This window comes from Muscardinus avellanarius (assembly GCF_963383645.1).
Source record: "Muscardinus avellanarius genome assembly, chromosome: 10".
Taxonomy (NCBI): Eukaryota; Metazoa; Chordata; class Mammalia; order Rodentia; family Gliridae; genus Muscardinus; species Muscardinus avellanarius.
This window is the reverse complement of record NC_137796.1, coordinates 21,149,086-21,293,264: the sequence shown is the minus strand read 5'-3', so window position 1 is coordinate 21,293,264 and position 144,179 is coordinate 21,149,086. Positions and strand designations below refer to the sequence as shown.

Sequence of the window (144,179 nt, the reverse complement as noted above, 5' to 3'; positions counted from 1 at the left end):
AGTTGATCTCAAGTTGATGCAGAGTTATGGTTATCAGGTGAAAGGAAGACTAAGAGGTAGGGAGAGATGGGGAAAGGCTGGTCAATGTATTGAGTTATAGTCAGATATGAGTAAGGAGTCCTGGTATGCTGTACACAACAGGATAACCCCAGAAGCAATAATATATTGTATATTTCAAAAGGCTGGAAGAATGGATCTTGAATGTTTCACCATCAAGGAACATACATTTTTGAGAAGAGAAATATGTTTAACTTGATTTAAACATAAAATAATATATACATGTATTGATGTAGTTCCCATTAGTATGTGTAATTTTTAAGTTCTTATGTACTCTTAAATTTTCAATTTAAAATAAAAAATATTCAGAAAAGATGTAAATGAAAAATAACCACTTACTTTCTACAAAATGCCAGAGATTATGCAGAGAAATTTAGATGCATAATCTCAGTTGAAGCTTACAGTCTCTATGATGAGGGCAGGGGTGATTGAATTTTATTATTCTCATTTATATGTAACCACATATATAGCCAAGGCAATTTCATTGATCCTCTTCACACAGTTAAAATTCTCTTTAAAAATCCAGCAACCAGTAAAAACAAATCAAATGATTTATTGGGATTTCTTACAAATATGGAGAAATAAAAATATAGACTCTGTTGAAGAAAGCATATTCTTTTTTTTTTTTTTTGGTGGTACTGGGGTTCCTGGAAGCCCTTCTACCTCTGGGCTACACTCCCAGACCTATTTTTTACATTTTCATTTTGGAAACAGGGTCTCCTAAGCCAGCACGTGCGGCTGGCTTCGAACCTGCGCGATCCTCCTGTCTCTGCCTCCCAAGCGCGGGGATTACAAGCGTGCGCCACCACGCCCGGCATAGAAAGCATATTCTTATAATTTTAAATATAATATAATCTTAATCATTTAAAAATTTATATAAATTTGCACATATAAAGAAATTAGAGAAGAAAATATCTACCAAAAAAATTATAGTCATCTCTTCCAGATGTGAAATCCCAAGTGATTTTGAATTTCCTATTCCTATTCTTTAAAATACCAACATAAGATCTAATGTGTCTTTTAAGTAATATTTATAATCATAAAATCTGATACTAAGATATAGTATTAATTTTAAGACTATAAATAAATCAGTTTGTAAATACATAAATACAAAAGAAAATATTTCATTCAAAAGTTTGAGGCTTAAGCTAGTGTACTTTGGTGTCTATTTTTTATTCAGTACAGGGAGGGCAGAGAACGGAAGGAAATCCAGTATTCCCCAAAATTTATGAAGAAACCCAGTGATACTTAAATGCCTTTTTTTTTCTTTTCTTTCTTTCTTTCTTTCTTTCTTTCTTTCTTTCTTTCTTTCTTTCTTTCTTTCTTTTTGGCTGGACATTAGAATCACTTGGGGCACTTTTTCTTCTGGTACTGAGGATTGAACCTAGAGGCATTTTACCTCTGAGCTACACATCTAGCGCTTTTTACTTTTTTATTTTAAAATAGAACCTTGCTAACTTGCTAAGAGTCTCTGTAAATTGCCGAGGCTGGCCTTGAACATACACTCCTGCTTTCTCAGCCTCCCAAGTACTATACCCACTATACCCACTGCTTGGGGACTTGTAAAATTCACAGAAGCTTTTGACTTTTGTACCCAAGGCTTTATTCACAGAAGCCTGTGACTTCACCGCCAAGAAATTCTGACTTAACCAGTTAAGGTGTACATCAACAAAGATAATAGAATTTTATTTTTTCAAACTTCCTAGTTGGTATTGCTATGTAGACAGGACAGAATACCCCATCATATCATTTAAATTCCAAAGGCTTTAACTAATTGCTTCCCCTAAATATCTGTCCTTCACCCATATGTTCAAGGACTTGAGATAAACCCGTTTCTAAACTAAGCGGTAGTGTACGTTTTCCACTAAAACCCCTATTTTCCTTTTCAAGTTTCAAACTATGCTTCAAATTACATTGCAGTTTTTCCATTTTTAATCCATCGAATATTTTCCTTAATATTAATTTTTGATTAATGCTGAAAAGGACCTGAATACTTTTATGTCTCACTGATTCTCATATTCCTTTCTAAACAGCTCCAACTCTTTTTGTTTCCCAGTACATAACAGTTTACCAGCTCATAAAAAATTAAATTTATCAAATTATTCCATTTTCCTTCTTTGATGACTATAGAAGATAAAAATCTAGCTCCTCATTTTCGATTCATATATATTCCTGCTTGAAAGTGTTTCTTTAAGAATGTATCTACTATAATTGGGGATCATTTTATTATAAATAAGTATAAATTCTGTACGCATTTTAGACATGATCACCTTCAGGAGGCATCCGAACCTTTTTTTCTATTTTCCTACTCTTTGTTTTATTTTACTGTAGAGAAATACTTCATATTATGAGAGATAAAACTGTTGTATTCAGAAATTATCACTTTAGAACTTGTATTTTCTCCTCCAAAGTCTCATAAAATATTAATTCTATTTTAATTTTCTGTGTTTATGTATACTCATGTATTATATATGTATACTCTTTATCCATTAGGGATTTACCTTAGTATATAGATATTACAAAGTTACTGAAATTTTTTATTCTCTTAAAGATTAGTTAATTTTACAAACACTGCTTATACAATAGTCCCTTTACTCTAATTATAAAATGATATTTTGAAGTCAAACAAGTAAGTGTACCTATAGGTTTTCCCTTATGTTTCATTGATCCACCTGTCTAGTTTTGTTCAAGTACAATGCTGCCTTAATTTCTGCTACAAAATAATGCCTTTTTATATTCAAACCAGCTGGCACCCCCTAATTCTTTAAGATATTACTTGACATCTCATGTCCAAATGTATCTTATGGAAATTTTAATTTTCTCAGGATATTTCCTTTTGCCATTTTATTTAAGATTATATAAAATATATAAATTAATTGGTATGCAAGAGAAAGATTAAGTACAATTTTTATGTGTTGAGATTTTTATAACGTTCATAACCACACCAGGCAGATCAAAACATAGGGCGATGACCTTGTTTCTCTCTGCTCAAGGCTTAATTTTTATAACGTCTCTGTAGGACCAAGTTCCTTATCAATCAGATGTTTAGTTTTGAGAAAATCCCATTTTTTTATTTCTACTGCCTGACAATGATATGAAGCAACCCGAGTAATGGCAAATACCCAGCATTGGATTTCGACTTCACCTCTAAACAAAGCAAGCAGTGCCAAACTGAGCTTGGATGCATAATCCGCAATTGTGAAGGAGAAAAAGGCTGAGGTGATTATGCAGGGTGGTCACGTTGGGGTGCTAGCCTTTCTTCTTGCTCAGTTCAAATATTATTGCTTCTAAATGTCAGCATGTCGCCAATGTAAGCATGCATACTTATTAAAACTCTTTCCTGAGACATTTCAAGTGGGCACCTTGAAGCATGATATATATTTAAATTTTAATCAGAACTCCAAGCACAGATATGCTTCTGTGATAGCTGTTGTTTGTAAGAGGAAAACTAACTTTAACTGAGCTGCTATAACACAAGCGGTCCTGTGCTGGACACTATGGCACCACATTTCATCACTACACACACTTGGAGGGAAGGATGTTTCTAATTCCCCATTTTATAGGTGATCAAATAAGTTTTATATTATGGAGATTGAAGTGGGCTTTACAAGACACTCAAGTCACTTTGACTACTGGCATCTTTAATATCTTGAAAATGTTCCGAGATATCTTTCTGAACACACATGTCTAGACCCCTATGAGGATAAGAAACTCAGGCCTGTTCCTACAGTGATGACTCTGTTCATCTTTAGGGTCTCTGGTCTGATCAATAGAAAATAGACAAAGAAAACATCTCTTTTTATATCAAGCTAAATCTCATTTCTTTACAATTTATGACCCCAGAATTCCTACTATAGTCCTCTGAAGTCAAGGAGGAAAGGTCTTATCTCTTTGCTTAGACATAGCGCTGCCTGAAGAAATAGAGGGGCTATTTTTCCCATGGTGATAAGAGGAGCTGACATTTTTACGGTTTGGAACCCAAAGTAAGGTGTCTCTTTTTCAAGAAAACACATCCTTCATGACCAGAAATATCAAGGAAACCTATTTTTCTCCCAACTCTTAAGGCTTTCATTGAAAAATTCCAAGACCCTCAGCCCAGTGGAAACTCAACCCATAAACACCAACTTTTAACATCAGTAAATTTTTAAGACCAACCCCTGTTTCTATTTTCTGAAAAGTGGAGGGAAGCCAGAATTAAAAAAAAAAAAATCATTATTCTCTTATCTCCTCTGCAACTTCTCAGCTGATAGCTTTTCAACATCTTGTTTGATCCACCTTTGATTTCCTGAGTAAATGGAAGGGTGACTTGTCCCTTAGCAGGTCTTCCCCCCAAATCTCATCTCTTGGCTCTGCTTGAGAGAGACCAGGCCATTCAAGGTTATGCCCTTTAATAAGGACCTCAGATAACAGGACAGGGAAGGGGATTTGATGTCAGGAACTATCAAACACCCAATCAGTGCAAAATTATTTTCTGACTCCAGCTGACCATGCACTTTTATTTGCAGCTGCAACTTCATTAAATGGAGGACTGAGTTTCCAACAAGAAAAGGTCAACATTTCCATTTGGGCATTCAAACATCTCAAGACGGGTTTGAGGCTTTAGTGTGCTATTGATTCAGCCATCCCCATGCTGAGCACAGAACTTTGCCCAGAATAGATGGACGATGTCAATCAAAGCTCACCAGTGGGGCTATTTATTTCCTGTTTGATTCACGGGGCTATCAAGTATTGAAGTTGAAGGGGACCAAGGTAATTCTACTTTAGAATAAATTTGAAAATGAAGCTTTCCTAACTGATGTGTGACTGGAAATGAAATTCACGAGGAATGCTTTGAAATGACAAAATAGCTTTCTGCCTTCATCTGGCCTGTGTTTATTACACACTCACTGACCATATAGAAACCTTAAAGGAGGAGTGTCTCCTCTTGAGACACAGACTCTGGCTAAAGAAAACTGTTGTGATTAAGTGACATAGAAATAGAAAACATTGTTAATCAGAAAAAGGGGGTCTTCAATTTGAAACGTAACAAATTAGTGGTGGCTTTTATATATGGAAGAGATGGAGATTTTCTTCTTAATAGAACAACCCACCTGGGTCATAAATGTCACTAAATTATATTAATAATGGTAGCAACTTCTCAGATAATTTTATACATTTGAAGATTTTATGTCATTTAATTATATCCTGATACTGTTTTTAGTCTTTTTATATTACACATTTAAGATTCTTCTCTCAATAACATAAACTATAGTAGAGATGAGTTTATTAATGTTTTATGAACCCTGTATTATTGTAGTTTTGTTCTCCCTTCAATTTTTCTCTTTCTCATCTCTACAAGGTGCACTTTGACCCCTGCACAAATCCCACCCTCCCCCTACACACTCACTTAAAAGATGTTATTCTTTCTGATGTTTCAAAAAGCCTTTGTTCTCCTCCAAGTTTTCCTTTGTGTTTCTTTTCCAAGATTAACTTGCATTAATTTTAAACATTTAATTAGCAGTGAATATACCGGATGAACACTCAATAAAATTACACAATCACCCATAAGCATATCATCTACAACCAAAGATAATTTAAAAGGTTTATACATTTTTTAAAGATTTAATAAAATGCATTCACATCACTCTGAAAAATGCGTTCAGATCTCTCATCTTCATTCATTGAATTCCTAGGTTTTATATTTAATATTTTTACATTGGATAAGTGATCAATCTCTCTCTCCTTAAGCTTAATTTAATTTTATTTTGAACTTTTCTTTATAGATGTCTGGGTTATACCCTTCTTGATCCAGGATTTAATACCTGTGTTTAATAGAAGCTATATATAACTCCCCTCTTTACATTAAAAAAAAATCATGAATAGGTAGCAAATCTGTAAGGTAACTAAGAAAACACTAGGTCTACATATGTGAAGGTTCTGTAGAAGGAGAAGGAAATCCTGAAGAGAGTGACTTGTTTAATCCCAAGTCCCTGGCTGTGTAGCATGACGAACAGTGGTAGCAGCTCTTCCCATTCTTGTAGTTTGAAGTTGACTATGCCTACTGTCACCAGAAACTAATCCTGAGGGGCCCCCAAGGTGGTGTTTCAGAACTAAATATGTAACATTTTCTGCATCTCCTCATTTAATGACTTTTGTTCACTCTGTGGCAGTGAGTGAGTGTTAAGAAAATGGCCCGAGAAAGCCATGTCTAAATAAAAACCCTCTGCACATCATCCCTTTCTTCTACTCAATCTTCTAGTGGTCCAGTTCTAGGATAGATTTTTTCCCTGAGATTTGCAGGGGCCACAGAAACATAGACCTTTGCTATGTCTATGTGATGATCCTACTGACAATTCTATTGTAGCAGAAGCAAATATAGCCTCCTTGGAATATAGGCCACAGTAACTTGGCTTTACAGAATGAGCCAGGGTCCTTATCCTGGTTCTTTTCTACCAAAGAAGACATCTGCCTAGGATGATTAACAACTAGAGTACCTATTAAATTTAAGAAATACTTTCCCTTAGTTCCAGCACTATCTCCAGAGTGTGATCTGCTATGCCATCTCTGCCCCCACAAAACCCTATCACAGTAAACAAACAGCATATTTCTCAAGATATGAGTTACTCAGTCTTATAGTCTTGCAAGCTAGATGGATTGTCTCAGCTTCATTTAGGTGTGCCAGCACGCAACAGTCTTCTTTAGAACCTCCTTGTTAATGGCTTCAGAAAATCTGGCAGCCAAGACATCACTACCAAATCAAAGCAAAGTTCGTGTGGTAGACTTAGTTCCTAACTTCATTTGCTCCTGGTCCCCAGCATGATCCCAACTCACCTTTTCTTTGGTTCTCTTTGTATTCATATCCCCATGGAATTTGTACATGTTCATCAAACTCAGCAAACATGGTCTACATACTTGTGATGAACTGAGGAATGTGAAACTTCTATGGGCAGAATCAAATTTAACAAGAGGACTCAGAAGGCTAGTTCTAAAGGAATACCTGTGAGGAATTCCTTCCAGCTTTCCATTTCAACTTGAAATATGTGGGAAGGTATTGGGGACGTGGTGCCATGGAAGTTGGGTTTTGAATAAAATTGATAACCTGAGAATGATTACCCACTAATTATTCACATATATACCAGACAATTTGAAAATCTCAAATTGTCCGTCATTGATAAGATTTGTTTTCCTTTCATTGCTTGGGTGACAACTTGCAGCTCATATTATTAATGCTTTCTAGAGATGCTGGCATCCTCCCTTTATCTGTATCTTAGTATTTCTCTTCCTAAGAACTCTTGCATGCTACATGCGGATGTAAATTGATGGAAAATCTTGCAAAAGCAATTTAGCATTAATGGATCAAGAGTCTAAAAAATGTTCAATCAGGGTTATTTTCATCCAGCAATTCTACTCTCAGATATTTATCCAAAATAAATAATCTAAGATGTAAAAGAAAATAAATATGCATAAATATATTTGCAGAAATTTGTTTATCCAAACAAAGTTTTCTGTTTTCTTGATATCATACAAATAAACAGATAATAAAAGAAATTATTAAATAATAACACATCCATATGATGAACTGTTATGCAGCCATTAAAATGGTGCTTATGAAAAATTGGTAGCATAAAATGTTATATATTATTAGAAGGAAAATGTAAGGTACAGAATTGTGCATAGAACATGAGCCTGGTTTTGTAGAACTTATATATAAAGTAGCTACAAGGAAAACTGAGTAGACTGGGAAAAAAGAGGAGGAAATGGCGATGTAATGATTGTGTGGGCCATTCACACCTTATGTTTCTACTTTACTGAATATTCTAGGTAGCCTTACTTTTTCCTTTTTAATGCATACTGGTTGCAACATTAATTTCAAAGTACTAACTGTGTGTGTGTGTGTGTGTGTGTGTGTGTGTGTGTGTGTGTGTGTGTTGCTGAGGATTGAACTCAGGGGTATTCTACCTCAAAAGTATACTCCCAGTCCTATTTTTTATTTCAAAGTATCTTTAAATCAACAAGTTTCTCTTCCTTCATGCCAAGCGATGTCTTACATAGAAGCACATTATTTGAATGTCTCCTTTTGCTTGACTTCACCATCAGACTTGAGTCTTCATAAATTTCTTATGTTTGAAGCATCTAAGCCCCCCCCCACACACACACATCAAACACAAGCTGACTCCCTCTTCAAGGTCATTTCTACCCAGCCCACCCACAGAGCACAGAGTCTAGCTATTTTAAGATGTAATAAACATATTTCTATAACTTGTCTGGTGCTCTTAACCTGCATTGGACTAAAAAGGAAACTTACTTTGTTCAATTCAAACTCTTCTCTTAATCTTTCTATCACTTCTGTCCATTCTGCCTCGCTCTTTTGACATATCTGTTGATTTTCGAGTCCCAAGATTGCCAAGATCAGCTCGTGATCTTGCATTATAAGTATTCTGCCTTCTCAGAAACGTTTGCCAAAGATTTTCATAGACCCATTAAGCCCATATTGAGCAAGGCCAGTACATTATTTCCATCTCTGCTTGCCTCTTTCTCACATTATAAGATGATTGATAATCCACTAGCTTCATGTCTCACACACCTTTGACCACCCAGGACAGGAATTAATAAAGCTAATTCGATGAGATTGCTCATATACCTTCTCAAAATTTTTGGTGGTGCTAAGACACACAAAAGGAGATGTCATTCTCCCAAGGGAAGAACCCAGAGGAGGCACAAACTTCCGAAATCATGGGAAAGAGGAATAATACTGGAGCAATGAATGCCCACAACCCCACAACATCAGAACCCGATAAAACAGAAAATCAGAGATTTCTAGAAGATCAAATCAGGAAAATAACTGTAGAAATAATAGAGGTGCTTCGAAAAGAACTCAGAGAGAGCCAAAAAGAGATAAAGGATGCAATTAATGAAGTAAAGGCCTCAATTCAAAGCACAAACAACCGATTAGACCACATGGAGAACAGAATCTCGCTCTTAGAAGATGATCATTCCAAAAATGAACGCATAGTTTCTAATCTAGGAAAAAATATCCGACAGCAGGAATCTGATATTGAAGAAATATGGGCCCATTTTAAGAGAGCTAAACTAAGAACAATTGGAATAGAGGAGGGAAAAGAAAGTGAAACCAAAGGGATCAACAATCTCTTCAAGGAAGTAATAGCAGAAAATTTTCCAGACATAGAGCAAGAGGTTGATACACAGGTCCAGGAAACTTATAGAACTCTCTTTAGACAGGATCGGAGAAGAGGATCCCCACACCACATAATTGTCAAAATGACCAATGTGGAAGCCAAGCAGAGAATCTTAAAGGCAACAAAAACAAACGGCCAAGTAACATTCAGAGGCAAACCAATTAGAATCACTCCAGACTTCCCAAACCAAGTCATGAGAGCCAGAAGGGCTTGGAGTAACATATTCCAAACTCTGAAAGAAAACAACTTCCAGCCAAAAATTTCCTACCCAGCAAAACTTTCTATCAAATTAGATGGAGAAATAAGAAGCTTCCATGACAAACAGAAACTGAAGGAATTTATGTCTTCAAAACCAGCACTAGAGAAAATACTCAAAGAGATTAACTACAAAGAAGAAATAGGTAACACACACCAGAACCAGAGAAACAATATTTTCCATCCAACAGACAACTAAGATTGGTTATCTGTGGAGATTCATTATTTATGTTAGTGTTTTACCTATCTCTAAATGGTATTGTTTGCCTTTATTGTTGTTAATTTTTAGGATTTCTAGTTGGAATATTAATATACCTTCAGATATAACATTTGGAAATATTTTATCCCATTCTATTAGTAACTTTTAACTCTTTTTACATTGTCTTTGGATATACAATATATTTTTTATTTTTTAGGGAGTTTGTATACTCTTTTGTTGCCTGTGCCATTGAAATAATATCCAAGAAATCACTGCCAACTTCAATGTTGTGAGGTTTTATGACCCAGATTTTCTTCTAAAAGTTTATAGTCTTAAGATTTATATTTAGCTCTTTTATCTATTTTGAGTTAATATTTGTATATGGGATTAGGTAAGGGTCCAATTTTATTCTTTTCCATGTAATTATATGTTTCAACAATATTTAGTTAAAAGATTATTATTTCCACCACCAAATGTTCGTGGAAACCTTGTCAAAAACAACTTGACAATATAGGGAAGAATTTAGCTCTAGGCTTTTATTTAACTCCAATGGTTTATATATCTGCCTTTAGAATAGTACTACACTGTTTCAATTATTGTAGTTTTATATGGTTTGAAATCAGAAAATATATATCTTCTAGCTTTGTTCTTTTTCAAGATCGTTTTGGGTATCTAGAGTCCATATTCCATATTAGGATAGATTTTTTTTCTGAAAAATAAATATATAAATATATGATAGTTTCACCTAAAAAAAATTAGAAAAAAAATATTCTCTGGTAAGAAAGAAAGTAAAAAGAAATATTGAAATGTTATCTTTAAGTCATCAAAAGCTTGGTATCAGACAAATGAAACTTTTATGTGAGATTATCATTTTTAATTATTGATAAATTGCTATAATACTAGATGTCAACCACTAAGCCAAGCATGGGAGGGATGAATGGGGAGAGAATGGGGTTGGGATCGGGTGGGGGCTGACTGGGCGATGTATGCATGTATGTCTACAAAAGTTTGTATCCCACTATGATGTATGAATACAGTGCACCAATAAAAAAAAAAAAAAAGAAAGCTTCATGCCTATTGGTGTTGTGGGTAACAATGAACTTGAGTTATTGCAGGTAACTCTATGCTAAAAGCAAAACAGAAGTTCAGTAGAGAAAAGGAAGGTAAGGAAGGGGTAAAAAGAGGTCTCCTAGCCGTGCATGGTGGTGTATGCTTATAAAACCAGCATTTGGGAGGCTGTAAAAGGAGGATAATGGTTTGCGGTCAGCCTCAGCTACTTAGTGAGGTGCCGGCAAAAGTATGGGTTCTGCAGAGAGGCATGAGGATGAAGAATTCAACTCTTAGAATTTGATTCAAAGAATATTTAATTCTAAAGTGGGGGTGGCAGCCTACCATCTCTACTGGCCAACCCCTGCTCCTGGGTCAATATTTTCTTTTTTTTTCTTTTTCTTTTCCTTTCTTTTCTTTTCTCTTCTTTTCTTTTCTCTTCTCCTTCTTCTTCTTCTTCTTCTTCTTCTTCTTCTTCTTCTTCTTCTTCTTTTTTTTTTTTTGGGTGGTACTGGGGTTTCTGGAAGCCCTTCTATCTCTGGGCTACATTCCCAGACCTATTTTACATTTTTTTATTTGGAAACAGGGTCTCTTAAGCCAGCGAGGCTGGCTCCGAACCAGCGCGATCCTCCTTTCTCCACCTCCCAAGCATGGGGATTACAAGCATGCGCCACCACGCCCGGCTGGGTCAATATTTTCTACTTGTCGATAACTATTCTTGGGTCAGTGTTCTCTATTGGGCCAACAATGGGTTTATTTTTTTAGAGGTATTTATACAGTTACAGGTCAATCAATATCCTCGTGCTATCACCACCAGAATACAATAAAGACCAATCCAAAGCACATACATTACAGCTAGGTTAATCAGTACCCTCATGCCACTACCATCTGATCTTTTCTCAGGCCTTTTACTTTGAACATCACCACCTGATCTTCTCTCAGACCTTTTACTTTGAACTTTCCATAACCCCAAACCTTGTTGACTCTAGGCGAAAGACAGTCAGCTGAGTCAGAAACATTCTTTTAGGGGAAAAACTTAATGGCTTCCCACAGTGAGGCCCTTTGCACCTCAGACCCTGTTTCAAAATAATGGAAAAAAAATAAAAGAAGGCTGTGGGTGTAGCTCAGAGGTAAAATGCCCCTGGGTTCCATTTTCAGTACCACAAAAAAAGACGTAGCCTGAGGTCACAGTCAATTCTGGGGTCAGGAAGGTCCTTAATGCATGATGGTCTAAATATACTCAGGAAGAAGCAGAGAAGGATATGGGGCCAAACACAGGCTGACCCATCAGCACAGACCAGAAGCCTCAGTGACACATGGGTCTTACCCATATTCTTTGACCAAGAATGGAATATTGTAAGGTAAAGACAATTCTGATGAAAACAAGCTTCTGAATAAAATAATACATGTCCAGATCAGTCTGAAAACCTATGCCTTAAAAGGGAGGCAAAATCATGTTCTCCATTTCTGTCCATTTTCCCACAAATGATGTAATTTTTTTTCTTCTTTGTGGCTGAGTAAAATTATCTTGTGTACATATCCCATAATTTTGTAATCCATTCATCTATTGATGGACATCTTGTCTGTTTCCATAGCTTGGCAATTGTGAATTGTGCATCTATGAACAGAGATACCCATGCAGTAGTTTGGTAGGTTGGTTTCTATTCTTTTGGATCGATACCCAGAAGACGTATTGCTGGATGATATGGTAGGTTCATTTCCATTCTTCTGAAGATCCTTCATACTGTTTTACAAAGTGGTTGCGGTAATTTGCATCTCACCAACAATGTATTAGAGTTCCCACTTCTCCACATTTTCACCAGCATTAAAATTGGATGCTCTTCCTAATATGCAGAAGCTAGGGAGAAAAAGAGTCATAATAGGAATTCTAGATGAAGAAGAAAAAAACATAGATGAGTATAGTAAGACAACCTAATTGAGGAGGATGTGAAGGGGGGAAAGAGGGACATTTCCTAATGTAGATGGTATACATTCACAAACATAGCAATCAGTAAGCCAAACATAAGAAAGAGGAAGGGGGAAGGAAATGGGTCATCCCATTAAGAGGTATGACTACAATGCACCAATAAAAATGTAAAAAAATAAATAAAATAAAAAAGGAAGGTGAAATCAGAGGGGACCACTCACCTAGTAGTCCCTGGCTGAACATAGGACATGGTGCCATCAACTCTTCAACCTAGAATATTGGCCTCCAAACTATGTATACATCCAGTGGTAAAGGGCAAGCCTCAGCAGCCAGTCTAAGGGTAAATAAGAGAAAAAAATCTAAGCACATTATCAGAAGCTGCACATTACCAGGAAAAGAGACTTCTCAGAATTAGTCCAGCCAAAGCACAGAAGAAATAGATGATGAAGTAAATGCCCAGTAACAGTAATCTGCTTGTAGGTGTGTGTGTGTGTGGGGGTCAGTCAGTATACAGTTATACTATCTAGTGAAGTCCAATTTTCAACTAAACATTATAAGAGATGTAAGAAACAATATATTAGTATAATGTTATATGAAACTTATTTTTAATTTAAAAACTATGAAATTTAATGGATAGTAATATGAGTACATTTTGAATGAGTGCAGTTATATTAAAGGATCAGATTGGGAAAACCCAGAGACGGAAAGTGGATTAGTGCTTGCCAGAGCTGAATTGGAGTGACTCCAATGCATGGTGCAATGCATGGTCACTGCTAGCAGCCACAATACTTCTTTCCAGGGGGACAAAAATATTCAAAACTTTTATGGGGCTGATGGTCATATGAACCTGTTATACTTAAAGATATAAAGAATGATACACATTAAATGAGTAAGTTATATGACACTATGAATTATGTGTCAATAAAGTTTATTTTTAAAAGCTGGTTGCAACTCTCACTGGTTGTATTTTAAGGTAGCTCCATAATTCACTCTTCTAAGTGATGAATATTGATTGCTTTTGGGAGACATAAGTAAAAATAAAATTAGGCACACTGTTGAGTGAACTATTGTTAGGACCAAAATCTTGTTCTGAAATCAAAGGGTTGAGACAAAAAAATTTAACTCATTCAATACAATCTATAGTCTTCCTCTTATGATAAATATTTTCCTAATATTAAATTGCCTCAAGGTTCTCTCATATATATGTAGGGGCAGAGTGAGCAGAACTATTGAATGTTGAGAAATTATAGAGGAGAAAATTTAAAATTTTTAAAAATATAAATTGAAAAAATTTAAATATAAATATAATTTTAAAACTATACTTCTATAAGTTTAAAAACTAAAACTATTAATATATAACTAATATAAATAACAGTTTCCTTCTCTGTGTGATGTATATGTAATTATATATAATATATGTGATATATGTATGATACATTGAGGTGACACCAAAAAGAAGAGTAAAATTTGAGGACAAGATAGACATTTAGAAAAACATTCAAAGCAAAGAAATATACACATTAAAGGATGTTGAAACAATAGATGGGACCTGGCCTCTCATATATATGTAGGGGCAGAGTGAGCAGAACTATTGAATGTTGAGAAATTATAGAGGAGAAAATTTAAAATTTTTAAAAATATAAATTGAAAAAATTTAAATATAAATATAATTTTAAAACTATACTTCTATAAGTTTAAAAACTAAAACTATTAATATATAACTAATATAAATAACAGTTTCCTTCTCTGTGTGATGTATATGTAATTATATATAATATATGTGATATATGTATGATACATTGAGGTGACACCAAAAAGAAGAGTAAAATTTGAGGACAAGATAGACATTTAGAAAAACATTCAAAGCAAAGAAATATACACATTAAAGGATGTTGAAACAATAGATGGGACCTGGCCTCATCTAAGAACTTCTAAAAGACAAGTTTTTTCCTCATGCTTGGTTGTATATGATGTTGGACCCAGTGGGATAAAAATCATGGGAAGTCTAGACTATCTTTCTAAAGTTTTGTGTATCTCATTTCATAAGCAGTGGAGAGTTATTGAGAATCTTAAGAAAAAGACACCCGGGATATATAATCTATAAAAGTTTTTCTTGCAGTATTGTGAAAAAAGGATTAATGAGGGTAGACTAGAAATAGAGAGAGAATTGAGGAGGCTGTTCTAAAAGTCTCCTTAAACAAATAATTATCAGTTGCCATGGAAAAGAATCAAGAGATATCACAAAGGTAGAAATGAGTATTTTGGTGGCACCTGTATGAAACAGTAAAAAATAGAAGAAAGGCAAGACAACGATAAAGTTTAAGACAATATTTCTACTGCTTGTGTCTCAGATTCAAACTGCTGGTAAAATTTAGAGCAGATTAAGAAAAATACTTAAAATGTTAACAAATTGAGAAGCCCAAATTAATTGCAAACTGAGTTAGGTTCCTTCTGATATATCTTGAATGCAGATAACAGCAACAGAGCTTTAAATATTAGGTGCACAGCATAACTACTCCACCAACTCATTCTTCAACACCCCCTAAAATAGTCTCCCTGTGTCCCATCCCAAGAGCCTCTTTGGACCCTTCCAACATCCTCTATATATTGGACCCCAAATGCTCAAAGGACCAGGTGGACCATGCAAGCTGTTGGGAGCACAATGGAGGTAAAGACAGTGAACAAACACCGTGTATGCAGTCAAAGGGTTTCTTTCCTTTTGCCATCAGCTGAATGTACTCCCCTGGAACAATTCAGTACTGATAAGTCTCAAAAAACTCCTCCTGCTCAGACCACAAAGCAGATTCACCAGCCCCAAAGGAATGACAAGAATGACGCAGCTGCTTAAATGTAGAAAAAGTAGCAACTAAGATAGGCAAGCACCCAGATTTGATATTGGAAAACACATTTTTTCCGCCCACAGCAGAAACTTTCTTTGAGCCAGGACTCCTTGGGGAAAGTCTTCCAGCCTGGAGTGGAACTGTCCAAAAAGATGTGGAAAATCCACTTCATCAATATTAGTGCCCTTTTCTGTACTCCCCACCCCCATAAATACCACATGGATCTAGAAGCGAAAGGGTACATCAAATTAAAAAAAAAAAAAAGTTCCCTTTCACTCTCACTGAAGGTGACCTCCCTTAAAGATCAGAGCTTTGGCATCAAAATCTTCAGGTGCCCATTTCCTCATTTTGCACATTTAAGCAAATTCCTCTCCAGGAAGCGTTGGCCTATCTGTGGCTTAGACTGGAAAGCAGATGGAGTGCAGTTTATAGTTCAATCAGGAATCCAAATTAAAGTCATTGGCTTGTTCTTAATGGGATTAATGGGAATTGAGAAATACATCCTGGCAGCTTGAGAAGCTGCCTGGCCTTGGCAGGAGGCCCACCAATGGTAAGCACACATGGGCTTGCCAAGTGACTGTGTCCACACCTTCTGCGACTTCAAAGCTACACCTGGAAGACCCCTGAGAAGATGGCACAGGATGGTGACGCTCTTGTTTACTAACCCAGAAAGCTCTTGTGACTTGATACTTTTTTTTCCACTTATTTTATGGAGGTGTAAGCTTCATACAGTAATTTCCTATTTTTAGTGCAGTTTTGCTAAGCTTAACAAATACCACCATCACCTGATAATCATCATACTCTCCATAGAAAAGAACATTTCCCTATAATTCTCTATAGTCATCTCACCCCTTACATTGTCCCACGGACAATCACTGGTCTGTTTACTGTCCCCGTAGTTTTGTCTTTGCAGGAATATTATATAAATGAAAGCTTGCTGATATAGTTTGAATCTGGAATAATCTCCAAGGCCAACTTGGTCACCAACTTGGCACTCTTGAGAGGCGATGGAAACTTTATTAGGTAGGGAATAGTGGGCGGTGTTTGGGTTACCTGAGATTTTATGCCCTTGCATGGAATAGAAAAACTTATTTCTCTCTCTCTTTTTTTTACATTTCCCTCTGATGAGGTGAGCAATTTCCTGTGCTTCTTATATGGTGTGTGCATTACCCAACCCTGAAGCAACAATGAAATGCAGCATGGACAGAAGCCTCCCAAACTGAATCAAAATGAAGCTTGCTCTTTATAAATTGATTTATCTCAAGTATTTGAAACAGTGATGGGACGCTGACTAGCACACGTACAATCAACAGCCTGTTGAAATGGGCTTCTTTCTCTGTGCATAAACACATTTGGAATTCATCTATTTAGACAAGTATACCAATAGCTCATTCTCCGTACAGATTGTATAATGATTTGTGTATCCATTCCCTAGTTGACGAACATTTTAAGTTGGTTCTATTTTTTAGTAATTATGAATCAATCATTTAAAACCATTTGCATACACAGTTTTGTATAAATGCAGAATTTTACTTCACTTGGTTAAGAGTGGATATATCTAACTTGGTTAAAAAAATCTTTTTAAAGCTCTTACAAATTGGTTGTAATATTTTGCATGCAATCAGAAATGTATAAAAACACTAGTTGTTCCAGGTTCTTACCAGCCCTTAATAGTTTTGTTTATTTTTATGTTATTTATTTTAATAGGGAAGTGGTAGTTTTTTGTGGCTTTAATTAGTGTATCCCTAATGATTAACAGTGCTAAAGATCTTTTCATCTATTTATTTGTACCTATAAGTTTTCTTTAGCGATGTAGCTGTACAAATAGTTTGTTCAAGTTATTTTTCTTCTTTGGTGCACTGTAGTCATACATCTTAATGGAGTACAAGATGGTAGAGGCTATAGGTGCCCACATGACTCATTTAGCTCTTCCCAACTTCCCACCCCATTCCCTCCCCCTCCCTCCTCAGGTTTTGCTTACTGATGGACTTAGATATGTTTGTGAATGTACATCATGTACATTAAGGAGTTTTCTTCTTCCCCCTCCCATCCCCCTCAGTTAGGTCTCCTTATTTGCTCACCTATGGTTTCTCCTTCATCATCTAGACTTTCTCCCTTGATCCCCTTTCTCTGTAGCTACCACATATTATGGAGAACATCAGATTTTTTACTTGTTATGAATGACTAATCTCACTTAGCATAATGTTTTCCAGTTTCATCCATTTCTCCACAAATGACATAATTTGTCTTTCTTTATGGCTGAGTAAAATTTGATTGTGCACATGTTCCATAGTTTTGATAGATATTTTGGCTGTTTTCATAGTTTGCCATTTGTGAATTGTGGCTGGTAGTTTGGTTTCCATTCTTTTGGATAAATGCTCAGAAGTGGTTCATTCCCATTCTTCAGACGATCCTCCATACTGTTTTCCAAAGTGGTTGTATGAATTTGCAATCCCACCACCAATGTATTAGAGTTACCACTTCTCTACATCTTCACCAACATTTATTGTTTGTGTTTTTAATAATTGCCATTCTAATTGGAGTTAGGTATATATCAGGGTACTTTTGATTTGTACCTCTGATTGCTAATGATGTTGGACACATTTTTATACATTTATTGGCCATTTGGATTTCTTTTTTTGTGTGTGAAGTGTCTATTTAGTTCACTTGCCCATTTTTTGATTGAGTTATTTGTTTTCTTATAGGTGAACTTCTTGAGATTTCTGAATATTCTAGATATTGGTCTTCTATTGAAGGAGTAGTTATCAAAAATTTTCTCCCATTCTGTCGGCTCTTTTGAGGTTCTTGATAGTATCCTTTGCTGCACAAAAGCTCTTCAGTTTAATGCAAACCCATGCATTCATCCTCCTTTTAATTTCTTGTGCCTTTGGGGTCATGTTGAGAAAGCTTTTTACCTTTGCCACTGTGTTGAAGTGTTGGACTTATGCCCTCTTCAAGAAACTGCAAATCTGGTCTGATTTCCAAGTCTTTGAATCCATTTTGATTGACTCTTATTTAGGGTGAGAAAGAGGAGTTTATTATCATTTTTCTGCATATGCTTAGCCAGCTTTGCCAACGACATTTGTTGAAGAGGCTATCTTTTAAACAGTGCATGATTTTTGCACCTTTGTTAAAAATCACTGGCTGTGTGAGGATTTGTTTCTGAATTTTATATTCTACTCCACTGGTTTATGTGTTTGTTTTTGTGACAGTACGATGCTGTTTTTATTAAAATGGCTTTGCAGTATAGTTTGAAGTCAGGTATTGTGATGCTTCATTTTGACTTCTTTTGTTCTGTTTTATTTTTCTTTGGGGTTCTGGGGACCAAATCTAGGGATTGATGTCTACTAGGCAAGCATTCCACTACTATCCTACATCCTCAGTCTCTCAGTTTTTTTTTTTTAAGATATTGAATTTTTAAGAGTCTTTTAGGTTTTCTAAAAGACTTTTATCAAATATGTGACTGAAAATATTTTCTTCCACCAGTTTGTGTCCTATCCTTTTAATCTCCTAGCCATTTGTTTTAAGATCAGTTTTTAATTTTTTTAAATGGTACTAGGGATTGAACCTAGGAGCATTCTACTTCTGATCTACACCTTCAAACCAATTTCTTATTCTCTATTTTGAAACAGGGTCTCACTAAGTTGGCAAGGGCCTTGCTAAGTAGTAGAGACTAGCTGCAAAACTACAGTCCTCCTGTCTCAGCCTCCCAAGTACTGGAATTTCAAACATGTACCATCACACCTGGCCTAAGAGCAGTTCTTATTTTTTTTAAGAACTAGGTTTATTTATTTATTTAGTTAGTTATTTGTGGTACTGAGGGTAGAACCCAGGGATATATTCCCAGACCTAGTTTATACTTTATTTGGAAACAGGGTCTCACTAAGTTGCTGAGAGCCTCACTAAGTAGCTGAGACTGGCTCGAACCTGTGTGATTCTCCTGTTTCAGCCTCCCAAGTGCTGGGATTATAAGCATAAGCCACCACACCCGGCTCAGTTCTTAATTTTTGATGGAATACGTTTGATCAAGTTTTCCCCCTTTATTATGGATCTGGCTAAAAAACTTTTGCTTGACTCAAGGTGAAAAGTTTGTATTTTTCTTCATATTTTCTACATGTGTGTTTGTATGCATGTGTGTGTGTACTTTTAAATCTTACTTTTAGATTTATTATCCATTTTGAGTTAATTTTGTATAAGGCATAATGTATGGATTATTTCACATATAGCTATTCTTATTACAATTAATGTTTTTATCTTCTTTTGAGTCACTTGCTCATAATTTTTTTTACTCATTTGAAAATAGGTATCATTTAACTGCTAACTTTTATTTTGTTATATTTCTTCTCATTTACCTCTTCTACCCTATCTCTTCCTCTCCATCACCATCATAACCCACATCAGCACCATCTCCATCATCATTAACATCATCATTATTATTTTACTGGAATTGCCAGTACTTGGCCAACAGAATCTGCAAAACCAAAAATTTCAAGCTGACAAGTCCCTTATTATCAAAGCAATGTTTAAAATTTCTTATATGTTATAAATTAATTTTCATTTTCTTTCCCCTTCAGTTACTTGTTTTGCCTCAGAGTTCCCATTCTAAAACACAAATATGATTTTAACACTTAAATCAATGTTCGGACTTGAAGGCATAAACTTTGAAAGAACATATGAGAATTAAATTCATGAGAAACTAATCATTTAGGTTAATAACATAACTGTGTCACTTCTGCCCCCGAATCATTAGATGATTAGGTCATTAAGCACCTATAGCCTTACCTTATGGACAAAAAATAATTTGGAATTAGCTTTCCAAATTTCCTGTTTTGAAAAATTTGTAAAAATGAGCAATATGCCCTGAAAATGTAAGGTGAGTAAACAAATAAGTTTTACAAGAGGCAAAATGTCAAAGTATTAAGTATTCTAACATTATAAACCCATATAGTTGTTTTTAGCAAAAAAAAAAAAAAGCTAGATTTTCCTAAAACAGGTCTGCATTGATGTATTTATTTTTACATTGGGAAAAATAGGAACTTAGGCTTTTAATATTCCACCCAACTCTAACATTCCTGGGTTTGGGATGAACATTTAGACAATGAAAGAAAAAAATACTGACAGGTTCTTATAACCTAGTCTAAGTCCCAATGATATGTTTAAATGATACCTTTAGTGATTCTATAACATCAGCTTAAACGCCACGAGTTATGGGAAGTTTATTATCCAAAATTAAATTCTATAGCTTTTCTTTATAATAACATTATTTTTCTTACTATCACAACCAGCCACCCGCCCTGAGACTGCTTGGAGGCAGTCTGACTATACCCCACATGATAGTCATTGGGGGTTATTGCTACTGCTATAGCCAATGCATTCTGCCAACTGTATTTTCTAGATTAACAAAAACTTGCCTTTTTGCTCTTACCCTTGTAAAATGGTTTTAAAACCCTTTACCATTTAGATAGGTGACAACTTCTCAGTCCCTTTTAATAAATGGGTTAATCATATATAGAAACAATTTTATGGCTGTAGTGTGACCAGGTAAGACAGGAATCTATTTTCTTTCCCTTCATACTCTTTGGTAAATAAAGAATTGATTGAACTTAGAAAATAGATGATAAATAGAAGACATTAGCGCTCTGCTGAAAGCTGTGCCGGCTGGCTAGGATAATGACTGCTGTAAAATGTAGTTAGGCAGGGCATGGTGGTGCACCCTTGTAATCCCCTCGCTTGGGAGGCAGAGACAGGAGGATCAGGCTGGTTCGAAGCCAGCTGCACTGGCTTAAGAGACCCTGTTTCCAAATAAAAATATAAAATAGGTCTGGGAGTGTAGCCTGGAGGTAGAAGGACTTCCCAGAACCCCAGTACCACCCCCCCCAAAAAAAATGTAGTCAGAATTCCTCCCTACTCAACATGAATACTTCATCCTCCTTCTACTTATATCCGTTTTTCTCTAAGATGCGTATTCTATTTGGTGCAACTGTGACTACCCCAATGCCTACCCCTAGTGCTCTTTGGGCCTGCTCCAACCACTGTTCCCTGGGATTGATTAGAGGTCCCCATAAAGGCCACAGAAGACCAAACTTCTACTGGGTCTTGCTGCTCTCATCAAGAAAAAGATGCTCTTGCTGTGGTCCTCTGGCATAAGAGATTTGGAGGATGTCAAAACCTAGAGCTGTTAGTGCCTCTCATAGTTTTATATGTCCACTTGGTTAGGCCAAGGGATACAGGTATTTGACCAAAAACTATTCTCAATGTTTTTGTGGAAGGATTTATTTAGATTGGATTCATATTTTTTGATTCATAAAAGTCTATCTGAAAAAATAAATCAAGAGAATAATTCTACTTGGAATAACTTCAAAAATAAAAAAATAAATACTTAGAAATAAATTGAAACAGCTGGGCATGGTGGCGCACGCTTATAATCCCCACACTTGGGAGGCTGAGACATGAGGATCGCACGGGTTCAAAGCCAGCCTCAGCTACTTAGTGAGGCTTTCAGCAACTTAGTGAGACCCTGTTTCCAAATAAAATATTTTAAAAAAAAAAGGTCTGGGAGTATAGCCCGGAGGTAGAAAGCCTCTGGGTTCCACCCCCATTACCACCAAAAAAAAAAAAAAAAAAAAAAAAGAAATTGAAAGAGAGAAGTAAATATTTGTATACTGAAAACTGTCAAATATCAATGAAAGAAATTAAAAAAGACATAAATGGGAGCTATTTTGTGCTCGTGGATAGGATGAATTACTATTGCATATGTTTTCATACTATCCAAATGTATATACAAATTCAATTGTGATTCCTTCCAAAACTCCAAAGACACTATTCTTCCAAAATAAACAAAACAAAAACAAAATTTCTAAAATATATATGTAGGTAAAAAAGACCATAAAAGTCAAAACAATCTTGAGAAAAATAAAGCTCAGAGACACAACTCTGCCCTATTTCAAAATATATTGCAAAGATATAATTATTTTTTGGTGGTACTGGGGTTCCTAGAAAACCTTCTACCTCCGGGCTACACTTCCAGACCTATTTTTTAAAATTTGGAAACAGGGTCTCTTAAGCCAGTGCGACTGGCTTCGGACCTGCACAATCCCCCTGTCTAAGCCTCCCAAGCATGGGGATTACAAGCTGTGCCAACACGCCCAGCTAGATATAAAATATTTTAATATTGAACATATAACCTATTAGGTATATGTACATATATGCTATACACATACACATATGCAAACACATACACACAATGCAAACACATACACACACACGCATGCACACACACAGAAAGAGAAGAGGTAATCCAACATTATGGTACTGGTATAAAAATAGGCATAATGACCAATGGAACAAAATAAAGACCTGAGAAATCAGTCCAAGAATTTATAGTCAACTAATATTCAAGAAACAACCAAAATCACACAAGTGCAAAGGGATAATCTCTTTAATAAATGCCACTGGAAAAATTGGATGTCCTCATTCAATAGAATAAAACTGAGTCTTTATCTTACATCACACTTTAAAAAACACCTCAAAATGAATTAAAGAGCTAAGAATTATACTTGAGACTGTAAAACTCCTCAAAGAAAACATAGATGAGTTCTTTGACATTGACCAGAACAATGATTTATTTTACATTATACTAACAATACAAACAAACATCTGGGTTGAAATCAAACTAAAAAATAATAAAATTCCACAACAAAAGAACCATTTAACAATGAAACAAATTTGCAGATTGAAATAAAATATTTGCAAACCTGCTATGTTTGCAAATCTGATAAGAGGTTAATATTCAAAATCTGTTAAATACTCACAGAACTTATTTTCAAGCAAACAATCTGATTTTTAAAATGGGCAGAGGTACAATGTAATAGACATTTTCAAAACAATGCACTGAGTCAACAGCCATATGAAAAAAATCCTCCAACAGTATTAATCATCAGGAAAATGCAAATTATAATCACAATGAGATATCATTTCATAGCCCTTAGAAAGGCCATTATCACAAAAAAGATGAAAGATATGTGTTGGCTCATATGTGGAGGAAAGGAAATCCTTATATACTGTTGGTGAGGCTATAAATTGGTAGAGCCATTATGAAAAAGTTTTATGAAAGAGGCTCAAAGACTTAAAAAAAACTACATGACCTTGCAATATCTCTACTGAGTACAAAAAGGATGTTAAGCCAGCACCTCATAAAGATATGTACACCTTGTACAACCCCATGTTCACTGCAATTATTCAACAATAGCGAAGACATTGAAACAACCCAAGAGTCCATAGACAAATGAATGGATAAAGAAACTGGGGCATATACCATTCTGGAATATCATTCAGACTTTACAAAGGAGACATTGTCATTTTGCAACAATATAAATGAACCTGGATGAACAGGACACTAAGTGAAATTACTCAGATACGAAAAGAAAAATATAGCATGACTTTATCAGTTGTACGCAAAATATAAAAAGTAAGCAAAATAAACAGAAACACAGAGTAGAATGGTGGCTTTCAGATGTGGGAATTAGAAGGAATGGGAAAATGTAGGTCAAATGGTTAATATTTTCAGTTAAGTAGGATGAATGAGTAAGTCTAGTGATACAATGTACATTTTGAAGATTATAGCCAATAATAGTGTATCCTATCCCAAAATGTTGGCAGGAGAATAGGTTTATTTATTACTATTTGGTGATTACATATACATGGTTATGGGTTCTTGCTAGCTAATTGCAAATGCACACACACACACACACACGCATGCGTGTACACGCAAGCACACACACAAAGATAACTATGGAAGTTAATATATATATATATATATATATATATATATATATATATATATATTTGACATAATAATCATTTAACTATGGATAGTGTACCCCTTAGTTATATACAATAAAAATAAAATTAGCAAAAAGAAAACATTTAAATCTTCAGACTTTTAGTAAAGCAGATTACATTCTACAATGTGGGTAGGCTTCAACCAATCAATTGGTGGCCTTGACAAAAAAAGACTAACCTCCCCGGAAGAATCCCAGCAGTGTCTCTGCCTTTGGACTTGAACTGCAGTTCTTCCCAGGTCTGCCGCCTACAAACTTCTGCAAAAGCACTCGCCAACCTGCCACAATATAATGAGTTAAAAAAACACTTTTTTTCTCTCTCTCTATATATAGAGAGATTAGATACATAACTGATACAAATACATATGTAGGTATATATTAGGTATATATTAGATATAATTCAGAGAGGATATCATTCCCTCCTTGCGGAGGAGGAACACACACACACACACACACACACACACACACACACACACGAATATGCATATGTACTTATAAAAGCAGTTTATGGGTTTAAAACATAATCCAGGTACTTGGGCATACTCTGATGCTCTGACTTCACCTATTCCCACTTGACCACAGCCATAAGCATCTCCTATGCCACCATGTCACTCCATCAGTTTTGAATCATTGCTTCTAATAGCTACACGTTAATCCTTGGTGAGAATGTATCACAGTTCCTTAAATGGTGTCATTTCATTAAGGATTTAATTTGCTTCTTGTGAATAGACACGTACAGGTATTTGTCCATACTTGAATACATCTTGGGTCAATGGATTCTCAGAGGTAGAATGACTGCTCTTGTGCTAGCTTGGCCCTTGATACCCATTACCAAGTTGATTTTTGAAACAAACATACCAATTTACATTTCTACCATCAAAACAGTAATGTGCTTGCTTCTCTGAATTATTGCCACCCAAGTACTGGGATTAAGGGAGTGTGCCACCATGCCTGGGCTAATATACATTATTAAAAGCGCAACAACTCAATGTCAAATATCAGTTCAGGAAAATATTTTCAACAAATGCTGTACAACATGGTCATAACAAAGAAGGAACTCTCATAAAATTTAGAATAAAATGAAAGCCTTAACAAGGGGTCAGAGGACATTATAAGATAATATTTCACAAAAGGTAACTGAAGGACATTAATAAACATGAGAAATATTGAAATTTACCATAAATCCAATAAATAAAGACTCTTAAAATTTGGAGTACTAGATTGGTGTGGTAGCCCACACCTATCATCCCGGTACTTGGAGGACTGAGACAGGAAAACTGCAGATTCAAGGACAACTTCAGCAAGTAGTGAGACTCCCATCCACCTAGCAAGACTCCGCTTCAAAATAAAAATAGAATATGACTGGGGGTGTAGCTTGGAGATAGAATTCCCCTGGGCTCACTCCCCAGTACAAAAAAATTTTTGAGGACCAAAATTATCATAATGCTTTCACATATACAGTTATGTGCATTGCTGGCAAAAGTGTAAATGAGAACGAGAAATTGAAAATTTGGGTCAGATTCAGATAATGATGCTCATATGCTCTGATTTCCAATTCTGCTTCTCAGAATCTCACTTCTTGGAACTCATCCAAAAGAAATAATCAGAGCTGTACACATTGCTTTATGTACAGATATATTAATTTAAACATTATGTCTAACACTATGAGGAAGCAGTCTATTTTCTATTATAATTATAACTTCTTTCTCCCATGTCTTTGTAATTATATGTTGTAGTTATGTACCCTATGTTACTCCTTAATTTTCTGTCTGGACATCTCCACTAGAACTTAATTCATAAGAAGGCAGAGACTTGATCCACTTGTTATAGTTTATTATTTTAAAACCTGGGCTCCCATGAGTATGCAGCTTATAAGCCAAATGTTTATTTCCCAAATTCAGTAACTCAGTGATCAAATAAGTAGCCAGTATTGGGCAGCAATTCAAGGAAGCATTAACATTTTTTGTTGTTTCATACTGAATATGCTCCTAGGTTAACTGCAATATAAGAGACATAAAAGTCTAAAAACAATATGAACCCAGCATCCATGTTTAAAAATTTTTAATGTCTTGGGGAAAAAGTTATTTGTGTGTGTGTGTGTGTGTGTGTGTGTGTGTGTGTGTGTTTGTAGTGGGGGGAGGCTCTGGAGGTTGAACCCAGAGTATTCTACCTTTACACTCCACCCCCAGAACTGTTTTGTTTTTTTATAGTAAAACAACATCTCACTAAGTTCCTGAGGGCTTCACTAAGGTGCAGAGGTTAGCCTGAAACCTGTGATTCTTCTATTTCAGCCTCCCAAGTACTGGAATTACATGCATACACCAAGACATCAGGCTGAAGTTTATTTAAAGGTTTGAAGGTTATTAAAAAAAAAAAAACATGCTAAACTTTAAGGCTTCAAAGGAGGCCTTAGTTAGGAGACTTTTTTAAGATTAATGAGATTAAGGTTTCTATCCCTTTTCTTTTCTTCCAAGAAAAAGCAAATCACAATTCTGGGGTTGTGGGAAAAATCTCCGTAGGCCATTGAAAACCTATTGCCCCATCAACACTGTGGGGTAAAATTATTGGAAAGATGACTATATAAATTCTTGTTTATAATGGGTCACTTTGGAGAGTGAACACAGCACTATTAGAATTCCTCTAAAACCACATATAAAAAGCAGGAGAGAGAACAAACAAGACACACAATATCAATGGATGTTGACAGTACCCATAAGAAGTGCCCTGCTCCTACTTGTTTCTAGTAAACACACACACACACACACACACACACACACACACACACACACACATTGTTGTGCAGTATTTGGATCCTTAGGATTTTTAATCACCTTTCCAGAAAATCACAAAAGAAATAATTTCCACATAGCCAAAGGTATCACGAGTGATAACCGCAATACTGAACAATGAAAAGGGGACTCACTGTGAATATTGAATGGCTCCAGCTTCTACAACAGAGTAGGTGACAATAGATTGTCTACTTGATGGACCAAGGTGGAAATCACGTGCCTGCTGCTCAGCAGCACAGGGTAAGGGCTTAACGTCCCTTGCCAGGACGAGCACTCTTTTAGTTCGTTTTCTGCCAACTTGTCTGACTTTAATAATCCATCCAAGCTAAAACAAAAGTCTGTCACATTATCTGTAGAGTCACCTCATGGCAGAGCTCTCTGTATCCTTGTGGGTCATTAGAAAGAAAATTTGAAAGTTTCTTTCATTTAAACACCGGGGCCCTGAGCAAAGCTGTCTGGAAGAACTCTTTGTGCAAATCACGTCCATCTCTTCTTTTCATGGAGAGCCTCTTCCTTGGCACAGAGGATGCCTTGGTTTTTGGTACTCTAGCTTTTTGGATAATGGAAAAGCTAGAGGGGAAAATGTTCATGTGGGACTAGTAGTAATTGCTGATCAATCATTTCTTTCCAGTACCTGGACTGCCTGGAAAGTATCCTGGAAAAGAGTGTAGTTTTAAGTATCTTGCTTTCTCTAATTTGGCTGGCAAATTAATCTCTCTCTCTCTCTCTCTCTCTCTCTCTCTCTCTCTCTCTCTCTCTCTCTGTGTGTGTGTGTGTGTGTGTGTGTCTGTCTCTCTCTCTGTCTTTCTCTGTCTCTCTCTTTGTCTTTCTCTTTCTCTCTCTCTATCCTTCCAAGCATACATATATAAACATTCATAGCAGGAGTTGAACCCAGAGACATTCTATTGCTGAACTACATAGCAGTTCATATTTGTTTTTTATAGACATGATGCCCTGTTCACTGCTATTAATAAATGGGACCAAAAAGAAGTTCATTTAAAAGTCTCACTGAGTGGAAACCCCAATTAAAAGCCTAGTTTTAATAGTAGCATGTGGTGGTCCACACCTGTAATCTCAATATGGGAGGCTAAGACAGGAGTATCACAGGTTAGAGGCTAGTCTCAGCAATTTAGTAAGACTCTCTGCAGTTTAGCAAGATGTTGTTGAGAGAGAGAGAGAGAAAGAGAGAGAGAGTTGGAGGTGTGGCATGGAGGTAGCTAGATGCCCCTGAGTTCAGTTCCTAGTACCAAAAAAATAAAAAGCCTACCTTTGATAATGCTGATTGTTTTAACTCATATATTTAACAATTATTTATTGAGCCTTCAATATATCCCAGACACTGTTCCAAGTTTTGTGGGTACACAAGAGAACACAAACCTCTGTTCTTAAGGGATTTTCATTATAGAGTGATATGTGTGTGTAGTTCTGAGTATGTGCAAACAAATATATAAATATTAATTATAATATCAGGTATTAGTGGATGCAATTCAAGAAAAGCAAAAAGATAAGAGATGCAGAGAGAAAGGGTGACATTTTGTGGTGAAACAGGCCCTTTTGAAGAGTTGGTCTTTAAGGAGAGAAATAGTGGATGGAAGGAAAAAGAAACACTTGTCTCTGGACAGGAAAAATACACAGATTCAAAATAACTGACTCAGTGGTGCAGGCCTGTGATCCCTGAAACTTTTTGGTTCCTGGGGAATTAAATAGTCCTTTGTTACTCTGTCACATTGAGAAACTGATAGTTATTGGTAATGGTGGCACAGACTCAAAATCCCAGTAGGACTGAGACAGGAGGATCCTGGGTTTGAGACCAGCCTCAAAAACTTATCAAGAATACTTTTAGTTCTTTTTATTTTTTAAACATCTTTTCATGCTACCAAATTTCCTAGAATCATAATTTTTAACAACTGTACAAAAAAGGGTAGAGTGAAGGGAGATACCCAAATTCTCATGTACACATTTCTAACAGTGTAAGATGCTATGAAACATAACATGTGAATAAATAATTTATTCTCTTTTTCCTTGAATCCTTGTACTATAGTGTACTCTTCTATGTTGGGAATCACTATGTTAAAAAAGAAAGAAAGAAAAGAAAGCCGGGCATCGTGGTGCAAGCTTGTAATCCCAGGAGGATTCAGGTTTGTGGCCAGCCTCAGCTACTTAGACCCTTCAACTCAGTGAGATCCTGTTTCAAAATAAATAATAAAAAATAGTGCCAGGGGTGTACCACATAGGTAGAATGCCCCTGGGTTCCATCCTCAGTACAAAAAAAAAAAAAAAAAAACCACAATGATGGGTGTTTCATAGAATCTATTTCTTTTCTTTTCTCTTCTTTTTTTTTTATCTTTCTTTCTTTTTCGTGCTGAGGATGGAATCCAGGGCCTTTTCTACCTCCACGCTATATTTCCAGACTTATTTTGTACTTTATTTGGAAACAGGGTCTCACTAAGTTGCTGAGAGCCTCACTAGGTACCTGAGGCTGGCTTTGAACCTGTGAGATCCTCCTGTCTCAGTCTCCCAAGAGTTGGGATTACAAGCATGTGTCACCACACCCAGCTCACAGAATCTATTTGTAACTCCAAATATAGTGAACTAGTTTGACAGGTCACCCTTCTCAAACTGAACACCTTTTTACTAATTTATAGGAGAAAGTAATTTGAAAATTACATCCCCATGAACTGTTGTTCCCTTTTTATCTCAGTCACTGTTTGGAAGCCAGAGGAAAAAAGACAGAACCCTGCGCATAAAGTAATTTCTGATTTCTTGGGAGGAAAATAATGGAAAATTACAGTTAAATTAAACTCATTAGAGTTGTTATAAAAATAGTATTCTAATTGTATGCCATCACATCTAAATATTTTCAGAAAAGAGCTATTTTTCTAAAAGACAAAGAAGCACCATTGTTTGAACCAGTGAGTAAAAATATATCCAATATAAAATTAATCGTGGAGATATCAAAGATTTTTCAGTTCTTGACAAGTTCGTCCATATTCCAAGTATCATTTGACACGGTGGCTTTTGTCCAATAATATACAACTGATAACCATGTGAATTTGTCTTCTAAAAATTATATTTGTTCTACTTTTTGATTTGTCAATATGATGCTACATACATTGGTCAAACTTAGGTAAATACATTACCTGTTAATTAGTCACTTTCCTCTTAAACTTTTTGAATGTAGGAAAACTGTCAATCAGTACTCTACCTAACCAAACTATGGTGTATTAATACATCTGCCTTTATTTTGGCTCAGGAGAGAGGGAAAGAAATGAGTGAATCATTTTCTGAAGAAAATAGTAAGAAAATACAAGAGCACGAATGATAAATTATGTCCTTGCATTATTCAGGAGGCTGGGATTAGGAAAATGACAGAGACACTGAGAATATAATTGCTGCCTTTGAGTAAGCCCTAGAAACACACAGCGGCTGGAGGATTATGAACTCATTTATTCTTCACCACTGCTACCTATCTGTGGAAAATGAAGTTCACACAGGTCAAGATGCCTAACTGAAATCACAATTCTGGTAAATGTTGGAGCCTGGCTTACATATTTAACCAGAGAGATATTGTTCTAACTTTGGGCTGAAGTTTTGAGCTCTGTGCAAGCTGAGCCTTAGACAATGATGTCTGTGAACCTTCAAGAAATTACCAAATGCTGGCTCGGCTTGCTCCTTCCTTCCTTCCATCCTTCCATCTTTCCTTCCATCTTTCCTTCCTTCTTTCTTTCCTTCTTCTGTCTTCTTCCTCTTTTTTTTTTCTCCTCCTTCTCCCCTTCTTCTTCTGATTAAACTCAGAGAAGCTCTACCACTGAACAGCACCCTTTTATTTATTTTTATTTTGGAACACAGTCTCATTAAGTGATTTTAATGTTTTATTCTGAAATAGGGTCTTGCTAATTTACCTAGGCTGTCCTTGAACCTCTGATTCTCTTCTCTCAGCCTTACAAGTACCGGAGTTTTGGGTCTGTAGCACCATGCCTAGCAGCTGTCAGTTTCTTAAAGTGATAGAAACAACACCCTATTTAAGCCCAGGAACCAAGAATTTTTATTTAGGAAGATGGTGGCCTGAAAATTTTGTTTGTGTACTAGGGATAAAATCCAGAGGCATTCTACTTTTGAGCTAATCTTCCAACATTTTTAAAAATATTTTGTTGCTGGGCATAGTGACACATACCCAGCGAATTATCCTTTTTATTAATCAAACTAAAATCAACATTTCTCTTCAATACCAGGGGGCTTCACCATTAAAATGCTCTTTGGGAGTTTGGAAAGAACAGTAAAAACCCCAGTAAAAGAAACTCAGTGACTCTGGGGCCTGAGCTCCATTTGATGACTCCTACTCTCAGACTAAGCCCGATTTCTCCAGTGAGCTGGATGCAAATGTATACTTATGGTTGTCTTTCTGAAAGTTTCTCTAGCTCTCACACCAACATTTTCACACCTATTTTAATTGAGCTCCTTACCTCTAGAAACAGTTCTTCTTTTCATATCACAATCTGAGATACCAAGTTCTCCATGGAGTCAGTTTCTCAGATCAGGGGGCTTAAAGTCCCAATGGCTTTCTCCAATCAGCCATGATATCCTGAGAAACTTGCCTCATCAGTATTCTTTCATTCATTTGATAAATATTCCCTGTGCACCTGCTGTGTTTCAGGATCAATATAAAGAAGGGGACCTAGGATAGTGAACAAGGAGACAAGGCACCTGCCCTCTCGAAGCTTCCATTCTAGTGAGGGAGTCAGACACACACACACACACACACACACACACACACACACACACACGTATTAGTAAGCAAAATAAATATATGGAAGAGTGATCATTGATATGAAAGAAACCAAAAAAGAGTGACCTAGAGACAGAGAAGAGACATATTTTGTTTGTTGGAGGAACTAAAAGATGGCCAGTAGAGCTGGAAAAGCATAGTTAGAGCTGGGGGAAGCAAATTGGGGATATTTGTGGTGTCCAGGTCATGTAATTAAGAAAAGGAGTTAAAATTTATTTTGGGAGTATGGAAAGCCAGAGAAGAGGATACATTATGAAAGCATGTGACTGGGAGAAGAGATTAGGAGGCAGACAACAGCCAGGACACCTTGTTAGTCTTGTAGGACAGGCTGGTGGCAGGTCAGAGGTAGAGAAGCCTTTCTTTCCCAAGTCACTGAATTGTTTCAGGCCCTCATTCTATCTCATTTTGACCTTCAAAAGCCCTCCTGGCATGTGCTGAGGCATGTGTGCTATGAGCCTGCCCTCCACACTGTCTGCCAGATGTAATGTAACTTACCACTCTTCTTCTCAGAGGTGCCAACTGCCTTGCTTCCACCACATTATTCTGTAAAGGCTCTCACAATAGGGTGAAAGATACGGCATAATCAGCCCAGGGCAATTTCAAATACTCCTTACCAGGCCCATCTGCCAGGCAGTGAAAACTCTCTGGGCACCATGAATGTGGACTTTTAATATGTTATCCAAGGAATATGGTTGACCTTTTGTTTTATCTTCTCCATCATCATCTTAGTAACCCTGGGGATGTAATTTAGCTCAATGCAAAATCTATCCAGGTTCGCCTTAATGGCCTTAACCTCCATCCATACTCAATAACTTAGCATCTCCTATTACATCTTTTACCTATTTTTCTTCTCAACTTTGCATTGTCAGGGAAGTTAGGCGGGAATACAGGTAATAGATGATTATAACACTACAGGATGGATATTTTGGTAGAGACAGGAACACTGAAGGACATTCGGGAGGGTAGCAAGATTCATTCTGCATCTTGAAGAAGCTAGTGAGGGGGTCTGCCAAGTAAGACCCACATGAATGAATGTATCAATGAAAGTATGGATAAGTGATGAATATAAATAATACACATTATTCAAAGACAACAACTGGCAAAGGAGTGCTCCTTTTCTTAAGTGCATCGATGTCAGAAAGCAGTGATTACTTTATATCCATGGAAAGAAGGCCCACTTAAACTGAGATTGCTTTGAAGGCAATACGTTTCAAATGAAAAAGGACTCCACTAGTCAGGAAAGTCATTTTATTTTCAAGCGTCTAAGAGGGTTCTACAAACAATAGAGCCTTAAAAAGAAAAGATAAAAGGAAAAAAGAAAAACAAGTATTTTTAACTATTGAAAAGTAGACAGCCTTTTAAAAAAAACTTCGACATTAAAAATGTGAAAATGTAGTTGTCAACTCTATTCCAAATACATTCCTAGAAAAAAGGATCATTTGTGGTAACGGGGTTACTTACAGCTGTATACTTGTTTAAGTGCTATTCATATTCCTTTTGAGTTATTTCTTCATTTCAAATTCAATTGGAGATTTGTGCAAATCTAGCAAAATATTCTTTGGATTACAAAAACTATATAAAAAATGAACACAACCTGCAATTACGGAAGTATTGAGAATGTGCCATCCTTCACCGAAATGAAAGATTCTAAAGTGACATTGTCCACGGAATTTATTCCATTGAAGTGTTCAAGCCAATTTGATTTCAATGCAAAGTAAAATGGCAGTGAGCACTTCATAAAAACAGTTCTCTTTGTATGCATTTTGACTATATCATAAAAACAGTATATTATAGGATATCCAGAAATACTTAAAACAAACTTTTAAGTTTACAATAACGTTTACAATAACGTTAAGGAAAAAAAAAGATAATCTAAAAGTTGTCTGCAATCCAAGAAAAAACAGGTGCCCTGTGTTTAGGGAATAAGAGGGAAAGTGCTTGCAGCATGACTTTGTGTGGTCTTTCCCCAAGTATTGCTACGTTTTGACCTTTGGCCCAACTGTACAAGTGTAATGTCCTTCACGTAAGTCCCAATCCCCATGAAACTCAATGGGACTGCAGGTGGCTATTGGCATACTCACGGATCACATGACATTAACCCTCAGAATCCAGCATGGTCTCTGCTCTCCTTTTGAGCTTGTGGCCCAAAGCATATTCCAAAACAAAAGTTTTAAAGCGAATTGTCCTTTCTATTTGCAAAACTTAAAATGCCACATTATTTTAAGATAAGTTAAAATTTCAGAAGGAAAGGAAATGTTCAGTCTCAACTGTCAGAGCCTTCCTTACAGTAGCTGGGTAAGATTAACATAAAGAAAGACAGAATAGCATTGGAGTCTGAGGCAAAATTAATTTCTGACTCTTCAATCCTCTAACTCCCAAATGCTCGAGGGGCATAAAATCCACACCTTGAACATCTAGATTACTACTGGTTTCCATTTCTTCATGGATTTATCCCTCCTAACCATGAGATTGCTGATATACAAGATAAATGCATATTATATAACACATATTGCAAAATCATAGACTGATTGCAATCTTTAGCATTCTTCTTCTTTAGAAGATGTGTGTGTAGAGAAGCCAGGAGGCTAACATCAATAATGTACAAATAATGCTTTACATGATGTTACAGAATATTTTCTGGAAAAAAAAACATTTGTAAAACATATTTGACATTAAATAAACAGTAAAAGCAGCAGATGATAACAGATCATAAATAGGGTTATTCAAAGATCACAATTAAATTGGAAATATAAATGGATCATTAGAAATCCTTAATTTTTTGATGTTAAGAATCAAACCCAGAATTAAAAAAGAATCTTTTTTTTATTTCAAAGGTTGCTTCTTATATTGAAGCTCATATTAAAGCAACAGTACAATGTTCATAAAATATAAGTGTGATGCCGTAACATTTTTCTTACATGTCAGAATACTGATATTTGTATGTATACTAAAATAAGAACTTTAAAATTGTACAAATAGATACATTAAAAATGACATAGAAATAGGGCGCTTCTCACTGAAACAAGACAGTTATATCTGGCACGTATTAGTTTAAGATGAAAGTAGAAGCAAAAAGATTTACAAGAATCAGCAGTAACAAGATTGATGCTCAAGAGACATAATTGTACATTGTATTGTACATACATTGTATGGGTTTAAGCTGGCTGAATATTATATATTTCAAGTTTAAAAATGCACTACATATAGAGTGTCCAGAGTTTAAGGCGAAATTACAGCTCAGAACTGTTGTCCTTTCTAATTTTGTGGAAGCTTCTTTGACAAATTAAAAAAAGAAGAAGAAAGACTTAAGATGTTCATAACACATAAACGATTTCCCTTCATTGTAAGTTCACTGTTAGACTTCTCCTTCACTTAAATATTTTTGTATGCCAAGTGGTTTTTCTCTAGTGAAGTTGGTAAACAACTTCAATATTTGCCTTTTTTTGTGTGTGGGAAAAGGTACTTCACAGTATTTACCACTTTGATGTCCTTGCAGTTGTATTAAATGTATCCTCTCTGTAAAACTTTGCTTGTTTTAAATGAGCCTTTCCTTGATTTTAAAAAAATACCTGTTTACACATCTTCTAGATTCTTGAGAACGCCAGACACAGTTCTTAAGGCCAAATTTGTATTGTTATTGTTAAGAATCGTCATCAAAAGTGTCTTTGGAACCATACAAGTCTGCTAGTTTCTTAAAACGAGGTCCCCAGTTCTGTAGATAGTCATAGTCCAAGTCTGAATCCGTGGTGGCAGACTCTAAGGAGCTCAAGGACCCGGCAACTGAGCCCCTGCCTTCGTAGCCATAGATTTGGATGGAGTCATATGGGGGTGCAGTGGGGTCATTATCAGCCTCCTGTATTCTCGTGTTGATGAAGTCATCCACATCCACACTGTTGGGCGCTGGCCGGAGCCCAGGTCTAGGCATGTACTGGTACTCAGGCTTGATGTCTTTACGAGGGATAAATCCATTGATGCCATCGGGATTCTGGAGTGTGGCTATGTCAAACGCTTCTGTGTCCTCCTCACCACCCCCTTCATCATCATAGGTAATAATGTTCTCACGGACATCTTCCTCCTCAAAAACAATCAGTGGTTCTTTCTTTTGCCTTCTCAAGGTCACGAACAACACTACAATGACTATGGGAAAGAAAAAGAAAGTAAGCATAGGCAAAGCCTAGTTTCCCTGGATCCTCTTCCCAAAGGAACTCTACTTGTAAACATGGAGTGTTCAAATGCTTCAGGACTGGAAAGAGAAGGAAAAGGCATGCTTTGCCTAGAATCACCAACGATGTGCATAACTGACCTCCACCTAGCTGTTACTGCAAAACACTGCGATGAAGACATTCTATCTGACCAATTGACGGGTTGGAACTACTGTGAACTCTTATCCAAATGAATCCTGATGCTAATTGGAAGCTATCTTCCAAAGAACTAGGACCATTCCAAATGATTTGGTCTTACATCTCTTAAAAGGGGATAGTGCCAGTTTCTTTTGGTAAAGGAAAGTATTTAGTGTTTCCATGTTTAAGAATAAAGACAGCCGGGCATGGTGGCACACGCTTGTAATCCCCACGCTAGGGAGGTGGACACAGGAGAATCACGAGGCTTAATATCTTAAGCCTCGCTGGCTTAAGAGACCCTGTTTCCAACTAAAAATATAAAAAATAGGTGTCTGGGAGTATAGCCTGGAGGTAGAGGGTTTCCAGGAACGCCAGTACCCCCCCACACACACACACAAAAGAATGAAGACATTCAGAGCTCATAACCTATAAAAAATGAAATCTAGATCCTGCTCAGAGGTCTAGGGAACAGCATTGACTCCACTTTATAATGATAAAAAACCTTGCCATAAAGGTGGGCAGAGGGGACACCTGCAAACACCCCTAGGAGAGAAATCTATATATTTGAACATAGAATCAGTATCATTTGAAGCCCTGGATGAAGGTGATCTTCTCTCTTAGGCTCTCTTATAGTCCCCACGTGAGAAGATGAGCCCATGGGTGATAGCGACAGAAGAAAAGGGGCCAACTGAGAAGCCAATAAATGGCCAAGAGACAACACAACCTGGGAAACTTAGGGGAGTCCCATTTTATTCCACATTGCAGTCTATACTCTCTATATGCATTTTGCATTCCACTTGGGTCTCTAATTCTGCTGAAAATATGCATTGATTTGTTGTCAAAAGTAGATATTTCATTCATGAAATGGTTTAATAGAATGCAATGCAATGTTTTCTTTCATAGGTGGAAGCCAGGGAGTAGTTGAGATATAAGAGGGGCTTTCGATAATGGAGGAGAAACTTTAGTGGAGTCAAGGAGGTGGTTTGGTATAGGGAGAGCTGGGGAGAAAAAAAAATTATGCTTTATTTTGTTTTTTTCAGTGTTGGGGATTGAACCCAGGATCATTTTAATTCCAAGCTACACTCCAGTTCTATATTATAATTTTATTTTATTTTATTTTGTTTTATATTTGGGAACAATGAGAGGGATTTTATTCAGCTTGGGCAACCTAAGAGGAAGTAGAAAGACACTGCTTAATCTTTCTTCGTTCTCTGTGTCCCTCCCCTCCCCTCCACTGAGTTGTTCATCCAATGTGATTTTAGAAGACTCCCACACATAAACAAGACTGAAGAAATTCTTTGAGGCTTAATTTGGCAAGCTGACTACAAGTCCCTCCGGTTCTCGGTGATGTAGGGCTGAAGGTCTGAGCTTGTCCGGGACTTCACAAAGTCACCAAGGCCCTGTACCTTTTTCTTCAAGCACCTGTGCCCACCCACATCATTCTTTTTAACTTTTTTTTTTTTTTGGTGGTACTGGGGTTCCTGGAAGCCCTTCTACCTCCGGGATACACTCCCAGACCTATTTTATATTTTTGAAACAGGGTCTCCTAAGCCAGCGTTCTGGCTTTGAACCTGTGAGATCCTCCTGTCTCCGCCTCCCAAGCGTGGGGATTACAAGCGTGTGCCACCACGCCCGGCTCTTTTCACTTTGTTACTCTGGCTGACTATTCTAGTTTTCATCATGAAAACGTTTCCAGTTAACCCAACCTGACTCTGTGCAGGGCGACTGGAACCTGCTCCATCCCCCCACTGGGCCTCGTTTTCCCATCATCCCATCAACATAACATTTATCACCTTGTTTACATATGCCTAGCTTCCCCATTATTTATTCTCCTGGGCTCCTCTTATTTTTTTCCTTCTGTTGGAATACCGATCCCTATCAGCCCCCTTCACCTTCTAGAAAATTCTATCTGCATCTGACCTTTATTTCCCATACTTCAGGAAGATCATCTCAGGCAATGTCACTTTCTACTCTGGGGACTCAGTCAGTCCATGTCCTATTGTACCACTCACCATGCGGCTCTATTGATCTGTTCATGCACACCCTCCTTGACAGACCATGAACCCATCCGGCAGAGAGAGAGAGCTTTTAAAATTCTTCTCTTTATTCCCCAAGGGATTATATCTCCAGATAATACTCTATAATACTAAAAATCTATGGGCTGAACTGAGCTCTCACTGGCTTTTTCCCATGGAATCAGTCCCACTGATTCATTCAGTGGAGAGCTGAACATCTTCAGAAAGCTCTCAAGTTTGGTGTCAGGCATACTTAAATTTTAATATTGATTTTGTACCTCACGAGTATGAGAGGTTGGGATGAATGAGCTGGCTTCCTGAGGTCCAGCAGTGATAAAGGTAATTAGTGTACACACACTGCAGTTATTGAAAACTGGACTATGGATGGGATACAACCACAGAGGAGGAATATCTAACTCAACTGGCAAGCTCAGGAAAATTTCTCTTGCGGTCCCCATAAGCAGAGCAGGCATGCATACAGATACTACGTAGAGGAAAGGGAATGGCTCAGTGTCATCCAGCTGATGTTCTTCCCCATGCCTTGAGTCCTTCACACACTCTTTTTGGCCTCACAATTACTCTCTTTCTGTCTCTTCTGCCCCTGCCCTTCTACTTCCTCTGTGAGGCAAAACCTTTGCACATATACCAGGCCTCTGCCTAATTTTCTGCTCTCCAAAATCTTCCCTGACTTCCTCCAGCCTCTATGTGGCTTCAGCTATCCGTTCCCATGATGATGAGCAAAATGCTCATTAGGACCTTCTTTCCACTCATTAATTGCATGATCTTCCCACCATTTTATCCAACTCACTTTCTATCTTTTGTTTTAAACTGTATGTATAGCACACAGCCCCGTTCTGGGAACCAGCCTGTAGTAGAGAAATGCATGTGTTGAGAATGGGCCCCTGATGGCACCTGGTGTTCAGGGAGACCCCTTACCCAGGAGAATGACGATGCAGGCAAGAATGGCGATGAGCGCCCCGGTGCTCAGGCCGGCATTCAGGATATAGGCCTCAGCATTGCAGGAGAGCAGCACTCCGTTCACATCACACCCACAGACTTTGATAGTGAGGGTGTTGGTACTGCTCATGGGTGGGATTCCACCATCGCTGATCACTATGGGCAGGAGGTACAAATCCTGCTTCTGCCGACTGAACCCTCCTCGCCGGGCATACACTCCTGCAGTGTTGTCTGTGGGGAGAGGGGAGACAAGATGTGCCTGTAAATCAAGACCATTCCCATTGCAGCTGTGTGCAGCTTGCCAGATGTGAGAGTATTCTTCTATCACCAAAGTGAACAACCATAATCCTCCCACTTGCACATTAATGAATCTGCAGCGGCCACAGTCATTTGGCTTGAGAGGAATACAGAACAATATCTGCATTTTGGGACAAAACTCAGAAATTGATTGTTTAAAAAAAATGGTCTGTACTGAATGCCTTCGTTGGCAAGAAAACCACACCACATTCTGCTTGGGTATTGTTCTCCATCAAACACCCCACAGAAGCATGAGCTTTGACTATATACTCTGTGTTAGCAAAGCATATGATTAAATATTTAAGAAAAAGTGAGAACAAACAAACAAAAAGAAAGCTTCTTTTCCATGCTTCTTCTCCTCCTTACTTCGTGAAAAGCCTTTTGCCAAGTTTCCTTTCTGGGTGTGTGTGCGTGTTTTAAAGAAATTCCAAGTCCACCCACAAAGCTTGCCCACATTGTGGACTCACTCATGATTCTCAAAGAAAAAATATATTCTTTAAGGAGAGCATGCTTTATAAACCTTACAGTAAATGCATGGTTTCTTTGCAACCATGTTCCCTGTTTAAAATTATTCTAAGATTTCTCCGTTGCCCACATAGCACAGCCTACATCTACAAAATGGGCCACCAAGTATTTCTCCCACCTGGACTTGACTTCTTCTTCCAAGCTCACATCTGTCTCTTCCTACATGATCCTGCTCAGCTGCAAGTGTTTTCATTTTCTAGGCATCCCACACTTCCCCATGTACCTGTGCCTGGCTGCCTTACCCATCACTCAATTTCCCCTAAAGCTGTTCCTTTGCTCATGAGTTGAACTCTCAAGTCTCAAAATTGAATTCCAAAGCCTTTTCTTCAGGGAGGCCCTCCCAGACCCTTCCAGCATCCGTCTTCGTTGTGACTGCTCACACTCTGTTTTCTTATAGAAATAGTTATTCTCCTCTTGTGTCCTGATTTACTGACATAACTACTTTGACCTCAGCGAAGACTGTGAACTTCTGGAGAATAGGGGATTTCATCTGATTCATCTCAGGCTCTCGAGTGTCAGACACACAGCAGACATTCAATAAATATTTGTTGAACAAATGGCACAACTGTGTTCTGGGAAAAGTTTCACCAAAATTCCAGATGTTGTCTTTCAGGTATTGCTCAATCTTTTCTAACATATGCCCCTGAAATGCCTCTTTATTTTTCTCTACCAACCAAAAAATATATTTTCCAGGGTATATTTTCTGGAGGGAAAACATTAGTATTATAAAACAGTACAAGCTTTTAATATGCTCCATCAAATCATCAAATCACACACACACACACACACACACACACACACACACACACACACACTGATTCTCCTGGGTATGATCTGATTATTTGTAGGTTAAGAAGCAGGGATTCATAGCAAAGTGAATACTGTGACCAACGTCATGGGCCCATAGCTGCCAGGATTTAAATAGATTGAGAATACCATACATTTGCCCCCATGATAGGAAAAAATATCTTAGACTTTCAAAATTAGATTTATATATTTTAGGCTAAGGATAGTGTAAATTAATCTCTTAGAGAGCATAGAGGGCAGATTCACTCTCACTCAACTATGAGAAGACTTTCTGAGAACCACAGAAGGTAATTTATGTGTATTCGCTGGCTTAGGCAGGCCTTGTAATGACAGCTTCTCAGTCCTTTGCTGCCAACATCTCTATCAAAACAAGGCAGAACAGCTCTTCTTCCTTTCCATATTTTCTGAATTTTGTATGATTGGCATATTTTGTTGTTATCACTGATGTATGAAAAATTGTATATACCATGGAAAAAAGTGAAAAAAGAGAGTAAAATAGCCAAATAAAATGTTGTCACCTGACTTAAGTTTTAAGTTTTGCTATTGACCCACTCCTGGAAATTAAATACATATATAAGCTATTTCAAAATACACAATTTTCTTCCTTTTTACAGTTTTATATTCAAATAAGACTTTTACAATTAAAAAATAAAATACTTCCTTTTAATGAACTGATTATATCACTAATGCTGTCACGATTTAAAATCTATATGAAGGCTAGGCATGGTGGTGCATTTCTGTATTCCCTGTACTTGGGAGGCTGAGACACGAGGAAAACTGGTTCAAGACAGCCTTAACAACTTAGGGAGATTTTGGTTCAAACAATAAAATAAAATAGGACTGGGTGTGTAGCTCAGAGATAGAATGTCCCTAAGGTCAGTCCCCAGTATCACATAAACAGAAAAAAAAATAATATGAAGGTTTTAAGAAGCAAAGAAAATTAATTGCTTAGCCAAATATAATGATATCCTCAGTAGGTCACTTACTTGGATTTTTACTGGGTCCCACTCAGTGTACCATGGTTGAAAGGAATTTGAACAGAGTGCTTTTTTGTTTTTATAAACTCATGGAAGCCATAATTTAAAATCTATTCTTCAATGAGTTATAAATGCAGGACTGTACCCCAGATCACAGCAGGCAGGCTTACGCAAGAAGTTAATTGAAACTCAAACACTAATAAAAAACAGGGATTGGAGCACAACACCAGCATGTGAATTCAAGATGTTTCATGTTCTGAACAGCTGAATCCTTTCAGATACGCTGAAACTATTACATAAAAGCTCATTAAAGGACCCAACTGACTGAACTCTTTTCAGTCTCTGACTGATAGATCAGTAGAATCTCAAAAACTTAAAAAAAATATCTTCTAGTAAAACGTGCTTTACATATAGATTTTAAGATCAATTCAAGAGATAGGAGAGAAATGTACTAAAGATCTGTTCTAGAAATACTTATATGCATTAGGATGACTTATTTTTCCTCTCAATCACAGCTTCACTTGCTTATCTCTAAAACAAGAAGGCCAGTTCATATCAAACATGACTTATGGAGTTGATACTGGAATTAGATAATAGGTTATAAGAACTAGTGATTGTCCTCTGTGCTGTGCTTCCAGAGGGCTCATGGAATCCTTGAATCAGAAAACTTGACAACAGGTATTAGGATTCTCCAGCACCCTTGACCTAGTAAAACTTGTCTTCCAATCTGGCTTGATACTTAGGTGGTCTTTGTTGCCTGAGTCAGTCAACCATTTACTCTCTGCATCCAAGATGCTCCGAGGGGAGGAACCATGTGTTTGAGGAGAGGGCCATTCCTGAGCATTTACTATTGCAACCTGTGATATCTTATTTGATCCAATCAGAACACTGATTGAAAATATCAGCCTGTATTGTCGGGAACAATTGATAAATAAATCTAGATACACAGATGGAAAAGGAAACAGGCTAATAGCAATAACAAAGCCCTTCTTCTGAGAACCAATTTTATATCCTAAGTTTGACTATGGATTCTCTTTCATATATATACATATAATTTCAAGTAGGCAGCTACTCCCTGTGCGTCCTTAACAGGGTTCCCTTGCGTTGCATGGTTACACCACTGAGGCTTTGGGCAAGCCACAGGAAAATAATGTGGCCTCAGTGAGGACACATTTGCAGTGAAATGTCAGATTGGCTCCATGGTTAATAACATGAGCCAGAAAAAGACCGATATACCATCAATTTAAACATTTTCATCAAGAGATTCCTCAGCTCCTTCTCCCATCTATATAAAGCTTCTAATGAGCAAACTACTCATTAGTAGGGTCAAACAGCTGGATTTGCATCTTGAATCTTCTACGTATAAATTGCCTTACTTTAGACATATTAACATCTTGAACTTCTGTATTCTGATGAGTGAAACTAATACATTTTTAGGGATAAATTTGTTTCTATTTATAAAGGTATGTAGCATAGTGCCTGCCTTTTGGAGATGCTCAGTAAATGTTAATTCTTTTCTGGAAGCTCTCATTTTTGATCGGTAGACTAATGGGGAAGATAACTTATTGGCAAGGAGAGGGGAGCGAATTCTTTAAAATGTCATCACAGCTTTGAATGCAATTGCCTACCAAGAAGGGCTCACCGTGCAGAGGTAAGAATGTAATGCATGCTCCTTAGTCCTGGGCAAAATGTTTTTCATAATAAGAAAATATTTTTTTCAAGCACCTCAGGTTTTCATCTTGATTTCCAATGTCCTCATCCCTGGACGAAGACATGAAACCAGTTCCATTTCCCACTTGGGCAAAAGCTTGCAAATGATGCCATTAATTACTGGTATATAACATGCACACATTATAAGTGTTCCCATTAGTGGAAAAATAAATCCATGTTTCAGAATTTTATATCTAAGTCCTAGAACCCTAATCACATGCTGTTTTTGCCTGTATGGTATATCATTAGGCTAACAAAAGGCAAAGGATCCTGATGATGATAGTCTCCATGGTACCAGCTGGGGAATGCAAATGATGATGATGTAACCCTGTGGAGGGATGTATAAATTTAACACTGAAAGAGAAAAAAAGTAATGGAGAAAGATCCCTTGAGAGGTGGAACACACAGACTGGATACCAATGTTACATTAGCTAAATTAATAATAATAATAATAATAATAATAATAATACCAATAATATAATAATAATAATAATTTCAACAGAGAAAATGGGCAATGCATGGACTTAGCTCCTGCAGGTTACACACTTGGAGAGGAAGCAATTTAGCTAAAGAGTAGGATCTTCTGCTACCAACACGACGGCAGAGAGAGGCTCAGTCACGCCAGTAGCTGCCCTACAGCTCTCAGTGTATTCCTTCTTACAACTCCCCTCCTTCCCCCAGTCCCTCTGTCCTTTAAAGATCTAGCATCCCCAGTGCTTAGTCTGACCAGATTCCCTTTAGCCTGTGAGTAAAGGCCATGATGTTCATTATTCTGGGGCTTCTCTCTTGAGACTATTAGAGATTTGAAGAATTAAGCTAGATCTTGGTCCTGGGGAGATATTGTGTTCACCCGAAATCTACCTACACTGCTGCTTCTGCACAAACTTTAGAGAAAAAATAGACCCAGCTATCACGAAAAAATCCAGAAGCTCCCCCACACATGAAGACAGGTAGCTAAGTAATCATTATTGCCAATCACTAGCAAAGTAATCATTACTTTGATTATTGGGCCCACTCACTTTCAATAATGTGGCAATATATGTATGAGGATAATGAAAAAAATACTTTTAAGAATATATGTAGCCAGTGTGGTGGCACATGACTGTAATCCCAGTACTCGGGAGGCTGAGACAGGAGGATCACAAGCTTGAAGCCAGTTTACACAACTCAGTGAGTTCCTCATCAACCCAACAGATGCTTTTTCAAGACAAAAAATTAAGAAAGGGCTGTAGGTAGAGCACAGAGGTAGAATGTTTCAAGGTTCAACCCCCAATACTCTCCCCCCAAAAAAGAATATATATAATATAAGTAATATGTGATAACAGTATGTCCTAAAAGGCTTAGGGAAGCCATTAATGTATGTATGTATGTATGTATGTATGTATGTATGTATGTATGTACTGGGGATTTAACTCAGGGATTTCTTTTATCTCTTTTCTATCTTTTATTTCTTTATCTCTTACATCTTCTTCCCTATTTTATTAGTTTTGAAACAGGGTCTCACTAAGTTGCTGAAGCTGGTCTTGAACTTGTCATCCTCCTGTCTCAGCCTCCCAAGTATTGAGATTACAGGTGTGTGGCACCACACCCAGCTTTAGTGAGATTTTAAACTTTAATAATTTCAGAAGACATGACACATGATTACAAATGACAACATTTGAAAGAGTTACTTAGATTTCTTTTATACTGATTTAAATCTAACTATTTATGTTTCTTTTGCACTGCTTTAACTCTAAAGAATCACTTAGATTTCTTTTACATTGATTTAGCTTTGTGAATTTTGAGGAAAAAAAAAAAGTTTAATTTTTGTTGTCACACAGTGTTTACCATCTTTGAGCTGAAAGACTGACAAACTAGAAATTGCAAATAAAATGTTTATTTTATGTATAATCATGACTTTAAAATTAAATTAAATTATTTAAATTTTAAATAAAAATAAATTTAAAATTAAATTTAAAAATTTATATAATCAGGAATGTACAAGGATATAATTACTAGGATGTGAGCATATCTTTATTTCCTTCTTCCCTTCCTAAATACCATTTCCCTATCTGCAGCCACTGCAAATATGATACATTTCACAGCCCACAGTGATTGTTTGAGTATGTCTTCTCTACCAGACAGTGACCTCTTCATATGCAGGGACCTTATCTCACTCATCCTTATACTGATCATTGTGTACCTAGTGGTGCTTTGTTTGTTGACAGGTGAATCACTGACTGCTACCTTTTTTCAATATATCTGGCTATATTCAATATATCTACCTTTTTTCAAAATATTTATATTGAAATAAGAATATTTCATATTTCAATAATATGGCTTTTCCACACAGTCACATTTTACTGATTCGTTATCTTGCGATCAATTTTCAGTTTCCATTTCTCTCCCTGTTCACTTTCAGCCCAACCTGACCAAGGCTGCTTACATGTACATTGTGGCAATAGCTCCTAATTCAGAGCTTCATTTCTTTATATTATTAATCTTTTCTTATTATTTAGATTCATTTTTATTTAAACTAAGCAACACTTATGGGGCTTCTAAAATGGGGAAACTGTTTCTTATTACTTGAATGGACATTATCCTAAGTAAATTTTTAAAGTATATGCAGAAAATGTAATTAATCTCATACGAAAGAAAACAAAAATAAAGGAAGAAATTCTCATACTATCATAGAAAACACAAACAAAATTAGAAATTAAACTTCTGTCAGTTGTACTATATTTGATTTGCATATAGCTCTTCCTGAAAAACTGATATTATTTCACATCAATTAAGATAATTCCTTTTTATCTAATTTCCCTAAGACAGTTGGTTAATTGGGTGAACTCCATCATAGCCTACAGCTATAGTCAGAGAGATTCAGGTTCTAGGTAAAGAAAAAGTTCCTAGAAACCTAAGAATTTTGCAACACAAAGACCCATAAAGTATTCATGTAATTCCACTGTTCCATGCCATTTCCAGACAGGCAGAGTGCCCCCTCTCTCTCTCTCTCTCTCTCTCTCTCTCTCTCTCTCTCTCTCTCTCAAAAAAAAAAAATTGTGCAACGGGCAAAAAAAAAAAAAAAAAAGCATTTCCCCAATATACTGAATTAAAGGAGATGCTCCCATGAGATGAATTCTGCAAGAGATGAGCCTGAAGATACTATTAAAAGGTAATTTAATCCAAGACTCTGATAGCTATGATAACTTTTAGCTCAATCCAGAAGTTGCACATTACAGAGGAAGAAGTGATTATGATGTGGAATCAGTAAAATAATAATTGCAATAAAGAATATAAAGAATACAGATTAAGCATATTTGCCCCTATGCATGTGTAAAATTCAAGAATGTGTGTATGAGGCATCTAAGGGTGCCTTGCTTGTTGGCACTGATAAAGTTTTCATTGCTATATTTCATCACAGTCTTTAAAACTCAATTCCTTTTTGTCAAGGATAATTTTCCACTTATGGCATGTTATGGAGAGAGAAAAGAACAGACTGGTTAGATATTTCTTGGATTAACACAAACAAAACTGCCAGGAATTCATGAGATATAGATATTTTAGTGACTTCAAGTGAGTTAGTAAAGTCAGTAAGAGGAGGGAACCTTGAGGATGCAGAGAGGGAGGGAGTCCCTGATAAACTGTGTTCTCTGTTTAACAAACTACAGCAATAGATTTTAGGCAGGAAAGAAACATAATTATTTACATAAGTGAAAATGGCAGGACATTAAGAGACATCTGCCATTTTGATCTGCCAACAGCATCTTCCATATTGGAGCAATTAAGGGGGAAAATGTGTTCCACAAAAATCTGCTTGGCTATCTTTAAATTATGAAAGTGAAAAATCAGAAGCATGTTTGGATGCAATTTGATATGGCTTATAAAAAATGAAATGTCCTTAGTTCAGGAAAGAAAGAAAGAAAGAAAGAAAGAAAGAAAGAAAGAAAGAAAGAAAGAAAGAAAGAAAGAAAGAAAGATTTTCCAAGGAGACTCCATCTTGATACTATTCGTCCAATCCTACTTTCCATGAAAAAGTTTTCTGTTTGTTTATTTTTGTTCAAAATAGTTCAAACAACTATGAATGCATCACAGATAATTTGATCTGCTTGACCTATGTTGGTTAACATGATACTTGTGAAATAAATATGTTTGAGAGTCATGTTTTCTTACTGCCAATTCCTGGGTGTCCAATGTACTTTGTGAAAAAAAATAAATGAATGAATCAAAGGGTTGAATGAAGGGGCACTGACTTCTTTCAAATATTTTGGTAGCAGAAGATCTGTTGTTTTTTTTTTTTCTTCCAGAAGCTTATTTGTAATAGAATTATTTTTTCCATCATAACAACCAATCCCTGAAATTTCTGGAGACAATTAAATGTTACAGGGTATTTTCTCATTCATTCTTCCACTCTTTAATTCATACTTTTGGCCACCCCACTTTTTACTAAGGGTTGAGATGCTACCTTCACGAAGCTCATATTCTGGTGGGAGACAGAGAAGGAAACACATGATCAAGATGCGGGGCGATTAAGAAAGATAATAAAAGTTAGTGTATTGTTCCTGGGGTACAGAGCAGGAAGCAACCAGGAAGACCTGAGATGTCTGGCAAGACTTCACTTAGGAGACACCTGCAATTATCATGAGACTAAAAAGAGGAGGAATCAGAATTAAGAGAACATTTTAGGCATAAAACAAGCAAGGACAAGTAAAATCAGAAGATATTTGGGAAACTAGTAATTATTTAAAGTTTCTGCAGTTTAAGGGTTAAATTAGCAAGAGAAATGAGAAGAGAGAAGCAAAGTACATAGGGGGTATATCATGAAACACCTTAGACCTGAGATATGAAGTTTTGGTTAGGTCCAGAGGAAAAGGAAAGTTAGAGAAAAATTTTAAAAGAGACACATCATTATCATAGATGTTGATTCATGAAGTGGGTATAAGGCTTAAATCAGACAGACGTATTTGGAGACATCCGTGTAATCAGAAAGCTTCTCTGAATCAGTCTTTAATAGCCATGTGCTACCTCTTGGATATGGAATGTCCCACAAAGTCTCATGTGATAGAGTCTATTTCCTTAGGTTGGTACTATTAAAAAGTGCTAGATACCTTTAGGGGTGGGGCCCAAGGTAGTGTCCTCAAAAGGGATTGTAGGACATTAGTCTCTTCTCTCTCTTCCTGCTTCCTGGCCACCATCAGGTAGGCACAAGTTGTACCATGTGCTTCTTTTCAAAAGGTACTGCCTTGTCACAGACCCCAAAGAAACAAGACAACCAACTATGAACTACAAGCTCCAAAACAATGAGATAAAATAGGCCTTTTATTTTTTACTTTTATTTATTTATTTATTTTTTTGTGGGTCTGAGGATGGGGGCATTCGACCTCCAAGATACACCCCCTGCCCTATTTTTTTATTCTTTATTTTGAAACCGGGTCTCACTGAGTTGTAGAGGGCCTCACTGAGTACCTGAGGCTGACCGTGAACTGCAATCCTCCGGTCTCAGCCTCCTGAATGTTGGGATTACAAGCGTGTGCCACCACGCCCGGCTCAAGCCTTTTATTTTATTAACTTGATTGTCTCAGGCATCTTGATACAGTAATGGAGAAATGACTAACACACTACAATCAAACTTAACTGAGCCCTCACAATATCAATGCCTTTGTTGGATATGCTTTAGGAAATTCCTTGACATCAGAGACTATGATTCATTGCTGGTATCACACTCTGAGGGTACTTCCTGGGACCTAATGCATATGAACAGCTCATCTTTCTATGATAATAGAAAGATGGAAAGACGAGATGGTGTCAGGGAAACCCGGATTTTGATAAAAGTTACACAGGTACTAAATGTGGAAGAAACATCAACGTTTAAAAAAAAGTCAGAAAAAAAACAGAGAAGGTGGACATGAAATCAAAAAGCTTCTCTTTCAATTGATTGAAATGCAAGTCCTATTTTTTTTTCTTTTTTGTCATTATTATAACAAGAGCTTACTGTGAGCTCCAAAGAATCCTCTCTATGGCAAATGAAAAAAACAATGAACTTAATTTTTCACGATGGGTTTTTTATATGTTGCCCAGCCTGTCCTCAAGCTCATAGGATGAAGAGATCCTCCTACCTCAACCTGTAGCAGGGACTACAGGAGCATGCCACCACATCAAGCTAAAAAATATTGATTTACTGCACAAATATTCCTGGGATCTGATAACCCTGCAATTTCAGTTGAGTAGATCCATTACCAAACATGTAGACCAGAGTTTTGGGATCCTGAGATATATTCCAATTGTCAACTCAGAGTTCAATATTTCAGTGTCTTTATCTCTCAAAATACCGTCTTAGTTCAAGAACTAGGTATTGTAATAAGTGATAATTTATTTTAAAAAATAATAATAGGATTATATGTACAATATCCAATTACTATGAACGTTATTTATTGGAGATGAAGAGCAAAGCCACATTTTTCATCTCTAAGCCTGTCTTTTCTCTGTATTTTGTCAAATGACCATTGTTTTCAATAAGAGTTCCAGAAATAAAAATTGTTCAATATTACGATATTTCTGCTTAATTATTTTATCTAATCATCCATCTATATGTATGTAAAGTAGTGATAATAATAATATAAGCTATAGAAGGAAGAAATTAGGTTATCTTATTATAAAAATACTCATACTAATAATGAAGCAGCATGTACTTGAGAGTGAATTTGTAATTAATTTTAAATGTCTATTTCAAACTCTATGGCAAACACTTAAAAAATCAAAAATAAAAAAGAAAGCACAACTGTTAGGGTAAAATAAAGAGAAAAGAAAATGGAATCACAAAATGCTCAGTTCAAACAACAAAAGTCCAAAGAAGAATAGAAAAAATAATTTCAATTAAAATTAAAACTCCACTTCACAAGCACATCCAAATTATAAAGTAGCTGGCCATAAACTTAATAAGAAATGCACACAACAAAAATAAAGAAAAGTACAATGTATTCCGGATTGTAATAAAAGGAAAATTGATTCACTGGAAAAACAGATCATGTTTTTAGATTGGAAGAATATTTTCAAAATTTTAGGTCTTCTTAAATTAATCCATAAATATAGGGCAAATGCAATAAAATTTGCATGCATACTAATCAGGCACCTGAAAAATAATTTGAATTATATCTGAAGGAATAGAGATACCAACATTTATAAAATGGTAATAAAATGAGAATATTGTGGAAGAAGCAGCTGGCGGGTGTTAACATATATATGTATGAAACCATTAAAGAAAAATATGATGCCAGCACTAGAATAAATAGAATGAAAATAGAAAGTCCCCAAACATTCTAATCATACATAATGTAGAAGACAATAAAATGGCATTATAAAGCACTCAGAAATGGCTAATTATTCAATTAGTGATATTTAGGAAATGACTAACAAATGAAAGATTGCAAAATACATGGATAAAAGGTGGAAATGAGAATTTTAAAATGATGAATAAGGAAGAGGAAAAGATAGGTGAATAATAATATAAGTTTGGGTAAGAAAAGCCTTGCCAAGGATAATATTAAATAGAAAATTACACAAAGTACAACATTTCTAACACAGAATAATCAGAATTGAAACACTGGGAAAATCTATCTAATAGATAAGATAGGTCAAAGGTTAACTTCATTAATAGATGAAGAGAATTAAAATCTATTGTAAAATGATGTATAAAAAATTTATGAAATGAACAAAGTATGACTAGCCAGTTTACAAGAGCAAAACAAAAAATGTTCAGTACTTATTAAAAACTAGTTTTAATAGTAATGAAAGAAATTAAAATTCTAAAATGTTATGTTTCACTTATCAACTTATCAATGATTAAAATAAATGATACTCCGTGGAGTTGGTTTGGATATAATAAAATGGGACCTAAATTACTTTACTAATGGTTTTTTGAATTGGCATAATATTTCTGTTGTGTATTCTGTCCACTATTTCTCAAATGAAATTCACAAGCATACTAATTAGGTTTGTGATCTAGCAGTACCACTCTTTGATATTTAAAGTGAGCACACTATAGAGACACAGGAATAGCTATGTGTTCAACAGTATAATTAACAGTGCCAAATTATGGGACTAGAAAAGATGTCTGTCAACAGACTATTGGCTAATGATGTGGTACTCACACACACACACACACACACATGGGTTTATTCAGCCATAAAGAAGAACAAAATGGATGAAACTTGAGAACATTATATTAAGTGAAATAAACCAGACTCAGAAAGTTAAGGGTGGTATGTTTTCTTTCTCATGTGAAAACTAGAGAGAAAAAAATAAACTAGAGGGGAAAAACAAACAAACAAACAAGGGTGATATATCACGAAAACAGAAAAGAGCCCAGTAAGGTAGAGAAAGGAGACTAGGGGAGGGAGTAGGAGTGGGAATGAGAGGAATAAATTTGACCAAATTATGTTATGTGAATGTATGAACATGGAGCAGTGAATCCTACTATTGTGTATAATTATAACGTACTGATAAAAAATTCCAAGCATTTTTGACCTAATAATTCTGCTCTAAAAATTTATCCTAAAAGAATAATTAGGTACCTAGGCAAAGATGTGAGAACTAATGCGCTTAATACATAATGATCAAGTGATAGCAAGTCGTGGAAGTTAGGGAGATAATTAGAAAGTATTAACACAAACATTCATTCAGAAAAAGTTGTACATTGCATACTAAGGGGAAAGAAATAGACATGCATTTTATAACTGTGTTTCTTTAAAGAAAGAAATATATGCAAAGAAAACACTGAAGGGTATGCAAAATAGTAGTGATTATTTCTCGGTAGTGTATTGTCAAGCTATTTTATTATTTTAATCTTGTTTCTGTTTATTTATGTTTTCTAATTTTCCTAGAAGAAATATATATTAATTATGCAACAGGAGAAAATTATAAAAATCCTTTACAAATATATTTTGCTACCATCATCATGGGTGTGAATAAAGTAGATTGTGAAGGAGTTTGTTCTTTTCTGCACACACTTTCCCCAGAATCCTAGATTGATGAGTTGCAGAAATTTTCTTTCTGAGGATCATTATTATTTGACTATTGGGTAAACAAAGACTGTTTGAAAAGAATTAAGTAGAAAAGGAATGTTACATGAACCTGAAAATCACCTCCAAACCCTCAACGTTAGTTTCTTATTGTCAGTGTGACCTTGGACAAATCACTTGACCCTTCTGATGCCCCACATTCTTGACTCGTTTGAAACGTGTGTTAAAAATAACTGTTGGATGAAGCAGAAGAGAAACTCTGAAAAGATTTTATAAGCGTGTGAAGAGTTGGACAGATACAAAGGATAATTCTCAGTATTTTTTCCTCTTTACTTTTCTTATTCATTACACATGTCTTCTGTTTGTTGAGGGATGTCACATCTCTGATATTTTCAAAGTAGATGCACTTCAAAACCTGGCTGGACCAGCTCTTTATCTGCCCAAACAGCATCATTCCTGATACTAATAGCCCAAGATGGACTTAAATGTTGAAAAGTCATCCAGTACTCTACTTTCCGCTGCCCACTGAATCATCTTTGAAGCCGAGGCTGTAGAATGGAGTCTGATAAAATGAAATAAAAAAAAAAAAACTTCTGTGTGTTAAAATGGCTGTCCCTCTTCTCTTTCTAGAGACTCCGGATGCTTATGCCGACTTTAGGCACACACAAAAGTGATTATTTACATGGCATAATGGAAGCAAACACTCAAGGAGAAAGGAACTTGATGCTTTTCCTCAGCATGATATAAACCATTATCTTGTGTTTTCTATAGAAAACAGTCTCAGCCGAGAAATTTGGTAACTCAGTAGGCTATTAATAGGCTGTGGAATGTGATTACTCCTTTGGATTACTTCAATATGTAATTACTTTTAGGAGCCAGTAGAAAGAAACTCTATTAAATGATAATTATAGGACTGTATGTGCTGTAAGGTTCTGTAATAGCTCTAAACATGGGAGTTTTCATTAACTGTTTGCCATAGTTAATAAAGTCATTTTTCTTAAAAGTAGCATTTCCCTGAAAAAAGTGGTAACAACAGGATTAGACTTTTATAGGAGAGGGCAGAAGGAGACAGATTGTGCTCTTGGTTAGCCCGTATATGGTAATAGAATCTCCTTAAAAATATAGATGGTACCTACGAAGTACTGCAACAAAGCAAAATTCCTATAACACACTAGAGAATAAGAGTTCTTGGTATGTTTACAGAAGTTAACAATAACTAAATATGATTGCACATTAAAATAAAAGATGGGGCAGGTAATGGAGGCGAAGTTAGCACAGTGAGAAAAAATTAGGAAAGCCATCTGTTTGCAGGAGGTGTCCCAGGATAAATAAGGATAATGCTGGGAACAGAGCCAGGAAAGTGTAAACGTGGGATTACATCAACACACGGATAAAAATGTGATCACAAATATTTGAGGAAACAGTAAAAGGCAGGGCATCAAAAGCACATGAGATTACCAAAGTTTTCTGGACAACTAAGTCCCCTTGCTATTGATATAACTGAGTATGTTATGAAATATATTGTTATAAGTATTTCTTTATCTGGAACAATAGAGAATCTTAAAAAAAAACTTTGAAAACTTGATTTTCTAATTTCTTCCATTTTCACAGTACACATTCATTAAATTCCAGAGTTTCCCTCCTTAGAAGAATCTTATTACAAAATATAAATGTTTATATTATATAGACATGTAGCACCCAAAGTATGTGGGCCCCTGATTGAAAACTATGCAACTACAGTGCTTTGCAGAGTTATTTCTTGAAGGGGCTCACCTGTGTACATTAACCCAAACCAGCAGGTAAAAGAAAAATCCCAGTTAAGTATAAAATTAGAGCAGACTAAGTAGTACTTCTAATTTGAAACAATGGGGATATTTACAAAGTAAATTATAGCCTGTCTGGTAGGGTTCCTGTAAGACACCCATTTCTACATAAAACTTCCTTCACACTTTGACTCTAAAAAACAAGTAGAGAGAACAATACATTGAGGAGAAAAATTCTCTGTCATAATACAACAGGGCATTTTACTTCCCTGTTTCATTTGATATATGCTTGATTTATAAGGCTCATAATTAAATGCTCAAATCAGGTCAAGAAATTATAATAGAGTATGTCAAATCACATTCTCTCAAAGTACAAGGAGAAGACAGAACACTTTTCTGCTTTAACCAGCAACGTGGTTAGTTGAGGCACAGACTGAGCCTCTGACTGCCTGGGTTTAAGAATCAGTTCTATATATTTTTTTTTGACTGATGGATTTGGGACAAATTAACTGTTGGTTGTGTGACTCATTTTCCTCTTGTGTGAAATGAGAATGATAATAATAACACCTATCTGTGGTGCTAAGAGACGTAAGAGAGAAGAGGACAGAAAAGGTGTTGGCACGATGCTTGGAACCTAGCGACAGGAATCATGTCACTGACAATAGTGATGACAGAGATGGGGAAAGTGAATCTTATCTTTTCTGTTAGCTTAAGGTCCTACTTGCCTGTTCTCAGTCACTAGGAAAGCAGTCAACCTATCACCTTGTATACGGCTATTCTGAGCATAATGATGGCAGCTCTATTCCGAAGGACCGTCCTTTGTCTCCAGGCTCAAACATGACATTTGTCTCCCTGTTTTCACAGACCTGCACCAACTTGGGTGTAGAGAGAGAATTTTCACTAAGAAGAAATGTTCTGAACAAAACAGTGCGGCTGCATCAAAACGTATATTCTTTTTTCCTGGCTCTGCCACCAACTCTGTCTAGGCATTGCATTCTTCTATGCCTTTAGGGAAAATAAAAATCTGCTCATAATAATCTAAAACTCTAGAACCTCCTTGACTAATAGACTGAGAAGCAGAAATCATATTCAATTTTGCCATTTTTACAATGGACGAGCAATGTGTCTCATGCCCTGCAGGGAACAATTCTGAAGTCCACTTTAGGTCTCAAGCTCTGTATCCAGCCACAGTGCATTACAACTGTGCTGAGAGAGGAAGGCCTGTGCTTGAAAGATTATATTGCCTTACAAAGTTGAACTAATCTCTTTTAATGCTTTACTTGATATCAATATTCATAAAGCCATGCTTCCCTAAAGGGTTTATCAACCTCTTAAAAAAAAAAAGATAAATGGAGTTGTTTGCATATTGACCCTGTAAGCTTCCCCACTTGGTTTTCTCACTGCTTCATGAATATCAAAGCCAATAATAAAAAAAAAAGAAAAAGAAAATTAGACTCACTTATTCATACGCATCAAATAAGCCCATGTGTTAAAACTGAGGTGGCGCTATTAGTTTTTTGTTTGCTCTTCAACGGGAAAGCCTTATTAGGATTAGCAAAAAATATTTGTGCTGTGCAATATAAAAACCTTTTGTTTCTGCATTTCTACTTCTCTGAATGTATAGCAACCTGCGTACGTACCTCTGTTGTCTCTGACGGTGAAATTTGGATTGTGAATGATTTCTGGGGGTAGGCTGAAGATAAATCTTGGTCCATTGGCTGTGTCATCCTTGTCATCTGCACTAATTGTAACAATTGGCTGAAAGAAAAAGGTGGCCCATACATAAGTCATAATGACATTGGCACATCATTTATTGAAAAAAAAAAAAAAAAACGCTGGCTGGCCAAAAGCCCAGTTTTACTAGAGAACCTAGCTTTAGCGCAAAATGAGGGCTCTGAAACCTCCAACAGCAGGAGGTATCACTAGGTGATGCTGTTCAAAACAAATTCTATTTCCCAGTGCACCATTCATGAGGGTAAAGTGGTGTTACCTGGTTGGACAGTGGCTTGGTCTGATCACTCTCGCAGATGAAGCCTTCATAAGGGGCGGCAAACTTGGGAGCATTATCATTGACATCAAGGACCCTAATGGCCACTGGGACTTTGGCTTCCTGATGCCTATTATCTGGGAGGAGAATATGCAGACAGTAAGTAAATGCCAGGAGGGATACACATTGACTCAGGCTTACTGCAGGGAAAGGACAAGAACCAGCTACCGTTTCCGTGTGGGCAGGTCAGAAACAGGCCTTATTGGCACACAAACTGAAGTGGGCAAAATCTGTGGCAAGTGGATAACCTGGACTGTTATCCAATTAATACTGTTAACACTCATTGTTGTCATTAACATTTCATTAACATGTTCAGCCACTGAGAGCCACACTGCCTTTCCATTTCTTCTGACTCCGATGTAGAACTTTAATTCTAAAGTTTATAATGGAGCATGGCTCTCCCAGAGAGTCATCTAGTATATTAGGTTGAAAAGTGAGGTTTTCCAGAGCAGCATCAGAATCACCTGAGATTTATTGAAGGCATACATCCTTGGGCCCCACTCCAGATATACTGAACCAGAGGCTCTGCAGATGCAGTCCAGAAATCTTTTATAATAATCCATCCAAGAGATGCATGGAATGTTTAATGCAATTTGAGTTAAAGAACTACTGCTCTAGCCAGATATTGTGGTGCAAGCTTGTAATCCCAGTACATAGGAGGCTGAGATAGGAATATGGCAGTTTTGTGGCCAGCCTCAGACATTTAGTAAGGCTCTTTGAAATTTAGTGAGACCCTGTTCCAAATTAAAAAAAAAAATAGAGACTAGGCCTGGGGATGTAGCTCAGAGGCAGAATTAACCTGAGTTCAATCTCCAGTACCACAAAAAGAAAAATATAACAAAATTAAAAAAGAACTACTTTCTCTAGATAAACAGAACTCCCCATGACTCTAAGGCTGTTGTTTTGGGATTGACATGACGATCATGAGTTTTAAATTTCTGAAAGCTCTAAACCAACTTGTCAATTCTATACCAAATTCACGTCCAAGTAAACTTAAAACATCTCCATTTGCCTATCTTTTATCTATCTTTCTAGATAGAAAACTGAAAATACATTTTAAAGACTGAAAAATATCTTCAAACTGAGTAAAAAGTCTGCCTCAGCTATTTCACTATCTAGAATATATACAGAGTCTGAAGGATTAATATTTGGTAAGGTAGAATCAAAGCCCTTAGGAGATTACTTACGGATTTCTGCCGCAAAGACAGAGATGTTGAGCCATGCGGTTTCTTCTCTATCTAGAGGTTTTGTCGTTTTAATAAAACCGTCCTCTGGATTAATAGTGAAAAACCTGTCCAGGTCGGTGTGACGATCAATGGAATACCTAAGCAGAATGCAAATGAGGCAATTACACCAAGGCATTCTGAGCAGCTTAATATTTTCCCTATGTTATATTTAAAGCAACTTTTCAACGACTCGCTTGAGCTAGGTTTTCCTTTTTAATCAAATTTACTTCTTGAACTTTGTACATGAATCCTTTATAGAAATCATTTTGCCATGCTGGAATTCTTTATTCAGTACAATGAATGAAAGAGCTGTTTAGCATATTTGATTGAGAAGTATAATAATGCGTTGCATATTTCTCCATATTTACTACAATCACCCACCAGCTGAATATTTATGAAATTGCATTGGGGAAGAGCACTTGCCATCCTCCCAAAATACTCAGAAAGTCACAAATGTATCCAACCCTTGCTAAATTTTTGCACATGAAATATTAAAGAGTTCTGAGTTTATCTAAATTCATCATCAAAGATCATTTGTAATGCTAAAAAATCAGCCTTCTTATTTTAAGAAAAATGTCACCTATATTTTGAGTGAATTTCTTTAGTTCATTTAGTTGTAGAGATTCTTAGGTAGCTCGGTTATGACTTCCAAAATGCAACATACAAAGTGGCATTAGCCTTTTGCTTGTAGGACATTTTCTCACACCCTGCTGTCTGCAGGCTGTGCTTAACAACATAGGCATGTTTTACTTACTCTTGCCCACTAAGAAATTCACCCCTTTTCTAACAAATTATGGAAGAGTTTCCAGGTTATTATTGGAGTATATCTCTGGCAAGATATTCTTTTCCTACTGAAAAACAGTAAGGAAAAATAACTTGCCCAGGGTATGCAGAATTAATAAATATCGGAGCCTTGGTTTTAATGAGTCTATTGAATTCCAAAGCCCCTTCCATTCTACTCAGTCATACCAATTCCAAACAGAGCAAAGGAAAGATGTGTTATGTTAATTCAGAGAGCATGCTGTGCTTCATAATTGGGTGGTTTCCTGTGATTAGAGGTCTTTGCTATGTTTCCCCAAATTTTGTAGAATAGGCATATTGGAAAACATTTATTGATTGTCAACAAAGAATATTTAGAGGTAGCCAAGACAATGAATATCAGAAGGGTTACTCTTCTATATTTATGAAAGATTAAATTTGCAAATGGCCTATGTCTAGTTCTGGGGGAGCCAAACTTGGGGCTCAGCTCTTTCAATGCCAAGTAATGTTCTTTCCAGGAAGGAAGGTCTACTCACTGAACAGGAATTACAGTATATAAGACATGAGCTCATCTCTGATATTCTTTAGTTTTACAACTTTCCATGGGAATGAAATGAAGAGTCCCCTTCCCCAGTGATGAACTGAACGTGGTCACACATGTCACAAATGTCAGTAACTGAGCCTTCAGCACATACTACTGTGTGGAAAAGTAATAGAAAATATATTTCTTGCTAAAAGGGAGCTTTTGATTTAAATGGCATGACAGCACATACGCAATAGGAAAGATAGTAAGTCAATTCATTGTTTGCTAGAAATTACCAGCATGGGTCTTGATTTGGAAAGTCCTAGGTACAACTTTAAACTCTACTACTTATAAGATAAATGATGTGGTGTTAGAAAGGCACTTAAGAGCTTTGAACTTTACATGTTTATCTTTTAAACCAGGATGTTAATGGTACCTAACTTCCATATTATCTGTGAGGTTTAAATGATATAATAGATGTGTAAGATATATTCTCATGCCTTACATACAGTATGCAATGCAGCCAACAATAGCTGTTACTGTTATTGTTGTTGCTGCTACTGTTATGCTGAGGTCAGATCATGGAGGGTGACTGTCATCCTACAGTCAATGAGAAATTATGGAAGGCTTCTGAACAAAGAGGCAAAGACATAAAATCAGGTTACTTAGGGCACTAATAAGGCAGGTTAGGCAGCAAGATGGTCTGAGCAAGAGATAGTGAAGAAAAAAACAAAAAAAATAAAACCCTGAAGGATCTGATCTAGTGTATAATGCATGAGGGTGACTAGAGGTAGGTATTGGGTGAAAGATGGGGAAAAATGTATGTGATGAAGAAAGTATCAGCAGGACTCAGTGGACATTTGGATATCTGTAGGAAGCTGGAAGAGTCTTAAATAGTTTCTAGCCTGAGTATTTCAGAGGTGGAGATATTGAAAGACACAAAGGAAGGTTAATTTAGCAGAAAGAAGAGATTGGCATTCAACTAGGGATATGCTACAAGGCTGAGAGTGAAGATTCAACTGTGGTAGGCAGGGGTGTAATTAGCTCTTTTTGTTTTTTAAGTATGTCACAGTCAGTCTGATCTGAAATATATATTTTCAGTGAATGAGCAAGCCAGTAAAAGAAAAAGCAAGTGGATGGAAATGTGCAGCAGACAGTGTAATAAATAGAGAATTAGAATTGGGGAAGATGATCAGCCCAGCGGCAGAGAATCAGGAGCATCAATTCAATGCAATCATAGCATGAGTGAAAACCTTACAGGTGAATGGGCAGAGAGAAAGGTCAAAGTAAAAAAGCTGAGCCTTAGTGAGCCCCTAGTGCCTGATCAAATACTAAAGAAGACATCACCTAAATGAGACATGAGCTAGTTAGTGTCAATTAAAAAAAAAAAACACTAAGGGGAACGAATATTTCAGGAAAGAAGTAAAATGCTAAATAAAAATGTATCTCATGCTCTGGATTCCTACATTAAAAAGATTTGCAAAATGTCTAAAGAGCTAAAAGTTTGGGGGATACTATAAGGACTTACCTACATGTCCAAGGGCACAAATTCCCTTAAACATAAAGGAAAGCAATCAAGAAAGTAGGCAGTGAGAATAAGAGATCTGTTGATTAAACAAACTTGAATGTTCTTTCATTATTTATCTGGCAGTTCTAAGAACAGGAACCCAAGTAGGTGGGGTGGGGATTGGCTCAAGTTCAATATTTAGTATCGATAGATAATTATAGACATGGAAATTGCCTACATGCCCAGAACAGCTACCACTGAAAACATGACCCAAATAACCAGTTGCAGATGTGGATTCTTGCAAACAATGAAGTGCAGAGGAAATGAATACTTGCTCCACTTGTCTTTACGTCATTGCGCTTCTGAAAAGTTGTTAACGCACCTTAATATTCTAGGTCAAAGACAACTAACTCATTTGAACCTCGCACCATGAACTCTTTTAAGTACTTTAAAGATGTTACCAGAGTCCTTTGTCATAACATACTGTATCTCCTGCATAGAAATAACACAGAAGTCAAGCATTCTAGGGAAATATCTCCATTATTGGCCAATAGGTTAAAGTAAGTACTCAGAATGGACTTGGGGTGAATCTGGGCTACCATCCATTCTCTCCAACATTGACTGATTGACTATAAGAAAATCACATCAGAACCTGAGCCCCATTGTTATTATCTACTGGATCTTAGTACAGTCATAGTATCAAAGGGTTTTAATGAGAATTCACATGAAAAACTTCATGAAACATATGGTTTTGCTACTAAAAATTACTCTAAAGTGGTAATTGTCTCTTTTCCCAAAAAGAAACAGTATTAAAAAAAATCAGTACACAGAAATTCTTTCTGCCTTGGCACTATTTTCCTTCATATAAAAGGAAAAACTTAATTGCCTACAATATTTTTTTGCATTCAGATCCCTTTTATTTTACTTTTTATGCTGTGGCTTTGTAGTGTATTTTTTTAAAGTATTAACACATAATAATTGCATATTTATGAATATAATTATGTTTAAAAATATATACATGGCATAATGATCAAATCAAAGTTATTAACATATCTATGTTTTACCATTTCCTTGTGGTGAGTACATTTAAAACCCTCTCTTCTAGCCGGGCATGGTGGCTCACGCTTGTAATCCCCACGCTTGGGAGGCAGAGACAGGAGGATCATGCAGGTTCGAAGCCAGCCGCGTGCGCTGGCTTAGGAGACCCTGTTTCCAAATAAAAATGTAAAAATAGGTCTGGGAGTGTAGCCTGGAGGTAGAAGTGCTTCCAGGAACCCCAGTACCACCAAAAAATAAAAAATAAAAAATAAAAATAAAAACCCTCTCTTCTACTTACTTGAAATATACATTATCCATAGCAAATATCACCCTACTGTGCAAAAGAACTATGCTAGAACTTAGTCACTCTATCTAACATTGTATGCATTAGCCATTCTCTCTGGATGTTCCCAAATTCCCTGTCCTTCTATTCTCCCCTGCTTCTGGTGACCATTTTTTTACTCTCAACTTTTATGAGATAAACTTTCTTACAGTGTACAATGAATAAGATCACGCAGTGTTTGCTCTTTTGCCAGTCTTATATTCCTTAACACGGTGGTGTTGAGAATGAAAAATAACAGGCTGTTGTGCTTTCTTGTTGTTGAATAGTATTCCATGACATAGATCACACACACACACACACACACACACACACACATACACACACACACTCATATATATATATATATTTTTTTTTTCCTCATCTTTTATCCATTCATCTGTCGATGTATATTTATGTTAATTCCGTATCTTAGCTACTAGGAGTAGGGTTAAAATAAACATGAGAGTGCACATGTCCCTTCAACTTGCTGATTATATTTTCTTTGAATGCACACTAATGGTGGGGTTTCTAGATCATATGGTAGTTTTATTTTGAATGTTTAGGGGCATTTGTTTGTTTGTTTGATTTTTTTTTTCCTAGTAGTTATTCTAACTGGAGTGAGGTGAGATCTTAGTGTGATATTGATTTGCATTTCCTTGGTTAGTGATAATGAATACGTTTTCTTGTATCTGTTGACTATTACATGACTTTATATTGGGGAATTGTCAGTTTAGGTCATATATATTATATATATTATATATTATACATATATAATATATATTATACATATTATACATATATAATATGTATAATATATATTATACATATATAATATATATATTTAAGAACTTTTGCCATATACATATGCCCTTCTTAAAGAAGATTGAGAGCCTTCAGTGTATTCTCAATTTAGGTACCTTGAATGAATGGTCACCAAAATAACATGAATAAAATATGGTTGTGCCATACCATTCAATGAAATATCATTAGCAATAAAACAAATGAAATACGGTTACATTCTATAGCAGAATGGAACCTCAATATATGAAATATTATCACTTCCATACATACCTTTTACACTGAAATAGTGTGAGCTTGAATTTCTAAGCCAAATTAGGTGTTTTTTCATTTACTCATTCAATTAATATTTATTAGACACCCACTACTGTTGTGTACTATGTTTAGTAGAAGAATGAGCGATGACCAAACAGGGTTCAGTAAACATTGTACGTTGTTGGCTTGCTAATAAATCATTTAGGTTGTAAAGGATATAAAACCTTTATCAACACTATCCTTGTAGCATGAAAGCAGTCACTGATTATTGCAAATGAAAGGTGTGACTCTTTTCCTAAAAATTTATTTATATAAAATAGGCGGTGAAAAGAAAATTGAAGGATGATTTAAAAATGTACTACAAAGCTATGAAAATCAAAACGATGTTGTATTGGCACATCAATCAATGAGATAAAATTGAGAGCTCAAAACCAAACATGTATCCATTTTTAAAAAGGGACCAAGGCCCTTCAAATGAAAATAAGGATCTTTCTAACAAGTAATGATGATACAAGTATTCACATGCATAATAATAAAGTTGAGCTTTTACTTCACAATATATGCTTATTCAAAACAAAGATCCCCCCAAATGTAAGAGATAAAACCACAAAAGTTCTTAAAATAAAATATAGGCATGAATATTCATTACTTATATTAGGTTATGATCTCTGAGTTATGATACCTACAATCAGAAGCAAATGGAGAAAAAATGGTCTTCATCAACATTTTCTAAAAAAAAAATTGTACCTTAAAGGATATTATCAAGAAAGTGAAAAGATGACTCATGAAATGAGATAAAACATGTGCAAGCCTAACATCCGGAATATATAAAGAATGTTAACAATGCAATAATAGAAAGATAATGCAATTGCAGAATGGGCAAGAAATTTGAAGAGATATTTTTCCCCAAGTAGATACACAGATGGCAAATGTGTGGAGAGATGCTCAATATCACTAGTCCTTGAGAGATACAGGTCAAACCACAGTGACGTGTCACTTCCTACTCCCTAGGACGGCTGCAATTAAAAGAGACAATAACAAGCGTTGATGGACATACAAGAAAATTAGAATCCTTAATCTCTGCTGATGTGAATATAAAATGGTGTGGTGTTTATGACCCAGCAGTTCCACTTCTAGATATAAACTTGAAGGGGTGGGAAGAAGACATGTCTACAAACACATGTATGGAAATGGAAGTGCTTGTAGCAGTGTTATCTATGATAGCCCAAAGTGAAAACAATCCAAATGTGTCTCAAAATAACATGACTAAAATATAGTTTAGATTGACTATGCCATGGCATACTATTAGCAATAAAACAAATAAAATAAATACATTCTATAACATAATTGAACCTCAAAAACATATTAAATGTCCAAAATCCAGTTACATAAGACTATATATTTTATTACTTCATGCGCATAAAATGCAATGAATTTTAAAAAAGATCGTACAGAGTAGATTAATGATTACTGGGGTTTGGAGATTTATGTTTGGATTGATGAAAATGTTCTAGAAGTAGACAGTGGTAATAGTTGAACAACCTTTTGAAATATACTAAAGACCAAAAGTTCATGCTCTTTGAAAAAGTACTTTTTATGTTCCATGGTATATTTGTAAGAAACAAAGGGAGAGAGATACAGACAGACAGAAATAGAGCTTGAGACTATATTTGACCTGCCGGATGTACTTCATCCTTTGCTGAACTACACAGACATGTCTCCAGCCCTCAGGTGTCACCATGATGTAGCATAGTGGGTGATGTGAGGTGAGAGCTAGTGGAAAAGACCTCTCATCCATCTCTAGTGAACCTTGGAAGGTCTCTTAAAAAGGCCGCATCTAAGTGGAAGTAGACAATGTGAGTGCAGAGTAGCAAACTGAGAAGGCCGGGACTCTAACCAGAAAGAAGGACAAGCATAGAATGAGGACAGGAAAGGGCACAGGTGCTTCAGCGAATGGCACTGAGGTGAGGGGTTCAGAGAAGATCCTTCAACTGATAAAGAGAGTCTAGATTACTTTGGAGGGAAGAAGTATGCGGAACAATTTGATGGCTGATTTTGTTGTTGCTGTTAGTATAATGTGATATTTGGATGTGCGTTTTATCATAGTTACTCCTGCTACAGTATTGCTGAAAGAATAATCACTGAAAGACTGGAGGCAGGAAGACCGCAAATGAGCCCAGAAAGGAATCTAGGCAAGAGATAAATGAGAGGTGCAGTCGTGGCTATGGAGAAACCTTCCCCATAATCTGATTCAGGGAAGGGTTGGGTCGAGAATAAATGTTTTAATCTATGGTTCAGTTCCCTTCTCGCTTGGTTTTCACCATTAGCCTTACTGGACAGGATTGGGGAAGTGGGATTCTTTTGTATTATAAATGACAAAACTGTGTTAATAATAGTAAAAACACACTAAAGGTGTCTGGCACTTTGTTGCTTGCTTAAAGTGCTCAGCAGCGATTGGACAGAGCTTATTTTCCTAGATTTCTGCGCACAAATTATGCTACAAGTCACTTTATCTTGTAGAGACCCGATTTTCTTTCCACTTAAAAAGATAACAATTCATGAAAATATAAAGTTGAGGGAATAAACTAGATCATATGTCTAGCACATCCAGTATAGTAACTGGAGCATATGAAGATTTTCAAGAAATTGTAATTACTACAATTATTTCATAATCTCTATACTTTACCGCACTTTCTTAAAGCATACAGGCCCAGCTAAGAGTTATATCATCCAGTGTACACTGGGAAATCTGCTCCAAAAAGAAATTATGTATTTGAACCAAGTTATCCAAAAAGTAATAGCAGAGGCAAACTAAAGTTCATTTCTTCAAGTTCTCCTTCTTCTACATCTTTTTTGACAGACTGAACACCAGTGAATTGTACCTCTGTGCTATAATGCCAGCCCTCTATGTTATTCTGTCTTAATCTTGTTGAAATTCCCCTAAACATGATGCATTTGAACATTTTCAGAAATGGAAGAATGTGGTTCTTATGGGTCTTTTCCTGAATCTCTTGCGGCGAATATTCCCTGTTCAAGCCCTTAAAATACATGCATTGGTACCTTATTGGGCTGTTGGCAGCATCAGGGTCTTTGGCATGCACTCTCCCCACCACAGTGCCAGCGGCTGCATTTTCTTGGACTTCATGAATATAACTTGGGGCCAAGAACATGGGGGGCTCATCCGCATCTTCTACTGAGATCTTGACAGTCACAGTGTCCTTGAAAGGTCCGTTGCTGATGAACTTTGGGTCAATGTGCACGTTGGCTGCCTCGACCTTCAAGCTATATGCTCTTTTGGTTTCAAAATCTACAGGCTGTGAGAATGAAAAGAACATTAAGAAAAAAATTCCTCGAAAGGATAATGGAAGAGAAAGATCTGATTGTTATAGAGGACAAAGTAAATAGTTTCTCAAAGATAGAAAATCAAAGTATAGTCAATACCCAATTACCTGAGTCATTTGGTCAGAGAATCAGGCAAATCAATTGCTTAAAAGTGGGATGAGCTTAATGGGACAACCTCAGCTACTTTGTAAAATCCTCTGCAACTCAGTGACACCCTGTTTCAAAATAAAGAATAAAGCAGGGCATGGTGCATGCTTGTAATCCCCGCGCTTGGGAGGTGAAGGCAGGAGGATCATGCAGGTTCTAAGCCAGCCTTGCTGGCTTAAGAGACCCTGTTTCCAAAGTAAAAAAAAAAAAAAAAAGTATATATATATATATATATGTATATATATATATATATATATATATATATATATATATATATATATTAGATCTGGGAGTGTAGCACAGAGGTAGAAGGGTTTACAGGAACCCCACTACCATAAATAAATAAATAAATAAATAAATAAATAAATAAAAGGAAGGAAGGAAGGAAGGGAGGGAAGGAAGGAAGAAAGAAAGAAAGAGAGAAAGAAAAACTAGGGGCTAGGGGTGTAGCACAGAGTAGAATGCCCTTGGGTTCCATCCCCAGTACCACACACAAAAAGGAAAGACAACACTTCCTTTTGAAAAAAAAAATATGTATACAAAAGATGGGCTATTTAAAGAAAACAAATATAAGCAATATAAATTCTAACAAAGATATGAGAAAAATGGGAAGCAATATTTGAATGCCTGCAGATATAAGAAAATGGGTGATAAGTAGGTACTCCTTAATTTTGTATGAGATTCAGAAATACAGTGAATGAGTCAGCAAAGGGTAAAAAAAAAAAAAAAATTGTGGCCAAGAAGCAAGCCCAAGTGCTTAGGAAACAACTTTTTAATTAGCATGCCAAATAACCCTGATCTTTTAAGGCAAGCGTCTGCCTGCCAGACTGTTGTCATTTGCCTGGCAAACACTTATTTTGAATGAACATACAATATCGTGGGGCTTAATCCTGACCTAATTTTATACAACCCCAAGAATGATCACAATTTCAGGAAAGCTAAGCTCATTCAACATCCTTGACACTTTACCATATTCCCACCTCCACCTCTCTGCAGTGAGGAAAAACTCCCTTTTCCTACAGCTAAGTCTGTCCTCAGCCTCCCTATCATCTTGGGCGGCACCCAGCAGCTCCTCCTGGCTGTGTCCCTGAGCAGAAGAATTGATATTTATAGGCTGAAGATATGAGATTGCTGCAATTTCTTCGAAATCTCTGTAATTACTAGACAGAATCAAGAACTTGAATATGATAGCTCTGAGACCAGGTAATTTGTAATCAGAAAATAAAAAAAATTCTCAGCGAGTTTGTTGATGCCCCCAGAGCAGAACCTTTTGAATTTGGTGTAGGCCTGTGTCTAAATACTCAAATCTAAATTCCATCTGGGAAACACTGTTGATGTTGAAGATAGTCATGTCTCAGTCTCACTGACAGATTTTTCATCCAGATTATCCCAAGCCAGGATCTCCAGGTCTTGGTAAGTGTTTGCCTGGACTGCCCCTTCCCAGGTGAGATTCTAAGCCCTACTGCCTTGGGAAGTCCTCCTAAGCAAGCCTAAGCAGATTTGTGTGACTTCTTACCTTCTGCAGCCTCTCATTCCCTTCTCCTGTCAGCGGGGGAGCAGCCCCAAAGGATCTACTGAGCCCTGCTGATCTTTGCTTCTTCAAAGCCGAAGAATGACACTACCTCATGATCATATGCACCCATCGTTATGACTGAATGAGGAGCAGTGCTGATGGCTGAGTAACATTCAAGCATTTATTTACAGTTTATTCCCTTCCTCCTTCCAAAAAAGCTTTGAGGTATTTTCCCCTGTGAACATTTATACCCATGTTATGAGTAGTTGAAATAAAGCTAAATGAGGCAACACATTGCATAAACCATAAAAATCTCAATACCCCCTAGTTCGTTAATCCCTACCTCGGAAAATTCTCCCCGAGGGATTAATTCAGCTGAAAAACGAAAACAAACAATATTCAAAAATGCAGAATATTTTTGAGATATAATAGAAGGTTATATCTAATCTGGGGAAATGTATACGCAAAATGCCAAATCCAACTGTGAGATTTTATTAAGGAAATAATGGTCCATTGATAGGATGAGATGTTATGTAGTCATTAAAAATGATTATGTATATAATGTAACAGCATGTAAAATGTTTATGATGTGACATTAAGTTAACAAATCAGATCACACTATGATTGCAAACGTGCTAAATGTTATATATCCACATCTTTATACATGTGGACAAAGAATATAGTGAAAAAAATCAGACATAAATACAGTTCTATTAAAATAGGGAATAGTTAAGATGTCTTATAATGCTGCTCTCATACTGAGTCACAAGTTTATTCAGTTGAAAATAAACAACTCAGAATGTAGGATTTCTCTGCATTAAATGAGATCTCCATTTGGTCAAGGGTATTGCCGTGAACAGACTGCATTTCCCTTCCTGTGTCTACTAAGCCACTGAAAAGGGTTGTCTTTATTTTACAGAGTTCTTCAGCTAACCATGTAAAGATTGGCTAATACCCTGAGAGCAGGTTCTCTCTTGTAAACCATTAAGTCTTGGCACAGAGTCAGAACTCCAGAAGCACTTATTATTTTCTAAACTATTTAAAAAGTGGAATGAACCTATCTACGGATTATTTCTTGATTTTTTTTTTCTCTTTCACTGCCTCCTCACTTCCTCCTCTCCCTCCCTCCATTCTTTTCAATGTCTGCCTTAAATTCCAACAAAGATTTCTCAAGTGATCCTTCTCTATCTATCTTGGGACTCTAAGGACTGCATGTATTGCAAACTCAAAAGTGTGTCCTCTTTTCATTGATACCGGTCCTTCATGAGCTCTTTCTTTTCTGCCTTTTTTCTTCTAATATATATCTGGAAAAAGTCCTCTTCAACTATCAAGACTCATATTCAAATTTGTTCATATTTAAATTTGTTCAAAGTTACAGGTTGTTTCCAGATGGAAATGATTTTGTTCTCAGTCACTCCAGAGGTATTTGGCAATGTCTAGATCTACCACCACAACCACCACCATCATCTTCTTCTTCATAATCATCATCGCTACTACTACTACCACTGCTGGGGTGAGGTGGAGTGTCCTCACGAATGTATACGAAGGAGCAGCCTAGATGCTGCTCAGCATCCTACAAGGCCCAGAATAACACCTTACAGAAAGGAATTATTCAGCCCAAAATGTCAATACCATCAAGACTAAGACAAGTCTGTATGTTTTAATTGTCTTTTCACTGAAATTTTGTGTTCTCCCTGTCTATTCCACTTTAGATTTCCAGCTTTTATAAGGATACTTTCTGGAAAACAATATGAAATTTATAACTCTTAGCAGAAAAATTATGAATGCATTAAGAAATAAATGAAAATGTTATATTAAAAGATATGTAATATATAAATATATATCAATATGTGATATTTATACTGATATAAATATATTAGAATACAAAAATATAATATTTTATTCTATTACATTTTACATAATGGCTTCCATAAGGACCCATTTTTTTTTCTGTTTAATTCACCTTTGGTTATTTTTTTCTGGTGGTAATTTGGGCCTTTGTGCTGCAAATTAAATCCAGTGTGCCTTTAAACTGTTTTAAACTGAAACATCATTCCTTTATAGGAAAGTATTGAGTTTCTGAAATGCTCATACTGAATAGGGGAAAAAGTGCACAAGTTAATCATATGCAGAGAGCTCATTTGCCATGCGTGAGTTCCATAGGGGTGATTTAAATGATTCAGGATTGTAGAAACACAGTGTGTGTTTATGCCCTGAATACACTGAAAACAGGTGACAACCTTAGCATAAACAACTACCCAATTATTCAAGCAGCAAAGGATGGGAGGCAGGGATTGCTGATGTCAATGTTCATATGTCAGTATGTCAAGCACAAGGGAGAGTAATATTAATTAACAAAGCAAGTTGACAGCTCGAGGCTACACGCAATTCACCCAGCTACTTTTCCAGAAAAGAAATAAGGAATGGCTACCCCATCTGCTTGTGGCTGACAGGTAGGTTGCCTCACCCCTACCATTCATCTGATCTAGGGTAGATTTTTCCAAGTATCCAAGGTTCGCCCCAATTTTCTTATCCTCCATGTTCTTTACTATTTTATGAGTAGTGTCATCTTTCTAATTTCTCTTTGCTCTTCATCTTCTATTTCCCCAAACTTAACATAATTCCAACTGTTATAAAAGGCTAGCTTCTGAGAGCACACCGATCCTTGCTGCCCCTACTGAAATAGTCCTGGCAGGACCAATTTTACCCCTCCCCATCCTTGTCTTTCTCCACTTAGTGTTCTCTTTGTTGATTCTTCAAATTAATTTTTATTAGTGTCACTATACTCCAGTCTTTCCTATCACACCAAGAAGCTTAATATTCATGCTATAAAAACCAAGTAGAAAAATGCATGCTTGATTGAAACCAAGGTAATCCCATCATCTGATTCGGATTTGATGCTCTGTGCACTTTGATGATAGAGAGGTGTTGATTTTTCAAGTGGTAAATCTGGGGGTGGGAGGTGGGGACCATTTTAGGATATACTGTAACTAGTTCCTTACTTGAAAGTGAATTTTATCTGACTCTCCTTGATAAGCCCTTTCTGGCTCAGCTGTTTTGAAAATGTCTTAAGAGGAAAGTTGTTCTAACATATGCGAAGTGTTCATTCCACATCTGTAGCTGTTTGACTGAGACTAGGTCTAACTATGAAATCTGAGTCTTGATTTTAAAGTTAAGATGAGGTATTGGTGCTCATTTGGACACAACCGTTTATTTCATATGGTTGTTTTTTGTTTATTAACAATAAATGAGTGGATGTTTGTAAGAGGCTCAGGCTGTGTGTGACTAGTAGTTCCTTATCGAGTAAATGTTAGATTTACTAACCACAACAAGAAAAAGTCATAAACTCCTCTTTGTAATGAATTAACCCATGGGACATGTTTCTAATGCTAATCTGACTGTGGGGAAAAGTCTATTGTTGTTTCTTCAGATTTATTTATTTTTTATTATTTTGGCGGGTCTGGGGATGGAATCTAGGGGAATTCGATCTCTGAGCTACACCCCTGCCTTATTTTTTGTTCCTTATTGTGAAACAGGGTCTCACTAAGTTGCAGAGGGCCTCACTAAATAGCTGAGGCTGTCTGTGAACAGTGATCCTGTGGTCTCAGCCTCCTGAATGCTGGGATCACAAAGGTGCACCACCACACCCGGCTTTCATACTCAATTTTGAAAGAAAAGCAAGAAAAGAATTGATTGGTTCAAGTTTCAACCAGGATCTGGCCACACAGTTTACCTTGGACATTTGAAGTAGGAGAAATTCCAAAGAACTGATATTAACAGACTCAGCTGGGCAAAGCTAAAGGAACTCAGGGCTGTTTTTCCACAATTTATCCAATTATCTTTCCTTCCACCACAGAATAGGAACAAAACATCGGACATCTAACCAGCAATCTTGGGCAGGCACCTTGGGTTCTTTTCCTCATCTTTCTCTACAGTAGAGGAAAGTTCTAGACACAGTTTTGTTATCTCCTTAGAGCTCAGCCCTGGACTGCAAAGTAAGATCAGCCCTCAGTGGCCCATACCATCATGTCTTAACCTTCAACTCCCTGTCTTCTGCCATGTTGCCTTGGCAGAACAACCCACACCAGTGACACCTCAGATTATTTAACTCTAACTCACCTTTTTCAGCTTCACCACGCCCTCCTGTGTTTCATAGTCCGTTGTGATTTCAAACAATTCCATACCATCTCCATCAACAATGTTGTATGTGACTAAGCCATTTTCTCCAATGTCTGGGTCTTTAGCCTTTACTCTTCCCACTTCCTCCCCGGGGACAGCTGCTTCTGATATAGACATCTGGTATACGCCTAGAAGAAGAAGACATCTACTTTTATTTTTCCTTTCTATGTGGCGGCTCTAAGACTTCAGATTTCATTGCATCCCAATAAAATTCTCAAAGGGGTTTCAATTAGATTTTCTAGTGATTGAAAACAGGAGAAAAGTGAGTAGAAGGGAGGGAGGTTCTAGGTGGCCCGCTTGCCAAAAAAGGAAAGTATGACAGAGGACAATAAAATAATACTGGGGTCCTCAGGGAAATGCTGGAGTCACCTTCTACATGTGAGAAAGGAAAACAATGGTCCACTACATTCTCAACAGAGAACAATGGAAAACCACATATGTCTTCCCTACAGTCAAGCCACTGAGTCTTCTTTTGGTGTCTTTAGGATGGTCCATGAGTTAATTTCAAGGCTCACTTAATGCACTGCCAAGTACCCAGAAACAAACAAACAGAAACAAGCACCCTTCCTTAGAAGTCTTTCATAGCTCTGCATTTATGTACTGTTGGTACAGGGAATTGAACCCAAGAGCATTATCCCCTTGAGTTACAATCCCGATCCTTCTTTAATTAATTAAATAATTTTTATTTATTTTTTATTTTTTTGGTTGTACTGGGGTTCCTGGAAACCTTTCTACCTTCGGGCTACACTCCCAGACCTATTTTATATTTTTATTTGGAAACAGGGTCTCTTAAGCCAGCTAGGCTGGCTTCGAACCTGTGCGATCCTCCTGTCTCCGCCTCCCAAACCCAGGGATTACAAGCGTGCGCCAACACTCCCAGCTTAATATTTACTTTGAAACAAGGTCTCACTAAGTTTCAAAGGGCCTAAGTTTCTGAAGCTGGCTTCTAAATTATGATTCTCTTTTCTCAACCTCACAGGTACTGGGATTATAGGCATAAGCAGCCAGGAGTGGCAGCTTCACCTTTATTTGTTTAATGCATGCTACTTTTTTACTTATTTATTTATTTATTTATTTATTTATTTATTATTTTTACTGTACTGGGGATGGAACCCAGGGGCATTCTACTCCCGAGCTAAACCACCAGCCCTTCCATATTTATTTTAAAATCAAATCAAATGTAAATTTTACCATTTATCATGCTAAAATGAAAATTTCAATTATTAGAAGAAATCACCAAATAAATATAAATTTAAGCCATAGAGTGGGAGATGGTGATGTTTTCATATTTTTCTTTCTTCTTCCTTTATTTTTTGTATGTATGCTTTTTTCTTTTCTTTTTTCTTGTTTTTACAGGTCTGAGGATGGAACCCAAGGGGATTTGACCTCTGATCTATACTCCTCTGCCCTATTTTTTAACCTGTTATTATTTTTTTTTCAGGCCTGGAAATGGAACCCAGGGGGATTCGACCTCTGAGCTACACCCCCTGCCCAATTTGTTCTTCTTTATTTTGAAACCGGGTCTCACTGAGTTACAGAGGGCCTCACTAAGTAGCTGAGGCTGTCCGCGAACGGCGATCCTCCAGTCTCAGCCTCCCGAATGCTGGGATTACAAGCGTGCACCATCACGCCCGGTTTTATCTGTTATTTTAAAACAGAGTCTCACTGAGCATGCTTTTATCGGTGCATTGTAGTTTTCCATCAAAATGCAGTTCCGAGTGACACATGCAGCCAGCACTCTGGTGGTACATGTGACCCTCTTCCTTCAGCTCTATATTAAGCACGACCTTCCACAAAGCTTTCCCACAGTGTGGCCCTCCATTTTTTGAGCATTTCATGTGGAACTGATATGTGGTAGCCACTGTTCTGACCTGAAGAAACTCAGTAGTCAGCAGAATAATGAAGATTCCTCCTTTAGTGAGGCACACTGAAGGCAATAAGAATAAAAATGTAAACTCAAAATTAGACAAACTCGTCCTTCCTAGGCAATTAAAAACTAAAGTATAGAAAGCAGTGAAGGGTAATGAGTAAGTGTATGGTAGTATATGTGAGAGTATGATTGTGTATGAATGTGATGGGCCATATGTGGATAGATATTTGAGCTGTAATAGTGGGTGTGAAAGTGTGTAATTATGTGTGTGAATATGTTATGCATGGGTGAGCTTGTAGATAAATGTGTAAGACACACACACATATCTGTGGTAGTATGTTTATCTATGTGAAGGAATCTGAGTGAATGTATATACTTGTGTTAAATACTAATTTTGAACCATGAGGTCAGATAAAATATGCTTTTAATTTAATTTAATTTAATTTAGGGTACTGGGGATTGAAGTCAGACACATTCTGAGTCACACCCAGCCTTCTTATTTATTTATTATTTATTTATTTATTTATTTTATGGTACTGGGGATTAATCCCAGGACATTATACCTATGAGATACACCCCCAGACCTATTTTTTGTTTGTTTGTTTGCAGTACTGGAGATGGAACCCAGGGGCACTATACCTCTGCACTAACCTCCCAGCCTTATTTATTAGTATTTTTTTATTTTTGAAACAGGGTCTCACTGAGTTGCGAAGGGCCTCACTAAGTAGATGAGGCTGTCCATGAACTGTGATCCTCAGGTTTTAACCTCCTGAATGCTGGGATTACAAGCATGCACCACTATGCCTGGCCCCAACCCTATTTTCACATTTTTATTTTGAAACAGGGTCTCACTAATTTGCAGAGGGCCTCAATGAGTATCTGAGGTCCTCCACAACTCACAATTACATGAACTCAGCATCCTTCTGTCTCAGCCTCCCAAGTATTTGGATTACAAGCCTATATCACCACGTCCAGCTTGCCTTATTTTATTTTAATAATTAATTTATTTATTTATGTTTGCGCTACTGGGGATGGAACTAAGGGGCATTGTACCTTCAAGCTACACCCTCAGTCCTATTTTTAGTCTTTTTACTTTTGAAAGAGTCTCACTGATTTGTGAAGGGGCTCGCTAAGTAACTGAGGCTGTCCTCGAAGCATGATCCTCTGGCCTCAGCCTCTCAAATGCTGTGATTGCAAGTGTGTGCCACCATGCTTGACTTGCCTTATTTATTCTGAAACAGGGTCTTACTTAGTTGATGAGCCTGGCTTCAAACCTGTAATCCTCCTTTCTCAGCTTCCTAATTACCTACTGGGATTAAAGGTGTGGACCATCAAGCCCAGCCAAAGAAACCAGTTTTTAGAAGAGGGCGTCAGAACTCCAACAAAAGGACTGAGCGAGACAAGGGTGAGAAGATCTGGGGAATAAATGTTTCAGGCCCAGGAACAGCCAATCGTGAAGCCCCAAGATGGTAACCTTCCGAATATACACAAAATAGCAAGAAGCAAATTTGACAAATGAGCCTGCTCTTAAGGGATGGGAGCAAGTAGGTAGTTTGGGGCTCAGTTAGATAAAGTGGACATTGCAGAAGATGAAAAAGACCCAGTTTTGTTTAAGCTTTGGGAAGCCACTGGGAAGTTTTCAGCAGGGGAGTGAAATTTGAAATTATCCTATTTGTACTTTCACATTTTGAATGCTTTTATTGGTGCATTATAGTCTCATATCATGATGTAAATCATGTTGACAGTGACATACATGTTAAGAATATTCTGTGGGAGACACAATGAAGAGAAGCAAGGCTTAGAAAACTTGCCTCTAGCACTAAGCTGAGAGTATTGGGCACATTACTTAACCTCTTTTATTTTGGTTTTCTCTACATGGCTTTATCATTTGCAATGTCTGTTTTTACCTTATTTGGTTTTGGATATTTTCCATCTGGACTCATATTCAGCTTACTCTATCCTGGCCTTCACATTGAAGGCGTGGTGGAAATGTCTCTCTATAGATAACTATAATATATAGGAATGCTTAAAACAACCTGCTCTAAGTTGGCTTTCTCCAAATCTCATTCAGGTTCATGGCTGTGAAACCGGTCCAGTTGATACAGTAGCAATATAACTTTACTATAAGATGCTCTGTGAGCAAGGGCACTAATGGGTCCCCATTAATAATCTTGCTTGCCCTGTTCCTTCCAGCACACCAAGCAAAATTTTATAGTTTGGATAATGGAGCATGCAGCTTTAAAAATGCTATATGAGCCTTAATCTTATTGAGGATGCTGAACCTTGTGTCTGGCCAGGTGAAGCAGTTTCTCCCATCACTTTGAGACCCTATGGGGACTGATAGTTTCCTTGTAATCCTAAAGCTTGATACACAGGAAGAGAATCTACAAAGGGAGATATTTTGTAGATTGTTTTCTTTGGATTCCTGTGAGTAACCCCGATGCCTCTCTGAGGCCATATTTAGTTGCCTTCTTTGTTTTCTCATCTGAAAAAAAAAGTCTTCTCTCTGATAATAAACTCAAAGGCTCAAATAAAAAGGCATTTTCATGGTGAGTCCTCTGTAAGCAGCACCAGTATAATTATGATCATACTTGACTCGTGTTTTCACCTTTCTTACATAAACGTATCTGTGTCTAATCTGCCTTTTTTGCTATCATCCCTTAACTACTTAAAGCACTTTTCATGGAAGCCAGTTTTATCTGTAAAATGTAAGCTCTTTTAGACATTTAGCAACTAATCATTAAATGATGGTTTAGGTAGTTTTTGTAGCTATGATTATTAATTACAACCTTTCGAAATCACTTTTAATTCTTTTGGCAATTCTACCTAAGTAATAAGTAGATAAAATTTGTGAACAATTTATGTTGTGTGTCATAAAATTTCATAACAGCTTGTTTATCCCTAACAATAATCCTATTAATCAGTCCTAATAATTAAATACTATGTAAGGCCATATTTTCTAAAAATGGTCAAAACAGTATTTGTTATTCTACATGCTTTTCCTTCAACAGTACTTGATGGCCCTTTGATGGAAAGTAAGCTTTATGTGAACTCCATTAACATTTGACAGCCCAATGGCCATGCTGGAAAGAATGCCACATGATTTCTGAGGCTGGTTCACAAGAAGCCATAGTTTGCCTTATGCCCTGGGAGTTCTTGCTTTTAGGACCTAGACATAGTGAGGCACCCATGGAGAGATACCAGGAGTCAATATCAACTCATTAGCCATGTTAAAAACAGTCTTGAAAGTGGGTCTTCCAGTCTGAGCAGGGGCTGATCCTGGTCCCTTCCGTGGAAAACAGAGAAAAGCTGGGTCCTCAAAGCCTAGCCCTGATTACAGACTCATAAGAGCAATAAACAATTATTATTGTGCTTCAAACCTCTAAGGGCTTGTGCAGTTTCTTATCTAACAATAAATAACTGATTCAGATATTATTAGATCCAAGTTAGTAATAAGAACACTGAGCCAAAGGTTAATTAATTACTGGATCACGTTACTAGTATTTGGTAAACAAAATATCTAGCCAAATAAGCCATAGAACTTTTAATACCTTCTCTTTCTCCCACTACCTCTATTCCTTGAAGTTCTTTTGTCTGTTGTCAACTTTTTCCTCTAAGGATAATATAATGGGCTTCCAGATTTCTAGATTTTTCTTTTCAAAAGCTGAGTCCAGTGTGAATGGGTGGGGTAAGGCAGGGATCTGGCTGTGGCAAGATTGGACACGGAAGCCAAGCCCACCTACTTACTCTGTGGAAACTTTGGTGGGTTGTCATTGACATCGGTCAGTGTGATCGTCACTTTGGTTGTCCCTGAGAGTCCGCCCATGTGACCACCCATGTCCTTGGCCTGGATCACCACGTGGTACTCCTCCTTGGCTTCCCTGTCCATGTTGGGAAGGGCTGTTCTGATGATACCTGGACAGGTGAGCAGGAAACACCACAGAAAATCATTTACAACATTATTTACATGATTTATAACATTACAAAAGAAATGTTTTAGGCACTGGAGGAATAAAACATCTCAGGTCCCCAAAGCGAAGTCATTTCTATGTGATAATTACAACCCGAAGCAGCCATAACTGATGTGTCATTATTTTGCTGGTAAAATCATAAAAATAGCTACTGAGCATTAAATTGTGTTGTATCTGTTTCACTACATATCAAGTAAGTAATAATCTCATTTTTCTCAGGTATAAATATACTAAAGGTTAAAATATATGAGTGTCCATTGTATGGATATTAATGATGAAACCCACATACTTTGGGCTTCTAGCAGAATATTTTGGAAATTTATTCCTATAAGTAATTATTAGAGACATTTCTATAGTCAATATTAAATTTCAAGTAGGAGGCATACATTCTATGCAATACATTAAAATGTTAGTATTAATTTTGGAAAGCATAAACCAAATGAGTTAAAAATATGCACAATGCTTTTATAAACAGTACTCTACTATCTCCCACCACTGACAACAGTGATAAATTAATGATTGAATTCTTTATGATCCCTGAATACAAGACATGATTTGCATGGAAAATACGCTCACTTAAATCTCTAGGGAATGTGTGGAAGCTTTCTTTCCTAAGATAAGATAACACTTGTACTAGAAATATAGAGAGAGCACTGGGGAAGCCTTTGTCTTTATTCCTGGTCTTCCCCTCCAGTGTTTGTCTGTTTCTGAGCAATACTCTGAAAGCCACTGAGTCTAATTTTCCTTATCTATTAAATAATTTGATTGTTTTAAGTTGTATTTATTAGCCATGAGCCTCTGCGACCAAGGAGGTTGCAATTTTTGACATCTTAAGAACTAAAATGAAACTATATATATATATATATATATATATATATATATATATGTATATCCTTGATTAATGTAGAAAAGCAATGGCAAACACCTTTGATGAAACATAGGAAGCAACTCCATAAATATACTCTAGGGAAAAATAGATATATAGGTAAACAGAAACCATATAAAGTAAGAAAGAAATAGGCCTAGTTGATCAACTATGTGTATACACATATGCATGTATATTATCAATTTCATTCTAACAATAACTGGGGGGTTATTTGTACACATCTTTCAAAACTATAGAGCATATTGTGGGAGAAAGAAGAGCCTTCTGAGATGATATTGTGGATAATACATTCATGAAATATTAGTATTTATTCTAGTTGAGAGTCAAATTTGGCATAAATGAAGTGGAAGATTTGGGTGTTCACTTTTGTTGCTGCAAGTAGTCACAATTTGTTTTGCTCTTTGTTTCCTGTAAGAAATGCACAGATTATTTTATCTGGATGCTAATGTCCATTGGGAATCTATAAGCACAGTGGGAGAGATCGGGGAAGCACTGCCTCCTAAAGCAGCATGAATATTAACACTCACTTTCCAAGGCAGGCTTTGAGAGCTGCCAGTATTTACACCAGGCTCCCTGTCCTGTGGTCTCTTAATTTGGATCCTCAGATCAAGAGCTTTCTGACATTCATATTGAATTTTAAGATGACTTGCTATTTGGACATTGTGAAATATGGACAGTCACAATAATTAATATGTTTTCACTACATGACAACTATATGCAAGGCACATGCATACAATGTCTAGTCCTCACACGATACCCCAAAGGTGGACTTTTTTAATTCTCTTTTTAGTATTTGGAGAAAGTTGGGAGTAAATAAAATAGGTTTAGTGAGCAGACATGGACTCCTTTATTCACAACGTATTATAAGTCACAAATCTTCCACAATACCTGTCTGTGCCTCCACTGAAAAGTACGGTTGCCCTTCAAGGATACTGTACACTAACTTGGCACTATTTCCGTAGGTAGGATCATCAGCATCAGAAGCTGTCACCTGGATTACCGATGTTCCTGAAAAGGAGAATAAATTAATTAGCAGCATACCCTCAGCTTTTCAAATTACATTTTTCTTTACAAAGATTCATTTCATACTTAAACTCGGAGGGGAGCCCCACAATTATTCAACATGGTCTAATTTTCCTGGAGTTCAGATGCAAAACCATCTTTCTTCTTCTCTCTCCCTTTTTTTCTTTCCTCTATTGACTTTTTAATGTCATCTATTGAAACTAAACTTTCTATATTCACAATACATCCTGCTATGCTTGGTAGTTAAAACAACAATGTGAACATTATTGCCCAAACATTCTAAGACCCATGCAATCAAAGTGTTCAGTATATCAAAAATTAAATAAAAATATCCCCAAAGAGTATAATTAGTGATAATTCATAATGAATTGTTTTTCACGAAAGGACAGAGTGCAATCTTCCATCTGTAGTAGAGCAATAAATATATTATTGTATCGTTGCCTTGCATATAATAAAGTTGCTGCTAATACTACATTTTAATTAATTTTTGGCTATAAATATTGTGCAAAACATTGTTCCCTACTGGCATGAAAATTGTATCTGCCCACCTCTAATGGATCTGCTGGTAGTTGCATAACAGGAACCACCAGTATGTAACTGGTGAGATCTAAGGCAGGCATTCATGGGTCTGATGGAGGAAAACCAGGGGACTGAAAATGGGATCCTGATTGTTTTCCTTAAAAAAAAAAAAAAAGCCAAGCATAGTGATGCACACTTCTAACCTCAGTACTTGTGAGGCTGAGACAGAAGGTTCAAAGCCAGTCTCAGTAACTTATCTAGGCCCTTAGCAACCTAGTGACGGCCTGTTTCAAAATAAAGAATAAAATATAAATAGGGCTAGGGGTAGCTTAGAGAGAGAATGCCTCTGGGTTCAATCTCCAGTACCACAGACAAACGAACAACAAACAACTAAAACAATAAACAGCAACAACAAAAACAAAACCCTTGGTCCTCTCTGTCTACAAGTAAGAAGAGTTTGACAGTTTGGGCTTTTGAATAGAGAGAGGGGAACTGGAAGGAGAAAATAGCAATCATCTAAGTTTTCTGCATCAGGCACTGCTCAGAGCACAGTCCAGATATGCCGCCAGCATTCCGCTACTGGATGTTTGTAATTTGTTGAAAATTTCACTTATTGGAAATTGGATTTGCGAGGCATGACACTGTTTTGCAGCCTCTTTCACAAAGTTGTTTATTGCGAGTCAGGAGTCTCATCCTGATGCATTAAGTAATGAAATAGTCAGTTGTTTCTGGGGCATTTTTATCAGAATCAAGATTCCCTTTGGGAAGCCAGGGAGCCACTTTACAAAGCTTCTAATTCTCCCTTTATAGAGTTGTTGGTGATTGTTATGCAGAATGCAAGTAAATCTCACTCTTTTCTGATTACTCTTCTGCAATTCATTATGTACGAAAACAACTTTTTTGAGACCTTCCTAAAAGGTAGGTACTGTTATAAATGGAGATGTATAAAGGAGAAAATCATCATGGGGTGGGAAATTATTAAGTAACATGCTTAATTTACTCCTAAAACTCTACTAAGTGCTTTCCAGCTCTTTGTGTTTTACAACTACGTTATGCAAGCCTTGTCTTAGTATACTTATCCTCATTTTACAGATGACAAAATGAAAACATAGGGATGTATGAGAAGTTGCCTGGGTTCCCATGGCTGGTCAGAGACACACAGTGATTAAGAATTAGTACTGAGTGACAACCACATATGTACTTTGAGAGAATGCAGGTGCTAAGCCTAGGAATGAGAGAGCCCCATGGCAGAGAACAGGGAAAGTTCCCCAGTATTACCCCTTTTGATAACTGGCCTTCCCCACCCCAACGCACCCTTCACCCCACAGCTCAGCTCCTACAAGTATCACAATTTACTTATGTAGATTTACTGTCTGATTTTTCTCAATAGAATCTATACACAAATGCTGAGAAAGTAAAGGAATCAGCAGAATAAAGCAAAGGAAAGGTGATAGCAAATGGCTCAGCCTAACTGAGTCAAAGCAGAAAACCTTGACTTCACTTGGAAAAGGAAAAAGAAGACACTATTTTTCTGGCACAAAAGGCTCCTTCTAAAGACTGGAAGGGTCTAAGAGAACTCCCTTGGGTAGGCTGATTTCTATACTCGGTACCTGGTTATCTCATTTGTTAAAAACGTCTGATTGTCCTTGAGGGTTCTTCCATTTATTTGAGCTCATTTGATCAGACTCACCCCCTTATCAATCAAATAATCCTTCTCACTGTGTGAAAACCAAACTTTTTCTCATATGAGGTATGCATTGCAAAAGACTACAATCACTTGTATTCTAGAAAGTCAAATTAAGGTTATTGCCAGGAAAAGGTGGCTAATTAAAGGAAAATGTGCAATGCAATGTGTCTTCAAGCACAATAGAAAGATAACTTCTGAATCAAAAGCTGGTGATATGGAGTGAATCCCAGATCCACTTAATGGTGCAGAATCATGGGTAAATTAGTTAGTCTTGTTTCTATCTTGGGTTTCCCACCAATGAAACAGAGACAATTCAACCTATTTCACAGCAAAATTTAATCACAATAGAGATTAAATAAAATAGTAATGTAATCCATCATTTAGCACAAGTTATACATGAGACAAATACTAGCACTTCTGTTTCTATTAAAATATCAATATGCCCTAGTAACCAGACAAATACTATCTCTAGCTCTAAAGACCAGAAGTTGTCGTTCCCATTTTACAAAGGAGATGAAGGCAAAGACAATAGGTGTGATTGGTTCCAAGTCACCCAGACTTAATTGCCTTCTTCCCTTTTCCCATTCATCCTCATTTACTAAGCTTAGCTTATAAAATCTCAAGACTTTTATGAAATTTCAAACTTCAGCTACACAAATAAAAATGCTTTTTTTGTTTATTTGTTTGTTTAGTATTTTGCTGTAGAAGATCCAGCAGGAGTTCTACTTTTTGATTTAGGAGAACAGGCACCCGACTGAACTTGTGCAGAAATACCAGGCAAGGAAGTGGAGCAGGTCTCCCCCACTTACGCACCCACATTGGACCTCTCAGGCACATTGGCATGGTAGGTCTCATGCAGGAACTCAGGAGGGTTGTCGTTAATGTCCTGGACCTTGACGATGAATTCTGATGGTGGCTCCAGGGGCCGGTTGGTGTCCCTGTCAACTGCCTGAGCCATCAGTGTGTACTGGGCTCTCTCTTCTCGATCCAAAGTCTTGGTGGCATGAATGTTCCCTGATTTGTCATCAATCACAAAAATGGTTCCGGCTCCTTCCCCTGAGAGAATGTATTTAATGTTTCCATCACCAGAGTCGATATCAGAATGAAGCTAAAAAAAAAGAAATCAAGATTTGTAATTTCATGAAGGGATGTGGTAGGGAGAGAGACCTACAGGCTGATTGCTACAGTATGTATATACACACACACACACAAACACACACGCACACAAGTTTGGCTTCATTTTATAAATGAAGAAACAGAATCTCAGGGAAGATCAATGGCTTGGCCCAAGTCACACAGCTGGGGAGCAATGACGCTGGCTCCTAAAATAAATAAATAGTATTTATTTTAGGATTCATGCTCTTCCTTTACTTTTTTCCAGACATATGCAGACATAGAACATATATACACAGTCAGGCTTGGCAGCAAACATCTGCAATCCCAGTACTTGGAAGGCTGAGACAGGAAGAACACAGGTTTGAGGAGGTCTTAACAATGCAGTAAGCTTCTCAGCAACTTAGTGAAACCCTGTTTCAAAAATTTTAAAAAATGTTTTAAAAAAGGCTAGGGGTATAGCTCAGAGATAGAATGCCCCTGGGTTCAATACCCAATACAACAGCAGCAGCAACAACAACAAAACAACAACAACAAAACAACAACAAAAATATATATACATATACATATATGATATATGCATATGTTTATGTATATGCATGTAAATATACATATATACATAAATATATGCATATCTATTTAAATATAAAATTATATTATGTGTTAATAATTATTTTGAAAAAATGCACGCATATTTTAAGTACAACTACACATTCAGGCAATAATAAGTTTTCCTCTCAGTTCTGGCTCTCATTCCTTCACTTGCTCAGCTTAGAAGTCACCATTATTACCAGATTCGTGTGAAACCTCTAAGAGATTGTCTATTCTAAGCATAGGCAAGCTTATCTCTACAGAGCCACATGTGTACCAGCTCAGGATCTTATAGTGTGCTTAGTATTATATAATAATGAAATATATACTAATAGCACCCATCATTCTTCACCTCTTTTCTCTGACAGGACATTCAAGAGCCCTCCTCCACATTTGTAACTATAGATCTACCTTATCCACACTATTGAGGTTAGTATCAATTCTTTTAGCAGTCTCTTCAAAGGACACTTTGGTTCTTTCATGGATTTTATTATTCCAAGCAGTTCAACCTATTAAAACTTTCCAGAAGCCCTTTTGTGCAGCACACTTGGGCTAAGGGCTTTGGAATATGGTCCATGGAAGAGGATGGATGGGTGGGATTGAGTAATAGATATGCAATTCCATATGCCCTGGAAAGAATAGCAAATATCCTTGAGTTTTCCTCCTCTTTGACAAAGCCAAGAGACAAATGGTGCTTACCTAAATCCAAACATTTCCCGTCCAAGAAAGCATTCAGGTCTCCTGGTTATCAATCCTGTGCTTTCTTCCCTGGCTCTGCCTTGTGCTTTTGACCCTAAAACTTCCTCAAAGACTCATCTGATCTACAGCAAGGAACTTCTCTTCACCCTCTCTTGCTATTCAACCCTGATTTCTACATCTGCCATCTTATTTTTCTTCTACTTCTTTGTAGGTACTGGGATTGAACTCAGCAGCATTCTACCTCTGAAGTACTCCTACAGCCCTTATTTTGTGTATTTATTCATTTTGAAATAGGGTCACTAAATTGCCAAAGTTCTCACTAAGTAGCTGAGACTGGCCTTGAATTTGTGATCCTCCTGTTTCAGCCTTTCAAATACTGGGATTACGGTATGCACCATGAAGCCTATTTTGAGATTGTCATCTTAATTTGAATTCACTATTCATTACAGCCTTTAGGGGAAAGGCCAAGCATTATTTTTACTGTGCTTGTGACTTGCAGAGAAGCCAATTAAAAAAAATTCCTTGTTTCTACTCACTACATAAGAAAAATACCATTGTAAACTAAAAAGCTCCACTCAAATTGCATTTAAAATGAGAAAATAATAATTAGCATTACTAATTCAATTTAATATTAATGACATTAATACTACTAATACTATTTTATTATGATGATGATTATGATTACAGTTACTTGTTATTATTATAATTTTTGTCATGACTATGAAACCAAGCCCCAGAGAGCTTACCCAGAATCAAAAAGCACGATTGAACACACTGCTTTTAAATTTTTGTATTATTTCAGCTTTTTTAAAAGCATCTCATTGATTTGTGGTATTTAAGTAAAACACCCAATACTTTAGCTGAGAAGAATACATGTAGGTACAAATTAAAAAGATCATTGTATTTATAGACTACAAGCTTTCTTGGGTGAAAGAAATACTTTCCTTCAGAATTTGTTATTAATAATAAGTCATGTGTTGTGGTGAAATTATGGCTAACATATTTCTTAAGAATAAGACTTTTTGTGAGTACAATGTAATGCTACTTGACAACCTACACTGTTTGGACAGAAATGCTCCAGAAATACTCCAGCCTTTTATAGATTTCCTCAACAGAGGTGGAGTCAGTCCAGGCTCTACCCTTCAAAGTCTCTCTGGGTTGGTTTATGTTTGTTTCTTTTTTCTGCTTCAGGTTCTACCAAAAGTTAGAGACTTTTGAATACAATAACAGGTACAGTTAAATAGCAGTTAAATACATAGCAGTTATGAATAAATTTAGGAACCTGTGAATAAATAACAAATAAATGAGAGTGCTCAGAGACTGAACGTTTTTGGAGGCATTCATATATTCCATTTAAGTTAGCAAAGTTTTACAGGAATTACTTAGATAAAATTTCATGATCAGCCAAATAACTGAAGATTTTACAAAACACACTCTTTGTTATTTTTCTACTTTGGGCTCTGATGTGAGAGTTGGACATAAATTTCTTTTTTTTTTAATCTCCTTCTTACAATGATGATCTGTAGGACTGAGAATGGTATTTATTAGGTTCCATGCAAAAACAAAACCGGAAACCATTCAGTTCTGTCAAGGGATCCAGTTGCTGATGCATGCACAGCCAATTCCTAACCTCAAAGATTCCTTTCTGCATAACATAGCATGGCATAGACTGTATTTCTTACAAGACAGCTGAAGTTTCCCAAGTTTCAAGGAACCTTGAAACATTGACCCTTGAATGTTATCAAATTAAAGGTTATTGGAGAATAAGCCAACTTCTCAGTTGTTCCTATTTATGGGGAACTAACTTTCTTAGCAATATTTCAAAAGGAAGATCCACGGGAGTAACCACTTTTCTTCTTCCCATCCAATCTGACAGGAAACTTATTCTAATGTCTACACTCTGAAGATCACATGTTTTGAATGATGCAAGGTTTTTCTTTTTCTTTTCTGCCTCTTTCTTCCTATGGTACCTTCTATTAATTGTGAAAATATCTTAGTCTACAGAGATGATAAAAATGACTCTTCAGGACCTATATTCTTTATAACCTCCCACCTCTAAACTACACACTGCTCTGCTTTTGAGAAAGTCACAAGGCTGAGGGTTCTGTTTTCTCAGTATGATTCATGCACAGCTCTTGACAGGGCTCAAGCTACATAGCCTCTGCCTTAGCTGAACCTCTTCCTCCTGTCTGGGCACAGAGCTCATTTCTTCTACTTAGGAAGTTCTGTATGCCCATAATTTCCCTGTGTTTTACTGTATTCCCAAGATGACTTCCACACCTTTCCTTTTTGCATATAAATGAATGAAATTCTTTTAGTACATCTTTTCAAAAAAATATGTCCGCAAACCCTAATGCATATTATTGAGACTATCACAAACCTCTCCCATGTTTGTCAATGAGTGCTATCTTCTGTTAAGGAACAACTAGGGTAACTTGGTTGGAATCCATGGGGCCCCTCATAATTCCCCGTCACTGAATAATACCTGCTTATTTTTCTGGTCACAAGTTATTCTCATGTGCTCAATAAAACCTTCCATCTTTGCCCCTAAGTGTTAACATGTAAATCTGTAATCACTTGTAATGGATTTCAGTATCCTCCTTCTCATTTTAGTTCTTTTTTAATTGCATAGACAAGTGTCTCTTTCCCTCTACACTCTGAACTTTTTGAGGTTGGTAATTATTTTAACCTTGTTTACCATCTGTCTGGTACTATATTTGCACATAGATGGGTTTCATTTCTTACGCATATAAATACCTATTTCCTTGTAGTTAATGTCACCATTATCCAAGAGTTAGATGCATGCTTTACCAAAAATGATAGTGAGAAGTCCATTTTCCAAGTATGTTTTGAACTCTATGCTTTCAGTTTTTTTGATGGGGTCATACAGAGGATATAGAACCTGAGTACTGTTAGGAATCTGAAACCATCCAACCTAAATTTTACCATCTCTAAAGCAACAAGGCTAGAAATCATACCATCCTTATGACACACATTAGCTCATCTCTTCAAAGCTGGGCTTGGTACCAGGACCCCAAGACATAAGTATCAAAATCTCCCTAATGCAAAGGAGCTTGAACAAGAAAGATATATAAATATGTATAATACCAAAAAGAGAAAGTTATCATGAAAAGAGTTCAGAAGGTTGTGAGCATATAAAGGAAGGGTAGCCAAGTTATGGTTAGGATGTGGTTACAGAAATGCCCCCCACTAGAGAATGATTAAATAAATAATGGTAATTTCCATTGCAGTAGACTATTAAGCAGCCACTAAAAATAGATCTTTTTAAAAAATGCATATCACTGAGTGAAGATATGGATAAGTCTATGAATAGAAAAACGATGAGACTGAGAGTATGTGCACAGCCACATTGGCTTTTACTGATGGTTGTCCACTGCTGCTTCCTTAGAGTTTATTTATTTATTTTTATATCCCATATGCTACGGTTCCCATAGTGGAAAAAGAGAAGTAAATAATGAATGAAAATAGCCTCACCCTGCCCACGAGCACAGGGTCAGGCCCGGTGTACTCCTCAATAACAAAGAACTGGTTCCAGACCCAGCCTCTCTTGGAGCGCTGAAGCACCTGCCCCTCCTTGCCCTTCTCATGGTGTCCGTGGAATGAGGGCCTCAGGTGGCTCCGTCGCTCCGGGGCGAATGCCTGGCTATGGCACAGCATGCTCAGGCACACCAGGGCGGCTTGTAAACAGTAGTTCTCCTTCATTTTTGGTTATGTGGTAGGCACAGGAGAATGCAGCTGTCACCCTTTCCACCACAGCCAGGTGGCAGTCTTTCTGATAGATGCCTCCTGGATGTGTCAAGCAGACCCCTCCTGCAATAGGATGTCTTCACTGGCTGAGCACATCACGTCAGGGCTGCCTACTTTCCCAGTCGGCTTCTGCAAGCAAAAAGAGAGAGAGAGATAGAGAGAGAGGTTCGATTACCTGCAGGCTATGTCCTCATACCATTTGTTTCCATTTAGTAAACATTTAGGTTTGAGTGTCAGTATTGCCACTTGCCAGCTCTGGGTAAGTTAGTTGACTGTTTTGAGTTCAGCTTGCTCATTTATGAACTGAGGATAAGAATAACACTCTCTGTAAGGTTGTCACAAAGATTAGCACAATGCCTGGTACATGGTAAACACTCTGCATGCATCTCTTATTATAATTGATCACAGCAGTATTGGCTATGTTCTTATAAGAGGGAGACTTGAGGCATTAAGGAAACCAAGGGGAGAAAGAGAGAATCCACACTGGGGATGGCAGAGCCTATGGAAATTAAGGGAGCCTTCCTATAGGACAGAATGTCTGGGCTCAATCCTGAAGTGATAGTTACTCAAAGAAAGGAGCCGGTAGTCTATCATGCAGAAGGGACAGCATGACCCTACCCCTAGAGGAGGTCAAACGCACAGTATATCCCAAGACCTTAACATGACTGAAAGGTCTGAGGAAGGCAGATAAGGGAGCCTGCTAGAGAAGAGGGTGTCGATGCAGATCTCAAGGAACCATGAGAGTCAACCAAACATTTGTTCAGGAAACAATCTATCAAATTGTCATTGACCCACTGGTTAAGGCTAGAGTATCAATTCAATGGGCAAGATTTCCTTGTGTCTTTCAGAGGTTCACCCAAGAAGACCAAGATCTTACTAAAGACTTGCTGGGCAACCTTACTTACAGAGGATACTTTATAAGTTCTCTCTAATCAGGAGAAGCTAAATAAAAGGGTATTTTCTATAATTGGTCTGAAAATCTAATTTCTAATGCTGTAGCTATATATCAATAGTAAGGATGAGCCACTAATGCCTTTCTGTAATGCTTAAAATTTTTTGACCTATATTCTGTCCTATTCTCTCTTTAGAATTCTGTTTCTATTCTCTAGATATTAACTCCTGCCTCAAATTCTTGGACTTTTTCACTGTATTTGCCTTTCTGGTGCCAAAACCCTAATTTTCCCTATGGAACTTCCAGTGCTTACCCTCTTTCTCTTAGAGAGTCTATACTTCCTTGTGGAGAGGCATCCTTTCTCACTGGAGTCTACCCAGACTCAAAGTGCGACTCTAGGTCCCAGATCCAAATGATCTCACTATCACCCCCACTGCCAATGGGAGAGGATTTCAGAATGTTGTGCATAAAGGAGGGCACGCTGATACTTCATTTTCACACTGGTGGACCTAAATGGAACTGATGTTCTTACTGAACATGGTATGAATAACTACCATTACCTAATTCTTTGCTATGAGGCACAGGGGAGAAGTAGAGACAGGGAAGAGAAAATAATGATTTTGCTTATTGGAAGATAACCAGACTTGGATCAAATAGATCTGCATCAAAATACCACTTATATATCTTAACATCTGAGTGGTCTCAGGCATCCCAATCAGTCACTCTGAGCCTTGGTAATATCCTGTGAATACTGAGTGTGACATAAAAAGCTGTGCCCAGAATTGGTCTAAACACAGAGTGGGTAAGTGGATATGCACTGGGCTTCTTTCTGTTCTCCTGGAGTGCCACAATCAAAGGATGAGGGTCTCACTCAGCAGATGGGGGCATCCTTGCCTTGCAGATGGGGTTGCTCAAAAAAGGGTGATGAGGTGCTTTTTCCAGAGGATTGGGGAACGAGAGCCATGGAGGATTCCATAGCCATCTGGCATCAGTAGTCTAGAAAAAAGGGGATTTGAGGAAGTCTTATTTGGTGATCCAGATCATGGTCTTTGACATTGTCAATCCAATTTGTAATATGGCAAAATGCTATCCTGGAATGGTATGGATTTACAATTAATTTCAGGTGTCTACTACTGTCCTCAACAACTTTATGACATTATGTTAATACCTTTTCAAAGACTAGAGGGTTTAAACCTTTAATAGTTATTGTATTCAGGCACTCTGGAGTGAATAAAATGCAGTAAGGGAGAAAGAGAAAATTTTAAAAACAGTGTTATCAATTAACAGTTTTACCCTTAAACTCAGTCTTTTAATAATACATTAAAATGTTGTTTCCAGCAAGCAAGACAGACGGTGTAGAAATAGCCTGGAGAGGGCCTCCAGAGAGGCGGGATCTTAAAATAAGGCAATGGGAGGATTCTGGGCTCAAGCAAAAAGCTGCAGATTTGTGAGAGAATCTGTCTCTGATCGGTCATGGAATCTCATCGATTTCCCTTTTGTGACACTCTGCTTCAGTTTCTCCTAAATAAAGCTCTTGAGTATAAACCTCCACAGGGTCCCTATAAGATTTCATGGTGAAAATTCCATTGAGAGATTGTGGGATTTTTTTCCCTCTGATTTACTTCTCTGTGTTTACTAGGCCAGAAGGCTCTTAATAGCTGGGTTTATATCTCATTCATGATATGCACCCAGGACCTGAGCTCAAAGCAGTCCATCGATAAAATTTGAACGTTTGATTTAAACCATCTAGTTCAACTTCAAACTTAATATTGACTCAATAGAAATTCAAGAAGGAGCAAAGGAAAGAGAACAACATATGGCATCTCAAGATATCTGCCCATTTTGTACCATGCCAAGTATTAAACGCTCATCCACGTGGTGATAAATTATTCTTGCATATAAACTGCGAACTGTATTTGAAAGAAAGGGTTTAATTAAAGTTGATATTTCTGCACCTCTTTCTCCTGGCTGCCATCTTGCTGTAAAGTACAATTATTTCTGACACTAAAGTGTTGAAACTAGATGACAACTTTTTTCCCTCTTTCTAAAAAAAAGTTCCAACTTAATACTAAGGAATTTAAAAGTTTCCATATGTCCACTAAACAATAAACCATACCCTTCATTGAAAAGATAAAATTATCTATTTTCTCCTTTTGGAAAGGATGAGGACGCCAACTTTCTTTTGAAAGCATCTGATCATCTTTAAGTACTTATATGATAGTATACATTACATAAAAGTTATTTCAGTGATTAATCTTAGTTTTGTATGAGATGAATTTTATCACTCTTTATTCATTCAACTTCAGAAAGAAAATATATTTAGAAAAGTATTTTTCTAACCACTGTTATAAAAACCTTACAAATATTAACCCATCTCTTGACATCTCTGACAATCTTATGAATAGATATCGTGAATATCTTATTTTAAAAGATGAGGAAACCGAGGCCCAGATGAGTTACTTATGCAAAGTTAAGCTTCTGATAAGAGTAGAGCTAATAACTGAACCCAATCTATCTTACTCTAGCATCTATTCTTAACCAGTGCATAATGCCATTTCTCACCATTATTTTGTTTTTGATATACATAAAGAAATAATATGGGCACTGCAACAGAATCGCTAACCTAGCAGCCACCTGAATGTTGGAAGCAAGTGAACATTGGAATTCAGCACACAACAATGATAGCACAATAATGAAAATATTAACAATAAAGATTTACCATTTGTCCATCACTAACAGTCTTGTAAAAGCATTCTATAAGTTGAGTCATTAAATCATCACAATGACCCTACAAATAGTATTACTGTTATTCCCACTTCGCAGGTAGTAGTCTGAGGCTCACCAAGATTAAGTAATATCCCCAGAGCTAGAAAGTGTAGGAGCTGAGATTCAATCATGTGTGCTTGGGGCCAGTACGTGCATTCCTAGTCCTACAAGCCTACATGATGCTGCCTCTTTAGGAGAAGACGGAGGGAAACACTTTCCTATATACAGATCCTACTTTTATCATGATTATTTAAGTTTGAAGAGCACAGAGCCTTGGGATAGATTATGACAAAAATATATTAGCCCAACTAGAAAAGGAAAACATTTCATAGTAATGAACAAAGTAGAGATGAACAGAAAATGATTGTATCAATCCATCAACAACAAAATATAACCACATCTTAATATCCATATTGCATAAAAGGTAATCTTTGCTTTTGTATTTTTAATCTCTGTTTCAGATTTTCTAAATATATAGTTAAAATTATGTATTCAAGAGGATTTTCTCTATTTTTTTTGTTAAGAGAAATTTTTCTAGGATCTAAAGAACGGAATGATAGATTCAGTGGTATAGACTTTGCAGGCATCTCACATAAAAATAAATAGGAGACCTCCCTCCTAAGAAGACCTTGACATTGGTAATAATTAGGGAAATATATCAGTGTTCTAATTAGTTTTAATAAAGACCCCCAGGGCAGCTCTTGAACAATCTTTCCATTAAAGAACTTCCCAGCTGTATGTCAGGATGCTTAAGCATTGGGGTTCCACCAAAACATATAGGAGGACTTTATTTTATGATGGGAGCATATTGCTTGGAGGGGAAAATAAACGTTGTTGAAAGTCACAGGAGTAATGACATGACAGGAAAATGGATTTGCAAAACCACCAGCTCTAAGCGGTAGGCTCTCCCCTCTGTCTTGAGAGCAGCTAGACCGCCATAAGCCACTGTGCCTTGAGCATAAAACCCTCTTGCTGTGCCTGCTTTTGTCTCCGTGAAAGAAAATGACATATACGGGTGTTTAAGTATATTTGGACTCCTGCTGGAAATTGTTATCGGGTAGAGAAGGAAAGACGAAAGCACTTAGCGAAAAGCAAACGGATTTGGTTTTTCAGCTTTCTCCTCCCCACAGAGCAGGAAGGATCACACAGGCTGACCCATTCTTTTTATTTCCAGGTAGCTAATTTACAGTTAAAGACAGGTTATCATTGCATTAAGAATATTACCAAGGCCCCCGCCAGAACTCAAAATCTCATTCTGTATACGCAATGTCCCCCTTGTGGGTGAGCTCAGGGGCTCTGGTCTCCCCTGCAACAAATACAGCTTTGTAACCAATTGGATTCTATTATGCAAATTAATTCAAGCATATTTTATTCCCAGTTCAGATCTCATCACTCCGCACCGAGCTAGTTTCTCCTTTCAAATCAAATCACAGGAATTACGCCTTGTCTGTGAAAATCATAGAGAAAGAGGAGAGGAAGTATTACGAGACTTATCAAATCACAAGTCATCTTCCTTGATTTTTACACTTGGAGCAAGGCATAAGCTCAGGGTACTCAGTTCTTCTCAGGTGCAAAATATGGAGTGAAGGTTAGAACAGGATTATGGTATAAGTTGTTCTACTCTCTAATACCAAATTCAAAAGGTATGATATGCAGCAAATAGGCCCTTGATCAATGACCAAGATGTCCTCTAAAGGTGAGTGGAGGTTTTATAGCTGCTCTGAGGGAAGCCTGATTCTAAAGAACCATAGGAGTTCAGTTTTGGAAATGGCCAGATCATTCACTACCTGTGTGTCATACAAAGCTGAGTTCAAATTCTGATTCCATCACTTAGAGGTTATAGCAAATTAATATATATTAGTATGTACTACCCTTGACCAGGCATCTGCTTTGTCTAATACTGTGCAGCATACTCTGGGCTTGGCACTCAATGTTTTATTGCATGTCACCACAAATGACTAAAAATGACATTCATATTTTATTTGGGAGAAAACTGAAGCTCTAAATTGTAATGTAACTCACCCAAGTATACCTCGAACGCCTGACAATGTTGTAATTAAAGTCTACAGGATTACAAAACCCATGCTTGACTTTGAGATATTTTACCTGGTTCCCAAAACTCTGAGAGTCACCTTTCCTAATCTTCAATACAAGATCACATGATCTGCTTCCAAGGATCAGCTCAGCTCCAACTTTTTATATGATGTTGGAAATATTCTTTGTAAGATGTGAATTTTGCGTTGAATGCCACTATTCTCTAACTAGGTACAATCAGGCTTTAAATTCTTAGGATCCTATTGCCACCAGCTACCCTAGGAATTCAACTTAAGGCCCCAGGCCTCATACTTGTAGAATCATCCAGTGATTATTTATCTCTTTGAGTAATTGCGTCTTTTTAAAATGAAAAGATGATCATGTGTAATATGTGCAATGAGCAACTTATTATTTGTATGCTATTCAATCTTTTAGACAGCCTTTTTCTCACTGCAATATTTTTAAATGTAAATCATTAAGATGAATAAAATATATCAACACATACAGGAAATAACACTGTCAGCAATGTCATTCCCGACTCTGAATAAATGCTCTTTATGAATGTGTGGAAAGGGGGAGAGATTTCATTTTTCATTTTTCTTTTGCATGAGTTAAACTACCTGAGAGAAGATTAGGGCAAAGTGGCAATGATAAACAGATGCTTAACACAATGAAACATCATTTTTTTTATATGAAAGGCCTATCTGCAAATCCCACGTAGTCTCTGAGCAGTGAATATTTAGAAAGCTTCCATTATTTGCCCATTCCTTTATTCGGCAACTACTTTTCACAGCCAGGCCTGGATGGCACCTTAGGGACACATAGGTGGCAATGGAGCTTGATCTGTAGGATCTGTAGATGGTCCTCAAATAATGAGGAGACCTTGGTTTAAGTAGATGAGTGATGAAATTATGTGATTAGTGCAAAGAGGACTGTGTATGAAAACGGGAATAGTCAGTGACCACATCTCTGCAGATTAATCGAGAGCACCTGTCTGTGCTGTCTTCTGACACCTGCCTACCCCAGCCCTTTGAAGTAAACACCCACCCCACAACCTCAAATGCCCAGAGCCTCCTCCATGCTTTCTCTAAGGCTTCACTGATTGAATCACACCCATTGCAATGACAACTAATCCATAAACTGACCACTGATTTTTTTTTCTACTCACGTAACGTGGCTCAAAATGATAAGGTGGGCCCAGGTATAGTGGCGTAAACCTGTAACCCCAGTACTTGAGAGGCAGAGAGAGGAAGATTGCAGGTTCATTCGAGGATTGACTTAGCAATTTAGGGAGACTCTCAGCAACTAAGTGAGACCCTGTTTCAAAATAAAAAATAAAATAAAGCTGAAAATGTAGCTCGCTCAGTAGTAGAATGAACCAGGTTCATTCACCAGTACCTGCTTTACACACACACACTTGCGCGCATGCACACACACACACACACACACACACACACACACACACGTAAGATAAGCTGAGAGGATCGCAGTCTCTTGGGATGATAAAGGAAGTAGCAACATTTTGCAATTAGTCCAGGAAGCTCATTAAGGCAAGTTGGGAGGCACTTGTGGGATGGCGTAGCAACAAAAAGTGAATCCAGTGGCCCAGGTTTCAGTAAAATCAAGGGCACAAAGAAGCCAGTTGGAAAACAAAGAAAATCAAGCATGGCTTTGTCTGTGATCCATGCAAATGCAAGGTTTGGTCCTGTTCTCTGAAGGCCTGGGCCGTAAAGGACTACTTTCCCTGCTGTCCCACTGGGCTCACCCCTATTGATCTTTTGTTTCTGAAAGTTTATAAGATCTTATGCAAAGCCTTATTCATTGCTGACAATAAACCTCCTGTCTGTGGTCTACCTTGAGTGCTGTCTTTTATCATCAAAACAGCAAACCTAGTAAACTATGATAATGATAAGGAAAAAAATGAAGCAGTTCTTCCTTTGGGCAAGGGTGAAATATTGTAACTGGAGAAAGTAATTGTTCAACCGTCAAAAATACCTTCTCTGAATTTCCAAAAAGATGAAGTCAGGAGAAAGCTCCATAAACCCAAAGTCAAGACACATGTGATCTAGGATCGGTTCTGCCAGTGAGCAACTGTACAACCTTGGTAATAATGGTTCTTCCTCAGGGACCAAGTTTTTCCTTGTATATCACAGGAGGCTAGAATTAGCCTATTCAAGGTTTTCCATGTCTGCAGGAGTCTGTAAGTTTGTGCTTGCCTGAGACTGAGACAAAGCTACTTCTCCTTAATTTCACTGTGAAGGTCTGGAGTCCAGCTGGCAGGCCAGCCCCTGCCCAACTCTCGGAGACCTCATATACATAGCGGAGAATGGAAGTGGGGCATTCTGGGGCCGGACACTGTAGGATCGCTGCTAACCTAAGTCCTGAATGCAAGGAATCAGACTTTGCCTATGGACAATGGGAATCCATGAAGGGTTTCCAGTTGGGAGATGGGTGAAATCTGAAGCCTCAGAGGTATGCAGGACAAACTAAGGTGAGAAGTGGCAGCTGTGGGAAAACAGTAAAAAGAAAACATGAGCACAGGAAGAAGGGGCTAGAGGACTAGAGCTCCAGGGCACCAATCACTGCCTGTGTGGCTCAGGCTCCGCAAGTCTGTGCAGCCATGTTGTAAGTGGGAAGCTTGCTATGGGCCAGTAACAAAGTGGGAGAGTTAAGAGAGAACAGGTAGTGCTGCAAGAGAACTTCATATGATCCCTGTCACATGGTAAGCATTCAAAAAATATCAAATCTATGAAGAGAGGGTTATATTCTTTGCTGCTCACTTCTGTAATGTAGAACACAGCCCAGTACACAGAAGGTGACTAAGAAAATCAGTTGTGTGTGCTCTTGCCACAAGAAAACAAGTGCTAACTAGAAGACTCCGACAGAACCAGTCACAGGGGCCCATGCCTGTAGTCCTAGTATTTTGAAGGCTGAGACAGGAAGATTGCAGGTTCAAGGACAGCCTCCAGAACTTAGTAAGACTCTCAGCATACGGAGACCCTGTTTTAAAAAAAATTAAAAAGGGCATGGGGAGTAGCTTGGAAGTAGCATGCTTCTGTTTTCAATTCTCAATATGACAAAAAAAGAGATAAATTTATCTGATATCTTAAGGTGCTAGCTTCCAGGAGCTCACTGTCTATAAGTAAGAAGCTGATACCTCTGATAGGGATTGCTAAATGTAAGGAGAAATGTGCATGAGTAGACTGAGATAAAGTAGGCCAGTGAAATCCAATAGAAATGTAATGTAAGACATATAAATAATTTATAAATTTCAAGAAGAAACATTTTTTAAAAGTTCAAAAAATAGATAAAATTAATTTTAGCCACCCATTTTATTTAGCCAAGTATGTTCCCAATTGTATATTTGTAATATGTAGTCAAGGTATAAACTATTGAAATACCTTCTTTTCTTTTGTCCAGTGTGTATTTTATACTTAAAGCACAGATCAGACTCATTACATTTCAAGAGCTTAGTAGGTAGGCATGGAACAGTACAGAATCAGAGGACTTTGAAACATGATTTTTTTTTTGGTGGTATTAGGGATGGAACCCTTCTAACTCTGGACTACACTCCCAGACCTATTTTATATTTTTACTTGGAAACAGGGTCTCTTAAGCCAGCAAGGCTGGCTTCGAACCTGCACGATCCTCCTGTCTCCGCCTCCCAAGTGCAGGGATTACAAGCCTGTGCCACCACGCCTGGCTTTTTTTTATTTTTTTTACTTTGAACCATTTTTAAAGAGGAGAATATGTAACCAAGAGAGACTTCCTGGAGGCCCTGTGATAGTTCAGGTGAGAGGAATTATGAACTGGAAAACTAGGGGTCAAGCCAAGTATGACTCACATCTGTAAGCCCAGTATTTAAGACTCAGGGAGGAGGATCACAGGCTCAAAGCCAACCTCCAGAATATAATGAGACCTTTAGCAACTTAGTGAGACCCTGTTTAAAATGAAATATTAAAAAAAAAAGGGCTGGGGGTTTACCTTGAAGATGGAATGCTCTGAGTTCATTACCCAAGACATAATTAAAGACATGAATAAATGAATGAGTGAATAAATAAATAAATAAATAAATAGGGCTCAGCTGTATTAAAGGGGGACTAGGGTTCAGGCAGATGTAGAGAGAGGGCACTGAGGACTGAGGAGCCTGCAGAGGCAGAGCCAGGGAGATGCAGCTGTGAGCGGAGGGTGAGATACTAGTAGCACTGGTACTGTTCTTGACCTAAACAGGAGAAAAATTGGTTTGGGAACCAAGAGCACTAGTAGTTAAACATTTTAGTTTTGAGTAGCCCATAGAGAATTGACTCAAGCACAGATTTTAAAATTTTTCCAAGAGGAAGCAGCACAGTGCAACCATCTCTATTTTGAGTCTGGTGATTTTTCTTTTACATGATTAAATTCTAGAACCTCAGAATAGGATGACAAGGGTGATCTTTAACTGTTAAGTCTTTTACTTCTATAGACAAACAGGAAAACCAAGATCCAGATATGATAAGTAACCCATCCAGAATTAAAGTCGAAGTGAACCAAGTCTCAGCTCCTCATTATATAAAAGAAGAACAAAAAGAGGCAGGAGAGTATCGGGACAGGGTAGAGAACTGGGGAACAGGAAGGCTTACAAGAGAGCACCTTTTGTGGGCTGCATTCTGAGTACAACCTGTATAGTAAGGATGGGGGAGACGAAGCAGCAAGTAGATCAGGGTCCACCACCCTGTAAGGTAGCAATTCGCAGTAAGGATTGAACTTGGTCAAAGATAGTTGTTTCCAAAGACCCAATTCTGACTAATCACAAAAGAGTAGACGGGAAACCGCAAGAAGCTATAAAAACTCACCTCCCAAGAGCTTCTATGTTTACTTTATTTCAGGGACTCCTGCTAGGGGAGAACTATTTTTATTTTCTATCCTTTTTGACCTAAAATAATAATTGTATATTTCTGTATCTTCATCAGCCCTTGGACTTTATTTATCTAAATCCACTGGTCATGAGCACAAGAGGATCATGTTGGCACTTCAGATAGAACCCTGAGGGAAGGGAACCAGGGAAGGAAGAACTTATTTATAGTATCAACAGGTGAAAGTTAATTTTTGTGGCATTGACATCACCCCCTCTCCCCTAAACTTAGATTAAAAGCAGTCCTTACTACTGGGATGTGCTGATGCATGCCTGTAATCAATCCCAGTATTGGGGAAGCTGAGATAAGAGGACGGGATTTTCAAGGAAAGTGAGACCTTCGGCAACCGATACACACTCTGTATAAAGCTAAAACTAAAAAAGGGATAAAAGTGTAGCTGAGACGTTGACTGCCCCTTCAGTCAATCTCCAGGACAATAAAATAAATAAATAAATAAATAAATAAATAAATAAATAATCAGTTCTTCCTTTCAAGCTATTTCTAGGGGAAAAAATCCAAACCAGGTTCAATATGGGGGAAAGACATTAGTAAGCAATCAGAGAGTGCTTTGTAAAGACTGTCAGAGAAGAACAGGTCTAGGAACCACAGTCTGAAAACGCTCCCTAGAATCTGACATCCTGCGGAGATTCACTGTCAAACAGTCTATTCTTTATGGATAAACAGTGAGAGGAGGAATTGTGCCAAGGTGGCCTTAATAACTGACGAGGGCTTCGTATGGTCTTCTGAAATACTTACTAGAGCCAGAGGAAATACTGTGTCACATCTCCAATGTCTCAAATCTCCAGTGCCCAGAGCCTTGAGCATACTGAGAAGTACATCCTGTGACCCCAGCCCATGGAGATCCCCACACATTGGCCAAGCTTGATCAGAGTGCATGATGCCTCCAAACAGGAGTGAGGCAGGCGGAGGGCCAGCTGCATCCAATTATCAGCAGAGGTTTGATTTTCGCTGGAGTGTGAGTGGGCTATTCTGGAGGTCTCCCTAGAAATGTACCTACTTAGCTAGGCGTGGTGGCACATGCTTGTAATCCCAGCATTTGGGAGGTTGAAACAGGATGATCCAAGTTCACGGCCAGCCTCAGCCACTTAGTGAGGCCCTTTGCAACTCATTGAGACCCTGTTTCAAAATAAAAAATAAAAAAATAGGGCTAGAGGTATAGCTTGAAGATAGACTGATTCTGGGTTCCACCCCCAGTACCAAAAAAAAAAAAAAAAAAAGAAAGAAAACCAAGAAATGTACCTTCTTGGTTCAACCCATAATGCTAAAAGCAGACTAAACCCAGCCACATTGTTTAAGATTGTTTGTTTTTTTGTATATCTATATATAATATAGATGGTGTCTTACCCTCTTTACTTTTAGAAATTATATGTCAACAATAGCCTTAAAATCACCTCCCTGTTGTTTCAAATAATCCAACTTTTGAAGCTCAATCCTTTCTTTTTGACGTATTAATGTCATTTAGCAGAAGGAATGGGATTTTTTTTTAAAGTGATGTGCAAAAGAACTGTAAGAGGATCCAGCAACTAGTCAAATGCCTTGTATGTGTGAAGAGCGTTTTCTCAGACAGGCAGGAATTTCAAAGTCAATGGAAAGTGTCTTTTGTGGTTCTCAGATGATATGGTTCACTTAATTAGATTTTCCATAATCCCAGGTTGATCCTATTGAGAATTACAGACATAAATTTTGTCTTGCCTAGCAGAAACATCTATTGTTCCAAATGCATTTCTGGGGGAAAAAAACAATACCTATTTTTAATCCATTATCAGAATCATTACCACCAAGACTTCTTCTTCCTCTTTCCTCACTCATGTAGAAGTGACTGTTTCCTTTCTTTATATCACACTGTCCTTTTATAGAGTTTTACAAGGGATATGTCAATAATTCTCGGTCCCTGGTTTTATAGTTTCTTCCCCAGGATGCACTAAGTTCTCTAAGAGATTGGATCACAGTTACCTGCTCACTGAATTCTTTGCCACTGCGTATCATAGAAAACAGAAGTGATACTGTTCCTGTCCTCTTGAACTTACTATCTGGACTGTGACCTTGACTGAGAATCAACTAAAAAGACATAAAAATTCCATTCCCTGGCCCAGAACCAAGTATAATCAATGAAACACAGGATGTAGTCATTTTTAAGTTCCCAGGTAATTCAATATGCATCCAAAGTTGTGATACACTGGTCTAGAGTTACTCTGTTCAGTAGGATAGCAATGAGACATATATGGCTATAAAAATTTAAGTTAAATTAAGTTTAATTTTAATACCAAGTTTCTAAATGTACTCATTTCATTTGAAGTGGTTATAGCCAACACTGGTTCCTACATGCTAAAAATAGTCATCTGAATTATAAGCTATCTTGCTCAACAACTGAAGGTATACAAAGAAAATCGCAGTTGATACGTGTGTGTGTGTGTGTGTGTGTGTGTGTGTGTGTGTGTGTGTTACTAAGGCTTGAACCCAGGGGCATTTTTCCTCTGAGCTACAATTCCAAACCATTAATTAATTTATTTATGTGTGTGCAGGGGGTACCACGTATAGAAACCCGGGGCATTCTAACTTTGAACTCCACTTCCAGCCTAATTTTTCATCTTTTATTTTTTATTTTGAAACAGTGTCTCACTAAATCACAGAGGTCCTCACATACTTCTGAGGATGGCCATGAACTTGCACTCCTCCTGTCTCAGCCTCTGAAATACTAGGATTATAAGAATGTACCACCACACCCAGCTAACTCCAGCCCTTTATATATTTTGTTTTGGAAACAGGCATTTGCTAGGTTGCTGAAAGTCTCGCTAAGTTGCTCAGGCTGGTCTTGAACTTCCAATCAATCTGGCTCAGCCTAACAATTACTGGAATCACAGGCTTACACCACCTCCACACACAGTGTTGCACTTGGCATTCAAAGACCTGCCCCTAACTCACTGTACACTGTCCAGTAACCAAGACCTCAGTTTTCTCAGTTTTCATTTGTAAAATGAAGGGATGGGTAAGCTGGGCGTGGTGGCGCACGCTTGTAATCCCCACACTTGGGAGGTGGAGACAGGAGGATCGCACATGTTCGAAGCCAGCCTTGCTGGCTTAAGAGACCTGTTTCCAAATAAAAAATATAAAAAAATAGGTGTCTGGGAGTGTAGCCTGGAGGTAGAGGGGTTTCCTGGAATCCCAGTACCACCAAAAAAAAAATTAATAATAATAATAAAAAGAAGGGATGGGTAGCAAAGATGGTTCTCCAAATGCAATCAGCAAAAAACAACAACAACAAAAAAAAAAAAAAACCTTGCAAACTCAAAGAATGAAGGGCCATGGAGGGCAGGGACAGGTGCTGGCCCTGCAGTGCACAGCAAACAGAGTAGATAGCTAAAGTCAACAAGATTTCTCTTTGAAGAGAAGCTCTGCTACAGTATAAAAAATAAAGAAGAAACAAAACCACTTGCGATATCTTGATATCTAACAGACTGCCCGTCTCAGTCTAGCAGTAGGTTAGTAAATTCCTGCTTCAGTGGCCATAATCTCCTGGTGTTAGGAGGAGGCCTCCGCTCAGAAAACCGTGGGACCACTGACAACTGACAACTCACTTTGCCTCTCTTGAGTCTGATTTTTTTTTTTTTAATGAAGGAAAGGACGCAAATATACCTGACCTCCCCCATTTCCAAGTTAATCTGCAGGTCGCCTGAGATAATGGTTTGTGAAGCTCTTTATAAAAGCATAATGTGGTGTACACAGGTGAGGGGAAGAGGATGAAATGCTGAGAGCCGTGGTGACTTAGATTCCTTCAGCTAATTTTAAAAGTTTTGGCTTTTAACCTTTAGTATTGTGGACTGTGGTTACATGTAAATTATCTCTTATTATTCCAGAAAGAATGTGTGATTCTTTTCTTTTCTCCAATAAGTATATAAAAATCTACCAGAGACTGCAGAAAGGTCCTTTTTGTGTATATAGGTATCTTTTCTGGTTTCTCCCGCACACAAAGGGATTCTGTGGTGTTGACTTGTGAGGAGGCTGACCTCAGCTCCTAGGCCAAAGGACGGTGTGTACAGTGGGAAGCTGGCAGATGGACGCAGATTCCAATAAGGAAAGCTGATATATATATATATATATATATATATATATATATATATATAGTCATCAAAGCCACAGACTCACTGGGGACACAGGTTGGAAGTCTCTGTGCAGAAACTCTAGGACTCTTGGTTATCCATAATAAGCAGCAATCACGGGGAGGGTGGACAAAGCTGCCAGACAGATGGTGTGGGGTCTCCTGGCCAGACTAATTCCAGAATGTCATCTCATCAAATCACCTCCTTAAATCTCTGCTTAAAACAGCCCCATTAGGAACCCAGGTTCATGGCCAGCCTTTGCAGCCAGGAGGTAGAAGGCCCCTGGTTTCCATCCTCAGTTCCACAAAAACAAAACAAACAAACAGTCTCATTGGCAGGCATGCCTGCTACTGAATTACTATCTACTAATCAGGTTCTTCTTTTTATTTTTTAGTATCTACTATGTTGACAGATACATCAAGTGCTTTGTGTAGATTCTTGATGATTTCTTTCTCTCCAGTATGTTCAGGTCACCTTCAGTACCCAGCTAGAAAAACAAGGACATCGAGCATGTTTGTTTGTATCCAGTTTAGTTCACAGGGCCAGCTAGTGCCTCAAATAGAATTTGTAGCTACCCCTGACTCACTTGGAGAAGCTCTTCCTCATCTACACTTTGACATTAGGCTAAGAGCTATCTCTTTCTAATTCTATTCTCTTTCTTTCCTGGAGGTGATCAGAGCTCAGGCAACCTTTTCTCTGTACGGCAACTATTTGAGAGATATGTGTGCAGACTGGGATTTTTGCAGTAGTTAAATGCTAAGAATTTGGTGAAACATGTGCTTGCCCTTCAAGGGCTTTACAGGTTACTGGAATTTTTAGAGAGTAGATATTTCTCTAAGGAACTTCCACTTAACCCTAGTTAAGCATAACTAGTCCCTTACATATGTGCTTACAGGAGTTGCCCTATTCTTCCTCAGATATTCTTCATCTTGCCCAGCTCTTCTGATCAGTCCCTGAATGAATGGATCATGTCTTTGAAACCTCTCTCCCATAACATGTACACATTAGAGTGAAGATTTGCTCTATATCCTTTGCTGCCTAAGTCTCCAAATAAGGTGCTAATAAGTAATAAAATGCAGGTCATGCAGGGAACTGTAGGAAAGCAGCCAGATGATAAATATCTCCTAACAAATGGAGCCAGTGCAACAGGAGATAGCTCTGCGCGATGTCATGAGCTAACCATTGTTAAAGAGATCGGGTATGTTGTTCATAAAGAAGTTATGTCGTATGAGAAGCTTATGGTCACCTTAGGAAAAGCATATGCAGCCAGAGACATTTTACATTTGTCTTGAGGACCTTATATGCCATTGACCGACTGCATCCTCTTCTAAAGAGATTTACTGGAATGCTACATTTGCAATCCATGTTAATACTGTTTTGGTAGGAAGTACTCCTCAGCATGATTTCCTAAAGGAAATACCCTTTGAAATATGGCTGTCCCAATCAACCAAGGAGCAGATAAAAAAAAAGATCAGCAAAGCACAGTGATTGTAAACCATGAACTAGGCCACCAAGATAAAATGCCCGGGATAGAAATGCCTACCCTTGCATCTCAAGGATGATTGCCCAGGAAACCAAAGAAACATGGCTTGGTTTCCTGGATCAGAGGCTCTCCCTTCTTCTGAATCCAACCACGACATTGGCTTGTCCTCTCTGCACCCCAAGGTCTAACTTTCACCATCCATCTTGTCCATGACTAGAGATTTTAAGATGTATCCAGGATTTAAACTCCAACATCCTGATCTGGCCCACACAGCAATCACAAAGGGAGGCAGGACTCAGCGCTTGACAGAGAGTTTACTTAACAAGTACACATGCTGCAAAAATGACAGCTCTACAGCAAGCCAGTTCATCAAGATGAAGGACAAGAATAAACATTAAGAGAGGTCAAGTAGAATGATATGGCCATTTCACAAAGAAAGGATATGGACTCTAGACCCAGAAGAATATAGGTAGAATTTTAAAATGTAGAAATGAAATAAAGATGCTGCAGTCTCTCTCCTGGCGTCTCTCCTTGGTGGTCATGCTTTAGCACAAGTTGATGCCTTGTTTCCTAGGAAACCCGCCGTCTAGTCCTCACCATGACTGCTGCTCTGCTGAGTGGCCCAGTTTGATCGTTTAGGGCTCTGAGGTTCTGTTTAACTTACCATATTTTTCTTCCTGGAGTCTACCTCTGTCTGGGACATTTTAACCTCCTGACTGGGGTCCCACTTATATTTGGGCAGAGGAGACAGAAAAAAAAGTACTATGGACCAATACAAATCAAAGACACAGGGATCTTAATAGTATCTAAAAGTAAACCTTAGAGTTGTAGCTATACACACACACACACACACACACACACACACACACACACACACACATGCATGCACATACACACTCATGCCTATGTTTCACCTTGCTTCTTCCCCACTTGCGTGTGGCCCTGTGGCTGAATGTTTACAAGATGCTGCTAAATCCCACTTTACGCTGTGCAGAATGCACAGAATGAACTGGGCCCATCACTACTACATAATTAAAACCTTTTCCTTATGTCAGTATTTTACCAGCTCAAACAACTCCCTTCAACAAATGCCCAACCCTCAGTACTTTGGATAAGGTCTTCCTGCTGAATATGCAACATGAAAGAAGAACATTGAGAAAATGGTGCAGGGTGAGATGTCAGTCAAACAAAGACAAATCCCCCATGATTCCATTACCATAAGGTATCAAAAGATGAAATTTCACAGTTTCAAGGAGTGGAATGTGGTTGCTAAGACGTGGGGAGGGGAGGGTGAATGGGGAGTTATTAACTTACTAAATAACAGGTATAAAGTTTCAGGTAAAAATATGAATATGTTTTAGAGATCTACCATCCAACATTATGTCTTTATAAATAGTACTCTGTTGTATAACTACAACATATTAAAAAGTTTATCTCAGAGGAATATGGTGGAACAGGCTTGAAATCCCAATACTTAGGAGGATGAAATAGGAGGATCATGGGTTTAAGGATAGCCTCAACAACATAGTAAGAACCTCAGCAACTTATTGAGATCCTGTTTCCGAAAAGAGGAGGAATAAAGTTTTAGCTCAGAGAAAGACGGAGGTAGAATGTCTCTAGGCTCAATGCCTAGTATCTCAAAAAATGTAAATCTCAAAATACTGATTCTTACCATAATGAAATAATTTTATAAGAAGAAATGCATGCATTTTAAAAATCAACCAGCTGAGGACAAAGTATTCAAGTGTTACACAGGTTTCTAATTGAAAAATTACTATCCAGTGAGCAGTGTACTGGGGCTTGGTGACATGAGGAGGGAAAGAGGTGTCATTTAGAGAAAACTCAGCCTGAAACACTGAAAATAGCTAAGCCAAGAGCTAGAGGAAATGTTCCTGGGGCTAGAAGAAAAAACAAGCAGGCATTTTGTTGAACATATTAAAAGAAGCAAAATATCCTTCAAATGATTACAAATAAAATACTTGGCACTGACACTGAACTGTGAATAGAAAGGAGAGAAAAGATGAAACTTTTTTTTTTTCTGTAAAGATCTTGATACAAGAATATGACTTTTTCCCCTGTGTGGCCATCCTGGAACAAGAAAAAATGTGATAAGGAGAAATTCAGATTACAGAAGAAGAGTGACAATTCTTTTATTTATAACCAGCTGAAGAATTTAAATTAGCTCTTTAGTGAATATCAAAAGCTGGAAGTTAATATGTGAGACAGTTGGACACCTTGAATACTGGTTAGATGACTCGCTTTAGAGAAAATTGCTTGTCCTTATTCTTTGGTGTGGTTTAAGGTATCCTCAGTAGATTTACGTTTCTTATATTTTCAGTGTCCTTATACAACAACAGCCTCCAGTATTTTTTAGGAAGTTCTTGCCCTCAGTGAAAACTCACTGACAATTATAGTCATGTTCATAGTCTGTCAAATTAACAAAAATATGTCACAAGCACTCTTAATACAATTATCTTATAAGGTTCATTTCTCTAGAGTTTGGTCTCATGTTGAATCAACTCTTGCTTTGCTAAGATAAAACAGATTTCCAGGAATAATCAACACAGATTTGCATAAAGCACTTTGTGCCAGAGTTGAAAAACTTCCACTTCTATTTATAAGACTTAAAAAATAAGTATTGGTTTGGGACTTAGAAAACTTGGATAATAGTTCAAATTCTATCAAAATTTATGATATAAAGCCTTTCATATAGTGATGGGCAAGTGACTAACATGTGTCAGAATTAGGAGACCCATATTTAACAAATAAAAATACAGAACCTCCATGGGCATGGTGGCCTATGCCTGTGATACCATCATTTAAAAGGTTGAGACAGAAGGATAGCATGTTTGAGACCAACCTCAGGAACTTACTGAGACTCTCAGAAACTTCATAAGACACTATTTCAAAACAAACAAGCAAAAAATGCTGGAGTATATAGCTCAGAGGTAGAATGCCTTCAGGTTCAATCCCCAGTCCCAAAATTTTAAAAAATACGGAAGGCCAGGTTTGGTGGCACAAACTTGTAATCCCAGTACTTGGGAGGCTGAGATGAGAGACCAGCCTCATCTATGCTTAGTGAGGCCCTTCACAACTTAGTGAGACTCTGTTTCGAAATAAAGAATAAAATGGGTGTGGTGGTGCACGTTTGTAATCCCCACTCGGGAGGCGGAGACAGGAGGATTGCACAGGTTCAAAGCCAGCCTCCCTGGCTTAAGAGACCCTGTTCCCAAATAAAAGTATAAAATAGATCTGGGAGTGTAGGCCAGAGGTAAAAGGGTTTCCAGGGACCCCTGTACCATGAAAAAAGAAAGGAAGGAAGGAAGGAAGGAAGGAAGGAAGGAAGGAAGGAAGGAAGGAAGGGAGAAGGGAGGGAGGGAGGGAGGGAGGGAGGGAGGGAGGGAGGAAGGAAGGAAGGAAGGAAGGAAGGAAGGAAGGAAGGAAGGAAGGAAGGAAGGAAAAAAAAATAGCGGTAGGGGTATAGCTCAGAGTAGAATGCCTCTGAGTTCAATCCCCAGTACTGCAGGGGAAAAATACAGAAACTTTCATCTAAATTGCAGATAAGCAATAATAGATTTTCTTAAGTATGTTCCATTTGGGGGAAATAAAACTAAAGCAACTATTTGTTCTTTATATCAAACTCAAATTTAACTGGATTCTTATATTTTGCTCCATCGTTTCTTTTAAAATTCATCTAAATAATGAATTGGACTAGGTAAGTCTATCTTAAAACCCTAAGTTATTTTTATTCTAAATCTGGGAATCATTTCGTTCCCAGCTGTCATCTCTGTGGACAGAGGCTGCTCTTTTTGAGTCCTCATAGAAGCATCAACATGGGGCAAAAGAGATCACATTTGGAGAAATGTTGATCATTTGGGAACTTTTAACATCAGTGTAACTGAGGTCAGATAAATCCAGGTTTGGATCTTTGATTTCCCTGGAGATGGTAGAACAGACATTTGATACTGACAGGTGACCTACAATGTAAAAGGCCCAAGGATGAAAGGATTATATGTGGTGCTAATTGATTGAAGAATTAGGACTAATTTTCTCTTTCATCCTCTGAGTTGACTCTGGTTTTCAGAAAACAACTAATACCTAAATCCTGGTATTAGGATGATTTACATTTAAAACATATACCACACTGGATTAGAAGGCAACTTTTAAGGTCTATTCAGAAGGCACCAGTCCTAAAAGTTTGTTTGTACAGATCAGAAAGTAACAAACATGAATTCATCAAATATATCTGAAGCTTGGGATGAAAACCTGGTGTTGCCTTAGGCAGAGTTGAGATAACAAGATATTGTCATGATATTATCACACAGCTGATTGGGGGCACTGGCAACTGAGGAGCAGCCCAGAGAATAGGTAAATGTGACTATTCCTTGAAAAGTGTTTTAATGTTTGGGGAGGCTCAGAGAAGAGTCATGCAAATCAGAACTTTGGGAGGTTGTTGAAAGACTATGTGGATAAACCAAAATTCTGAATTAAGTCTTGAAGTGTACGAATGAACCAAATGTTCACAATGAGGAAGAGCAATCAAAGCAGAAGAAACAGCATGAGTAAACACTTAAGATGTGAAATTAGATCCTGTATTGGGGGAACCAAAGAAATCCAGGGCTGGGAAAATAGAGGGATCATTTGCTCAATTAAGAAGAAAGAGATGAGGCAGAAAATTCAGGCAGATAGTAGAACACACACTCACAAGGATGAATAGTAAAATAAGAAATAAAATTATCACAATAATAGCTTTTACTGCTTTTCCACTATCAGGGAAGAAAAGGCTTAGCATCATACTGAAGCATGCAGGCTTGGAGAGACATTAGCAAGTCAGGGATCCATGAAAAATAAAAAGCCAAATATTGATAATTTTGGTGTCCCTTGATTAGAATAGATGATGTAAATGTCAATTATTCAGCTTCCACTTGGAAGTATTAAAACCTTAGAATGCAGTGGTTATGATTCAGATTCAGAGAGGTCTGTGATTACTGGAGGGGAAATTAAATGCCTGTCTCCCACCTGGAAGAGTTGTGTGAAGAGGAGAAGAGAGGAAACATGGCAGAATGAAAGAGCATGGTTATATCATGAGCTAGAAGTATGAAAGATACTTAATCCCTACAGTCTCCATAATTATTCCTAACTTGACACATGAAGCAGAGAATTGGAGAACTTTTAAGTTTCCCTCAAGTTCTGGCATCAGATAAAATGACATAACCTAAATTTGACCCCGTCGACAAGAAATAAGCCCACACACGCATGCCAAGTGTTCTTAAAATCTCTAGCAAAAACAGCCGAAGAAAAAAGGCTCATGATATTACAGAGGTGGTGTCTATGCAAAGAAGGAAATTAATTTCATTCTGATTTCCCCTGATCTGTACTGTCTGTACCAAATCACAGCCCTCTTTGCAAAATTAAGGGCATTAGTTATCTTCTCATTCAGTGGCAGCGCCATTATACTTGCATGCAGGCATTCCTAGCTGAGATGAGGAATATCAAGTTTTTACAAAATCATTCATCAAGAGGTGAGACCTAACCCTGATTAGCGTTTCAATAAGAAGGCTGGGACTAAATAGAGAATAAGCAGAAGATCACAGCAGCAATTAGGCATCTTCTAGACAGCCACGCTTTTCCTCAGACCAATTGAGTTGGAGCAAATGAGATTTTTTCCCCCTTTTCTCTCTCTCATTCTCTCTCTCTCTTTTTTTCCCCTGCTGTGAAATGAACTGCCTTAAATAACTGATGAAGTGACAGCAAGCCTGTTAAAGGAAACGTTTGCCCATTAAGTGAGGCTTAATTAAGCAGAGCACAGGCTAATCGTTCTTCCGTCTCATAAGTGATACACCCTGGTTAAAGTCACCCTGCTTGTAAGGAATGGTCTGGGATGTCTGTGATGACACCCCACCAGGAGACTAGGGCACAAAAGTACATATAAACTTTGAGAAAAGGCAAGCCAATTTGCAAAGTGAACTGGAGTTTTGCACATGCAAATAAAGTTAATTAAATATTAATATTTGTCTTTTGGTTATTCTCTCTTTAGATTTACTCAGAACCATGAAGCTATATTCACTTTTCCCTTTAGATAAGCCACCTGGAATTAATGTTAAAAGTGTTGGCTCCCGGACTGTCTGTCTTGGTCAACATTCTCACTGATGTAATCCAAAACAACTAATCACACAATTTAGAAAGAGGAAAAGTTATTTGCTTACAGTTTTTGGAGATTTATAGTTTCAGTCCACATAAGGTCAGGTCTGCTGAGCTCAGGGTATGGAGACATGAAGTGGAAAGAGGGAGAGAGCAAGGTTCTGCTAACTTTATGGAGGCAAGAGAGCAGAGAGAGGAGAGGCTTTACATAACCCCAATGCCATACCCCAAGGACCCTTCCTTTGCAATCAAACTCTGCTTTCAACATCGCTACCTTGTTTCCTTGAGCATGTAATCAGCATCCAATAAATTCTTGGTGAATGAATGCATGAGACAAAAAGACTTATACTTGCATACATTCAGAGCTAAAAGCACAATCCTAGAAATAAGCTTGTAGGGTATTACAGCTTGAACTGTATCTCACAAAAAAGATGTTGAAGTCCTAACCCCCAGAATCTATACATGTGACCATATTTGGAAAAAGGGTCTTGGCAGAACATCTAGTTATGACAAAGTCATTAAATGGGCTCTAAGTCAATATGACAAGGGTCCTTAAAACAGGAGAAATTTCAATTGAAGGCAAACATTTATAAAACAAGGGAAGCCCAAATCTTCCAGAATCAAAGGGGCAAGTCATGAAAATGATTATCTCTCATTGCTCTTGGAAGGAACCAACTATGACCACATTTCAATTGTGGGTTTCTAGCCTCCAGCATTATGAAACAATAAATTTCTGTTTTGTACCACTATTTTGTGATACTTTGTTACTATGGCAGAAAAGCAGTGCAGACAGAGAAAGAAAAAGTACCCACTTGGAGAAGAGACCATTGGCATGATGCCAGTGACCTCCTGACAAAGACACAGGTACTATTGCAGCCAAGAGTACTGGGTCCACAGCCCACCTATGCCCTTACTTATCATGTGGCCTTATTTGAAAAACAAGCACAAGGCCAGCTAACTAGGACCCCCCTGACAACCACATGGAGTCCCTAGCAACCTAAGCACTATAATTTTCAGCAACTGAGACTGAAAACCTGCATCTTCTTCTGCCTTTTCTTTGCATTTTCCTCTTCCTCTTCCTTTGCTTTGACATCTTGTCTTTTTGACCATTGATAATGGGGCTCAACAGTGACCCAGCTAGCTGTGCTGGTAGACATTGGGCAATTTCTTGCCTTCAATTCTGGTTGAACACTGGTTTAGGTCAGATCTGAAGATGCAGACCAAACGCACTACTAAACCAGACCTGAGATTCAAACACAGCCAGATGAACTCAATGGTAAATGGGCTATACAACTTGATGTTAATATTGTACTCATATCTCCCTCTGTCTCTCTCTGTATCTCTTCTGTCTGTCTGTCTCTCTTCCTCCCTCCCTGTTCCCATTTCTCTCTCTCTCTCTCTCTCTCTCTCTCTCTCTCTCTCTCTCTCTCTCTCTCTCTCTTGCTCACTTTCAAGTTGTAAAGAGTTTACATGGAGCGTTATCAGATAAAGGGCCTGTCTTGAACATGATCACAATAAACAGTCTCAAAATGCTTGAGACTCTTTGTATTTTATTATCTAAATCTGCTCTGAACAATGAGATTATTCTTCTGAAGTGCTAAACATTGTGAATAGCACATGGTAGTCACTCAAATATTACCAAATTATTATCAATTATAAAGGCTTGACCCCTAGAAATTTATGGCATAAAGTTCAATTTTATATTTATCTGGCTTAATTTCCAGGCAGTGTAGACATGGTTTTATCTGGACTCACCAGATGGGGCTAGCTGGTAACATAAGGTCCTTGGAGTTTAGATATTTCCTTCATTATCTGAAGGACAGGGCCACAAATTCAGTTTGTCTATACTGGCTTTAATAGTGCTAATTTTCAGCTGCATGTGGCATTACATGCCTGTATTCTCAGTAGTTGGGAGGCTGAGACAGGAAAAATACAGTTTCGAGGATAACCTGAGCAATATAGAAAACTTTCATCAACCTAGCAAAATCCTGTTTCAAAAACAAAAAAATAAAGCTGGGCGTGGTGGTGCACACTTGTAATCACAACATTTGGGAGGCTGAGACAGAGGGCTCGTAGTTCATGAACAGCCTCAGCTACTTAGTGAGGCTCTTTGCAATTCAGGGAGATCCTGTGTCCAAATAAAGAATAAAAAAATAGAACTGAGGGTGTAGCTTGGATTTAAAATCCCCCTGGGTTCCAGCCCCCATATCAAAATAAAAATATATAAATAAATAATAAAATAAAATTGAGCTAGAGATGTAGTTCAGAGGTACAATGCTCCTGGGTCCAAGCCCTGGTAAGACACACACACACACACACACACACACACACACACACACACACTGAAAAAAATAAAAATAATGCCAATTCTCCCCACTCTCATTCTCTTCCCTACCTGCCAATTTATCAAGAGGAGGCATTGGAATATGCAAAGGTAGCTGTGTTAGAACTAACCCTGGAGGTCCAATGATCTGAGGAAGAACTGGGAGCAGGCAGAGAAGTGGGAGCTGCAGAGGCTGCAGAACATGTCTGCAGAAGGTTTGGGTTGCAGTCACCCTTCAGGTTCCAGGGAACTCAGCCTAGGTGGAGACTGGAATCCTGGTTAGTGTTAGCTGAGAGGACTGAGGGGAAAGTCAGAGCATTGGTCAAGCAGAGGAGCCTTCAGCTACAAGTGAGGTGGCTTCCAAGACCCCCAGAGCAATGTGCCCAGAGCCTGGGGATGTTTATCTTGTTTACTCTTCAGAAACTCAAGGAAGTAAGTACGACTATGTCTATTTCACAAGTGAAGGAGATAAGGTTCCAGAGACAACTGTAATCCACCTCAGTCACAAGCCACATCAGCAGTTGGTATTCAAACCGGGTGAAACCTCAGGCTGTCACAGCTAACCAGAGTGTCCCACCCTCTGCTGGCATCTCTGCACTGCCCCAGCTAAAATGTTGCTCTTAATGGACTGTTACTAATCTACCACAGAGGACGACTGCATCATCAAACCCATCTCCTGACAGTTTATAGCTATCTACTTAAATCTACATAAATGCTTTTTGAACACCAGTCGTGTTTGTCCTTAATTTTCTGCATTGTTTATTGAATATCTGCAATAGAGCCATCACAATAAGAAGTCATACTTTATTGCACGTTGTAATTTATGAAGAACTCTCATGAACATTAGCTCATTTTATACATCAGTCGGCTGCTGAAGGTGAGGGTTATTATTACCCTCATTTTCTTGCTGGAGAAGGAAGGAATAAGTAAGATGCTGTCTTTTGAATGTACAGATATAGTGATGGATTCTATTTGAGAATAGAAATGAGGCTGAAAGCCCTGTCCCAAAAAATGAAGGCACTTCTTTGGAGGGGCAATATAGTGTCCACATGGGAATGAACCACCACTCAAAACCAGCCCCAATTCGGCTGTCTGCCAGATATTTCTTCTCCAGGAAGGCACAGCTGATCAAAGATGACCACAGCTTACAACTGCCCTGTACTTATTCTAGTCCTATACTTAATACTGGGTGGAGCACTCTACACACTTGTTTTCAGTAGTGCACAGTCTTGTTTTAGTTTTGTTCTGTTTTTTAACTGATGCTTTTCCCATTTTATACACAAAACACTAAAGCTCCAAGAATTTAAATAACTCATCCAAAGTCACACAATTGCTGAGACCTTGATCATGTGATCTGCATAAATCCCCAAAGTCAGAGATATCTCCCTAGATGGGCAGCTCTGGGACAATGTGGGGGCAGGAGAGGATAGTAGCCTGGGGTACAAATGAGGGGCTTGGGATAAAAATAAAAGGGTGGCAGAAGTATTCAGGGGGCCACTGAGTATATTTTTTTTCTGTAAAGGGGGCAAGCCACTAAGTTTGGGAATCTATGATTAACCCATGGTCTCAGCCAATACTCTCCTATAACCCAAAACAACTGATCACACACTTTAGTAGAAGAGAGATTTATTTGTTCATAGCTTTTGGAGATTCATAATTTCACTCTATGTCAGGCTAGGTTTGTGAAGTTCAGGGAAAGGGGGCAGGAAACAGAGACAGGGAAAGAACAAGGCTCTGCTCCCATATCCTGACTGGGAGGCCAGAAGAAAGAAAACAAGGGAAGAAGGAAAAATGTATTATCCCCAAGGCCACAAGCCCAGGGCTCCACTTCTTCCAGCCATATCCTACCTGCCTAGGTTACTACCCAATGAATCCTTTACAATGGATTTACCCACTGATGAGAGTATAATCCTCATGACTTAATTATATCAACTCTGAACATTAATACATGAGGTCTTCAGGGAATATGCTGTATCTAGCTCCAACACCAATTAAATTCCAAGTTTCTAATTCCATGAACATAATTGTCACAAAGCTACCATAAGTGGTATATGTTGCTTAATTTAAGTTTTTATAGGTATTTCACATCTAAGAGGATAGAACAAAATGGATTGAAGCAGATGGCCCAATTTTTGTAGAAGCCTCTTCCGTGACTGTTCTTTCCTCCTTTTTCCACTTATCCTGGTCTTTTGACTCTCCCTGTGGCTTGCAGCAGGTCAAAATTCTGTCTCATGACATAATTCAAAGAAATGGCTTCAGACTGCTCAGAACTCTAGAGGCACTGAATTCAGTACTGCATCTACAGTAAGAAAGTACCTATTAGGTTTCTCTTCCATAGGGGCTGTGGTTCACAATTAGAGGGAATATTTTCTTTTTTTCCTTTCTCTTCTTCTTCTTCTTCTTTTTTTTTTTTTTGTGTGTGTGTGGCAGTATTGAACCCAGGGGCATATTATGCTTAAGCTATGCCCCAGCCTTAATTTATTTTATTTTCAATTTTTGAAACAAGGTATCACTAAATTGCTGAGAACCTTGCTTAGTCTCTGAGGATTGCCTCAAAACTATGATCCTCCTATCAGCCTCCCAAGTACTAAGATTACAGGTATGCACCACTATACACAATTTGGAGAGAATGATTTAATGCAAACACCAGAACCCATTCATCTAAAAATCCTGTTGGAGACAGCCTCTGAGTTACAAAATAAATGCAGGTACATCTCCTTAGATCACAAATCACTGCTCACCACAACCTAGGCTAAGTGGCATGCTCTTGCATCCATCTTATCTCTGGATAAATTAATGAGCTTCACATATTCTCCCAAAACAGACCTCTCGCATTTCTTAAATAATTCACAACACAGACCCCCCAAAACTGCTCCAGAGATATCATGAGCCATGCCAGTGTCAAAGGTAATTAGTGAACAGTGGAAGACTGGCTTTGAAGACAAAGATAACATGTATGCTTAAGTCCCAATTTGTCTGCAAACACCCATCACTTGGCTTTTTTGAAGTTACTTGGGAATGAAGAAATTTGAGTAAAGAAAACAAAAGGCAGAAAGAAGATGGAAAAAGTTGGGAAGGAAAAGAAGATGCTGAAAGAAAACCTACTGGGCTTTAGGTTTCTATTTCAGAGAGAGGTGGGGAGGGAGAGGGAAGAGAGAAAGAGGAAGAGGGAGAGGGAGAGGGAGAGGGAGAGGGAGAGAGGGAGAGGGAGAGGGAGAGGGAGAGAGAGAGAGAGAGAGAGAGAGAGAGAGAGAGAGAGAGAGAGAGAGAGAGAGAGGAATGAGAATGAGTGGATACATTCCACATGATGGTGGACCACCACAAGAGAAAATCTGACAGCTAGATCTTTAATAGGTTCCATCATTACATTTCAGAAGCTACGTTTAGATTTGAAGATACTTTTTTTTAAAACATAGCTCAACTTCCTTATTCTCATGTTACTTACCAGCTACAAGGAATCAGGCAAATTATTCAATCTTGTTCAGCACTCTCCCCCCTTATGAGGCAAAGTGGTAGGAATTAAATAATATGAGAATATCCAACTGTGTTTGATAGATGAGAAAGCTTCTTCTCATTTCTGCTTTTCCCCATTCAATTCTTGATCCAGGAACAATGTAATCTTTGATTAGAAGAATCCAGCTTTGATGTGCAGCTGTGAAACCCAAGTCCTATCTTCAACTGTCTACTTACTGACCTTCTTAATATAGAAAATGCTGCAGTCTAGCCTTCTGTCTCTGTCATCGGCTACCTTGGCCTGGGGATAGAAACAATTATGGTTATACACCCTTATTAGTAAGACTCATGGATGACTGCGGAGGGTGATAGTTCTTTCTGCTCTGTTGCTGTTGTTATTTTGTAATGGGAAGCCAGTCAGCACACCATAACACCAACTTGCACATCCATTGATTCACTTGAGGTCAATTATTACAGTTCATACATTTTTCAATGGAAGCAAAAACCCCAGAGTCAAATCCCCCTACTAATTCTCCTCAGTATACAAATAAGAAAGCTGAGACTCAGAAAAAAAAAAAAAAGGCAATGTTCACTGCCAAACTAACACTACTGGAGGAACTTTATTCAGATCAGCTCCCTTCTAGCAATAAAAGAAGCATGATTCTCCAACCACTGCTAAACAGGGCTACTGATCCTGCCAGAATGCAGAGCTAGAGTGTCCCCTGGCTGACTTCTAGAGGCAAAAGCAGGTCATTATCAGTAATCCTATGGAAAGCACTATGCATGTCTTGAGTTAATACTATGTGCTCAGAATCATGCTAGATATTTTACACATAATTCTCCATTTGATTCTTGCAACAGTCCCATGAAGTAGGGGCCATTTGTATGCCCATTGTGCAAATAACAATAACCCCCCCCAACATGTATACAATAAATTTCCAAAATCTATTACCTTATATGGGACTTTGCAATAGGGTTCAAGTAAAGGTCTTGAAATGGGGGAGATTATTCTGGGATACTTGGATGACTCAATGTAATCACAAGAAGCAACGGATCAGAGACAGAGAGAAGTGGTAAGAGATGTGAGACTGGAGTTAGGTGCTTTGAATGGAGACCACAGATTCCTACACTTACTACCGCCCCTTTTCAGGAAATGAGGACTCAGTGCCCCCGAGTGCTTCCATCAACTACTTATTTTTATTTAATATTCTCCAGTTATAACACAAAACTAAAACTCCCATTAGAAGAAGGAGGGAAAAAAAAATGAAGCTCCTGGGGGTTAAGGCATTTGGCTGAAGTCATGTTGCTAGGTCACAAAGAAATTGAAATGATGTACACAGGGAGTTCCCACAGTTCTTGCTCATATGCAACATGCCATAATGCTTTGGGAAATGAAGAAAACAAATTATAATATTTCCATATTAAAAACATGAAAATCTGCCTGGCTAGGTAGCACAGGACAGTAATACTAGCTACTTCTAAGGCTGAGGCAGGAAGCCAGTAAATTCAAGGCCAGCCTGAGTATCTCAGCAGGAACCTGTCTCAAAATTAAAAATAAATAAAATAAAAGACTATTGGAGTTGTAGCTCAGTAGTAGAACGACAACTGGGTTCAATGCTCAGTACTCGAAAAATAAGTAAATAAATAAATTAATTAATTAATTCAAGCAAATTCTTTATTCAGCCCTCCAAAGTAGTTAAGACCATTATAACCCTTTTCATTTCTCTTTTTATACACAAGAAAAATGTGGCCCAAGAGAGTAACTATTCTTTCAAAGTTATAGTTGGAAGCAAAGTGAAGTTTCAATTCTGGTCTGCTGGCTCTTTGCACAACTCTTTCCTACCCCAGGCATTAAACGGCTTCGGTAGTTGGTAGTGAATTCTGCCACAGTCACTCTTGTGCAGAGAGCTGCATCTGCCCGTGGAGGCCAGCCACGGGGTGGCATGCTCTTGCCACTTTCACAAGCTGAACCAGCTCCCAGCATATTCTGCAAAACCTAGCTGAGACCTGGACACCATCAGTCACTGGGACCTCTGTCTACACAGTCTCAAATATAGAAATACCTGGATATTTGAAATTGCATAGACCCATTCATGTCTGGCCATGACCATCATCCTGGCTCCTGTTTGGGGAGCCTTTCCAAGAGATAAGTCGTTGGTCTCGGTACATCAAAAGCACCCCTTCTTTTAGTCATCACAAAATCACTATGGCATAGACACTCAAAATTGTATGATTATAATAATCACCTCACTGTCAACCACATTTGACAAATGAGCAAAGACATGACTTAGAGTAGTCATTTGGCTGGTAAGTGGTAGATAAAAGAGATTCAAACCCAGGCATTGCCACTCCAGGTTCAGGGCGTGTATCCAAGCCATTCACTGAAGAAAAAAGTAAACACTCCCAAATCACCAGAGATCTGTCTCAGGAAGAATTCATCTGCTTTAAAATTTTATTGTTTAACTCCTTTGAAGCTAATGAAACTGGAGAGAAATGAGAAAAGAGGCCATCTGCTCCTTAAGAATTCCATCTTTAAAATCCCAATTCTTTTTGACTCCAAGAAGATCTAATTTTATTTTTCCACCCTTAATGTAGCTGAACAGTGGGAACCCAGGTTACTGGGCTCCAGTAGGGATCCCAAACAGTGCTTCTGTTTTATTGGCATTGCTTAGGTTAATGTATCCTGGCTCCTGTGCTGTTTGCTAGGATACTATTATTCCAACGTCTACTCAGAAAAAGAAATGCCCCCTGAAAATAAATCGAAAGCAATAGTTCTTACAAATCCTGAGTCAGATCCCCATCCTGTCCAGCAGGATAAGAATTTGACCCATTGTTTATACTCGTAAGCTGAGAAAGACATCAAAAGTCTCCTCATAAACCACAAGGGAGATAATTATCTAAAAGGTTTTAATCTAGACATGCATGTTACAATAGAAAGGTGTATCTTCTTCTTCTACAAAGGAGAAAATCAGCAACACTTCCTTTCTGAGTTTATTAACAGGGTATCTAATTCTAAGCCTGGCTTCTAAATATCTGTGGGTTCTTCCTCTCTAGGGTTTCACTTACAAATTTCTCTTGCGTTGGGGAAATAGGATGCAAAGCAAAGTCTAGGGAGAAATCAAGCTGCAAACAGAGAAGGAAAAGAAGAAGCTCTTTGCATGGAAGTTGCTATTATGTTATCCATGCATTCAAGGACCTGTCTTTTCAGCAAGATAGAGTGGGTAACATCTGGACATTACAGAAAGAAAGGCTAGAGGTGATATCCCAGGCTCATTAATTACAAAGCTGTGGCCTCTTGAGCAAGGCTAATATCGATCTGACTCTGGCTTTTCTCATCTGTAGAATGGGTCCATTCATTCCTTACCACATAAAGAAATTCCTCAATCCAGGTGAGTCAGCTCTATCCCTTTTGTCTGTTTCAGCTAAGCCCAATTCTCTGACCATCCCAAAACATTTACTCTCAGTTACCTGTGTAGAATGTGCAAAATATTTTTATATGATAGCTGCTCCATTAGATATTTCACATATCACAAGGTCCACCCCTTTGAAGGTACGGTGTTTGCTAGTATGTTTTCAAAGTCATACATGGATTGATCACCATTATTAAATTCAAGAACATTTTTCTCATCCTCAATAGCAATCTCAGTAGCCACTTTCAGCTACTATCTTTGAATATATTTTATTAAGTGACACCTTGCTATTCTCCAAGGCCAAAGAAATGATCTCCAAAGTCCACAGAAAATTATTCCTAAACCTAAAGCAAGCCCAAAGTGTCAATCATCTACCCTCCTGGGACTCCTGGACTGGCAGGTGCAGTCTCCCCACCACTCCTAGATAGAAAGTATGTTCTTGGCAGCCATGTTTCCTGTGTTTTCTCTTTCACCCAGCACCTCAGCTCAGTGCTGATCTCATAAGTAGGTGCTCGTTAAACTCATGGGTACCGATTGGTTGACCAAATACCACTTCTTCCAGTGACCAGTACGTTTGTCATCTGTCTGCTTCTCTCAGTGCCGATGCATCCACAAGCTGTCACGTTCCATGATTAGTCTCCCCAATGCATGTACTGTTAATTTTTCATCTTAATGAACTGTCCAGTTTGGTTTAGCAACAGGAATGGAGATAGAAGCACAATAAAAATGGCTTATGCCTTGCTATTGTCAGAAACTTTCTCTCTACAACGCGGGCACATAATTGAAATAAACTATCTCAATGACTCCAAACACCATTTGTCAAGAATAAAGTGGAATAAGTGCTATTTCAAAAATTCATACTAACAGGCTTTATAAACATGGATTATTGGAACGTTCTTCTGATGGATATCTACTCAAGCATTTAAGTGCATGGCTATTATTCTCTGTGTTTGCTTGAGTGAAACCACTTTGGGTACCAAGCTACATGTCAGCCTCAATTTTCCAGAGTATTACAGATGCACAGTCTTTCCTGCAGGGAGATGGGTCAGGCAAGCCATGGCAGGCCAAAAGGCCCCTGTTAATGCACAGATGCACACACGGGGAAACCATTATGCAGCTGTTGGCTTTCCGAGAGTGGAGAGTCCTGGAAATTGATGCCACTCACATCTGAGTGATGGACCAGGAGAGAGAGAGAGAGAGAGAGAGAGAGAGAGAGAGAGAGAGAGAGAGAGAGAGAAGAGAGAGAGAGAAGAGAGAGAGCCCGCCAAAGATTCTGATCATCCCCCAAATGTGCAGGAATCCATGCTCCAGCCCTCTGCTACTAAATGCTTTCTAAATGAGACAGCATAATCATGGTATTCCTATGGACTCATAAGAGAAACATTCAGTAATTATGCATTTGCTTTGTTGTTCGTTCAAGAAATATTTTACTGCTTGTTTTCATGAAAATTCTCTTGACATTCAGGATGTCAGGGAGGACAAGGAATATTTTTTCTCCAAACCTCCTGGGCTTACAAGCTCATGGGGGAAATGGACAAGACAAAAAACAAACAAACAAAAAACAGCCATAAAATAAAAGAGGCAAGCCAGGTGTGCAGGTACACACTTGTAATCCCAGTACTTGAGAGGCAGAGATGGGAGGATGGCGTGTTCTTGGCCAGCCTCAGCAACTTGCGAGGCACTCTGCAATTCATTGAGACCCTGTTTTAAAATAAAGAACAAAAAATAGGGCTGGGGTTGTAGCTTGGAGGTAAAATGTGCCTGGGTTCCATTCCCAGTATCGCAAAAAAGCAAAAAATGAAATAAGCATAATATTCAATGCTTGTGGTAACTGCTGTGAAGGGTTAAAGAAAAGACATGGTGCTGTAGGTGGGGTGGATGGGGCTTAAAGACTATGAGCTAGAATATCCTGTGGAGTGGGCACATCTAAGCTCTGCCCTAACTGATGAGCAGAAGCTGCTATGCCAGGAAACTGCCAAGCTGGTGAGAGCAGGCAACACAAAGGCCCCGAGGCGAGGAGCTATGTCTGCTCAGGGGGCTGCAATGGCCCTGTGTGGATCAGTGAATAGCGAGGGGATAAGTGGGGAGAAAACAGAGCAATGAGTGTGGGCAGCTTAGTTAGTTTTGGTTTGGTTCTGATTTAGATGGAAAGCCATTAAGTGACTTTGAATAAGGACTCTGACGATGGCATCGTCCTTCCTCACACCCTCGACTCCTCCATCCTGCTGGAAATTAAATCTAGACTCTCTTCTTCTCATCTTATCTTCTCAGTTCAGCTTCTGGTGTGGACAGTGACGCCCACTGGCCCTCCTAGTGCACCTGAGTCCATCCTCTCAGGACCCATTCTGGGTTGCTACTCTAGCCCTATTCTCCTGTTCCAGCTTGAGACCCTTGTAACCCAGATGTTGACCTGGGTCCTCAGGGCTCAGTGAGGGGAGCCCCAGGATAATCAAGAGAAAGGCCGTTTGGACATTGCACTATGTCTTAGAAGCAGCATTTATTCTAAGAAACAACTAGCAGGGCTCAGGCAACGGCAATTCAAGACCTCTCTTGCCCTTCTATCAAAGTGATGGGACAGGCAGAATACCCGGGAAGGTGCAGAGTAAGGTGTAGAAACAGGATTTAAATCTGTCCTCAGAGTAGACGTCATTTAAGCGCCACATATCCAGAGGTCCTTGTCTGTCTTGGTTCACAGGACAGAGCTAAGCATCTGATGAATAAGCATTCAGTGAAAACAATAAAAGAACAAGTGAACCCGGTGTGTTCATGCACAGACACAAGAAGCTTTGTTGCAAAAGTCTCAGTAGAGTGCATCTCAGGGTGGGTTTTCTGGAACGCCAACTCTCAGATGGAGTTTAGCAATGGGATGCTCACGAGGGGTGCCCTTGGGAACAACAATCAGGAAAGAGAAGGGAAAGAAAGTAGAGGAAACTTAAGGAGAAGGTGATGTGTGATACAGGCAAACAACAGTTCAGACTGCTCTGCGTGGTCTTCTGGGCTAGTGATGGTCCTTCAAAACATCCCAAGTAGAGCTGAGATGGCCAACCTTTACTGGTTTTCCCCGCCAGTGTGAGATAACCCAAGAAAGGGCAGGACCTTGAATGAAATATAAGGTACAGGTGAAGCAAAGCTTGAATGGACTCACTGAACATTGCCAGCCAAGAGCACACTCAGGAAGATAGCTATGCCAGTACTGTGTAACACCTGCGAAGGGAAGCTGCAGGCATTGATAAAAGCCAGGCCATGAGAGAAGCCAGTTAGACTGCAATGAGCAATGATATAGGAGCAGGGCTCCCCAAGCCCGTTGGAACTCACATCACAGTACCATGGGCCCCAGATGTAGACATGAAGCTATGGGACTCAATGTTTGTCTTGCTACATTTTGGTCCCATCTCTCCTTTCTATGCCTCTATTGCTCTGTTTTTGAACAGGAATGTTTCCCTTGTGTCAATGAATCTTAGGAACATGTAAATTTCTTGCTGGACGTGGTGGCATATGCCTGTAATCCTAGTACCTGGGAGGCTGAGTCAGGAGGATCAAAGGCAGACTCTCAGCAACTTAGTGACACTTTGTTTTAAAACAAAAAATAAAAGGGCTGAGGGTATATCTCAGAGGTAGAATGCCCCTGGGTTCAACTCAGTACCTCCCCATACACACAACCATACCATGTTAATTTCTGTTTATTTGGTGGGTCCACAGCTAAGTATTTTACATGAGTTTTAGAAGAAACTCTGGACTTGTACTTTTGAACAATGCTAGAACGGTCAAGAGTCTCTGAACACATTTTACAGTCTGAGATGGACAGAAGCCTTTGAGGACCACAGGGTGAAATGCTATGGTTTGGATCTCAGATGCCTCCTAAGGGCCACGTGTTGAGCCTGTGGCGCTATGGGGGACAGGTGAAACTTTTAGGGGGTGGAGCCAAATGAAAGGAAGTTTGGTCGTTGGAGGCGTGTCCTTGAAGGGGGTATTGGGACACTCTACACTCCTCTCTTGATCTTTGCTTTTTAGCTACCATGATGAGAGCTGATTTGCTCAGCCCCAAACTCTGAAACACCTTTCCACATGATGAAAGCAAGAAAGGCAGCTGAGCACAGACTGCAACCTTCGAAGCCATAAGTCCAAGTGAACATCTTTTTAAAGATGATTTGTATCAGTCGTTGATTGCAGCAGTGGAATGCTGACTAACCTCTGTAGTGCTCAGTTCAGAAGCCATTGTACCTCTCTGATATCTTCTATTTCTTATCAGTTCCCATCCATATAAAACATTTGTTGAAGAAAAATGAAGAAATCTCTGCCTTTCCTTTTGGCTTGGTTATTCTGAGCTTTGATCAAAACAACATGATAGATATATATCATCCTCCTTTCCCCTTCATCTGAGTCACTGTCCCAATGTCACCTTTTCTAAGAGGCCCTGCCCAACCATCCCTGCCACAGTGGCTCCCAACTTACTCCCCAGCATCACTGTTTTTTTTTTTTTTATCAAAGCTCAAAATAATTAGCCAAAATATATGCATGCATATGTGAACATGCAAACACACACACACACACACACACACACACACACACACATATATATATATATATGCATAGATATGTAAATATAAATATACATATAATATATAATATATATAAATATATATACATTTATATTTTTTCTTGGTTAGAGAGAGGACTAGACTCCGGGTTTTGTCGTGTATTATGTGTGAGCCTGAGCAGGGATAACTCAATTTTCTTTGAGCCTCAGTTTACTCATCAATGGAATGGGATGAATAATTTCCCACTTCAAGGGATCAGAGTGGATAGTTCACAGGAAAACTGTGCAAATGTCAAAAGACTGAGCAGATAGTGAGAAAAGAGTATTCTGTTCCTCTCATAACTAGACGTAGAATGGTGATTATTAGCCCAATGTCTGCTGGCAGTGGACAGCCAGGTAGAGGGGGTCCATGTCTCTTTCCTATTTACCAGACATACATAGATACCTCCACAGAGCAGAAGATGTCATGGCATTAAACATCCTCATTCTCAAAGATCTTGCAGACTTGAAGATAAGTAAATGGCAATGTGTTAGCAGAGGAATATCACTTCTGTCTTCTCCATTAGGCACAGTAAGAATATCCTTGGGGCATACATTTTCAAGGGCTCACAGAAAGTTTTAATTGCTTTTAAAATCAGGAGGAAAAATTGACCTTCAGGGTAGATTATTTTCATCCTTATTCAAAAATAGTTATAAAACATAATGTTTAAGATTTTTTTAATGGAAAAAGTAGCTCATGAAGTTACTAAAGGTGCCCAGGTACCACATTAAAGTGAGAACCAGAGTCTCCTAGCTTACTGTAAACAGAAAGAAGGGAAGTGATCGACTATTACATAGGATCTTGGAACCTCAGCTGCTAGAGAGGACACTTCTCCGAACACCCAGAAAAATCAGGGCAAAAGAGGAAGATGTGTGTGAGCGAGCGGAGGTGTGAATCATCCCGGGATATTTAGGGCCTCTCAGCAATAAGATACAGAAGGAAAGTTAAGCGGGAAGTTGGGTGGGGGCTTCCAAAGGGGAAAGGGAAGGGACATTGGGCCCTATCAGTCTTAGAAGCCCTACAAAGGCTTTGCAATTTATCGTGCAGAGGATTGCAAACTTCTGAAGCTTGGGTTTCAGACTCAAGCAATTTGATACAATCTGGATTTAAAAAAAAAGTGTTGTGGCTCAGTGGAAACCTGGGAAAGGGAAAAGAGAGCTTGGCATGCTCCCATGACCTTGCGCAGCAGCCAGCCTGGCCAGCCTCTGATGAGCCCAGGCTGCTCTGACCATCGGATGAATCTGTGGAGGTGGGTACCTGTGGTCCAGCTCAAATCCATCAGAACTGAAACTGCACAAGCCACAAAGGCTTTTTTTCCCCACTGCTTAAGAATGATGCAAATGATTTTGAGGTAATAAATAACAATCTTCCCAGGTCCATTTTTTTTTTAAAGTGGAAATTCTGAGAAGTGGTGAGGAGTGTTAAGAGATCTAAAATTGTATCTGTTAGGAACAGAAATATTCTTCAGGAAGTCTCCTAGACATACATTTAGAAAGGTACCTACTCACTAACCCTTGAAAGTATGCAACCAAGTTATTATATTTTTTATTATTTTTCTTTAAAATAAAATGTATAAGAACTGTTGCTATGGCAACCTAACAGCATTTGGAATGATGCTTAGATACTAAAACTCAGAGCCTTTTAAAAGAGAGATGAACTCACTGGCCCCTCCACAATTTTTCTACCACTTCTCAAATGGTAACATCTGCCAGGTGTCTCCTCTAATTTTCCAAGTTCTCAGCAGACACAATAAATTGGTGGCAGACTTTTAGAATGGTTTGTTACCTTGCCTTCCCTGCTCCCTCATCTCACACTGCCTTGAGTTCTGAGTCCCATGAAGGGCACAGGGCAATGTGTATTAGTAGCTGAGGAACCACAGGAAGCCAGGAAGAACTGATGGGCTACAGCTCTGTAGCTCGGTTTCCTCCTGAAACATCCTAGAGACAGCTGAGTCTTCTGATGGACTCAATTTAAAGAAACGTATTTAGTAAGGGGATCAGAGTAAATGCCCAGGTAGCTTATGAGTTTCATGAGAAGAGGAACTGCAATGGTGAAGCACATCTGGAAATTTAGTATACAGTAAGCAGCCATTAAGTGTGTTTAATATATGAGTGAATGAATGAATGAATGAGTGAATGAATGAATGACTAGGAAGTCATTCCTTGGGAGTTCTATCCTATCATGCTCTGTTTTAATTGTTGCCTTCTTCAGCTATGATATGTCTATCTATCTGTCTTTTCAAAGATCCCAGCCTGCTCCAAGGACACAGCCTGCAAACGTCATGCACATTTCTTGACACATAGCACAGAAGAGTTCCAGGCAGTCTTTCAGGAATTATTTGTTGAGAGAATGAATGAATGAAAACCTGAAAACAATCCTCCTAGGCCCCAAGCACATGGCTGCACACCTATATCACATTGGCTTATTAAGTTCCTTCCTGCCTGCCACATTCTTCAAAGTCCCTCTTGCTTTGAGTACAAACTATCCCTTGCTAGGTAATATAGACAGGAAGCGCACAGGGAACTTGAGCCTCACTTTGATCTTTGAGAGGAGAGAATCCCACACCAGCCTTTGAGATGCGGGGGGAGGGGGGGTGGACTCTAACAAGCACAACAAACGCTATAATGTTGTCTAAATGTCTGGTTGGAGGAAATGAAGAGGTGAGACTTCAACTGAGCAGTCTGTAACTAGGCTGAAACGCTGGGCCCAGAAGACAAGAGCTGATACAAGGCAGGTGACAAGAGGGCACTTAACACAAGGCAGAACCCATTCCTTTATGTCAAGTGACTCAAAGAGGGGCTCTTCCTTCCATCTCTATCCTGGGGTGGAACTGCTGCTTAGGGCATCTGAGGGAACCTGACGCAGAGCGAACCAGACCATTTGTAGACACAAACTGAGGGTCACCGATGGTCACAGGTGGTACAATTGCTCTAGTCTCTGGATGACTGATGTACAAGCTGCAGGGGTTAAATTTATAAAATTACTTTATAGAAAGTGGCAAAATAATTTTAAAAGTGAGTGACTGTAGATGATGCGTTCATAAAAATGCAGTGACTTAGTTTTGAAAATTTTCTGCAGGTTTGAAGTGCTTTAAAAGCACTTTTGTACAAGTAAAACGGGAAAAAAAACCTTAATTATTTGTCTTTTAAAATCAAGTACAGGACAGTGTGAAGAATGGTATCGTTTGTGATGGGGTACCATCTATGTACATTTAAAAAGTAAAGGAAGTAGCTACATGAATGTGTATGTGTGATTCTACATGCTTAGAAACGGTGTAGAAGGTCGCACAGAAAACATCAAATAGGGGTTGTCTCCAGACAAGAAAACTGAGAAAGAATCTGAGACTTCCCTGTAGACCTTTTTCACATTTCAAATTTTGAACCATCTTTATTTTATCAGTTTTTCTATTGAAAGATAAACAGAAGTCAAAGCAAAAATAGGAACAAAATGTTTCATGGGACACCCTAACTAGTAATGACAGAGAACTTCTCTACGGGTCCCTTTGACTAGTAAACCTTTTCTGATCCCTTCATCTGGATAAATTTCTACTCATGCCCAAGTTTAACCCTAAAGGCCAATTCCTCATGGAATCCTTTCTTGGTTTCTTCTGGCAGAATGAGTCCCTCTGTTTTCTTACAGATCCAAGGAGCTGTCTAGAGGTGACTGTGTGCCATGAAGACAAAGAATGTCTTCCAGCCTGGCTTCAGTGCTGGGAGAGGTTGGCTCTTTCAACTTTAGTTTCACTGTTATATTGATACACATGCATTTGGTTTACTGCATCTCCAATACTTAAGGCCTAAAGAGGATGGTTCTCAAGAGATGGCTGATGAGGAAACATAGCTAGAGCTCTATTGTCCTTTCCCCACTCTTTAACTCAGTGTATACTTTTAGCTGCACACTGCTGACTTAGATAGAACCAACTAAGTCTCCTTTGAAACTCAAGTGGAGATTTGGGACATGGCCGAACCATAACAACTGTAATAAACACTGTCTTCCAACTTCCCTCTAACTTGGTTAAGACTGAAAGTCCAGGTACAAAATAATTGGAAGAGACTCATTGATCAATAGGACGTACTATAGTGCCTGGATTAGGAATGGAGACTCTGTCTCTCACCACTGTTAATCATGTGGCCTGGGAATTCTTTAACTTCTCTGAACCTCTGTGGCTTCATCTATAAAAGAATCATGACCATTGTACATGCCATTCCAAGTTTTGATGACATCAAAAAAGATAATTATACAGCAAGTAGCACTGTGTCTGGCAATAGGCATGGTGAGTAAGTATCAACTACCATTGTTTGGGCAAGGACCTCTGTTCTTTTTTTCATCACTAGTTAAATAAAGCAAAATCAAATATGTACAATTTCAGTGTAGGTTTTCTTTTGAGTACTGATTTGGGGCAGGAGTAATAAGTTCGCTTTGCTTCACACATAAGACCTTCATGGAATTGTTCATTGAATGCACAGTCACGTTGCACATTGCTGCAGTGTATGGTCAGCAAGTGAACTGAGTATATGTTTACAATTCCAGAGACACCAGCTACAGACAGATACTTGGCCTCCTTCTTCGTGGCGGTCAACATCTCGAAATAGGAAATGTGTATTCATGGACAGCCCCAGCAGGCAGGGAGAACAAGAAAGCAAACTGCCAACACCTCAAGCTGTCAGGGACACGGCAGAGACCCCATGGATCTGCCAGCGAAGTGCAGGTGAGCTGCCCCTCCCCCAAGCAGCCAGCTTTCTGGGATTGACATCTATGCAAATGAGAGATAATTGGGTGACCTATGACCAGCAGCCTCTGCTGATTATTACACAGCATGGGTTCAATGTGTGTATGCTCTTCTTTTGCAAAGGGCACAATCCCTTTCACTTCTCCAAGACATTCATTTCTGGGCTCTCGTGCCCTACTAAAAACCCAGCATGGTGGCAAGGCTGAGATCTATCCTGTAGCTACCCAGGTCATTTCCCTCCTGTTCCGAGAAGCTACGTAGGTTGGACAGGTGTGCAGGAGTGAAAGCTAACGCTCAAGTGGTTTTTGCTGGAAGTCAGGCAGAAAGCGGGTGCTGTGAACACAAACCAGGTCTCCTCAGTTTGTTTAAAGTTTGTCTCTCCTCTTTTTCCTTCCCACTTAAATGTTAACTGCTATTACCTACTTGACTATAAACTCCAGAAGTCAAGTGGAAGTCTTTTTCCCTCTACCTGCTTGTGTGGCAGATGATAGGTACCTGATCAAGAATCTCTAGCATCCTCAACTGACCAGGGATCAGAAGTAAATCTTAAAGATGTTGATTAGTTTTTGTGCCATAGGCACAAAAATTTCTCTCCTCCAGACAAGGATCCTATCTTGAAAGATCACAGGTTGGTCCATCCATATCATGCTGGGGTTTTTATTTGTTGCTGTTATTGTTTGACCTTATAAGGATGACTTGTAGTCAGCACTCCCTGGTCACAATGCTTACTACACAAGCCTTGGGATATATTACTTCTTCTGTTTAGAATAAAAGCTATGCAGCCGGGCGTGGTGGCGCACGCTTGTAATCCCCGTGCTTGGGAGGCGGAGACAGGAGGATCGCGCAGGTTCGAAGCCAGCCGCGCGCGCTGGCTTAGGAGACCCTGTTTCTAAATAAAAATATAAAAATAGGTCTGGTAGTGTAGCCCAGAGGTAGAAGGGCTTTCAGGAACCCCAGTACCATCAAAAAAAAAAAAAAAAAAGAATAAAAGCTATGCAAAGTTCTCCCTCCAAAATAGCCTGATACTCTCTCTCTCTCTCTCTCTCTCTCTCTCTCTCTCTCTCTCTCTCTCTCTCTCTCTCTCTCTGTCTGTGTAGTACTGGGGGTTGATTGCAAGAGCATTCTACCTCCAAGCTGTTCCCCCAACTCTATTTTTTATTCTTTATTTTGAAACAGAGTCTCAGTAACCAGCCGGGGCTGTGCAAGAACCTGCAATCCTCCTGTCTCAGGCTCTCAAATACTGGGATTACAAGTGTATGCCACTACACCTGGTTTCTATTCTTACTTTCTAGGTGAAAAAAATCTAACAGATTTCCTAGAAGTGAAATTAAATTCAAGTACTTTCTATTTAACTTCTGCCTATTTCATTGATACCTCATTCTAATTGTCCCTATTATCTCGAAAAATAGGAAATGCCACTCACCCATCCTATTGAAGAATTCAAAGGGCTGATGAAATGAAGAGGCCCACTTGGCTTGTCAGAAATGAGATGATTATCATTCACAGACATATCCACAGGAGAGAAGCATTTGCTCAGCCAAACCAGGCTTCAGAGCAAATAATTGCGAAATATACGAATATGAGAAGAATCCATAGTACAATGTCCTTTTTTAATATTTTTAATGTTTAAGCAGGGCCTTGCTAGGTTGCTGAGGCTGGTCTTGAACCTCTGATTCTCCTGTCTCAACCTCCCAAGTATTGAGAGTACAGGCACGTGTCACTGTGCCCACACTGTGGTATGATTTCAAAATAATGTTGGTGCATTTTGCAGGAAAGTACAGCTTCGCTTTCACTACGTGTATTTTCATGTGTTGGTTTTCTTAAAAAAAAATACTATTGGAGAAAATGTTGAGGACTCCCAAGTTTCAAGTGTTCTCCCCAAACAGACCCTCACTGTTGCATGAGTATAAAATACTTGGGAAATCACCAAAGATTTATGGGTTCTAGTAACAGGAGATACCTGTCTATTTAATAATAACTTTTGTAGGTTTCAGAAAAGACTCTGGCATTATGGGAAAGAAATAATTTTACCCCAAATTAAGCAGATTAATTCAGAGGAAATACAGAAAAGAAAAATGATCAATAAATACGCTCTAGGTATAAAGATATGGCCTATGGTCATAGGCAACTTATATTCTCTAAGATTATTTTTCTCATTTATAAAACATTGGATATTAATAGTATCTGCCACAAAGGGCTTTGACAAGAATTAAAGGAGGTGATGCTTTTAAAGACAGTATGAGTTTGACACAGAGAAAATACAGAATACCTGGTAGCTGGCATTATTATGATTCCTGTCTCTGGAGACAGCTTAGTCCCTCTTCTTAACTCCTTTATTAGAAATATAGCAAAGATCTCTGCTGACTTGTTTCATAGATACTCTTTGTATGCATACAGTGCATATATACAGTAAGATACTGTGCTTGCAACTGGTAGTAGAATGGTCCAAAAATAAATCCTGCCCTTGAGAGCCGCAAGGTCTAGCTGGGAAAGCAGACAACTAAATAGGCAGTGATAATGCAAAGCGGACAGGATAGTGAGTGGTGTAATCCCTGACTGCTAAGGGATTGTCCAAGAGCTCACAGCACAGTCTTAGATGAAGAAAAAAAAAAAAACCCTCTCTAGACATAGTGGGCTCCATGCTAAGATGTACAATGAACGAGAGTGCTTTTGTGGGGAATTATATGGTTTTAGGGAAATGAGGTTACGTCCTGTGCATAGATCCTACAGTGTATATAGCAATAAGGATTGGGTATGGACAGGGAAGAGCTGAGGGAGAAGTTTGGAAGGCAAAACAGCATCCTCATCAGTAAAGGGTCCTAGAAGCTTATTAAAGATTTCATATCTCAATAATTAAAAGGCATTAAGTAGGAAATTACTATAACACATGGATAAGGACATTGTTTAGGATGTGTATAGGCAAAAAATGTTAGACCCAATGAAGGATATAACCCTAGAGGCAAAAAAAATAAAATCACCTGTTCAGTGGCAGCTTTAAATAATATCAGAGAGGGAGGGCTTGGCTTGCTTTTGGATAGTGGCAGTAGGAATAGAGAAAAAACAAATACTTTAGAAATATTTGAGAGTAGAATCAATACAGTTCAATAGAATGCATTATTATGGGAAATGAGAAGCGTGACATGAAAGATCCTACCCGTGTCTCTTGTTTGGGTGAACGCTGATGCTATCCCTGAAATACGGTAAGCAGAACAGAGTGCAAGTTTAGAGGGTTTTGAAGTCACGGCTTGCATTTGGCCCATGCGTTTCTGGCACTTGCTGGTTATATACATAGACATGAGCCACAAATAATTGGATTAGTAGATCTAGAACTCCCAGGAAGGAAGTCGTGCTGGAAAAGTTAATTCTCAAATTCCTAGCTGATTTTTGGATGACTTATAGAAATAGCTCCACTTACCACTGGACAGATGGAATGAAAGAAAATGGATTTGTAGAATTCTAAAACTTCAGAACTGTTAGACCCTAGGTCCAATCACCTTTATAGCCCAGAAAAGATCTCATTAACCTAGGGGCATGCAGACAGTGAATAGCAGAGCTGAACTGAGAAGCTGAAATCAGGCCTTCTGGCTATGATCAGGGCTCCTGCCTTTCAAGGTCTAGAAGGTTCAGCCTTGTAGCAATCTCTTTCCTTTGTGAGATATAAGCTACCTTGTTCCTATTTTAAGAATTCTTATTAAAAGAAAGAAACGGGGGCAAAGGCAACATGGAAATCACCCAATCCATTCTGTCCAGCCACATTCTTACTAAAGAATAATAATCTCTTTTAGTTTCTTCTCTCTCCCTTTTTACTTGTTATAATAAAAAAAATAATTGTCATCCCTGTACTGGTGCATACCACATGCTCAATAAAGAAAACCCAGTAACAGCAACAGTGAGTAATCACATTCCTCCAAACCCAAAAATGTAGCCCTTTCCCTTCTTCTCAGATGCTACTTTTGATTTGGTCAAGATTCAAATCAAGCCAGGTTTGAGATATAGACCACCGGCATCATTTCCATCTCCACAGGCACAGTAGCACGTAAATCATTCAGAATTCCTGGTCCATCTTACCTTCTTCACCCATTGGATACTTGCTGCCAGTTTCTATAACACACGCCACCCATCTGATTGGTCACTTAATAAACGATGACAGGAATGAGCTTCAAGGGGCCACCAAGCAGAAAGCACAGAAATTTCTGCAAAAAAAACAAAATCCAAAAGAATCATTAGTGATTTAACGATGACACAAATCCATAATGTGACCCACAAGTTACACGGGGGATACACAGTTGCATATGACAGATTTTTTTCTCTAAGAAGATATCAAGTCCAGATGTACAAAGAACGATATAAACACATTATTCCAATAATAGGAAAAGGGGAGAAAAACTTGTCATGATTTTCAAGGTACCAGGACAATGGGATTAACTCTGTGTACATTTGATACTTCGATAGCAAAGATAAAATCAGTAAAACATTCAACTACTTATAACATGCTGTGAACTTCATATCCATTTGCTTTAGCACTAACAATAAATCCATGTAGGGGGGGATTTGAAGTCTTGGAGATAATTTCTAGTAGAAATTAGGTTCTCAGTCCAAAGTCAGACTTTGCCTTCTAATGAGAGAAACTCTGCTCTGAAGCTGCCAGGTATTTGAGGAATGAGAAGAAGAAAAAGTAGTCTGGTGGTACAAGAGGTGGCACCTTCAATCCAGAGGATAGAACACTGGGCTAATGAAGTTACACGGCTTCATCCAGAGCTCATTTTCCCTCTCACTACACAACACTCTGGATTTTTCTGTGTGGGGCTGTGTTCTGCCTGGATTCTGGTCTGATTCATCCTTGCATCTACCAAAATGTCTAACACATTCCCTAGACCAGAGCAGCTGTTCATATATTTGTCGAATGAATGAGGAGAAGTACATGAAGTGTCTAAACAGCTGTCGTCTTTAAAAACCGAGGCACTGAACCAAAAAAGGTGCCGGCTGGCATAGCTTCCCAAACACAACAGCGTCAAGGAGTTCCTGAATGTCCTTCATCTCTAGAGCACCTACCTTCTAGGACCAACTTGGCATGCATCAAGGACTTAAACAGTACCTTACATGGTACATTGCCTTTATTTATTTATTCTGTGGTAGTGGGGATTGAAACCAGGGCCATTGTCTCTGGGAACTACACCCCCAGGCCTTTTTATTTTTGTACCTTTGTTGTTGTTTTGAAACGGAGTCTTGCTAGGTTGCTGAGAGTCTCACTAAGTTGCTGAGGCTGTCCTCAAACCCGTGATCCCTCTGTCTCACTCTTCCAAGTACTGGGATCACAGGCATGCACCATCATGCCAGGCTTTCACTGACTTTATTTATTGTACTTCACTTCCTTGCAAATCTCTTTTCCCTTCCTTATTTTGTTTCCATCTAACAGTGCCTCAACACCACACCTTTTCCCAAAAGACAAACAAACAAGCAAGAGAATCCTTCTTATATAAATATTGTCAGTGAATTGTAAATCCACTAATGTGCTCATGGCACCTTGTTTTGGTAACTGTTGCAAGAAGAACAATAAAACTTTGGCTTCTTGGATACACTTTCCATGAGCTCAAGGACAGAGTGACCCTGGGGATATTTCCAGATACACAAAGAGTAATGGAAGAAAATCCAAATGGGACAGTTTACAGAAAATATGACCTATGAATACAAACCCTACTTGGCAACCACCTTACATACCATAGTCAGTCAGAAAAATGGCTACACTGATAAACCACACTTTCAAACCGTTACCTCTGTAGTCTCCATGTGAATCTGAGCTGGCCCTGGGCAACCAATGACATCTAGCAAAGATGATGTTATATAAGACTCAAGGGTGGTCCCTTGCTGGAATGGGTCTAAAATGTGAACTTCAAAATAAGGAGAATTATTCTTAAATAATTATTTTTTGTTACTAGAAACTGGACCCAGGGGATATTCTACCCTTGATCTATATCCCTAGCCCTTCTTAACATTTCTGTTTGTTTGTTTGTTTGTTTGTTTGTTTGCAGTACTAGAAATGGAACCCAGGGGCATTCTACCTCCGACCTATACACCCAGACTGAATTTTTATTACTTACTTATTTTTATTTATTTATTTTGTGTGTGGGGGGGTCTGGGGATGGAACCCAGGGGCATTCGACCTCTGAGCAATACCCCCTGTCCTTTATTATTTATTTTAAACAGAGTCTCATTGAGTTGCAAAGGGCCTCACTAAGTAGGAGCTGAGGCTGTCCACACACTGCGATCCTTCTGTCTCAGCCTCCCAAATGCTAGGATTACAAGTGTGCGCCACCACGCCCGGTGTAGTCTTTAATTCTTAAAACAAGGTCTTTCTAAGTTGCTGGTGACTAAGTTTCCGAGGCTGGTCTCAAACCTGTAATCCTCTTGTTTCAACCTCCCACGTACTGGGGATCCAGGCATGCTCCATCATGCCTGACTTGAGAATTATTTTTGAGCCTTGACACATAATAACATTTGCCTTGTTAAATTGAGACTTGTTTGGGACCCATCACCACTTTCTCTCTCTCTTTCTCTTTGTGTCTCTTTATCTCTGTTTTGTGAGGAAACAGTGAGAAGGTAAAAGTGATGAACATCTGCAAGCCAGGGAGGAGAGCCACCAGGAACCAAATCTACTGACACCTTAATCTTGAGCATCTCAACCTCCATCATGGTAAGAAAAGTATGCCTGTTGTTTAAACTACCTGGTCCATGGTCTTCTGTTATCATAGCCTGGGCTGACTCCTACGGAGAACTCTTTGAAGGCTTGCTCTTGGAGAAGTCAGCGACCATATCCGGAGGCTATAGGTTGTGTAACAACATGCTGAAAAAGCTTCAGCTGGAGAAACTGCTCGGAAAGTGTCTGCCCAGCTCCAGCTGTCCCAGATGCATAGATGAGGGAAATGTCATTCTGGATGTCCAGCCCATTCTTTCCTTCACATGGCTCTACTCATCTGATTATTTGGCAAAAGAGACCCCAAGAAAAAACAACCTCAATGCATTCACAGAGCCATAGGGGGTAAGATTAAATCCTTGTTATCAACTACCTCATTTTGTGATGGCATGCCAGTCAGCAGTAGGTAACTGGAATGCTCTAAACAGGAATAAAAGAGGCTTCTGCAAAATAGATTCTCTTTATGTAATCACCATGGGTATCACGAGCCCTGTCTTCCCGTCTTTCCTTGCCATTCAAAGGGCAAGACTCTTGCTGCAGGTACACAGACAGTAACCCCTCAGGTAGCACAGAATCCAGCAGCGCAGACTTCACAGCCTGTGTTCTTCCCGCTTTCCTCTCTATGCTACGTACAGTCTGTGAACCATGCAGCTGTATCTCTGGTCAGCCTGTTTTTAAAAGTTTACTTCCCAAACCTATAAAGGCAAAATTAGAAACCCTCTGCTATGCCTGAAATTCTTTACCTTCCTGCAAAATGTTTTCAATGTAACTCTTTTTACCAAAGTCTGTATAACCAATAAAAAGCTTCAGAGAAAAAGGAAAAAAAAAGTGAATTGTTTTTATGAATTCTGATCATTACAAATGTTTGCAAATGAGAAACTGTGGGTTTGGTGAAAAATGTACACATACAACTAGACCGTGTGTCTTAGAAAACAATAAACATAGGCATTCTAAATTGTTTTTGTGCTTTTAAATGTCCATATACTGATAGACGGTGTGTCTTAGAAAACAATAAATATAAGCATTTTAAATTGTTCATTGTGCTTTTAGCAGAATTGACAGATAGAAGGACTGTGCAGGTTCACTGTGGATCTTATTTCTCTACAGAGGCCTTCTCTGTTAGAATGTTCATTTCCTCCACATCTCAAGAATCCCTCAGTCAGAGATGTGCTCCCTCTGAGCCAGGAAACTACAAGGACCCTTGCGTCCTCCCCCTCCAGGAACCTCCCTGCTTCATGGATCAAGGCCTGCATGCTATCAAGGCAGCCATCCAGTACAGCACCCTGCTCTGGTCCCCCTCACAGCCACGCAGCCACTATTATCCCCGTGTGTGGCCACCCTCAGTACTAAGCCTCTTAAAGGCTTAGGAGCCCAGACAGAAGACACCACATAGCGTTTCCCGAGAAACTGAGAAATCAAGAATAAGAGCTTTGGGAAGTCGAAGGTGCAAAGAGATGGAGAAGATACTTGGTGCATACTGAAATCTAGAAGAAAAGTCAGGGAAAGCTGTGGGCGGGATTGCAAAACTCCCTTTTGCCCAGTTCTGACTGTGTGGGAGGCTTGGTGTATCCAGAACTCTTATCTTTCCCTTTGGCAACCTTCATCTTTCAGGATCTCTCATCCAAGACAAACACCTTGGCTTTCAGATCCTCACAAATGAGTCGTCTTCTCGAATATGGGCTCAGCCAGGCTGGGTGTTTGCCAAGATCATTATCAACAGCAAAAGAACAAACATAGCAACACGTGCTGTTGGTGGCAGTCAAAAGTTACCTAGAAATATATGTGAATTATGTATGAACTACCTAGAAATATATTATATTGTATAAAATATTATCTTAAAATAGTCCTGTTCCACGGTTCCACTTACTCTAGCAATGCATGCTTAATATGATCAGAACTATGTTTGAGTATACTGGACTGAGAGCTCAGCACTGCTAGAGATATGACATGGGTCCAGGGATAAAAGTGAAAGAGTTGCCATTGAGATAAATAAGATAACCTGAGAAGATGATTATATATCCTTATATACAGATAGAAAACTGAGACTAAATGAGAAACGCCCAAGTACACAGGGCAAGGAAGTGGCCTAGCTAAGCTATCTCCCTGACTTCAGTTGTCAAGAGTCAGGGAAACAAGGCACATTAAAAGATCCACTGTGGTACCCTAAGGGTGCCCATAGCTCCTTTTTACAAGCATCAAGAATACATCATGAAGCCAGGTGTGTTGGGACATGCTTGTAATCTCAGTACTTTGGAGGTTGAGACAGGAGAGTCAAAGGTTCACAGCCAGCTTCAGAAAATTAGTGAGGTCCCGCATAACTCAGTAAGATCCTATTTCAAAATTAAAATTAAATTAAATAGGGCTGATAGTATAGTTCAGAGATAGAATGTTCCTGGGTTCAATCCCCAGTACTCCTCCCACACACAAATAAATAAATACCATCATGAGATCTATTTCCCAGGATGAATATGTTTATTCCTTTGGTATAAGGCCAAGGGTAGGTTCTAAATTTTGGCATATTGACAGAATAGGGAATTAAGATATTTTGAAATGGAGTCAAGTAAAGCAAATTTTGACTGTGTATAGATCACTATTATGTAACCAAATGAAAAACTAGAGTTCTTAAAACATTTATTAGGCAAAGAGTTGAGCAAAGCTGTACACTTTTCTTTTCTTTCTTTCTTTTTTTTTTTTTTGTGGTACTGGGGTTCCTGGAAACCCTTCTATCTCTGGGCTACACTCCCAGACCTATTTTCATACTTTTATTTTATTTGGAAACAGGGTCTCTTAAGTCAGCACAGCTGGCTTCGAACCTGTGCGATCCTCCTGTCTCAGCCTCCCAAGTGCGGGGATTACAAGCGTGCGCCACCACGCCCGGCTACTATACACTTTTCTATTGGTCTAGAAATGCCAAGATGGTCCGCTGATACTGCTTAATTTTTCTTGCTTTGCAAGCAGAAGGGGCTGTATGTATGCAGTAGACCCCGGAAGCCTGCAAATGGGAGCGTCTTTCTTTTTGGGGTGTCACATGTTCTTGACATGGTGGAAGTTATGATTAAACTCAGTATCACCACTGGGTGTATTTCTTTCCTGTTATCACCAAAGTTCCAAAACCATATGGTGAAGCATATTTTTTTAGATAGGTTTATAGATTAGGAATTTTTTCAGAACAGTAAGCAGAAGCAGTAAGCTATTAAGTGTAATAGAACAGTACTTAAAACCCAGATTTTGTTTCCTCCAAGTTAATTTGATTTGGGGCATACTAGAACTTATTGAGCCTCCAGTTTCTCACTTCTAAGTGGGGATATGAGGATTAACTATTGGAGTGGGTGAGGAAGAATCATAACAAGAAATGCAAACGATATACATTGTGATTTTACAACAGTACATGATTAAATATTTTACCTTTAAGAGTACATTTTATACACATACAGATCTATGATAGCGTGTAAGCATTTATATAGAAACAACAATTGAAGGCTTTTCATTAATAGACAACCATATAACATGTAATTAATATTCATTTATAAGCATTTTTCTACTATTATTTTTGTTCTTTTTATTAATTGTGTGTGTGACTCTGTGTGTATGTGTGTGTGTGTGTTTGTATGTGTGTGTGTATATGTGTGTGTGTGTTTTGGTGGTAATTGAACTCAAAGGCTATACTCCCAGCACTATTTTATTTTTTATTTGGAAGCAAGGTCTCTTGCTAAGTTGCTAAGAGCCTCCCCCATCAGGCTGCTGAGTCTGGCACCAAAACTTTGATCCACCTGTCTCAGCTTCCCAAGTACTGGAATTACAGGCCTGTGCCACCATGCCTGGCTTCTGTTTTCATATGAGGAAAGAGAGTCTCAAAGAAGTTCAGGAATCTCTTAAAGTTCACTGGCTCAGCTTAGACTTCTGCTTTTACTGTGTGTTTAAGGGCTGCCAGCCGCCCCTTGTTCACACCTCCCTGCAAAATCTCCAACGCCAGCCACTCAAGGTCCCCACGGGGGATGATGCCCGATGTCTAACTGTAATTACAAGAAAACATCCATAAAGAGTTCCTGGGCTCCAAAATGGATTTGACACAGCAGCTCTTTAAATGAAACTCAACACGATGATCTTTATTTCTCTTTAGTAGTTTTCCTAAGTAAGCCATGCTTTTAGAGGCACCTAATACAAAGTGACATCCTTTGCTGCTTTTCAAAGCATGGATGGACGGGCGTAGAGAGAGTCCATTGTCACCATGGTAATTACTACACAATACCTGACGGCCAATGGACAGTCAGGAGGCTCAGGCAGCAGCTGAATCCGGCATTGTCCTGGCCCGATAAAAAGATTAGAAGGCCTGAAAAGCCGGGGAGCAGGATCTCACAGCTCTTTCGCTGGGCCCTGAAAGACCCATTGTGCTTCCACCATAAATTCTGGGTTCCCCGGGCACTTGACAACTGAAGCCAGGGATAATAGAATTCTTGTGTCCAACAAAACACTCCTTGTCCAATGCCAGTCTTATCAGCCGCATTTACAAATGTCTTTCGTTGTACCCAAATAATTCCCTATTAGAAAGGCTATTGGGAGCAGAACTAAATAAATATTCACAGCCTTTGTAATATCGTTGGGAAATGAATAAACAAACAGTCATCTAGCATATGAGCAAATCTCCCGCTGCGCTCTGTACATTTTATCCCTCTTTCTTGCCTAAATGATGTAGTTTCACTTTCTCTTTATCATATTAACAGATGCAAATATATATATATATATATATATATATGCACATTTATACCTGATACATTGCGTTGGTGATTTTGCATATGTTTTTAAATTAATGTTTCCAACAGCACTAGGAGGGGCTTAGTTTATTCCATTCTTCCTGCCTCCCAGAAGAAGAGGAAAGTGGGCCTCAGAGAAGTTAAAAACTTGCCCAAGATAACCAAACTAATTAGCACAATGGGAACTCTAATCTAGATTTTCCTGGTTACAAAGGACTGCCCTTCTTTCTCTGCCCTGGTGATGTCTCTCCTGGATGAAAAAAAAAAAGAAAAAAAAAAGAAAAAAAGGAGAAAAATCTAAGTACATCCACTCTAGAAGTTTGAAAGTTTACATATACACATTGAGCCTATTTAAATTCTTATACAACCTAAAGACATCTCCTATAGAACAAAACCATAAAAGCCTTTTGTCTAAGATGGTCTATTTTCTTTTTTTCCCTAAAATGCAAGTAATTTTCTTTTGTAATTTTTTGTTTCTTGGAGCTGGCAAGAAAACATAATCAAGCTTCAGAAAAGTTTTAGGAATATCAATACTATGGTTCAGTAACATTTTTTTTTTTTTTTTGGTGGTACTGGGGTTCCTGGAAGCCCTTCTATCTCCAGGTTACACTCCCAAACCTATTTTATATTTTTTTATTTGGAAACAGGGTCTCTTAAGCCAGTGAGGCTGGCTTAAGAGAACCAGCGCAACCCCCGTCTCCGCCTCCCAATCGTGAGGATTACAAGCGTGCGCCACCACGCCCAGCATGGCTCAGTAACATTTTAAAGATAATTACTGCTATGCAAAAGCAATCAGTGTGTGCGTGATCATATATGTGCCAGAATAGCATTTACCTCTTTTCTGTATTTTATTTTGCTTATTTGTCTTTTTGTCCTGAATGTAAACACTTGGGAAAAAAATGCCTGTGGCAAAGCAGAAACTCCCTTTTTGACAGATGCCACCAAGTAGAAGAGAAGCAACTTATATAAAAATAATGACAATAACATGGCTCCCCTGCCTTCCTAGTGGGTCAGGGATGCACCCATTCATTAACACAGGTTGTGTGTCTCAGTCTCACTTGCACTCCTTAGCAAAGGTACCAGGAAGCTCTGCTTTTTGCTGTTCTTGGCAGGTGATGCGTGGTATATGCAGAGAGGTGTGTGCAGGGCAAATACCGTGCATCCCTTTCTGCAGATAGCATTCCCTCATCTGAACTCTTTAACTCGCTCTTAGTGTAACCTTGGTGGAAATTCCCTTCGCTGCCCGGTGTGAACTCAAAGAGCTTCAGGCTACCCTAAGTGCACCATATTACATTCCCTTAATGTACCTTAATACTTTCGATTTTTTTTCCTGTGAGCAAAACTCTTTGTTACAATGGCTAACTGCCTCTTTCAACTTTTCATCCACAGAAGTTACGAACTACTTGAGGAGTGACAACACATTATCAATCCCTTGTGGTTCCGATTATAAGACAACATTTTATCCTCATTTTTGTTGGCCTGCATCAGTACACGGCTACCCCTCTACAGGCCTGGCTTATTGGAGCAATGAGTGAGTGGTAGTAGTTAAACAGAGGGAGAGAGAGTTCACCATATTATATACTTTTAAAAGACTGAAAACATATAGTGCCCTTTTATCTACTTGATGCCAAATGGCAGTATGTATAATTTGTGAAGTGTTTTCACAAATTATAATTATATCCTTGCTCGGCCCAAATTATTCCGCCTTGATAAATGCAATGTGATGCTGTTTGGTTCGTTTTCTAAAATAGTTTCCGTCAGTAAAATAAACTATCATCTTGCAAACAATCAGCTATTAACATGAAAAAAACAGGGGAATCAACAGGTATTTTTGACTGACATTAAATGCAAGTGTTGAGTTACAAAAAGTATATTCCCTAGATGTATCAAATGACATGCAAAACATTTATTCGTCTTTGGGAATAACAGGCATTATTTCATGCATGTACATATGTGAACTCTCTCAGCACAACTACATCACCAGGAGCTGAGAGTCATTAGATACAACTTAATCCAAGGAGGCAGTAATAACAATGCAAACATTTAAAGAGTGTGTCCTGTGCCAGACACTGGGCTAAATACTTTCCTACACACTAAATACTCTCCTAAATACTCTTTTACACACCCAAGCCCTGAGACAGTCTAATATTTGGTCAACTCAAGGCAACTTTAGAAAATCAAGGAACTAAGTTAATAATCATCAAAGGATTTTTTTATATTCTGATATTGGAGATTGAACCCAGGGGCATTCTACCTCCACACTACATTCACAGCTATTTTTATTTCTTATTTTGAAACATAATCTCACTGTGCTGCTGGGAATCTTGCTAAGTTGCTGAGGATGATCTTGAACTTGTGATCCTCCTGTCTCAGCCTTCCAAGTACTGGGATTACACATGTGCAATCCTCCATCAGCTTACTCTTTTAAAGTTTCTTAAATTTCATAACTAATAAATTGAGGTTCAAAAGAGTGAGCAATGTTGCCTGCAATCAAACAACCAGTAACCAGTGAAGCCAGGATTCAGACACAGGCGGTTGGAATCAGTAATGATTCATCCAGTTGCTGTATCCAGCTGCATTATTCAGATATAAACTAGGGCACTAATTTAGGGAAGTAGTCCAATGTCTTAAAAAAAAAAAAAAGACCAAGAACTACATCACTTTACCCGGCTGCCAAACTATCCAGAGAAACCAGTTACTGACAAGGGACACCCAACAAATGTAATGAAGGACAACACAAGGAAGATTCTGACCACACCCAAGCCCTGAGACAGTCTAATATTTGGTCGAATCAAGGTGACTTCAGATGATCAAGGAATTAAATTACTGGCAAACCTCTGTAAGGTGTAAATCTCCATATTTACTAAGTTAGAGAAGTCTTGCACGTGCGCGTGCACACACACAAACACACACACACACACACACACACACACACACACACACTGCAGTTTCTGCTGTGTGCTCCAAACATTCACAGCCTGCTACTACCTTGTCAAGGTAAGAAAAGTAGCCTGCTCCATTCTTGCAGTGTGATTGATTTATGATGTAATCGGAGACAGTTCCCTCTGGGGCCATTATGAACCACAGGGAAAAAAAAGTTTCTCAAAATTAAGTAGGACTGGCCCCTTGCAATATAAAATTAAGTTTAAGAAGATGTCATTATTGTATTTAGCTCTTCTGAGACCTTCTGAAGATCCAAGCTGTGCAAACTCAAATTGTCCATAAGCTCCACAGAGGCAAGAAGCCGGGCATGCTTCCTTGGCTGTTGTATATCAAGTAGACACAGGGACACACTAAATGCTTCAGAACAGCTCTGGGGCAAATGAGTCAGGAAAGAAGAAGGGAGCCTGCATGTGGTCTCACCTGGACTTTGGCAAGGCTGGTCTGAATGGGGACTTGTCATTCTCTTTAGGTCCAAATGTGAATTCGGCCACAGAGGGGCTGACTTGAGCCAGGGAATATGTCCAGGGGGGTGCTCTGCATCCTCATCACCCCTCATTAGCCAAGCTGGATTCATTCAGGGTCCACAGGAGAAACCGGCCAGTAAAACGCTGCAGTATCAGTTCGCTGCACTTTTATGGGTAGAATAATATTGCTCAGTAGCACGTCACAGTTTCGGTGTTTTTGAGGATGTTGGGACAAATCACCTGCCCAAATGAAAAACCTAATATCCTCATAGGAAGTTTTCTCTAGGCTGGTCTCTCATGATTACCTCCGAGTCACACATACATACAGGGGCATGCATCCTCAAAAGATCATTTGTTTTCTTTTTGCCTATTTTGCTTAATTCCTGGTGTGGTTAAAGTGATGTCTACTTTTACTAATTTTTTCATTAA

The 144,179-nt window shown here is 38.3% G+C and overlaps 1 protein-coding gene across 1 annotated transcript; it reads right to left on the bottom strand.

Moving 5' to 3' along the window:
• Positions 1–35,556: 35,556 nt before the first annotated feature.
• On the bottom strand, positions 35,557–88,038 carry CDH11 (cadherin 11; the record flags this gene model as incomplete). The annotated part of the gene is made up of 11 exons (XM_080704245.1): positions 35,557–36,053; positions 39,208–39,459; positions 55,941–56,058; positions 56,291–56,424; positions 57,535–57,671; positions 65,836–66,089; positions 71,897–72,084; positions 77,574–77,741; positions 79,572–79,691; positions 82,726–83,020; positions 87,811–88,038. The coding sequence occupies 11 exons, from the start codon at positions 88,036–88,038 to the stop codon at positions 35,557–35,559; spliced, it is 2,391 nt and encodes a 796-aa protein (XP_080560371.1).
• Positions 88,039–144,179: the final 56,141 nt, after the last annotated feature.